The sequence below is a fragment of the Patagioenas fasciata genome, chromosome Z (assembly GCF_037038585.1).
Source record: "Patagioenas fasciata isolate bPatFas1 chromosome Z, bPatFas1.hap1, whole genome shotgun sequence".
Lineage (NCBI taxonomy): Eukaryota > Metazoa > Chordata > Aves > Columbiformes > Columbidae > Patagioenas > Patagioenas fasciata.
In genome coordinates, this window is record NC_092560.1 from 56,191,827 (window position 1) to 56,315,736 (window position 123,910).

Below are 123,910 nucleotides of genomic sequence, written 5' to 3' on the forward strand. Positions count from 1 at the left end.
TTCGCGATCAGTTCCTTTAGTACCTGTACCAAGAAGTTTTCATCCAGAGGTTTAGGAAACTACCGGACCTGTTTGTACCAGCTGTGTGATATTCTCAGTTGACATCTGGCAAGTTGAAGTTCCCTGTAAAGATAAGGGCAGATGACTTAGAGGCATCAGTGTCATCATCCTGACTGGGTCACCTATAGTAGACACCCATGACGACATTCGCTTTATTTGTCTGTCCCTTAATCCTTACCCAGAGGCTCCCAATTTTGCCATCGCCAACTGCCAGTTCAATGCACTCCAGTCCCTCTGCTACATACAGTGCCACCCCCTGCATCTCCTGCCCTGTCTATCCCTTCTGAAGAGCCTGTAGCCGTCCAATGTGGTTCACCAGTCACAGGGCTGATCCTACCAGGTTTCACTGATGCAAATGATATCATATCCCTGGGACTGGGCCAAGCCTTCTAGCTGATGCTGCATGCACTAGTGTAGAAGCATGTCACATGTGGTTCATTGTGTCCTTCACCTTGTGACACAGTCTGAAGAATCTCAATATCACACAGCTCCTGAAGTTTTGGTGTGCGATATCATTGCCTGTCACTGACTGGCCTCATGCTGCCCTCTTCCCCATTCCAATCTAGTTTAAAGCTCTGTAAAAGGATGATATAATTATAGAATTATAGAATGGTTTGGATTGGAAGGGACCTTAAAGATCAACTAGTTCAAATCCCCCTGACATGGGCAGGGACACCTTCCACTAGATCAGGTTGCTCTAAGCCCCATCTAACCTGGCCTTGAACCGGGACAGGGCATCCACAGCCTCTCTGGGCAGCCTGTTCCAGTGCCTCACCAACCTGTTGGTAAAGAATTTCTTCCTTGTATCTAATCTAAATCTACCCTCTTTCAGTTTAAAGCCATTACACCTTGTCATATCACTACATGACCTCATAAAAAGTCTCTCTCCAGCTTTCTTCTATGTCCCCTTTAGGTACTGGAAGCCTGCTGTAAGGTCTCAGTGGGGCCCTCTCTTCTCCAAGCTGAATAACCCCAACTCTCTCAGCCTGTTCTCACAAGAGAGGTGCTCCATCCCTCTGATCATGGTCGTGGCCCTCCTCTGGACTAACTCAAATGAGTCTGTGCCCTTCTTCTGTTGGGGGCCCCAGAGCTGAATACAGTACTCCAAGTAGGATCTCATGAGAGTAGAGCAGAGGGAGAGAAATACCTCCCTTAACCTGCTGGCAGTACTTCTTTTGATGCAGCCCACGATATGGTTAGCTTTCTGGGCTTCAAGTGCATGTTGCTAGCTCATGCTGAGCTTCTCATCAACAATACCTCCCAGTACTTCTCCTCAGAGTTGCTCTTAATCCATTCTCTGCCTGGCCTGTATTTGTGCTTGGGATTGCTCCAAACTGTGTCCAGGACCTTGCACTTGGCCTTGTTGAATTTCATGAGGGCCAAACTTGCATAGGCCCATCTTTCAAGCCTGTCAAGATCCCTCTGGATGGCATCCCTTCCCTCCAGCATGTCAACCACACCACACAGCTTGGTGTCATTGGCATACTTGTTGAGGGTGCACTTGACCCCACTGTCCGTGTCCTCAACGAAGATGTTAAATAGAGCCAGTCCCAATAACCTCCCCTGAGGAATGCCACCCATCACTGGTCTCCACTTGGACATTGAGCTGTTGACCACAATACTTTTAGTGCGACCACACAGACAATTCCTTATCCACCAAGTGGTCCGTATGTCAAATCCATGTCTCTCCAGTTTAGAGACAAGGATGTAATGTAGGACAGTGTCAAATGCTTTGCACAAGTCCAGGTAGATGACATCAGTTGCTCTTCCATTATCCACTAACACTGTAACCCCATCGTAGAAAGCCACCAAATTTGTCAGGTACAACCTGCCCTTAGTGAAGACATGTTGGCTGTCACCATTCACCTCCTTATTTTCCATGTGCTTTAGTGCAGTTTCCAGGAGGATCTGCTCCACGATCTTTTCAGGCACAGTGGTGAGACTCACTGGCTTGTATTTCCCCAAGTCTGGGGTTATGTTTCTCACTTTCCAGTCAGTGGGAACTATGCTGGACTGTCACAACTTTTCAAATATGATGGACAGTGGCTCAGCAACTTCATCTGCCAGTTTCCTTAGGACCTGTAGATGCATCTCATCAGGTCCCATGGACTTGTGCATGTTCAGGTTCATTAGAGAGTCTTGAACCCAGTCTTCTCTTACAGTGGACAGTTCTTCGTTCTCCCAGTCCCTGCCTTTGCCTTCTGTGACTTGGGCAGTGTGACTAGAGCACTTGCTGGTGAAGACTGAGGAAAAAAAGTCCTTGAGTGCCTCAGCCTTCTCCATATCCCTGGTAGCCAGGTCTCTTGTTTCCTTCCAGAGAGGGTCCACATTTTCCTTAGTCTTCCTTTTACCACCTATGTATTATAGAAGCTTTTCTTGTTGCCCTTGATGTCCATGGCCAGATCTAATTCTATCAGAGCTTTAGCTTTCCTACCTGATCCCTGGCTGTTCAAACAATTTCTCTATATTCCTCCCAGACTACCTGCCCTTGCTTTCACCCTCTGTAGGCTTCCTTCTTGTGTTTGAGTTTGTCTGGGAGATCCTTGTTCATCCATGCAGGCCTCCTGGAATTTTTACTTGACTTCTTCTTTGTTGGAATGCATTGCTCCTGAGTTTGGATGAGATGATCCTTGAATATTATCCAGCTTTCTTAGGCCCCACTTCCCTCCAGGGCTTTATCCCACGGTGCTAAACCAAACAGATCCCCAGAGAGGGCAACATCTGCTCCTTAAGTCCAGGGTAGCGATCTTGCTGTATGCCCTCCTTGCTGCCCTAAGGATCTTGAACTCCACCATTCCATGGTGACAATAAACATGAGCCAGAACATTCCATTTCAATGTAGAAACACTTTCTTATTGTGAAGGTAGCCAAACACTGGCCCAGGTTGTGTGAGACATTGTAGAGTCTCCACCCCTGGAGATATTCAAAACCCTGCTAGACATGCTCCTGAGCATCTTGCCTTAGGTAACCCTGGCTCAAGCTGGGCTAGATGATCTTGAGGTCCCTTCCAACCTCAACCATTCTGCAGTTCTATGAAACTAGAGGATTACGTTGGCATAACAAAAAAAGTTTATAAACTGGCTATAGATACATGTAGATCATAAACTTAAATGTTAAAAAACTTCAGAATAAAGAGATTTCTGCACAGACCCTCCAGCAGAAGAAAATAGTTTAGAGGTTGAATTTGATGAGTTTATGAAAGGGATTAGAAGACACATCTTCCCACAACAGCTTGTAATGAAACTTAGCTGCTCAGAAGATACCTTCCAGTCTTAATTTCCAAAACTAACATTTTTAGAGTATGAAGTATGTAAGGACATTTTAGACATCCTGGTCTAGCCGCAGTCAACTTGAATCAAGACATTGTTTCCCCTAAAGACCTACCAGTATCAGTGCATGTGTAGCTGCTCCTTAACCCAGTTCTGTTAAATGAGTCAGTTGATCTTAAACACAATTTATCTTAAACATGTTTAAATTGTTTGTTTTCAAATAAAATACTTTTGACAGAACTATTAAAGAGCAATTACAAACATAGCTCCAGTTGGATGGTGGCCTCATGCATAAAAGCTTTGGCAAGTAACACTGAGGGTGACCTCATCACAGCCTACACCTTCCTTGAGGATGGCAGTGGATGGGAAGGTGCTGATGTCCTCTCTTGGGTGACCAGCAATAAGACACGAGGAGATGGGATGAAGCTGTGTCAGGGAAAGTTCAGACTGGATGTTAGGAAAAGGGTCTTCATTGAGAGGGGGGCTGATCACTGGAACAGGCTCCCCATGGAAGTGGTCTCAGCACTAGGCCTGCCAGAGTTCAAGAAGTGTCTGGACAATGTTCTTAGTCATATAGTTTAGTTTTAGATAGTCCTGTAAGAAGCAGGGAGTTGGACTTGATGATCCTTTTGGGCTCCTTCCAACTTGAGATTTCCTATGACTCTATGATTTTATGACCTAGCTGCCTACGGCTCAGGCTCAGCACTGGCATCATGCTGCTCTGTGACCTTGAGTCAGAGGGCTGTGTAGAAAAAGTGGTGTGAGAAAAAGCTGTGAGAGGTGGGGTTCTGTGCACCTTTGTTCCAGAGATGCTTTTAAGCTCAGGCTCTTGTTCTCAGTCTTTGAATTTTGTTGCAGGAATGCCTGTGCTTGGTCTTCTACCTTCCTGACTCGATTCTCATCCTGACCTGCTTAGTTGACTTTCTGGCTTGATCATGCAGCTGTCTTATCATCAGCTTGCCTGGTGATCTGACCTGTTGGCCAAGCCTTGCTATGATCACAAGACCTGCTCTGCTCTTCACACTCAGGCAAAGTAGCAGTGCATGCTTGTTAGTTAGGCCACAGTCCTGCCTGCCTTGGCCCCTAGCTTCCTTTCCCTTACAGAGTAGCCTGCCTTTGCTGCTTCCTGTCAAGTGTGACTGTAAACCCTTGCAGGTTTCAGAATAAATTCCTGTGCTACTTCTGTGGGTAAAGCTCTCAGGAAGCATGCATACAGGAATACTTCCATGTTTAAAAATATCGCTGATCTCTTGTGTAAAGGCTTTCTGCTACCAAGAGAAAGGGAAGTCTGATGTGCATTTGAATCTACTGCTCTTCATGTCTTCAAATGGAGAAATGGCTAAGAAAAAGCACCTGATCTTCTTGAAGGGATGAAACATCCTGATAGCAATTTTCAGTCACCTAAGCCTAACTGTCTGAGCTTTGACAGTTAGGCTACCAAGCTGCTCCTAAACAAATTAGATGTATACAACTGTATTTAATGACAACCCAAGTTGCACAATTTTAGTTGCTTGTTTCTGCTAAGTGATACTTGACAGTTACCCAGATTGATGTGCATGTCATTAACAATTTGATTTCAAGTACATACATTATTATGTTTTGTAAAATTGACCACTGCTGTTAGGATAGAAGTAAATATATGTTTGTGAAATATCACAGTTGTGAGGGCATTTCTAAGAACAATATTTCCCGTAAGTTGAGGAAGAAGGAAATAAGTACAAATTCCATAGCAGTGAATCATGTATCTTTACTGACTGTCTTTTGAACATGCAGTATCATTTAAACACGTGATCCTGAAACTGAGGTGTTTCAGATGACAAAATCAGCATCAAGAATGGCTGATGTTTAGATATTCTAGCCTTGGCAATGTTCCTTTGTGTTTGATCATTCTGCTTTGATAAGGATGATTTGAAAAGCTTTTAACTTTAGATGTTTTAGCTCCAGCATGAAAACTAGGTACGGGAACGTATTAGAACTTTCTTTTTTTGCTAAAGAGTACTTTGCTGCTGAGCAGAAGACAGAAGGGATGTACATATAATGCTACAGATTGCAATAGCATTCCATTCCATAGGACTAAGAATTCAAATAAGGTACAGACTCCCACTTCCACTGACAACAGTTTCTTTCCATATAAGATAGAGCAGGAAGCAGCCAGCAATGCTGGCTGTCTTTCAGTTCTCAATAAGTCATACATATACTGCTCTTGTAAGTTAATTTAATACTGAAATGCACAGTCACTATTGATACTGAAGATTTATGCAGTGTCTTTCACCAGCAGAGAGTTCACAATACTTTATAAAGTGTTTTTAAACACACATAAGCAGGAAAAAAAAAAAAAAAAAAAAGATGTTGCCATGTTATAATGGAAAACAACAGGCATATGACACACAGGAAAAATATACTGTAGCAAATAGATCTAGTTGCCCAGAAAGGAATAAGGAAATAGAATTAGGCTCCTTTGTTATGACAGCAGTCCTTACTCATTAAGGTATACCCTATAATGAGAGGCCCAAACTTCACTTTTACCCTGGATCACCAGGAATCCTTGTGATACCCTGTAAAAAGGAAATAAAAATCATTTGAGCTGTGAAAATGAATTTTTGTTTAGGAAAATGTGTTACTTGAACTAGAATTTAGTAAGGACACAAGAACAGCCATGAGAGAGACTCCCTGGCTATGTGATGAACACTTCAGAACACTGAAATACTATACAATACAATTATTATTACTGAAAATATCAAGACGTCTTTCTTACACCATGTGTGGAGCACAATTATTCAGGTAAAGAGGTTCTTGCAGGCACCATCCTGGGACATTTGTTCAGTTCCAGTTAGGGACAGTACAACCTAGTGAAGCAGCTGTGACACTCAGTGAAGCAGTATGATTACTTCCTACTGCTCTCAGAAAGAAAATATAAAAACAATGACTATGTTCAGCTCTTCTGTGAAATGTGATGGATTAGACAGAAGTATGGTTCTGGTTCTCCAGTTCTTCTTAGAACATACCTTGTGCATACAGAACAGGCTAAGTTTCTTACCCTGGAGTGTACATCAGTTAAGTTCTAAAAAGAACATCATTTAAGACCTATTATAAATACCAATTAGCCTTCTCAACTTTGGCTCCTCTGTTGAAGAAGCCACAAAATGAACCTGTTGGTACACAGTTTCGAGGAGATGTCTAGCTCCCCACTAGAAATACCAACTTCCAGCAAGTTTTTGTAATAGAAAATACAGTAAGTATTATCGAATTAATAGAAGTAGTATTAGAACTGCATCCATACTCCCCGAATTAAAAAAGGTTGTGTTTAGATCCATGACTTGCATATGGCTTTATAACATACATAAATTGCCTGTTAAACTCAAGATTTTACAAAAATCAAGGAAAATCTGAATCCTAAAAGTTAAACTCATAGTCATACTGGCACTGCTTCTTTTATTCAACTACCTAAAAGTATTTTAAGAAGATGGATAAATATTACCACCTACAGATACTAAAGACAGGGACTTGAGTCACTAAAGGACATGTAGTTTGGTTTGGATTCCTCACACTGCAATTTGGCAGTTGACTAAGGTGCATAAGCTGGGGATGGTATCTTCAGTCCTGTGCCCTCTGCAGTCCAAGAGAGGAAAAAGGCAGCTGCAGAGAGCGACTCGCATCGTGGTTGGACAGAATCTCCATTCAGAAGCACTGATCTTTCTCCATTGCCCTTCATCATCACTCCCAGGGGATCAGATGTCTGTGGAAATGCCTAAAATTTTCAGAATCGGCCCACGTCTAGTGTCACAGTTAGTATATGATCCCACTATTCTCAGTTTCTTACCTGAACCGCTACACTAAGCTAGCTCTGGGAAAAACTCTGAGAATTTGTAAAACTATATTGACGATGATTTTCTCTCTCCTTCCCTTTAATACAAGCCAAGAAAATCCAGAAGCCAGTTAACACCCATATCAGTCATGACCATATCAGAATGCAGTGATGATCTAGGAGGAGAAAAGGTCTCTATTATTTGAATAACTACCATTTGAATATTTGATAATTCTTTCCCCTTTTTGAACTGTGAGACCTAAAACAGGAACAAATGAAGAATGGAGTAAGACCTGACGCACTTCAGTTCTTCAATTATATTGTTCATCACATCAGTAGCAAAAACAATGCCATTACATAAATGAGTCTACCTCATGAGCAGAGAAGCAGTTGATCACTATTTAGTTGAATATTAGATATGCGAACTTCTATGTTCTTTCACTTCCTTAATGTACAAAATTGTGCAGCATGCTACTTGGTCTATTATGGGTCACGTGCTGTTCTAGCACATGGTCCATCTATGAAAGTACACAGTAGCAGAACAGTTTATAAGGATGGTTCAAAGTGAATTAATTAGAGCAGCAGTATTACTCATGATTTTGACTACTTTCATCTTGGATTCTCAGACCTACCTGTGCTAAAATGGTAGACAAACTACAAACACATGTGGTTGTTCACGCAGTTTACAGAATTTAGATACACTGTAGATCCACTTAAACATAAAATACCAATGCTTTTAAACAAAGATTTGTAGCAGAAAAAGAATCCTTAATCCCCAGTGGTGAGAAGGAGTTTTGTTGGCTTAAGTAAATCTATAAAACCAAGAATGTTTACTGGCTGGCACGTACTGTGGATATATCATACATGGTAAGAAAAGTCTCAATAAAGCTTTCACAGCTTAGAGGTTTTACAGATTGGAGAAAAAAAAAAAAAAGGTAATACTCAAGTTATTTTTCAAAACTCTTCAGAAAACCAGCATTGTGCAGTGGCATAAGCAATCCATCTAGTGCCCCTGAAACAGGGACATACAGCATGTGGAGTACAACATGCCTGGGACATTAATAACTATATGCAAAGATTATTGGAGAATTAATGCTGTATGTAGTAAAAAAAAAAAAAAAAAAAAAGTTTCAAGAAACTTGTTTATGCTCAGAATTTACAAATCAAAAAAGGGTCATTAGAGATTACACTGTGTGAAATATTTAGCAGCTTCCTTATGTAGATTGATTCTGGGCCACTGATACATGTCAACAGCTCTGAGATAAAAGTATACATTTACCCAAAGCTTGTCTTCACTGCACACACTCAAACACTCATAGACTCTTCAGTCACTGTTGCCACGTGAAAGGTTTTGCTTTCAGGCAACCAACTCTCCCATTTTCCTTGGCTGTATTACAGTTTCAGCAGATTTCTCTGCATTATATCTTACTTTATTATTGCTGGATTTTTTGAGTGCTGTTTCCATTCCTTTGCCCACTCCCTCTTTGAAAGTGTGACAATGAATTGCAATGCTTGTCCCCTCCAGTATGCCCTCATGAAATTCCATTGAAATGTCACTTCTAATGCTGTCTATATATATGCTTATGTAAATATAAAAATTAACTCATTATTTAATTTTATCAAAGTTGATGCTTCATAAATTTGTATGTTATTATATTTTAATGCTACTTCTCTGGCTGCTACCATTGAGGTTATGTGGTTGCTAAAAAATTTAACTCCATCCCAAGTAAAGTTCCTTCCTAGACTAGATTTCTGCAATGACATCTATAACCATTATGATGTTTAGTATGAACATTCACACTTTAGATGATGTGACCTTTCATCAGTGGATCCTTTCCTGCTCCTTCCTAAACCCTCCAATTCTCTTGCACATCCATTTGTAACTGATAAACAGAAAATTAAAGAGTGACTGTCTAAAAATACCTACAGGCACATATATCACTATAAATAACAGAACAAGGTCATTTAAACAAAATCTAGATGAAATGTAAAAGAAAATGCAGATTTACATAGTAGCAGTTAACTTCCAAAACTATAGTTAACATAAACATATGCTTAATCTGGTAATTTACAGTGTTCTGACCATGTGCTAAGGGTTGTGCTGCCTTGTTCAAGTTGTAGTGAATTCTGGAATTTCTCTTCTCTCTTTGACTAATTGAACAACTGAGTAACTCAGAAAATAAAAACAAACACCCTGATCTCCTGTGGCCTTGTGGTTGAATTACTCTGAATTTGGTAGAGTGCAAGCCCTAAAAGAAGCTTTCCCATCAGGTAGTAATCCCGTAATATCTCCTCATTCCTAATACAGACACACTGCAGCTTTCAGTCAAGGTTGTAGCCTGAGCCTCTCTTCTCTACCTAACTGCCTGTTTTCACAGATCTTAGAGGAGCAGAATTATTACGTATGGGACCTCTGCATTGCCTATATTACCAGTCAGCAACTTCAGAACCTACTAAGGGGAGAAGGACAACAGAAAATGTAATTACATAGATCTGATTTCTCAGAAATGCAGATTAAAAATCCCTACTTTTTATTTCTTCCATGCCACAATGAATCAGGCATTTTCCTCTTTAAATGAGTAAGGCAGAGAAGACATAGAAAAACAGATGGATAAGGCTATTACTATTATGTGAAAGACTGGCACTGGAAATTCATTTGCAGCATGTCTAGAGCATCTTGTTTATAACTGTTGACTAGGTCTATGCTTAATTTGGCATATGTACTTGAATTTGACATCGAAGCATCAGAAATATAACTGTGTTCCCTTTAGCCCAATACACAATTCTACCAGAAATAGGCTATTCTTATGTAATAGCCCATCTACTTCTAACTTAGCTACGCAGCATGCAAAAATACCTTATAATGATACCAATAAATGCAGACACTTCAAACTAGTATCTAAGATCCAATAATTTTAGATTGTTGTATTTTGCTAAGATTTATAAATTACAGACCAAACAGGGACGCATAACCTCTCTAAAAGCTTTAATGCTCATGTAAATGGCTGAGTAACATGTACAGAGATACATGTAGAGATCTCTATTAAAGGCCTCGGGAGTCTGTGGACGTCCCCGCTGACTGGAAGCCAGCCAGCGTTATTCCAGTTTGCAAAAAGGGTGTGAGGGAAGACCCAGGAAACTACAGACCTGTCAGTCTAACCTCAGTTTCTGGAACAATATGGAGAAGATTATACCAGGTACTATTGAAAGGCATTGAAAGAAGAGTGCAATCGTCAGGCACAGTCAACATGGGTTCACAAAAAGAGAGTCCTGTTTAACCAGTTTGATAACCTTCTATGATAAGGTCACCCCTCTAGTGGATGAAGGAAGGCAGTGGTTGTTGTTTTTCTGGATTTTAGAAAGGCTTTTGATACTGTCTCTCACAGCATCCTGCTGGACAAGCTGTCCAGCTGTGGAATGAGCAGGTTCAGTGTGCTGGGTGAAGAACCAGCTGAAGGGAAGAACTCAAAGTGTTGTAGTGAATGGGCTACATCTGGCTGGTGACCAGTCACCAGTGTTGTTCCTCAGGGTTCAAGTCTGGGATCAGTCCTGTTCAATATATTCATGATCTGGATGCAGGAGTTGAACACATCATTAGCAAGTTTGCTGATGATACCAAACAGGGAGGAGGTGGTGTTGACTCTCTTGATGTACAAAGAGGCCTTGCAGAGAGATCTAGATAGACTGGAGGATTGGGCAATCATAAATGGCATGAAATTTAACAAGAACAAATGCTGGATTCTGCACCTACTCGAATGCATCTGGAAGAGAGCAACAAAAGTGGTGAAAGGCTGGAAGTAATGTCCTATGAGAAGCAGCTGAGGACTCTGGCTTGTCTAGGTTGTAGAGGGCAACATCATTGCTCTGTGCAGCTTCCTGAGAAGGGGATGTAGAGGGGGAGGTGCTGAGCTCTTCTGCCGGGGATTCAGTGGAAGGACACACAGGAATGGTTCAAATCTGCAGCAGGAGAGGTTTGGACTGGACATTAGGAAGCATTTCTTTACCAAGAGGGTGGTCAAACACTGGAATGGGCTTCCTGGAGAGGTGGTGGATCCTGGTCAGGCATTTGGACTAGACGAATGTTGTAGGTCTCTTCCAGGTCTCTTGTTCCTTCTCCTCCTTCTTCTTCTCCTTATTCTTCTTCTTAAAAGATATTACAAGAGCCAGAACACTACAGGCAGGTCTTCAATAAGAATGCAAAAATAATGAAAATTTGCACATAGCATAAAATTGCGTTCAACATGCTCTAAAGCATTTTAAATTAGATCTCTTGTCAATGACCCTCTCATTGAAAAAATATATGTATTTCCATGATTGCTGGCCTTTAAAAATATAAATATACATGTAAAGAAAAGTCATACAGAAGTAGAATGACCTCATGGCATTTGCTGTTATGCTACAGAGGAAGTGACTCCTGAATTGATCAATACAATTCAAGTGATTGCAAGGTCTTTCCACGTAGTAAGACACATAAAATCTCGAAACCTGAATTCTCAGTATGAGAAGGTTAAAGGCTGTAACAGTCGCTCAGGTTATACTGAGATCAGCTGTGTGTTTTTGCTGAGGTCAGGTCAGTGGGGAGCAGTGCCACAACCACCGCTCTGACAGCAGCTGTCGCAGGGCGCCGGGACCCCGGAGACCGCGCGGTGCCGCGCAGCTCGTCACGGAGAGCGGCCACTGCGGCGGGTCAGCGTGTCTCAAAGGGGCACGGAACATAGGCGGCATCTCACCGAGCTACAAGTCGCTTGCGCTCTGCCTCCCGGCGGCACCACGCACCTGAGCGGCACCATAACGGGAGAGAAAAGGGAGACACGACCGACCGGTGACGCGGGCGCGGGGCACGGGGTCTCGACCTCGCGGCGGCCCGAGTGGGTCACCAGTCGCTGCCGGACTGTCACAGTGCACGATCCCCGTCCCGCCACCGGCCTCGGCAGGGAAGCTTTACGGCGTGACACGCCCGCTCAGGCACCACGGAAACGCCTTTGCCCCCCTACAGCGCTTTCTCAACGAGGAACAAGCCCCGCCTGCCCCGGCGGCACACACGGCACCACGCGCCGGGCCTGAGCCGCTCTGCCAAAGCCCAACCCCGGTGTCTGTGCGTGGCACCGCCCCGCCCCGCCCTGACGTCTGACGGCGGCCGCCAAGGGGCAGGCGGGCATGGGCTGGGCTGGGCACGGCACATCTTCCTGTTTCCGCTCGGCCGGCCGGTTCCCTCCAGGGCTACGGTAGCGTGAGGCAATGGCGGGGGGCGAGGGGCGGTGGGCGGGACGGACGGACGGACTTGAGGGGAGGCGGAACGGCACAGCACAGCCTCCGAGCCCCGGCGATGCTTCCCCGCCGCCTTCCTCCGTCCCTCCCCGAGCAGCGCGACCTGTGCCGGGCAGAGGCGAGCGCTGCCGGGGCCGAGCCGCGCTGGGCGCCTTTCCCTCACGGGCTGTGTCTTTTCTCCGCAGGGACCTCGGCGCCACACTTCCGTCTCTCGGCAGGCCCGGAGGGTGCCCGAGGTGGTGCTGGGCCCCCCGCCGCAGGTGAGGGCGGCGCGGCGGCCTCCACAGCGCGGCCGTTGGGAGCGGGCGGGGCGGGCCGCGCGGCCAGCCGTTACCGGGGGTAGGGGAGACAGGGCGAGGGGCCGCGCCGGCGGGAGGCGGGGACAGTGTCCGACAGTGTCCGGGTGGCGGCTGCTGCGCCGGGCCGAGCGGCTCCGCGCCTCTGGTGGGCTGTGCCGGGGCGCGGGCTGACGCGGGCGGGCACGGCCGTGCTGCTGCCGACACAGCTTGTGCGTTGATTTTGAATTACCGACTATGGCCAGTTCACTACTTAAAGCGCTGCCCCAGCTCCCTCGCCTTGTAAGTAAAAACTGTAGAAACATAAACCTACTCGGCTCTCTTCCAAAGCAGTACAGACCTAACTTTTTTTCCCACATAGCAATTTCTTATTGGTAGTATCTGAAGCTCTGTTGGATGAAATGCCTAATTACTTTGTAAACTGTACTTTAAGTATGGTCAGCACTTTGTGTTATGTTTACTTTTGCATACTATGCTGTACTTTTCTAGCAAAAAAGAGCTTGGTCTTTAGTAATGAAAGATAATGACATTAAAATAGTAATAGTTGTGTATGTGTGCTTTTATTTTTCTGAATACTCAAATTTTGTTTTGTTATTCCATAGGGTTTTCCCAATATAAAAACCAGAAAAATGTTTGATATTAAGGCTTGGGCTGAATACATTGTGGAGTGGGCTGCAAAGGACCCATACGGCTTTCTTACTACAGTGATTTTGGCCCTTACGCCGTTGTTCATAATCAGTGCAGCACTTTCATGGAAGCTTGCAAAAATGATTGAGGCCAGGGAGCGAGAGCAAAAGAAGAAACAGAAACGCCAAGAGAATATTGCGAAAGCCAAACGAACAAAGAAGGATTAAGTGGGAAAGTCAAAAAGCCCTTCCTTATGCAAAGAATCTAAAAATGAAATTCCTGTACATTTTGTGTTGTAACTGTCCTTTGATACTTGATCTGGTTATTTCTTGAAGTATGAAATTGAATCCCTTCAGTGTATTTTTATCTGCTGAGCTGATTTTTGTTTGCCCAAGTGACACTTGTTACAGTCATTTAATCTACAATTTTGTGTTTCAGTGCAGGTTGCTTTTTTAAATTTGCATGTTCAATTAAAAATCAATCTGTTGGGTGGCTCTAGAGGTAAATTATTTTTTTTCCTTAGTTAAGCTATGACTTAATAAGTGTCTTAAAACTGTCAAATTATGGGGAAAATGTGAATAGTAAACTGGATTACAGAAAGGCAAGTTTTGGTATACCTTTAGCAGAGCTTCAGAGTTAGGTAGCAATACCTTGCTGACTTCCTTTAAGGATGCTGTGCATGGCCCTGTGGCGCTCATTCAGCTGCATGCCCACAGGGGCTGCTGCAGTGTCTTTGGTAGTGGGGCTTGTCTGCATAGAGAGCCGAACTTGGCTTTTCCTGTTTCCTGAACTACCAGCCATCAATGGTCTTGAAATTCTGCCCAGACTCTAGGAAACTGATGGATTGTTCTTATTCCCTTCATTAGTATGAAGCCACCCATGTTTTACAAGATGTACTATGTTTTTTGGTTTTCCCCTAACAGTCACCTGAACACTCCACCTGTAACCAAGTTGTTTCTGCCTTCGGAGACTTTTTGTGCTTCAAAAAATAGTCATAAACAGGGTGAGACCAAAGGCCCAGGTGGCCTAATGTGCTGTGTCCCAGTGACCCATAGCAGGTGGCTGTGGGGGGAGTACAGGAGGAGAATGTGTGTGCTGGTGACAGTAGTTCTTCCTACTTGCTAACCTTCTGGCTACCTTCGATTTAGGACCTCCTGGGTTTAGGTGGGATCTTTGTTCTCATGGCCCTTGAAACTGCTGCCTTCCAGGCTGCAAAATACTAGCATACTGGAAAAAGTCCAAATGGGGATTGTGTTGTAAATATGCCAAAATTATTTAACCTTGATTCCAATTCATGTTTTTCTAACAAGTGGTTCATTTTTCAAAGCCTAATTTTTATTAATAGTCTAGTTCTCAAGAGCTTGTAGCAGACATCAAGTTTTCAGACTTAGCGTCTTTGTAAACAGCAGCACAGGCTTGTGCTTTCTAGCAACTTGTCCTTCACTATATTTAAAAATAAAAGCTTAAAATAATGCTAGTGTTCAAATGTGGAAACCTATAAAGCTGTCTTACACCAAAGGGGATGAGAAGTGGGGAGCCTAACTGAAATGACTTAAAGTAAATTTGAAGATTTTGAATTTTGTTGGTCAAAGCAAGCAGCATTAGAATATGGTATTTTGTCATTTTTAAAACACATGGGATCAAGTCTCCATGTTTTTTTCTCAAGTGTTGTCAAATGTGTACATGTTCCACCTTTGATACCTATATATCTTAAAAGACATGGAGGAGAACTGATGAAGGATGTACTGCACAAATAAATTTGATACTTTTTTCAAAAGATTGTGTGATCTTTATTTTGACTTGAAGTTCTCAAACATCAGCTCTAAGCATATAATCTGCACATTTTATGTATCTAAACTATGGCCAAACAGATGTGATCATTTAGGGAAGTCCCAGAACACACCAGAAATAAAAACAAATTCATTTTTTTAAATATTAATGGCAGCCACTTGTCTCAAACCCTGTGTTATTTTCCAGCAGTTCACCAAGTGCTTCTCACCTCTGTTACAGTAGTTGTATGTAGTTTAACTCAGCCTGATTTTATCCTGTGTACTGCTGACTGCAAATTAAGTGTAACTCAAATACATTGGTTTTTTAAAACTAAGTTAAAGAATGTTTTGTAACATTAATACAGTGCATAGTCAGTGTAGTGTCACAGTGACTCCTCTTAATGAAATCAACTTTCATCCACACACCAGAGGAAAGCACAGTGGCACTGCCAAGGGCATTAACAAACATTCCAAAGAACTATCTTAAACTGATGCTTAGGTTTGGGAAAATTTAAGTGCACTGATTAAAATTTATTACACAAAAGAAAAAGAAGAAAAGTTAGCTAGAAAACCTACCTATGGCATCATGAGTAACTAACTGATGAACAGCAACTGTTGAAAAAAAAAACCACTAAGACAGACATGCTGTTTTTCACTAAACCTAAATATTCTACAGCTGTTTGTCACGATTAATCTTATTTGAATAGTTCTACAAAAATAAATGAAACTCCTTCAGTATTACTTTATTGCTTACATAGAGCAGCTATTTGTGTTGTCTATTAAAACATTTATCCATATGAATACCTGTACAATTATTTATTTATTATGACTACTCTCATTGCTTGGTGGCATCCAGGAGCCTGGCTGAAAGGTACTCGCGGTGCTTGTTGGATCTTGTGAAGGCTCTTTCTTTCCATAGTAAGGGGCTGATGCATGGCCTTTAATTTGAGTATGAACTGGTTCGGCAACAAGTCCCTCCTTGTATTCCTTGGCCTGAAGCAGCTTATCCTTTTCGGCTACATCTTTGATTTTCTGTTTCATTTCTTCTCTATAATTTTCATTCCTAAGAATCTCCTAAGAACAAGGAGAAAGATAATTAGATAAATCAGAAATAAATGCAATTCTCAGTGTTGAAATAAAACATTTTAAGCTGTCATCATGGTTAATTTTATAATCCACATTTTAATGTACATAGGTAAAATAACGTGGCAAAATTAACTGTTTCTGCAACTGCAATTCAGCCCTAGTTTAAAATGCTCTTAATGTTTTGATCATGCTGTTGAAGTAAAATTGCAACGTGGTGTCTCAGTTTCACTATTATATTGAATCAAAAATAAAAATAAATAACAGTAATCAACAAATGTGAAAATGCATTAAAAACAAGGCTACCTTTTATATTGTATTCCATATAGGACTTGCTACTATGTAGCTATTTGTCACTTGCATTTCTTCCTGTAGCTCACTAAGCCTATGACATTAGGTATCTGTGTGCCCCTGGCTGCAGTTTTGGGAGAAGCCAAGTATGCAGCCTTGACTCTGCTATTACCTAAGCTGAAGCCATGCAAGATTAATAAATAAGTTCAATAATAACTAAAAGAAAAAAAAGCCAGGACAGAACTGAAACTACTGAGATGGTACTAGTAATTCAGGAGAAAAAACACTGGGGAAGGTGAGGGAAGCATAAAACTCCCTGAGGGAAATCCTGCCCCAGAAACTCTGAGGACAGCTCAGCAAGGCCAAAGACCAGCATGGTCCCAGCAGGGGAGGCCAACAGATTCTCAGCTGGTGCTTCCCTGGCCATCCAAGGAGCCGGCACTGTGGTGAGGACATCAAGCTTAGGTAAGCTGTGTGTTAACTCCACGTACCTACCAGGTGTGTTAGCTAAAATAAACATATTGCATCAATAAAGGGTGTAAAATCATACCTACTGCCTCTCTACAGGTAAAAAATACAAATAAAAGTGATCTAGTTTCCAAGGTTTACCTCCACCACTGATAAACTGAAGTAACTATCTGATGCCACAATCTAACTGCAAGGCCAAAGACCCACCCAGGACGTGTACTCAGAGAAGGCTCATACAACTTGCTGATTCAACTTTATGAAGTTATGTACTGAAACATGGCTGGGTACAGACAAAAGCTGGAAGATCACTAACAAAGGGGACCTGAACTGGGATTTGGCTGCTTCCACTGAGAAATGCTGAAGCTATTAGTTGAAGCAAGTGCAACTACTGGCTTGTCCACAGGTATAATAGAAAAACAGCTGTTAGTAGACCTTGCAATCTTGTTCAGAGGAAAACACAACTCCTAAAGTCAGCATTAAAAAAAGCCTTGAAAAATACTGTTTGGTTTTTACGTGTTAGCATACGTTTCCTATTAGAAAGATGTTTTGCAAATTCTGCTAACAGTATGAGAAACAAAAGCTGAAAGGTGATACAAATTTTTGTAACATTTTGAAGCGAAATACAACTTAACTGTAATCAAAACCATGCAACAAGGAAGCTGCTAATATTTGCATTTAGATTGGGATATAGGAGGAAACATGGTGAACAGCTTTCTCTGGATTACAAGTATACAGCAGATCTACAGAGAAACTAGACCAGTACACCTGTGTCTCAGTAGAAGACCATGACAGTATTGTAAGAATGGCATTAAAATACATGTTATGCTGCCAAGAGATCACATAGCAAGTATGTGAACATTTAATAACATTTTAAAAGGCAGTATTTAAAGAAAAACATCTTGGAGATATAATGAAAACCAACACCTTTTTCTGAGTCCTAATTGCCTGTATACTTAAATTCACAGATGCACAAAGCAGAGGCAAAACACTTCACATATATATACAGCATGAAAATACACAATCAGCCCACAAATGACTCTGCAAACTGAAGCGGGAGAGGGACAAAATTCTCCCATCCTCAAATAAAAATATTACCAAGCTTAACAGGGTCAAATTTTCAACAGTCAGTATAGCAAAACCTCATTATAACATCTCTCAATTCCATCCCTGTTTCCCATGTGTCTATAAATCTACCATGACCTTATTGATTTCAAGGGGATTACTCCTATGGTGCTTGTATTACCCCGCTACGAAGAAACAAGGTCATATACATTTGTGATATCTGAAGACTGCAAAATAGTTTCAGTTAAAATAACATGAAATTATTTATTAAAATATGAATGTAATTCATTTACCGTGAACAGCTACTTACTAACTTTTTTTCAGTTATTACTTTAACGAAGTTATCTGAGTCTGGTAATGGCAGCTGTAACTAAATTCCAAATGCTCCATTTTAAACGCTGACGTATAATTGTTGTCTGTTTTTCAGACTCAGTAAGATTCGTTTAATCAGCTTTCCCTGGCCAAAGTATAGTTGCGATCTAGTGAAATAACCAGGTTAATATTGAAAAAAGCATGAGGAATGATCCTATTAAGCCAACACGGAAAAAAAACTGATGGGACTTGTTCAGAATCATCTATACAATCCACACCAGGACAAAATTGTCTCAAGTTCAAAGAATCAGCACACATCCATTTTATGCATTAAACTCATGTCACTAACATGTGCAAGGAAATCAGGGTTCCTGTGCTCAAACTAAAGAAAATGTGAATCAGGCATCTTGTGTCAACTGGCATGTTAGAAAAATCGGGTCAAAACAGATGAGTTTTCTTGGCATAAACAACTTGTCCTTTGACACTGGCAAGTTTGTTCTGTAGAATTCTCCCACAGGCACTGGGTCCTTCCTGTTTCTAATATTATCCTTAGCAAATACATCATTCTCAATTCTTACTAGAACATATACTTCTTTTGTTTTAAACTTTGTCCTTCCATTTCTAAGTATTATATCATTGGTTCAGTTACCATAGTCACTGCAATTTGAAGCATTTATCAAACTGAAGTTTGCCTGCCATTACAGGCATTTAAATAAAAGATCCCAGTAGTTCCAAATTTGAATATAATAATCAACTTGGTTCAAAATGTAAATTTTAATTTACTATTGCATGCATACTTATGGAAGGAATTATTCTTAAAACACACTAGGATTGTGCAAGATCTTTATAACTGATTGTCCAAATTTGGCTTCAGTTTATCTGCATGGCTCACTGCAATTAAATACAGTGAGTGTTAGAAAGGGTCCTCTCCAGCCATCCTCGAAAGGGCTTCCTATCACCTGATGAACAGTGGTAGAGAAGACAACATCTGCTGGGCTCTTCCCATGACAAGTAGTCTATAAATCTGCATGGCACCACAGGCTCTTCCAACTCGCCTGCACACCACCACGTTATCACTTCATGGCTCCATTGCGACCCAACCCTTTACTGTTTGATACACTGTAAAACAGTGACAGGGAGCTAAAGGTTCAGGACATTTATCTTCTCTCCTTCTCCAAGATGGATTAAAACATTTTCTAAAACAGCTAGGTTCACTATAAATTGTCCCCCCGAAAGACACAATTTAAAAACATGAATATGTAATGTGCTCTGACCTTCAGGGGAAATACAAAATCTTTCTACTCAACACAGATAACACAGAATCTACCAGGTTTCTAAGGGCTAGTTTGTTATTCCAGTACTCTCTTTATACAAACAAATTATATAAGCCTTTTGAACTTGCAGTTCTCAGGAGGCACATGGCATCTAAAGAGTATTAGAAATGCCTTTTATAATTTTTATTAAAAGAGAAATCTAAAGATTTGGATTACGCTGCAAAACTGAAAAATGCCTGAAGACATCCAGCCATGTTTTATGCCAGCTGAAATCCCTATATGTAGATTTCACCTTGAAATGCACCAGCTCCCAGCATTTGGATCAAGATACGCGTCATGAAGCAAGAAGTCAGTCCAACTACATATTCTACAGTTTACTTTTAGGTGGAATGTAAAATAAGAAATTTTACTCACTGCAGGTAACTACCTGTTCAGCTTTGGTGATTACTGTAGCTCTATGAGGCGTTTCATGCTTCTAATGATTGCAGCTGCATGCCTTCCCTTCGTAGAAAGACAGAGCTTAAAGAAGCGATCTCTAAGGTTTTCTTGAAGAACCTAACATTATTATTAGGAAATGCCAAAGTGTTCCCTATGTGGAGTTTGAGGCAGCTGCTTTTAATCCACAAAGTGATGACTTCTGTGTATCCTGACATCTTAGTAGTGGTAACAGCTGCATGAACAAAGAATGAGTGCTGGCTGGTCATGGGGGCAACATAGCCCAAGACATGTTGCTGTCTTCCAGGTGCATTGCTGCAAACGGGATCATGCTGTACTTCATGTCACTGGTACTCACTTCTCTTGCAAACCGTATTTTTGTTTAAAGCTCTCACTTAACTCTAGCAGCTGAGATGTATCACCAAGCATCCTCTGCTGCTTGAAAACTGTATTCACCTCTGCTCCATAGAAAGAGAAAAATCTAGAAGTTTGTCTCTAGTCAAAGAACTTTCAGTGCCTAGCAGGCTGTACTGAAAGACCTGCTTTGGAGGCTGAAGATTTGGAATGCAGTGTTCTTTCACTCTTAAAGGAACACATATTGTTGCTGCTTTCCCTTTTCTAAATAAACAAGTAGCCTTACAGAATAGATAAAATTAGTTCCTCCTGGTAGGAAAATGTCATTCATCCAAAACAAAGGAGATTTCTCTGGATTTGCTTATTCCTTCAGCTGGGGTCTTGCCCAGTAGTGACGACTAATCTTGTGAACACTCCATGCTCGTCTCCTCCAGAGGCAAATGTCTGTATTTCACCATGTCTATTCTGCAGCACCTCCTGAACCCCACAGTCTCGGTAACTCCTTCTCCCCCTCCCCTTACTTCTTTACTGTTTCCCACTCAGTCCTCAAGCCACCCATCGGTTATAACACCACTTGCCTCTCATGGAGCATCTTCAGTCCCCTAAAGGCAAAGGGACACCAAACTTGTGAACAAGTAGTTCTAGGGATGCAGGTGGCTAGACATAGAATATCAGTGTAACAGTGTCCAAGAGGGACTGTTCAAATGTTTTTTAACAAACTGGTACTTGTTTTAGTTTCGCTCTTTCCAGATGATTTTCTAAAGACACTATACCCAAACCTATGAATACACAGGTTTTACGTACTACTAATTCTGAGCAAGATATCACATTTCATTTCAGATGGCTTTGTGTTTTGATTAAATTAAAAAGAAATAGCTTCTTTATGTTGTCTTAGAAACTATTTCAGCTTCCTAAGTTATCTAAATCACACATGTTGAAACACTCATGACTTCTTGTTATTTGAATAGCATTAACTATTATTTGAGAAACATCTGGATGGATTAACGTTGAACTGTCCAGACACTACATATTCATAGAATATTTGCATTTTGGTGTCTAGTTTGAATAGCTAATGTTTAATCATGAATGAACTTGAACTTTGAACTCTGCCTGTTAAAATCTCTTATCTACAAGTTAGCGAAAATTTAAAAAATGACAAATGGAAAGGAAAAAAATCTGTTTGATTGTTGTAGGACAATTCAACACATCAAAAGATTTTTTTCATCGGAAGTCCACCAAAGTCCTCGAAGTTAAGCCAATTCACCTGTTCTCATAATATCACCAAACTGGTTAACTAAACTCAGTTTTCCAGTTTGACAAGTTAAATAGGCAAGATCAAATAATCTGATATTACATCATACTTCAAGAGTAGGAGGCGGAGGGAACACCTCATCACTGGGAAGCACTGAATGTTCTGATCCAGGGCAGGTCTTGTTAACTCAGCAACCAAGCATGAACTCAGTAGCACCAGGTTGGGAATAAAAAATTATGTGGTAAATGAAGGGCTGTGTCAGGACACAGCAAAAACAGAGAGCAGTTCGATTTCAAAAGGTTTATCTAGCTTTACTAAAATACCTATTTAAATCAAACAATGAGCCAACTGACTGCTAATTTTGCGAAGAACATACGTGCAAAATATCTTTGGTGAATCGACTTCCAACATTAGTCAAATCAATGTAAGATTTGCTTTTTCCAGGTTTTGTTTTCAAACAAATCTCTGATCAACTGCAATTCCACAATATGGGTTGTGTCCTATGCACTCCATCTGATTTTTTTGCAGGGATGAACCCTGCATAATTCAGAAGTAAACTGATCTGAAAGATCTCTGTTGTAAACATCACAACTGATGGCATCTCTCATTGTTTAGGCTTTGTAAAATAGCTTTTTTGACCTTCAAACATAAATCAGACAAATAATCCAAACAAATTACTAAATTAACATAGCTGCTGGTTTAGAGCAGCTATTTTTGCTTGCAACCTGCAACAACCTCTTAAACATAAACAGATACAGAAATGCACCTCCAGTGGTACCACAGGTGTTTGAAATAGGAAGCTCTGACTTCCATTCTGTTTTAAGGGAAAGGTAACTCCTCAGGACCATTACAGCTCATTCCAGATGAAGGCTGTTTGTGCATTTTGAGTTCCTAATCCTGTAAATGAAAGGTGCACTCATTATTTGGAATCAACCAGTAACAGCACAAAAATTGCAATTAAGATTTAAAGCACTCCATAATTAAAGTGATTACAAATGTAAGTACGAATACATGTTTTGATGACGGCCCAATATTTAGGTTTCAATACCGTGCTAACATCACATTTACTACCGAGCTAACTCAACTAAATACTAATTCTAACTCACAGTGGGTTTTTTTTGTTAAATCAAACCTACAGAGAAGCAGTGCCAACTATTACTCAGTTACTATATTGCTACTTCTGAAACACAGAATTTCTGGAATGAGTCGACAACAGTCTCTCGGGTACAACAGTGTAGCACACATGCTATTTGGCAAGAACATGCAATGAGCAGCAAAATGACAAAAGGCACAGACACTGGAATGTAAAGCATGCTGACAACACATGGAGTCAGTAAGGGTTTGTGCCTGTATTTTTATAATACTGCGAAGATTTTTGTACAGAACTATATATATATATGTGTATATATATATATATATATGTATATGTCTAAGATCACAGATTAAACTGTGTAGAAGCAGCAAAAAATCACAAGCTAGCCTGGCCCCACCGCACTCTGCCCTGAATAAAGGGCAACGCGCAGCCTTGATGCCCACAGGGCAAACAAGGAACTGTAGCTGTGACTCCGTCCCAGTGTGGCCCTTGCTTTCCCCTTACTCTATGGATGACGTAGTCTGTACCAGCCTTTTTCCTGGTACATGTTACTTCTCTCTCCACCCCCATTCAGTTGTGCTGACGCCGAGTTAGGAGACAGAGCCAACGCTCCGTGCCCTTTCTCCCACACAGAGAGGAGCAGCAGAGCAGCAGCAGCTCTGCCCTACACCTTGGGACCTGCAGCACAGGCAAACTGTGTAATGTGACAAACTGGTGCCTCCACACTCTCCTCTATCGAGGCTGACAAGCACCTGCCAAGGCTGTTTCACACCTGAAGAGAAAGTTAGAGTGAATAAGAGTGAAAAACTCTAAAAAATAAGAACTTCTTCAAGCTCCAGCCCCACCCCTTTTGTTTTTTTTTTTTTTTTTTTTTTACCCTGACCACCCACTTCTATTTAGACCTTTGTAGCTTTTTATATTGTCAAATTTTACTGCCCTTTCACACTGAGTAATAATCCTCTCCGGAATAATGCACAATTTTCTATGCAAAATGCCATTTAGCACAAGTCACATAATTCAAATACGTCCCAAATTTTCAGTCCTGGCTGTGATCCTCGAAAACAATGATGGAAAATCTTTTTCTCAGATATGTTTATCCCTGTGCTTTTTAACAGTATTTCCCAGAACTGTAAATCATATTCTGCAGCTTTTTGTGGCTTCACGAGCAAAATATTATACTCATTTGCTAAGCCCCGTTCTCTATGCAAGAATGTGCAATCTTCATGTCAGAGTTCTCATTTTAAAACTTCTCAACTGAAGCATGGGAAAGAAGACAGAAACAAAACTGTACTGTGCAATTCCAACAGTGTCAAACAAATAATTTTTCTAAACTGCACCCCATTATGGTTAAAGAAATGTATATTCTATGTAAACTTATCTCCATGGCTGAAGCTAGTTTTGATCATACAATCTCTCAAATAAATAATACTTAATATCAAATAAATGGGAAAAGTGGGTATGCATTGTGGCAATCAAACAATGTAATTTTGATGTAATTATTCTGGGAGGGAGTAGATAGTGGTGAAAACAATCATTGAAACCTCATGCTTATTACAACTCACTGAAGTACATTTTTCCTTCCTTGACAAGGAGGCTGTCAAAACAGACAATTATGGAAATGATAGAAATAGTTTGAAAGAAGACAGGAGCTGTCACAAAAAGTTTCTGTTTTTAACATTTCACCTCCTATCCAACTGTGCAATTCACAAACCACTGAGATTTTATTACTGCTTGACAAGTACATAATACATGAGAAAAGCACTCATTTACTGTGGTTTTCTATTTCAAACTGCTTTCAGGCTCTTGATACTAATTAAAGGAACATGCAATTCTACTTCACTTCCCATGAAATATTAACATACATACACATGCACACAAGGCAACAGCGAGGTTTCAGTTTAAACTGAGAATACTTGTAGGTGTGCAGTCCTGTGGGCACTACAGAGGAAGCAGTGTCGAGATCAACAATGTGACTTATAGTACTGAGATCTGTGTTCACAGAGTAGTGTTACTATAGGTTCACATCTGGCAACTGCAGGATATCACACTGGCAGATTCAGAGATAAACCACATTCCTTTCCATACCCGTTTCTCTAGGCATTGCCACGAGAGCCTTATATGGTTTTTCCTCATGCATTTTCTAGCATACCAAGACAGTCTGTAACTTCATTTCTACTCCATTCTACAGACAAGGCCATAAATGATGCCAGGCTATTCAGATACTCGTGAACCTCAGAACATGGGCAGTAGTAATGTGTAGCTACAAGGTCTGTGAAGGGAAAAAAAAGGGTTAGATTTCTAAATACATTCAGGCACCCTGTGTTACAGACAATAGGATTCTTTAAAGGTGCCTGCAAATCTGATGCCCTCTGAAGTTATAACTACTAAAGAAATCAAATGGAAGTTAGGCACACAAAGGCTTAAAAAAATCACAATATGCACGATATTTTTAAGGGTTCTTAGTTCTTTCTAGGTTTAGAAGCTGAAGATTCAATGTGTCCTAGATACAACATATCAAAACCAATTTTTATATGACTCCCACCACCTGTGTGGGGGAACACCTGGCTGTGTGTTACATACGCACTGATTGAATAAAGATGAGAGACAGACAGAAAGGTAGATAGTCTGTTGAAACAGGCACCATAAGCAAAGCTTACAAGTATCTTATGCATCCAGCCACATCTCAATTAGCTGCATCAGCAGAAAATAACATTTTCTTTCATTAGTATTTTTAATGTATTCACATAATTCTATCTCAAATTTAAAATCAAGCATTTTTAAAATGAAATGAATGAAAACAGGAGATACAGGACACAGCAAAATTTATGAACGCCATGCAAATCTGCCTATCAACAAAGTGCTGAGAAGTCTCACAAAGTTCTTAACAGTAGAACTTGGCTGGAAATTCACAAAAGTGAGACATACTCACAGCAGTCCTGTGAGTGTTACAGTGTTTAACACTATTTAAATTTGTGGAGTTCCACTTACACAATGGAATAGCAACATAAGCCCCAAAAAATGAGTCCTGAAGAGAAGAACGTTCCCCCTGCCTCCGAAGAGGATTTTTTCTTTCCATTGCAACTGAGGTGCGCAAAATCTGACACACAGAAAAAAATAATTTTTTAGGTTGGAAAAGACCTTTAAGATCAAGTCCAACTGTCAACCTAACACTGCCAAGTCCACCACTAAACTATTTCCCTAAGAACCTCACATACACATCTTTTAAACACCTCCAGGGATGGTGACTCTGCCACTCCCTGAGCAGCCTGTTTCAATGCCTGACAACCCTTTCTGTGAAGAGATGTTTCCTAATATCCAACCTAAACCTCCCCTGGCACAACTTGTGGCCATTTCCTCTTGTCCTATCATTTGCTACCTGGCAGAAGAGACCAACATCCCCCATGCTACGACCTCCTTTCAGGTAGTTGTAGACAGCGATAAGGTCTCCCCTCAGACTCCTTTTCTCCAGGCTAAACAGCCCCAGCTCCCTCAGCTGTTTATCAGATTGGTACTCCAGACCCCTCACCAGCTTCATCACCTTCCTCTGCACTCTCTCTAGTCCCTCAATGTCCTTCTTATGATGAGGGGCCCAAAGCTGAATACAGGATTCAAGGTGGGGCCTCACCAGTGCTGAGTACAGTGGCACTATCACTTTCCTTGTCCTGCTGTCCACACTATTCCTGATAGAAGCCAGGATAGTGGTGGCCTTTTTGGCCACCTGGGCACACTGCTGGCTCGTGTTCAGCCGCTGTCAATCAACACCCCCAGATCCCTCTCTGCCAGGCAGCTTTCCAGCCACTCTTCCCCAAGCCTGTAGCGCTGCCTGAAGTTGCTGTGACCTAAGCGCAGGACCCAGCACTTGGCCTTGTTGAACCTCATACAACTGGCCTCAACCCAACCACCCAGCTGGTCCAGATCCCTCTGTATAGCCTTCCTATCCTCCAGCAGATCAACACTCCCACCCAACTTTGTGACATCTGCAAACTTACTAAGGGTGCACTCAATCTCCTCCCTCATCCAGATCATTGATAAAGAGATTAAACAGAACTGGCCCCAGTACTGAGCCCTGGGGAACAGCCCCTCCTGACTAGTCACCAACTGGATTTGGTTCCATTCACCATAACTCTTTGGACCCAGCCCCCCAAGCCAGTTCTTTATCCATCGCAGAGTCTACCCACTCAGCCCATGAGCTGCAGCTTCTCTAGGAGAATGCTGTGCGTTATGGTGTCAAAGGTTTTACTGAAGTCCAGGTAGACAAGGTCCACAGCCTTTCCCTCATCTACTAAGCAGGTCACCTTGTTGTAGAAGATGAGGTTGGTCAAGTAGGACTTGCCTTCCATAAACCCATGCTGCCTGGGCCTGATCACATAGTTGTTCTGCACGTGCTATATGATGGCATTCAAGATCATCTACTCCATAACCTTCCCTGGCAGAGAGGTCAGACTGTCAGGTCTGTAGTTCCCCACATCCTCCTTCTGGCCCTTCTTGTAAATCACGTTTGCCAACCTCCAGTCAACTGGGACCTCCCCGGTTAGCCAGGACTGCAGATGAATGGTAGAAAGTGGCTTGGTGAGCACCTTCACCTCGGAACCCTTGGGTGGATCCCATCCTGCCCCATAGACGTGGGTATCTAAGTTGCGTAGCAGGTCACTAACCATGTCCCATTGGATTATTTGGGCTTCATTCTGCTCATCCCTGTCTTCCAGCTCAGTGGGCTGGGTACCTGGAACACAACTGGTCTTACTATTAATGACCGAGGCAAAAAGGGATTAAGGACCTCAGCCTTTTCCTCATCCTTTGTCACTGTTTTTGCTCCACATCCACCAGAGGGTTGAAAATGGGACTTGGTATATTTCAACCTGTAATGAAATCAAAAGGCAACCAACTGTTTCCAGTATCCCAGAAGTTGGCTCTTAAAACCCAAGGTTTCTAAACCACTATCATGCCTTATCGTACTGCTCAGATTAGAAATAGCCAAGGTGATGAGCAGCACTCTTGGGTTACGACCAGCCCAGTAGGCAGAAGTCTATATGACTTGCTCCAAAAATGGGGAAAAAGTGGTGGGTGCACAGGAAGGAAAGAAGTTGTTGGGTATGTGAAACACTTAACACTGAACGAGCTGTGCTGGGAAGTCTCTAGAGTATTCTTGCATACACACATACATACACAAAATAATCTAAAGAAAAATAGATGAAAATCGATTTCTTCTGTAGGAAAATGAAAGCTTTATAATGAAAAGAAACAAATAATCTGTCAGGTGTTTGTGGAAGAAAGAATGGCCCCAACCCAAAACATTAGCAAGTCTTAAGAATATCATTAACAGACTTGGCTGGTGCCATGACCTAGCTGTAAGAAAATACAAGTTACCTTAATTCCCACTTAAGTGACTGACATGTCATGATGATTATGAATCACATTGTGTTGGCCTACAGTATTCACCAAACCACTGGTTTCCAAAATGTGGTCATCAGTGGTACCAGTAAGATCAGTAATATTTAGCTGATTGGTGAAGCCATATCTCTCAAATATTTTCAGTTAAAGCCTGGTCATAGAGGTCATGATGAGACTTGATGGCATGAGCAGTCTGGAAACCTCTATCATCCACAGCCGAGAGCTGAATAAAAATATAAGATTGACAAATATAAAAAAACCCCCAAACATAAAATACTGAAGAGGGATCATAAGAAAAGAGAGCATAGGAAGGGAAAAGAAATTTTAATAAAGTTTGACATACGTCATTTGATATCATAGAACACCAGGTTGGAAGGGATCACAATTATCATCTGGTCGAACCTTTCTTGGCAAAAGCACTGTCTAGACAAGATGGCCCAGCAGCCTGTCCAGTTGAATCTTAAAAGTGTCCAGTGTCTGAAGTTATATTAGGAAAAAAAAATAATGATCAAAGGACAGGAAAGAAAGGAAAACCATCCAAAATAAAGTGGTTTTACAGACCACAAAGGTAGGAAGATAGGCACAGCTTCAGAAATTAATGCTTTAGGAACTGTAATGCTGTTTCGTAGTGTTATAATATGATGTTGACGGTAAAATGTCATTAAGGCAAAAATGTAAAATTTGTGGGTTTTGCCTCCTTTTTAAGAAATAGTCTAGTCTCATGAGAAATATGTGACAGAACAAAGAGATTTGTTATATAGTTTCAAAATGAAATACAGTCACAAACAGTCCCTTGTTTCATAGCTGTCAAACAGCAGTTTACCATATCAGCATTACTGTCAAAAAGGGAATACAATACAGAATAGCAGCCAGTAAAGTTTATGTGGCTAAAATACTAAAGCAAATTTGCCCTGCAAACAGGGACTAAACAGTATTCTATATGTACTTCACTGGCATAATTATATTTATAACAATATTGTAGTATAAGGGTTTGTGGTATAACAGTTTAAAATCAGGACAAAAGTAGATCTTACCCTAAACTAATACAGAAAAAAAACTTAAGCTACATTATCACATATTAAAATTGTGACTGCAGCATTATTTTCAAAATAGTAACAAGAATTGTTAACTTACATATATTTGAACTACCTACTTTTACACAGGAAAAAAACAACTTAGGGATTACTTGAAAGAAATGATACCAACTTTTGAAATTCCTGGTATATAACTTGTGCTCTGATAAGGTCAATACATAGCCCTGCAGGTAAAGTATCTAGCTGCTAAATTATTTTTCAGATCCACTACCTCATCAAACTGAAGGTATAAGCAGTCCTGTAACTCTGAATGTAACATTATTCCCAATAATCTTTCATTCCCATAAATTGCTTTTTATGGAAGGTAAAGTATTTAGAATGTTATTGAGCCACAGTTCTCTCACCTGTGCAGACTGCTTGCTCCCCGTTTTGAAACAGAACCAACACCTCCAGCACCAGGAGGGGCTTTCTTACACCAATTTCAAACCCAAATCTGCCCATGTCCTCTAAAGCAAGTTTATCTGCACACAATTATCATGGCAGTCTAGCTCATGGAAATGATAGTACAAGAGACGTGCAACACCTCCATCTTCGAGTATCACAAGCTGGTAATTTCAACAATGAAAGTTGTACGTATATAGTTAGTATGAGTCAGATCTAAGAAAACGGAGATCAGTTCAAGCTTAGACAGAACAACTGCTGTAGTATCACTTGTACACAAACAACTAGGGTGTGGAGAAAGGAGAACAACCACAAAAGAAAATAATAATAATTTTTAAAATTCACATTCAATACTTCCCTAATGTTGATTAAAAGTGTGTTCCTTTATTTTAAGTCCTAAAAAGCTTCGAGGATAAATTTAACTTACACTTCTTCCATTTATGTGTGTATTACAGGCCTGATTATCCCTACAAACTCAGTGGCAAGTGTGAAACAGAGGCAGAGGGAATTAGTTGAAAAGCTCTAAGTTGTGTGGTAGCTCATTTTAATGAGTTATGGCTTGTAAACACTAGCTGACAAGCTTCTCTAGGTCATCTTAACACACAGGCAGGGAGGACAACTTTTCACAAATCAGTATATTCCAGAAGATCTCAATGACCAAATCTTCGGCTAGAGCATGGCAACACAGCTTCACTGATCTCCACACAGTTACTCCTACTGATGCAAGTCAAGTATCTGCCTCTGTGGGTGCCAGTTCCAATCTTCTGCAGTAAGCCATGCCTCACCTCCTGACCCACTCCTAGCTCGTGCTTAGCCGCTTGTAATATATATCCAGGGCAAGTAAGGTATGTGTGTGTGTCCGTATACACAGATCAAGAGTAAAACTCGTTCCACTCTGCACGCACTCATCAGCATGAAATACTGTGGGATAGTTCCCTACTTCACTCCATTAGGAACCACTTACGGAAAAAGTTATGACTGCAACTCTGCCATCTCATTAGCACCATAGAGTGTTAGTGAAATTTGTTTTCCTGTACTGATGAATCTGCTGGCAACCGGATTTGAAACCTGCATTTTAATGTCAACTACCATGGGAAAAAAAAAGCATTAATACATAGATGACCGATTTTAAAAATTCATAGCAGTAATTTCAAAATTTGTTTAATTAAAGAAACTCTTGAATGGCCACAATTATCTTAAAGGATCTACGCAGATCATCTTAAAGAATTCAAGTAAATAAAAATAAAAACTAAAGAACACTGAAGTTTAGATTTCAGTTTGTTTTTGTTTTTCCTAAGTGTCAGATATCTAGTCTGTGTATAATTTCATCAATGAAGCAAGCAACATACTAAATTCTTCTCTGATGGTGACAAACTACCGGACAGATGAACCCACTACGAATTAAGTTTTGTTGTTTAACTACAACAATTGAAAATTTAAGGACACTTCATTTCTCTCACCTCAATGGTGGGTGGATCCTTTCTTTTTTTTCTTATCCATGCTGCAAAGGAAACAAAAATCAAATGGATTATTTTGAAGATCACAGATAGTATCAAAACTCAAAATTGTGATGAATTTGTAACAGAAAGCAAATGTTTGTAAGAGAAATTAATAAAATTTCCAACAACCTGGCAAGCCATAATCTTATTCCCCAAAATATAGAGAGCCAAGATGTTATTTCCCATGTCAATAGTCTACAGTCTTCATAGAAGGAGGGGTTGAGGAGAATATAATCTCTGTGAGGAGAGCTTGGGCACAGTCTACATACCATCCTGGCTTAAAAAGCAGGGCTCAGGGCCCAGGCCTGCTGTTGAGTTTGCTATAGAGAGCTGAGTGTCACCATGAGAAAACGATGATTGCTGAAAAGTATGAAAAGCCTTGGACCACTCTGGAGAAAAAGAGTTTGTTTACATGCTTTAGGCACTGTTAAATCTGAAAACCTGTTTATGTTGGAGCCAACCAGAGTGCCTTCACAGCCCCAAACCTGGCTGAGGGGCTGCAGAGCCCCAACCACACCACATCGTGTGGTTGCATCTGCGCATGGAGTGGGAGGCGCTGGCCCGAGGGAAGGCTCAGTTCATGCTGGGACAGACAGCAGGGGAACAAAAACTGTGGTAACAACCGTACTGTGGCTCAGGTTTTCCATGATAAACCAAAATCGACAGACTTATGCCCGCTCCTACTGCAGACACTGACGGTGAGTGATACAGAGACCGCGTCGCAGACAGAAGCAGCACTCCATCGGGTCTCGCTTCATTTGGCCCATGAACAAGAGATAGCTCCAACTAGTACAGGCACTATTTAGACAAGGCAATACTATCACTCTTCAAATGTACCACTACCATCGCATTTTTTCATGCCTTTTCAATCCACACAACTGGTAGGTAGTGGGTGGTATATTTGGTAGACTTTTCTGCTCATATGTTTCACATGAATAAGCAGCAGAATACAAGTGGCCAGTAATGAACAGAAGGACGAACATAAGGAAAGCCAGTTCCAAGTGCTGAGAGATGGCAAAATGTTCTTTTGTATGTTTGTTTGGATAATTAGGACTTTTGTTACTGTGCCTGAAAATTACAGCAAAAATGACATTTTCATTATCACCCAGTCAAATTTATGGTCTGACCTGTAGCTGTCTATAAAGTTTCAGAAATGCCTTAAGAAGGAACTATTCCAAATTTTAATTTTCTAATACCATCTGTGCTGCATTTTGAGGGGAGCTGGAGAATGAGTCAGTGAATCCAAAACACTAAGAGCTGCACAGAGCTATAATATCACCTCACTAGTGAAAATGCAATTACACATAGGGTGAAACACTACCACCACTCTGCTTCAGCAACATTAGGAAACTGGTTTCAGGAGGAAAAGCTTCTAATTAACATAAGAGTGGAATTAAGGGAGGCAAAATGGCATCACATAGCTTGGAATTCAGTCATGATGGCAAGGCCAACAACCTTAACTCAAGGCTAACGGTAAAATACCTGTAATGATACAAAACCAAGGTATTGCTTTCGGTTCTTGTCTATGAGGTAATACTTTCTGAAGATGTGTTCTTTAAAATACCATTTCAAACATCTTTTCTTAAAAGTAGTCCCTGCCAGCTCTTCTCAGAGGTCTTTCAGTCCTAACAAGGATTACAGCCAAATTTGCCATTATGAAGAAGCGACAAGAGCACAGAACAGACAGCATCACCCTTTTTTGCAAAAGTCCTATGTTAGTGGAAAGAAAAACAGCCCACTAAGATAATCCAAAAGACAACTAAATCACTTTATATTAAATCTGTAGCGCTAGAAAATATTTTGTGTATCTGTAGCTCTTTCAAACATTTACATTTTATGAGGATTAAAAAAAAAAACAAACAACAAACTGGCAAGATCAGAGACCAAACTGAAATGACTGAGACTGGCACTTCTCAGCTGGCAGCCTTGTAAACACTCTTAGTAAAAGGACCAACAATGATATCAGAGAAAATCGGAACACGCCGGCCTTTCCTCCTGACAGAAGTCATCTTTGTACTTAATAACAGTTCCAACATCATCCAGAAGAGCAAGAAATGGGGAGAGATATACATATAGTGAAGTATGTATATTAGCCACTAACCAATAAAAGATACAGCTGGAGGAAAAGAAGGAAAAGGAGTAGTTTAAAGTATTTGGTAAGAAATTATGCTTTAAACCTTCAAAATCTAAGGGATTACTTTAAACAAAGTATCATCTGCCCTGCCATGCCTTGCTTCTGTCACATGGAAGTACCGGACCACTAGTTTCAATTCCATAGCTCTCAGCACCTGAAAATTCCTCCATTTTTTTTGAAATTGCCAGTATTTTCTTTAAACACCAACTGCATTTTAGCTTCAACTGATTGCAATTACTGATCCTTAAAGAAAAGTTCTCAAAATCTGAAATCCTACAAAACTGCTGCTTAAATATAACCATTACAACAGATTCTCTTTCAATAGCAGATGGAACTTCTAGACAGTTGTTTGATTAATGATTTTCAGATTAGTGGAATACTTCTATTAAAATGTTTTATCATTTAATTATCTGCCTCAGTTTAGCATGGCATAGGCGGAACAGTGAAGGGTAATACAATGACAAAAGCCTTGTGAGTGGAGGCTGTGAAGTAAGGAGCACTACACAACATATCTTCATTCATTAATAGATCCGAATTAGTAACAGCATTCAAAAGCAACACAACAATCCTTAATTTACAAAGATTTCTCATATCAAACATTCCATTATCAGACTGTATCTCTTTAAATAGGCAAATAATGCACACAGTATAACATTGTGCTATTTTTCTTTCTAGCTGTAACAAGGATTTAAATGCATGGTTTTATAGGAGCTATCAACCTTCTTTCCTTCTAATAAATGTCAGGACTACAAATCTTTTTCAGTTTAACCCTAAATAAAACTTGCTGACACAAAGATTGGATATCATTTTCCAAATTACTACAGGTAAATTAATTTTAACATCCCTAACGAGGTGCATTAGAAAATCATTATTTAATGAAAGATTCCTTCACTGCTATGTAGCTGAGGGAGAAATACAGTAACAAAATTTACTAAAATATCTCCATAGCCATATGATTAAGTTAGTTAGCTTTAATATATTTAATATGCCCTGTGTGCAAATCAATTTCTGAAATGTTCTACATAAAGCAGAACTCAAGATACTTTACAAGATTAAAAGTAAAGTAAACATAATCTGAAGTATTGTAGTTTATTGTACTTTAGCTTCTAATAGTTTTATCAATCTTTCAAAAGCAATCCATTTTCCCAGTTGCTCACGTGACCATTCCTCTTTCTTTGGGGAGAAGAAAGGGAGGACTCTAATACATTTAATCCCCACCAATTTTCAGGTGGTTCTTTTTCAGACAGAAAACTTTAAAAGTCTGGTTTTTTTAAAGTCATTTAGTCATTTTTTTCTAAAGTATCAACAACATTTTGAGCATCCAACACAGTTCAAAAAAACCATCAATACCTCAAAACTCAGGAATAAGAGAAATTAATGGTAACAATTAAACGAAGAATGAATGTATACAAAAATATAACCAGTGATTTACGATTGAGTTAGCACTAATTTTCATAAAATCCATGTAAATAATATCTTGAAATGAAGACATTTTGCATTCTCTTTTAAAAATACAGTTCGTGTATACAATGCAATAGCTCTCCCACCTTAGGATTCTCTGTTACACTTTTGGTTAATGCAGATTTAAATTACTGAACAGATCTACACTACAGTTTATAATTGTTGATGGAAATAAAGTAGGTAGCTGCTTTATTACATATTATGTGAACATTATATGCACACACGCACACATTTAATTAAAAAGTGTCCAATGATAGTTATAGCTGGAAAAGATCTCCACATGAACAAAACAAAATGCCCTCACCACTGTCAGCCAAGATGTTTTAAACCTGGTAAAGTATAGAAGGTGACATGTATGTACTGAGGGCAACCAAAATGTGCTTCCCCGCCCCCAAAAGCTTTGGCAAAATGAATCACTGCCTCCATTTCACACTAATTATGCTGCTGCTTCTAATTTTATTTGGATGGCACCTCCTGGATCCTGTGCTCATTGTAATGCTATTTCTGTCTAAAAGGAAACCTGCAAGATAGCTGGACATTTCCTACCTGAGACCCTTGCATTCTTTTATCTGCACTCATTTGCATTCTCATTAGTATGCATGAGATTTTCATTGAACTTTAAGACTCCTACCCACACATAATGCACTGTAATGGGTGTAAAAGTGAGCATGCAAATTAAGACTCTCATTAATCACTAAATGTTACCAGGAAAGGAAAAAAAAAATAAAAAAAAAAAGAGTAGACAGGCAATAAAATGCTGCATGAAGCATACAACCTCATGAATCTCTATAGGTATGTAAAACTACTGATCTCCTCTCAGGAGAACTATTGACATGTTCTGAGGAGGTAAATCACACTTTCTACAGCAGGTGAACATTCAGAACTAACATTACAGAAACGTTATCTGTTGTGTGCATCCAAATTGCCCAGGGGAAATAAAAGTATGCACACCCACCTTGTAGTGAAATATAAGAGGTTTCAGCTAAACAAAAAAACAGGTAATATTTGTATTGTGCATATGGATTACACTCTAAATTCAAAACTACAATGCAAAAGGAAACATACTTGGATTTTTAAAATGAAAATCAACTCAATTTTATGTATACAAATAGCTAATACTAAGACGATGGAGAACACAAGGAATTAGAATTCTATTCTTCTAATATTGAGTATGTTTCAGTTTCACAAAAGCCTTAAAGGACATTGAGAACTTTTGCAAAATTCACAAGACTGAGAACTTATGAAATTTAATCCTGTGGAGCACTTAAAACTAACATCTTCAGGAGAAAAATTCCAGACAAACCCTTCAGGAGTAAGCCCTCAACCATCTGCTCAGTAAACTCTCAGGACTAAGACACAAACATCCTCTTTGGAGTCTGAGAAACAGCTTGCACAGATTGAGTCTGAAATCTGGATGACTTGTTTATCTTTCTACTTGGTCTCAGCTACCTTATTACATGTTCAGAACTTGATAAGCACAGTGCCAAAATCAGCCCCTTAGTTTACCAGCTGTCCAGGCTGAATGTCTTAGCTATAAAATGAAACATAACTTAGCTCCCCTTCAAATTTCACTACAGCCTACTCCTACAACACTGCTTTGTTCCTGGTTTTGTGCAGGTTCTCCTCAGACAACCCATGCCTTTAAATATTTCCAGGCATAGTACTTCTATTCAGTTCCGTCACAAGAGGTTTCTTTTCTAGTCACATAGCGTGATGTTGGGAAACAAGGAGAGGGAAAGGGTGCTGGGATGACTGCTCTTAAATCAGGTGGATTATCCACAAGTGAAAAACTGAGTCTGCAGGTCCCAAAACAAAGGAGAGGAAATAAGGCACCAGAAGCTGTAGCACAGTCCTAAAAATGAAAAGCCTGAGAAGGCTAGGCAAGGAGACTGCTATTGCTGAACCAGCCAAAACTGAAGTGGAGGAGCTGCAGATGTCAAAGTGCATACACAGGATTTGGAGAGAGGGCTGCTGGAGATCTAAGCGTGTGCCCAGCAGAGAGGATTCAGAACGCTAAAAGTAAAAATTAAAAAAAAAAAAAAAAAAAAGTAAAGAGAAAACAGAAGAAATACTATCCAGCCTTCTATGTGGGAACAGCAGTTCCAGCTAAAGGGCCTTGGACAGATTATACAGATCTATGTTTTTTAGGAGTGTAAGAAGTGATAGCCCAGGCCAGCGAGAACGGTATCCCGGGTGGGAAAACCGCCCCCATATGTCTGATGTGTGAATGTCCTTGGGCCTGGTCTGTGAACGAACAGGAGAGTAACTGAAAAAAACACCAGTGTGGTGTGTTTTTAGTAACAATTATTGGAAAAACATCTTATGTAACTTCTTAGTCCAGGCCCGTATCTGTAAATAATATAAATTGCCAATGGCTAATAAAGGCCTCAGTCTGGCTCAGCTCTCTGCTCTGCCTGGCTCTGCACTCCTTCCTGAACAAGATCTCTGCCTGTTTGTGCATCTCTGTCTGCATCCCAGCATGTGTCATTTCTAGTCGCTGCACTTCTAACCTTATATCCATCTTTCACTGTTCAGAGAAAACAGCAAGTATTTTAGAAATCCTTCTGCAAAGTCTCAGACCATTTGCTAGAATGATCAGCATCCACAACAGCACAAATTATAAAGTGAACACCCCCAGAAAGAACGCATTGGGAAATTTTCAAGAGTCTGGTCAGAAGACACAGAGGCAAAGTTCAGCACAGGACTTGTGGGCCTGGGAAACTTCTAGACAAATCTTAAAGATGACAGAATAGGGACCAAATTGTAACGAGTCTCTCAGGGAAGTGTGTCTAAAAACCTTGTATTAAACTTCCCACTCAGATAACTGGCTTCTGTAGTATTATTTGAACTTTCTACTATTTCTATTCTTTCCCATTTCTTACTCAGTGAGAATTCTTCATTTTACAGGAGGCAGAAAAGAAGTAATGATGAACTGAACTTCACAGCATTCAACATCCCCAGTTCACACCCCAATACATAGCGAAGGTGCAACAGTTCTTCGAAGAGCCTCTATATCCTCAGCAGAAGTGCCAGTTTTGGCTTTTTACAATTATGTTATATTTCCAAAAGACTGTAATGTTTAAATTGGCATTGGTCAAAAAGATACAGGTTAGCCTTTTTTGTGGAATTCCTATACTTTATCTTTCAGAAACACGCACTACATACCCATCCTGCTTAAAGGAGAAAAACATGCACATTATGTTTCCCTTCTCTTCCTAGAGAAATTCAGTAGTTAAGATTAAATGACTGTTACCTATCTGCATAATGTAAATGTTCCTTTCTCTGTTATTTCTTTCTACTTGGTGCTGCCAAAAATCACAAAGAAAAAAAAAACGCAGTTACAAAATGGGGAAGATAAGCGTTAAAAGTGTAAATGCAGCTCATAAAAATGAGACTAGCCAATTGCCTTTTCTTCTACACAAACCTGAATAAGATGCTTTGACTTGCAGAAGTGCATCTCAGGTCTGGCGGCTACACCTTTTTGGGCAAGTTCATACTGCAGGGCACCTCACCCTTGATTCCAAGGTTCCTGTACTGGTGTGCTTGCTAAAAGCATCCTTCCAAAGAGCTGTACCCTCCCATGCACACATTGTCAAGTTGCATGGATTTGTGCTAAGGTTTCTGAAGAGCTATATTAGTGCAGGCTTATTAGTGCTATTCTGACTACAGCAGTCTTAAGGAACAAGTTCATATAGCAAGTTGGTTGAACCAGTCTAAGCCCCTTTGCAAAAGGGTGATTAGCCCACACCCACCTGAGACAGTCTGACTGTCCATATTGTTTCCTGTTAATTCCAAACGAGTGCAGGTAGAGCCTATTGGGTTGCATTTTTCCTACTCTGAAAAGGTAGCAGCAGGTCTTAGGTGAGAAATCATCAACAGCAGAACAGAGTTACCTGAGGCTCTAGACGTGCTTTTCAGTGTCTACGGTGCAGAGTGACTGCACAACAGTAACACAGACCTAAGATGACCAGCAGTGGGTGGAGAACTTTCGGATGAGGAAGCAGACCTTGAGAAAGTGGGATTAAGTAGATACCCATTCCAGCACCAGATGATTTAGTCAGGACAAGCCTGACTAAATAGGAGTAAATAGATTAAGACTTCCCAGTCAACTGTAGGTACTGCAGCAGTAGAAGACGGAAGCTGCTGGTACTATAGTTTTGCCACAGTTGGCAAGTGCTGCTAAGAGGGTTGACACATCTTTGAGAAGCTTTTAGCTGTTTATACTAGCCTCAGTTGATGACCAAGAAAAACAAAACCAAAGGAATCAGTGTAACAATCAAAAAATGCAAGATGGGAACATTTGACATTTCTCTACTGACTCCAGGAGAACTTTAATGGCACCAAAGTTTTCTCTTAGCTCAGTATCTTCTCCCTCAGGGGCCACCAGTGAGTGTAAGGGAGAAAGAATGAGGTAAAGCAAGTATATTGCAATATTTCCTCAAAACACACTGTAGCCTCCACTAATTTGCAGCTCACTGACAAATTAAGCCACTGTGATATCTGTATATGAGAAAGACTTTTCTTCCACTAATTATTTGAAACTCATGCAAACTTCCAGTAAGAAGAGTATTCAATGACGAGAAATTCCACAATGTAACTGCATACTTCTTAAAATAAAGAAGTTTGTTTGCTTTAACCCTACCAACTTCTGGGAGATGCCCAGATATTACTCTCCAAAAAAAAAGCATGGTGAATGATGGGTAGACTCTATGTACTATTTCAGGGCTTCCTTGTTTATGCTATAGAGTCCTGTATTTTACAGCCACATTTAACCCAGTCTTGGCTCAAGCTCCTACAACATCAAGCAACAACATATACTCCCTCTCTGCTGTCTCTCTTTCTCCAAGGGCTGCTCAGCTAATCCTAAGGAACTTCTCTGACTTCCCTGAGTTTTTATGTCTCAAATTTTCAGGCAAAATTTTCATCAGTAGCAGTGAGAAAGAACAATTAATTAACATGTCCTCCAACTCCCTACAAGACTGTGCAAGGAAGAGTATAGGAAATCAAATACCACCATTAAAAAAAAAGAAAAAAAGCTCCAACCCTGTGCCACCAATAATTCAAATGACCTACAAATTAATACTGCAGTGAAGGCATAACTAGGAAGTTAACACATTTAGTTTTGGTTATTCAATCAGATTCCCCGCAGGCACAAATATTTTCACATTTAATAGGAAAAAGTCATGATTATACAGGTTTTATTTACATTTTTATTAAGTACTGATTTCCTAAACATCATTTATCCTATTTGTAAAGGGTAACTTTAATAATTCATAATGACTATACAGTTAAACAGAAGCCTGCATTACTCAAGCTGAAAGATAACAGACATCTATTCACATAGTCAATCTTCTCACTAAAAATATTGAATCTACATTCAATGGCAAAATTATCTTAAAATAAAACCAAAATATTCAGTATTTACCTTCCCATTCTATTGGAAAGTCACCCATTTCATACTGGTATGCTTGACGATTTACTGCTTCTACAAATCTTCTTTCTGGTATAATCTGCCCTATAGCAACAACAACAACAAAAATAGGCAGTTAAAAGATATTTCTATATAATATTTAAATTGCTAATTATGTCATTGTTTTGAAACAACTGCACTTACTCACACAAGTGCAACAACGTCTACAGGATAAAAACAAAGGAATAAAATACTGAGAAAATTGTTACCATCTAGATATCAATCTGCAATGCTATGTGTTTCAGTAATTTTAACAAAAGCCTGCACTGTTCTACAGTTGACTTGGATTATTAATGACAAATATATTTCAACCCAAGTTATCCACCCTCCCTTTGAGAATGCTTCTCTGAAGAACTGTCCATCAGTTTTCTATTGACTGTTTTTTGCTTCACCTGAATATCTTCCACACCATCGCTGGTGAGGGAGCAGAAACTTGCTGCTGTTCTCCAGCCAAAACCCAGCATCGACAGTTCAGTGGTTGCCTCTGCAATGGGGTCAGGACACACCACCTTCAGCCACCAGGAATGGCTCTACACACATGAGCCTTTCCACGTGATTGCAAACTAAATCTTTCCTTTGTTTAAAAACAAAACAAAACGAAAAACAACCAATCAACCACCAACCAAAACCCCACAGGAACACAAACTAAACAAACAGGAGGTAGCTCTCTGATAGAGAACATCCAGTCTGCTGAAAAGTGAGCCAATGTGGAGAATCTGGGTCTATATCCTACCCACGGATTCTACTACTGCCAAAGAGGAAGAATTAAGGTACAATTGATGAGGTAGCACACAACAGACTGACTGTCAGACACCATGCTGCTGTACAGAGGAACACACAGCGTGTATTTAAGATTCAAATAAAAATATATTCTTAATCACAGAAGCTGTCACTTACGAAAGAGTATTTTCATGTGCATTTTAAATTAGCAGGTACTGGAATAGTGTTCAAGTTCCCTGTCCCTCAGAGGGAAAGAAACCTAACAACATTCTCTCAGCTTTTTCTCGCAGCTTTCTCTCTTCCTGGGAGGCTGATACGGAGAAATTTGACATTTTGCGGAAACACCAATAAATATCTGCATAAGATATTTTCTTTCATAATGATGTGATTAATGCAGTTTATTCCTTTCAACAAGTATTTCAAAGTTGTTTTGAAACTCAAAGCAGTCAGGAGTTACAATTCATCCATCTCTGGTTAATAGCTAAACTGCATACTACTGTTCATTATTAGGTATTTAATACAGTAAAATAAGAGCTTGTACAGAAACCGCAATTCCTTTTCTAAGTAGCTTTATAATATTTCTTTTAATTTTTAAGCAATGCAACATTTTTACTGTTCCAAAGATATGCCATCAGGCAAAGTGTAGCATACTTTCATCTTCAAGATCGGATATTTTTAATCAGTGTTGAAAGATGTATGGTTTATACTTATTTGTTTTATAAGTACACAATCCTTACATGGCAAAGGTATTACATGCCATACACTTGCTTTAAAATGATTTCCTTACAGCAAGAACATGGATAGATGCATTCCTCATATTCTTTAACTATATAGCAAAACAAAAATGCAGAATTACTTTCTTCCCATACAGAAGACTTTCTGAAAAGCTCCACAGCTACCTAATTAGGTCAAATCCTAGTAAGTTTCAGAATTAACATTCATCTTCATTGCTGGAAAGTCATTAGATTTTACTGTTAGCACAGGACCTTTTAAAAAACTGCCCATAATCAGAGTCCTACACAGGCAGACCAGTCTGAGCAAACTGACATGCAGGAGTAACAAATAAGGGTATTTTTCTAACTGCTACCACTACTTGTGACTGACGTTATAGCTCTATACATTCCCCAATAAAACATTTTTAACTAAACACTTTTTACAAAATACAGCACTTTTCATTCTGTTGCAAGCTTTCATAGGACACAAGAAAAAAATTCATTCTCCAGATCCCACAGTCAAATCACGTTGTAGAGCCAACCTCAGAAAATTACTTCAGAAAAATGTTGGTTTGAAGAATCATCACACTGGGTTTTAAGCTTCTCTCCAATTGTGATGCACACATGGCACTAATTAACTTCAACTGTCTGATCTGCCTTGTCCCTTAGGTTTCTTTCGGCAGACCACAACAGACAATTTATGTAGACTTCTCTAGTGAAGATCACACTGAGGCCTCTTCAGACGTAATTAAAACCTCTTACAGTTTAGATAAGTGTTTTTTCAGGCTAAAGATATTGACTATTTTGCCTTATATACATTAATTCATTCCCATGTTTTAAATTAAATACTGTGGTCCTTGCTATCACAAGTCAAGAAACTTCACTTGTAAACGTATACGTATGAAGCAATTACAAATATCAATGTAAGAACCAATATTTACCAACTTTAAAACGAACCTAATTTTCATGTGACCACTAGATCTTAGAAACATGGAAGAACTACTAATATTTCAGGTTGGAATTACATAAAACACAACATATCCAAAGAACAACAGGCAACAACTAATAAAACAAAAAGCAGATTACTTTAGAAAGAATAGATGTTCAGAATATTTAGACAGGCTACTCAGATACAACATCATTTACACAAAACACTGAAGCAGCCAAAATTTGCAACTTTACAGGAGTTACAAGCAGGAAAAATGGCCAAGAAGTCTAAGTAATGGGCAGATCTTCCATCAAGTGAAACAGTAATTACAATTTTAGATTTATATACTTTCTTACTGTACATATTTTCTCTAAGCCTTTCTGTCTCAATCTATCTGAAAGTCAGTGTGTGTTGACAGAAGTGAATTTGTATAAAAGCCTGAAAACAGAAGTGTTTAACAGAAGTTGGGCAGCCTGCTGGCATAAGAAAAGGCAAAGCCAAAGCCAGCAAGGGAAGCAGTAAGTGATATGTGAAGGGTCAGCAAATGACTTAATGAATTATTTTCTAAATTTCTACAACCTAATTTATAGACTATGAAGCCTAGAAACCAAGTTATAGTTCTACAACAAAGTCCCGGTTAACACAGATGCTATAAAATGAATATTTTAATTTTTTTCAGTTTCTTCTGAGGAAGAACCCCTCTTCTACAGACAAAACATCCTAGTTGCTTCCACTGCATATATCCACATTTGCATTAAGAAAAAACCCACTGAAGAACCTTCCAGATCAAAATAAAGTTAAATAATGAATAATCGCAAACTTCTGCCGTTCTCTAACCAAACCATTGTTCTTCCCATGTCAATTTCTTAATATATATATTAATTCAAAGATCTCCAGTAGCCCTAGACTCATTTTCACTGTTTACAAAACTGTTATTGGAAAAAGATTTCTCTGTTAATCTCCAAACAAGTTTGTCTAATACCTACAACTTCGACAACCTGTGACACATATAGTCGGTTAGAGGTGAAATGGGACCATAAACAGGGAACTAGATGCTCTTGGTATCTAAACCGAGCAAACTGCCTTTTGCTATGGCTATGGCTACATATATTTATAGCTATAAAATATCAGTATGTTTTGCAGTCGGCAGGTGGAAACACAGATGTGCATGCATGGAACTACCACGTTCCAGCAACAATGCTGGATCAGCAATTTCCAGTTTTATAGTCATGCAAGATCAGAAGTATTACAGTTGGTAAGTGCCAAGTGAACATGTCAAAAAAGCTGTAAGTACCAGGCACACAGGGTCAAAACCCATGCTTTGATTTTGCTATTTTTATTTACCTCTTATCAACAATGTATTTAAGTTTATAGAGTTGTCTGCAGGTACTATTTTCTTTCCAAAGGAATATCTGTTTCTTCACTTTTATAACACCTTTCAGACATGCAGAGGGTATGGGCTACAACTTGGTTCCATCTTGCGGTTAAAACCAGTTTTGTATACTAAAATTTTCCAGTTTGGCACAAATCAAAGAGTTTTTTTCCCTTTTAAATCAAACGGTCTATGCTTATGTGGGTCATTAGTTCAGAGTAATTACATTTTTTCTTAACCACTCCATTGTATGTATCCAGTCACTGATATACTGAACATATACACATACATATATACAGATATGTATTTTCTATGACCAATTGCCTAATAACGCTTTCAGAAGAAAAATTTCAGAAACATGTGTAGTATAAGATAACTAGATAACAGCAATGTTCAAAGGAAAGTTACTCAGTCCAAGTGCTGACAGTAAAGATATAGCACAGACCAGTGAGACTTCGGAATAATACCTACACAATCAGCCAGGAAGTACTGTGGTGGGACAGGGTTTGCAGGGAAAAAAACAAACAAACAAACAAACACCTGCAAGTTTAAAAATACATTTACTGTAGTTAAAATGTGAGTAACAGGTTAAAAATGAGAACAACCACCAGCTTTGGATTTTTTGCTTCTTAAATGCGCACATATCCTTCCACTTTCCTACTTGTATGTCTTTATTTGGAAGACTTCTAGCTCTTGCACTCTGCTCTGCACAAATCTGTCACTGTGACAAACAAGTCATACAAAAATTTGTTTCTTTGAGCAGAAAACAAATACACACATACCTGGGTTGTAAGGCTTATTGATACACCAAGCCGTAATTTCCAAAACTGGTGATGGAAGAAATATTCTAATAATGATGCAACCAGTAACAGAAAAAAACATCAGGAGGAGTAAACTAATTATACGATGTGCAATGCTAGTAACTATTTCCTTCTCTGTTTCCTTAAGGTGATGTACAATAGCAGACCTCACTGAAATCACTGCTCACTCCATGCAGTTTACTAAGACCAACTACACAGTACAATATTGTTGTTAGTAAGGTCAGCATTACAGAAAGAGCTTAGTACAGTTTAGAACCAAGTCCTTTAAGGTGATCTTCAGAATGTTTTTTAATTCAGACTTAAAGCAAGAGTTAGCAGCAGTAGCCTCCCAGAAGTAACTTTAATTTAATAATTGGAGAATCAAGAAATTCCACGCACTAACATAAAGGTGTCCCACTTTCTCTTTCGAACTGGCCTCTTTAAATTACAAACCATATTACTACCTGATTGCTCCAACTGCCACAAGTTCAACAATTTCTATCTGGATTATAGCCAACTGTATTTAGATGTCTGTTAACTGTTTGCTTAAGTATAAACAAGTATTTTTTCTAAATTAAAACAACTTCTGCTGCTGAAAGCTCAAATTTTCAAAAAAATATACAATATTATATTTAAATAATCTACTTCTGTTTTACAAACATCCTCAAAAAGTCTAGAGAATATTCTAGCAAATCACTAATGGAAGACATCACTTTTTATTTTGCTCTTGGCAGGGGGGAATCTACAAAGAACAATCCGATATTTTTATGATAAATAAAGCCAAAACACACACACATAAAGTCAATGAGCTTTCTACTGAGTCTAACGGCATCAAGCCACAGCCAGAAATACAATGTATAAACTATTTGTACAAGAAAAAAGGTACTATTCAAATCACTCAGGAGAAACTTCTGCAAGCTTGCAAAATATTCAGTGAAAACCACGCACTGTGCGTGCCAGCATCACTTTGCCCTTCTCAGAATGAAATCACCTCAGAGATGAAATTTTAAAAACAAATGTACATGCATACACATATAGATATAAATGCATCAGGAACATAACACCACCATCTAGATGCACGTGGAAATTAATGGTTTTGGTATATAGTCACACGTGAAGACAACTGTAGTACAACTTCTGATTAAAACATTTGCAAGTGGAAGGAGAAAAGCTTTGCTTATCCCCAGTGTGGCAGTATAACTCCATGTCAGATCTCACAGAATAATTCTCATACACTCTTTCTGTTGTTGCTGCATATTGCTTTGAAATCCTTCTGCACAGTAATCGTGAACTCAACCCAAGATGGCCACAAAATACAGTCTTTGGACTGAGAGGGCTCTTGGTTTTCAGTAGGCCAGAAGATGCTTTTTCAGTATAAATCTATAAGAGACATCTTGTGCGGTCTGGGTTAATATCTATGTACCAATTCAAAGACGTGGCACCAGCTCCTATGGATGCACCTAGACTAACATCTGAGGTGTTAGTTCACTGATCTGGTGTTGGAGGAGTCACTTGATTAAAATATTGCAATTGCTGACATCAGCTGCTAGGTCGAGTTTGTTCCTTGTTTATATGTTCTGTGTCTATTTGTCTAGAATTCTGACAAATGCTTTTATTTTAGAAACAATCTCTTCTGTCATTGTTCTTGAGGATGTGGACATCATCACTGTTCCTGAGGATATGGGTACCATTACAAATACCATGCCAGTACCTTAGAAACCTAGGTTATGGAGAAGGATCAAAACATATTGTGTGTTATCTTTGATAGCCTGCGTTGCTGAAAAGAGGAAAAAAAAAAATCACACTATTCTCAAAGAAGGGTAGTTAATAAGCAGTAAGAAAGACACAACCTCTCTCTCTGATAAACAGAATATTTTGTCAGAGTGTTTAGGGCTAAAGGGATTAAAAAAAGACATGAGGATATTCATTTTGAGACATGACAAATTCCTTCCAAGCAGCAAGATTAGATCTAGCCTTAAATATAATAGAAGACACAGAAACCACAGAGTTCTCTGGATCCAAATGTTCTACAATATCTCCTCTACAGCCATGCAAGCAAATAAATAATAACCCCCCTCTCTGCTTCCCATGAAAATCACCAAACCCTTAGCTCTAGCCAAGAGCAGCGAGTAAAACAAGGCCAAAATTCACTACATTGTAAATGTTACAATTGAGTAAGTAGACAACCGCATACAAACTTAAGTACATCTACAATACACTAACAGAACATAACACTCCATGCCACGCTGGGAGTAGGAAGCCAATCCCATACACAAAATAAAAATATGTATTTTAAACCCAACAGGAAGACAGAACTAGAAGTCTGAATAACTGTACTAAATACTTGGTACAGTTATTCCGAACTGTTTCAGAGGAAAACAAGCAACTAGCACATATACAGTGACTCACTAGGGCTCATATATACGAAGAAATATTTTACTTTCACAAAGACCAAAAAAGTGACTACTATAATCATGCCATTTTGAGCATGTCATTCTTAAAGAAATAGTCAAGACCTATATACAGTACCAATATCTGTCCTAGTAAAAGCCTCTGAACTAGTACAACTTGTCCAGAAACATCTCAAAGTTGTTTTTATTCACACCTCATTATCAAGCAGCTAATGACTAAGAGGATGTTTCCAGAGTTTTCATACTTGCAAATGTCCCCTCACAAACTGCCACTGGAACTGTGACTCCAGTGTTGAAAAGTTAAGAATCAGTCTCAAAATCTAATACATGCAACCATTAATCAATGATAGGTCTTTTTTCAATTTAAACAAAAATCGACTAGTATTTTATTTCACCTTTATAAAGTAAAAAAACCCCAAAAACTAGTGTGCAGGCAGAGCAAGATAAATGGCAGAGGCTTCAACTGCAAATCCTTAGTTTAGGTGATTGCAACAGAAAACTACAGCTTATAAGAGTTTCATTCTGCATGCTCCTCTAACACATTACTTTTAAACACTATTATTTACAGTAAAAGCAATGGAAAGTGATACTAAACTTACTGAAAGTACCCTTGCAAGTTCAGTCTGAAAACTCTCCAGGACAGAAATCTGGTTTGGCATTCATATCTGATCTCATCCATTATAAGTATGTGAAAACTGTCCTCTACTTGAACTGCACAGTTTCCTGTTTTCTCTTTCTAAGGACAAAATGAATTTGAACCGACCCATTCTAATTTGGGGGGGGGGGGATCAGTTTCTCACTCTGCATGTAATTCGACATTTTGCATTCCGTTTTTTTCATATTTTTGTCATTATAGGACATTCAAGCTAGCCAGAAAAGATACTATAACTAGGCAATTTATTCCAATAAAATGAGAATGCTATAAACAATTATGAGCTGCCGAACAGTCAGCGTGTATTCACCTACATCTGTGTCATAAATATATGAAAAAAAAGCACCCTGTGTTCTGTATTTTCTTTTTAGGAATGACAAATGCAATAATCTGAAAACACTGAACCTGTAACTTCCTGAGGGATCAGAGCCCATGGCTTTTATACATCTTCACACAAACCTTACGTTTTGAAAGCCTGCTGTGCCTGAGGTCGTGGTGGTTAACTCAAGTAAAAACACCTTTTATTGCAGTTTGTCTGAGAAGCAAGTTCCTTCAGTGGACAGACGTTTAAAAACCCTCTGCCAAGTGCCCACTGCCATTCTAGTCTCTGAGTTCTCTCCATCCAGCAGCAGGACGCACCAACACTGGTTCCTGTTCCCTGCCCTCTGGGTGGCCCTGTGCCTTCTACCTCATCAAAGCCACATGAAGCCCAACAGATACTGCACCTTCACAAAGAACCACTGTTGTGTGAATAAATCTACAACAAGCTTATGAGAAATACACAACATTACATCCTTTTTGCAAGAAAAGTGTAAACGATACTAGTACAAATGCCACTTCCCTGGAGAGATGGTGGATGCTCCGTACTCTGGCATGTGGAAGCTTTGTCCCAACTGTGCTTTTGGTTTGTTTTGGTCTATCAGATTCAAGAAACAGTTTTCCACCAATTACTGTCAAAATGTGAATAAATGCAGGAATGATGTGCTGAATATTTTCTGTAAATGTATGAAAAATGGCTTAAAATGGGGATTTAGCATTTATAAAGCAAATTTAGCAAGCAGACAAAGTGTACAGTAACTTGTACTCCCTAAATAAATATATACTGTAGGAAGATAAACCAAAAGGCAGACATGCAGGGAAGAGAAATGAGCAAATAACAGCAAGGGTATGAACTGTAAATGAAATGAAAAGGAAGTTACAGCTGTGGAGAACATCAATTAAGTAATATGACCCAACACAGCAATACTAGTCTGTTTTGGATGATTAACTATATTTCAATTATGCATCATTTGCCAATGTTTATTTACCATATCTTTTTTTTTTTTTTTGAAAATAAATGGAATTATTATAGCTAGCTGTACATACATTCTCAAGGAGCTAATGCTATTTCTATTTTTGGTACATTTTAATAGATTTTACAAAAGGATTACGTTTTAGATTTGCAAAGAAAATTCAGTCTTATACAAGGTCTGAACACAATTACAGCTCATAGGGTGCATAGCACTTGAAGGATTAAAGAATACTAGCACTGCTATTTTATTGTGTTCGCTTTTCATTGCAGAGTATAGGGGAGAATGCTCATGTATTTCTGCAACAGTCAACACAAGAGTGCAACTTCTGAAGAAAACGTTAGCTAAAGTAACTTGTACTTCAAGTTACATGATTCATTTCAGGCATATGCACATCCTAGAGACACTTCTTTTAAACAGCATTAAAAGTTATTCTTTATCCTACAATTTATATATATCCTACTCATTTTATCATAAAAATTACAAAATTATCCTCTGAAGCTTCACTTTCACTATTTGTATATTCCAAGACAGAACATTTGAGAACATAAGAGAAGTGTATGTAGGTCACTTTTAAAGCTCTGCTTCAAAAGTTTGTTTCTTTAAGCTGACCAGTGCGTACCCGTTAGTTAGGGCACTTTCCAGTAACATCAATTCTGCGCAAAATAGTACATTTTAGCTAGTCTTGGTGAGCTCAGAGTAGTCTTCAGCCAAGGTACTACAGCAATGTTGGATCTGCTTTCAAAGCTACTTTGAGCAGGAAAAAGAGGAACTGGAACAGCATGGACCAAGGACTACTTGAAAGACAAAGCTTTTCAGACCTCAGTCAATTAATGAATTTATTTTTCTACTCAGATCTCAAGAATTTCTGTGTTCACTTTGCAAGTTAGATAAACAAATACACACCAAAAAAAACAACATGCAGACCCCACTTAACAGTTTTTCCTGCTTTCTACTTCCACAGTTCCAGCTCAACTAAGCAAATTTCAGACTAAACAGCAAATACTGATGTTTATGTGCTTTCACAGTATGTAAGTACTTAATTATCAAGTATTTAAATACTCAGTTGTGTGCCCATTGCTTTTAGAGTATTTTGCCATTACCAGAAGCTAAAGCACCAAGTGCAACTACTGTAGCCAGCAAGTACATATAGAAGTTTCTATGTGAAAGCATTTATGCTGATACCAGTGAAAGAAAAGAAGACAAGACTGCCTTCGGACTGCAATCTTTAGACTTGTATAGCTTCCAATAACCATAACACAAGTGTTTGATACACACACATTTATGACCACTGAAAGAACAAGCTGTGATACTTAAAAACTCAAATATTTTCATTTCCAGGTATGTAAAAAACTTGTAGGTTCCTAAGCTATATTTGCTTTTTTAGAAGTAAAATCAGAGGTTGTTACTTTACTAAACCTTACCAATTTAATCTCTAAAATGTAAACTCTCAGAAATAATGACAATCATAGACATTCTCATTATTCCAAAATTATTCAATTAATCTTATTAGGATTTTAACTCATTTCTTCCTGGTTTGAGCAGCTAAGATAAGTGATACCCGTGTCTATGTCACACAAGCTCTTTCATTCTTGAATGTCTCTATATGTTAAGAAACCTTATTTGATATCAAGACTACACGTGACTTGTGCCTCATCATGCTAAAGCACAATCTGCCATGTCCAGCTACAGAGAACTCTCTTAGAAGTTTCTGGAAAATTTTAGTGTTTACTGACCACGATTTTTTTTTTACCTTCCTTAGCTTGCAAGGCACGAATGAACTGCAGCATGGGATGGCACAGAAGCAGACTACTATGAGGAAAAGGCTTCTGAACACAGCAAGGTGGGTACAGCTGCCTTGCTATGCAATGGGAGTTGTGTGCATAAATCTCTAACACAGCGATGAAAGAAAACACCTACACATTAAACCTTCTCATAGTCTCAAGGTGTTCCTGGAGTTAGATCCCTCAATAATTATAATTATGATTCTGCTTCTACCAAAATAAAGAAGATACTTCAAAAAGATTTAACGTTCCCTCCCTGTCCCATTCCGTCCATGAAAACTTTAACAGTCATACACAAAACCTTAAAAACAAAAGATAAATGTATTCAATTTTATTATACCATTTGTCTCAACGACATTTCTTACTAATTGTTTTGACAACATGGACCTGTTTTTGTGAATGCATATTTGTTTTTCAAAATTAACATTGTAATTAAAGTTGTTACTCAGAAAAATAAATAAAGATCTTACACATCCTCTCCTATCTGTGTGTGTGAATGAATGAGCAGCGGCATGCCAGAGATGAGATGGGATTTTCAGCCCTAATAAAGACGACCTAATTCTGCACATTTCAATATCATTCACTTTCTGTCCTGGGAATTTATTATAAAATCAAATTACCTGTATGATAAACCTTCTCTAATTACCAGTAAGGGTCTTATTTTTCAGTTTAAGGACACTTTTGATTTTCTGTTGCATTTTACACATGATACAGATGACTAAACATATATTTAAATATCAAATTCAGACATTTTTAGTTCGAATCAATTAAACTGAGAAATCATTTCCTTCTGGCTGCCTACGTTTTTCTTTAATCCCGGTCAGTGTACGACCTTATTACAAGTAATTTGCTACTATAAGACTGAGAAAAAAATACTAGCCTCACAATCTTTGTCATTTTTCACCCACTTTCCCTGCAGGCTGCTACTGTTGATGGCCTTTATGGAAATATAAATTCAATCAGCAGCTGCAAATTTCATGAGACGTCCATCTTCATGCTGAATTTCTAACTGAGTGTCAAAACAATCTGTGGATTTCTCCCTGATGAAACACACTTTGAATTGTAAATTCCTGCAATTTTATCATGTTCGAATTTGAGCTGAACTAAAATAGAGCTAGCCTAGATATAGTGCCTACCAGCTTGAGATGAGTCATTTTCCCCCTCATTATCTCTCTCTACCATTGAAAGGGTTAAATCATAACCCACGAAAAATAACCTGTTTTTTCTTTTACAGCAAAATAAAACTATATTTTCTATTATTTTTAGTAGTAGAATAAAACAGAAATGCCTTCAGAAAGGCCTTTCAAATGCTCTCAAATCAGTTATTTGAATGTACTATTCATTTTACAGTATTTTGCATTGATAAAACCCCAGAAATTAGCTGTACTAAAACTCAAATTATTTCTTATAGTGTCAAAATGGGTAACATTCAAGGACAACAAGTACAGTTCACAAAGACAGCTTGTTTATTCTATATTTTGACTTAAATGTTGACAGAAAAAATATACATGTAAATGACTAAAATTGAAACTTAGTCCAGTTTGGAACAGTTTGCTGTTGTCTGAATACAATAAAGCAAAACACAATTTCTGATTGAATTACTGCTTGTTACAGTAGCTTAGAAAGCACAAGCAGCCTATCAGGTATATTACAGCAGCTTAAGTATTTTGCTTTAAAAAAGCATTTGTTTCTCTCTTCTGTAGACACTACCATGAAATATGTAAAACAATACTACGTTTTCCAATTTGTAACCAAACTAAATAGTCTGTTTATAACATATTCTTCTCATTTTCATATATAAAAATAGCATTCACAAAGATAAATTCACCGATAATGACAATATATCTATTAATGTAGGTATGTACTGGCTGTCTTTCTACTTGTTTTCTTCTCTCCAGAAATAAATGTGTGGTGAAGTGGGTGGTGGGCTTACTGAACGTACTTTACTAACATTGAAAATAATTATTCTGTTCTGGATGTTTCAATGCAAATACCGTATTCCAAAACACAAGACTGTCTTTCAGTTTACAGAAGAATTCAACGGGATAAATTCTTTTTTCATACACCAAATTTCCAGTTAATTCTCAGAACAAAGAAAGAAACCTTAAAAATGAGCAGCTACAGAATAATTCCCTTGAAGAAGACTCCATGTACTGAGGTTTTACCACTATTTGGTGAAGGTGCCCCCACTCCCTGTTGGTTACCTGCACTTCATTCTCTTATGTGAACTGGAATGACTGGAGGGTTGATCATGTTTCCAAACTCTCGAAACTAGCTGATCTATACAATTCCCCTGACTAGTTTCTTAACCTTAAGTATGGCTTACTTATAAAAAAAAAAACAAACTGAGAGAACTAGTCTATGTGAAAAATCAGGTCTGTCTCAAGAAGAGGCCCAAGGAAAGAATGCTGGCATGCAGTTTTGGATGGAACTTCCACTAGTTACGTGAAATCTTATGCTCCAGCAAACAAGCAGGTCAGAGGGGTGAGTCACTCAGAGAAAAGCTACTGGGCTCCCTCTCAAACCACACTTTTTAAACTGACCCTTATAAACTTGCTATTATTAGAATGCAAGTTCCCTGCTCAGCATGACCAAAAAAACCCACCTTTGCTCAAAACATTATTTCAACAGATCTCTGGTTTTGCTTCATTGAGTCACAACACCCCAGATCAAATAATGCTGGGACTTGATTTCAGTTTCCCATGGTCATATATTCATTAGCTTTAGCAGCAAAACAAAAGCACACACCAAACTCTTCTTTAATGCCAGTAATTTTATACAGTAAAGCAAATATTCAGTAACACATAAAATTTTCAGTCACAAGCTTTAGCACCTGAGTATAGCTAAAGGTTCTGCTAGGGTAGATGGCAAGAATGGTAATTACTGAATGCAATACAATAGCTTTCATTATAACAGCTTATTGAATACGAGATAATTTAGTTACATTTATCTGTGGAGCCTGCCAGAAAGGAAGGGAGGCATAACAAGAACATTTGGTTCTATTTCACAAAATATCCAGAGTACTACTGATAGAGCTCATTGTAATATACATGAAGGACAGGCATCAAGATTCCATCCTAACTGCATAAATTCACCATCACTGGACACTTGTTCCTGTTCAGTTTCAGCATTTACCTTTGTCCCACATTATTTCAAAACTTCAACTCTACTTCTCCAAAACAATTGCTTCCATTTTATCCATCTCTTTCAAGTTCTAGGCTATGATGCCTTATTAAAGTGCAGAGCATCGAAGCACTTCTGAAGGGAGCTGATAAAACTTCCACCAAATACATGAAAGTGCAGAATTTTCCAGTTTCTGTGGGGACTCAGACATCCTAACTTCCAGGCTTTCAAACCAAAACTGAAAACATTAAAGTAATTTAAAACTTAGGCAAGAAAATGAAAACTCAAAACAGCAGTAATAAGGAATACAAAGCTGCACAAAAAAAACCTCAGTGTAGTACAAATCAAATAAATGCCATTCCACAAAAATCTAAGACATGTTACGTATTTCTTCAGTGCCACCTTCTGGTACCATACGTACAGCTACTCAACACGTGTGATTTGTTTTTTTCCTTCCAATAGAGCTGTGAAAGTTGTTAGCATACCAATTACATACATAACTTTAAAAAGAACACTAATCCTGAGCAGAACAGTTTTGGAATTTTATGTTATGTAACAAATTGTGTGAGGGCATTCAGTCATCTGTGGATATTAAAAAAAAAAATGGGTCAAGTAGTAACGTCACAAGTCAGATAAGCCTAGGGCGACAATAAACTTACATTTCGGCAAGGTGTTCTGAGTATTACAAATAAACAAAAATTGTAATTTTTATGGCATTAAGGTATACCACCTGCAGATTGCGTTGTCCTCTTTCCACATGTCCCCAAACTCACATATTTATCATCAAAATACTTCTGACTCAGAACTGAAGATACGTTTTGGGGCTCAAAAGTCAGTTTTTTTTTTTCTGAAAATACCATTGGTTGTTTTAATAAAAAAATTGCCTTCTATCTACAAACTTTGCCTTGCCCATGTCTTCTAACAATCATGGCTAAAACATTACCCCAATATTTTCCTTGGCTTTTCTACTCAATAGCCAACAATATTAAACAGTTGATATAGCTTTGCTTTTAATAACACCTCACACACAGATGTGCAGAAGTTCATGAAGTTTTCCTTTTTCTCACCTTCTTCCAAAGGCAACTGGAAAAGTTTGTAAATGGCAAGACATCTAACATGGATTTGCTTAGAAAGTATGGCAGCACCACCACATTCTGAGGCTGATTTTTGTTTTAAAATACAACATAATCATTGACAATATTAGAAGCAAGCAAAGCCCAAAGTGAAATGCATAATAAAAATAAACAAAAAGGTTTGATTCTGCTTTTTGTTTTTTGTAATTGTCAATTACTTTCTGATCAAAGGTATTTTGTAACATGACAATCTAAGTAAGGTAATCCACTTATAAAACACTAAAAGCATCTCCTTAAAAATTGATATGAATTTTAATTACACCTTGTGATGCAGATAATAAACATTTTTCAAAACAGAAAATATATAGCAGTTAAATACCTGTTATTGCAGGACTGTCAGTTAATTCACCACCACATGGCATAAAAGATAAGTCCTCTCTAGGAAAATTAGCTTTCAAACTTTCTACATGGTCTCAATTGTTTATGGCATGTTAACAGGTAAACACGGGAGTGATACACACGACAGCTTCGCACTGCAACAGCAGCAAGTTGTCCATTGGGATGTCCTTGTACTTCATGCTCTCAGGAAGAACTTGGGGAGGAGCACTTGGACACCAGCAAGAATGGAGAAAATAACATTACAACTTGAAAACTATCTGTTCTTCTAGAGATCGCTTGATTCTTATGTGCCTGCTTTTTCATCTCCCTTCTGCTTTTATTTCTTTCAATGGCCTCTCCTTTTCTGTTGCCCATGAGGGACAAGTAAACACAGAGTGCTTCCATCAGCTGCTGGATCCATAGAGAAAAATTGCCACATTGATCAAGTAAAGCCCTACTGAAAATAAAAAGCGACTAGAAATGCTTATTTTATCCTTCCTAAAAAAGACCAAAATATTTCTAGAACTCTATAAGCATTGCTTGGATAATGTCATCTATAATAACATGGCATCACTCCAATATACAAAAGGTTTATCTTTTAAAAGAAAACATGGTCAATCTCCAGTTTCTCAAAAATATTTCTCAGTATAATACTGATTTGTGTGCATGTTTCTGGAATACTTGTGTTCCAGAACTGTTCACTCTTTGCAAACCAATGTAAATAATCATGTTGCTCAGTGATATCCAACATCATTGTTTATGATAGTTGTGAAAGCCTCATCTGGAGTGAGGCCATGCTAGTTAATGCATAATCAGGCACATATTATCCTTTTTCTATGATACTACACATTCAATCTAATTTTCAAATATTTGCTATCAATAAGTAGATCAACAATAAGATTTACAATCATAAAAAATATCCTGATTAGGCTGAGTGCACAACAGCAGAGTTCTGCACAGCTCTGATGTAACAAGACAAGCACTAAACTTAAATTTTACGCATCTGTCATGAAATCCTAGCCTTCTGTGCTCAGTAGTATTTACAACTGCATTCCTAGTCCCTCCCAGAAGCAGCACAAGTTTCAGTGGTTGTTTCACAAACCTGGTTTTCTTTCACTTGCTACTTCAAAGATTAGTCCGAACACCCTTCTGTTGCTCTTGCATTTCTCTTCATGGAGAGAAGAAAAACAAAACAAAGACCCACCAACAAACACCACCACCAGAAAAATATTTCCAGTTGCTTCAAATGACACTGCACCTCCTCTACACAAACCTCCCTTCCAGGAGTGCATGAATCTCATAGAATTTGGCATTTGACAGCAAACACACAGATGCTAAACACTCTCTAAATGGAGTTGCTTTTCTAATCTGCATCACAAATAGTAGGCTCGGAGTACTGCCCTGATGAAAAAGTACAGAAAGGAAAGCACTGGAAAGGAAATAGGAATATGGGACTTCCTAATATGGATTCTTCTGTTCAAGGCTTTCCACACATTGGAAACAGCAAAGGAGGGAAGGATGTGAGATCCACCTTCTTTTTTGGGAAGGTGGCCATGAAAAGGGTAAAACATCTCACATGAGGATGGCCCATGGATGACACAGAGTCATAACTGAAATGTTAGACTAATTCAACATCAGAATCCATACATCCATCAGACAAGCCATCTTCTAACAATTTTGTCTCCATTCTATTTTCTGTATCACCTATTAAACAACGTTTAAGTATTTTATCTAAATACTCATCAATATTGATACAGAGGAAACTATCAATTACTTTCCTTTAAGCCTACTATTTTGTTGCTTGTCAGGTGTAGACATACTCTTTGTTAGGTCTTCAGTGTTTTTCATACTTGAAAAAAACTAATCCAAATATTCTAATGTGCAGTCTCTATTGTGCATTTTAAACATTTTGTATTCTCTCTCCCATCTTATAGTAAGTAACAAGTTATTCTTTACGCAGAATTACTATGCTTTAGTTCTCATTCATCTTCAGCAGTTTATCACTCATCTACACTTATGCCAATTTTCAGATGCACCCAGTAGCATCTTTTCTTTTGAGCCAGCTCCAGGTTCCTCTTTATACTTTGGCCAGCTTCTTACATTATATCTTTTCCTAATTAGCAAGGTCAACATTTTTTACTAAGCTCATTCTATTTTAGTGCCCTCTTTTCTCCTCAGTTTAGTTTATGTAGTTGGACTACAGCTACATATCTTGTCACAGGCTTGAATACATAGTCAGAATCTCATCTCACAGAATTTCAGAGAAATTTCAGATAACAGCTGAAATAGCTCAATACACTACAGAAACACTTCTGAATCTTTGTATGCTCACTCCCTCATTTACAAGACGCATCAGAACTCCATTATGCCAGTGTCAGTCCAACTGCTTGTCATTTTATTCACGCAGACTATCAACTCTAGCCTAGAAACTACCTCCTATAAACACCTTCAATTTCACTTAGCAGTTATGGGGTCTTCTATTACATAATATTTCAAGGTAACATCAACATTTTAAAGTGCTAATGTTTAAAAAATATTAAATAGTGATGTGATTTAACTTACTGTGTGAACTTCAACTACAGTAACATTAAAGTTCCAGTCTGCCAATAACCCTTGGGAAATAAATTCTAACCTCTTTTGAAAAGGCTCACAATAAAACAACATTCTGCAAATAAAAGACTTCGATCTGAGAATGCAAAACTTTCTAAATTGACAGAAATATCAGCTTCATCATCTGTGTTCTCCTCCAGTACGACAGAAGGCCAGCCACGGAACATGCCTTAAGATGCCACCCTAAGGAAAAGGAACACATGCCCTTTCTTCTGCAGGACACTAACTACTTACTCATTAACAGGGTACTCATAAAGGGGTAGTGTTATTGCTGCTTTTGAATTGTTACTAAAATTAAGCACAGTGGTTGCCATACCCTTCACAGCTTGAGGGTGTGAGGAAGAAATGGAAAATCTAGTGAGGACTGCATGCATATCATAACTTGCCTGGCCACAAACCTCATCAATTGAGATTTTAAGTAGAGAATTGCTTCTTTTTAATAAAAACTGTACCAAGAGCTAGCTTGGGGAAGTGGGGGAGGGGGGGAAGGGGGATAATAAATAAATAATAACAACAACAACAACAATAGAAAAATCAACATATTATGCTGTCAATTTTAGATATGATAATGTGCTTCAGAGTTAAAACAATCTCCTACATGACAATCAAACAGATGGAGTTTCTCACTTTTTGTTAACTGGACCAATACCTAAAATAATTCAAATTAAGGTGAAAGCTAGTCCCTTCTAAGCAGCAGGTGCACATCCCAAAAACCAATGCATTGAATGCTGCAGAGATTAAATTGACATTATTATGTCACATTATACATTTATGCAATACTTCAAACTAAATGTTGAAGAAACAACAAGCATTAATGCACAGTGCATTAATGTGAGCGAAAAATATGCATTCCATATCTGGTGGAGAAAAAAAACCACAAAATCTCTGCAGAGTACGACTCTCCTAAATCTCAAATGCATATTACACAATTTTGTTCTCTTCCCCTTCTCTGAGCTATTTTATTCCTTCAAACAGCAGTTATAAATGTACCAAACCCTAAAAAACTATCACCATCCAACATTTAATCTCCCACTGATAAGTGCTTTTCAGTCTCTCTAAACCCATTTCTTTCTAACTATATTCATTACAAAGGAAAATCGCTGATTTGATTCAAGCCTTTGACCTCTATCACCCTATCTCCAATGTACACTTGTTTCGTCTTTCATGATATTTCTTCCTCTATATAGTCTGTCAACAATACTGCTTTCAAAACACGCCCACCATACCCCTTCTTGCTATAGTTATATTTTCTCTTTTATGCCACTTCATTGGCTTCCAGCCTCTTCTGATGCGTCAGCAGTTTGAACAGCCAGATGAGCTAGAAAACTCCAGTGCACAGGATTTGCAGCAATTGTTCTAACAGCTGGTCTCAGAAACATGTAACTAATAATTATCTCACAAGGCCACTGCCTCCTGGCACTGGCTGTCCTTGATCCCCTCTTCTTTTTCGCTATTTCACCTCTGGAGACACTGCAATCATTGCAACACAACACCCTTCAGACAAGTATTTTGTAGTACAGAATGCCATAGTATAATACAAATCTCTCCCTGCTTGTTTATGATACAAATTACTACTAAAGAGCCTCCACAGGTGTTTCAAGGTTACTGTCAGGGTTCACCCATCACATACAAGACCAAATTCTTCTAAGAATTTCAAGACTGACACCTCCAAATAGATGCCTGACCTTAATATTAAAATCAGCATGTCTAAATCAGATCTTATTCTCCTTCCTTTCTCCACAATCATGACTAAGAATGCCATCATCCTTCTCCTTTCTTCATGTTATTTAGAGTTAGACTTCTGTTGTCTCTATACTCAGGATCTCTCTCAAATGTAGAGGTTCTTTCTGCTTATGATTTTTTCCATAAAACTTTCCTGATTTTCCACACTGCTAAATCTCGCATCCGGGCTCAGTTACTATGACGTCATTTTCTCTTGACGTGACATATGCACCCCACCCTCCTCATGAATTTATAATACTGCTGCAAAAATTGCTTTTCTAGTCAGAGTGAACACTTCCATTCTGTCTTTAGACCCTCTCCATAATTTTTATTTTTCACTCTGGCTACAAGCGACTTCATTTCCAAACTCCTCTGCAAACTGTCCCCTTCTCTGATAGGACAAGAGGAAATGGTCTCAAGTTGCACCAGGGAAGGTTCGGATTGAATATTAGGAAAAATTTCTTCACGGAAAGGGTTGTCTTTCAGGCATTGAAACATGCTGCCCAGGGAAGTGGTGGAGTCACCATCCTGGAGGTGTTTAAAAGACACATAGATGAGGTTCTCAGGGACACAGCTTAGTGCTAGAGTTAGATTATGGTTGGACTTGATGATCTTGAGGGTCTCTTCCAACCAAAATCATTCTATGACTCCTCTGTCTTTCTATAGCCTGAAACAGATTGACTCCTATCACATATGGGTCTGTATCAATTAACCTAAACATATTTTCTGCTGTCTTGGTGTCAAGGTTTGATTGCAGGGTGACAATAAACTGTGACAGATGCTTTGTTAACCTCCTTTTCCCCCCCAGCCTCCCTTAGCCACCACTCTCCACTAAGTACAGATGATAGGAGAGCAAATAAGGACAAAAAGCAATAGAGTTGGGAAAAAGTTAAAAATGTTTTACTAATGCTACTAATAAAATATAGAAAATAATACAAAATATACAAAATCAATCTTGAAAGTCAGCAAATCGGAATTACTCTGGCAACTGTAGGGCTGGCACCCAGAAATCCTGGCTTGGACCCTACAGCCAACCGGAACTGGATTCAGGGATGCAAAGTTTGTCACTAGGTCTCAGTTGCCAGGGACAACAAGCAGGGTCTTCTGGTGTCAGTCATAGTTGAAGAAGAGAAAAAGGGATGAGATCGTCATGATCTCCCACTTTTATATAAAGTATCATGTGAATGGGATGGAATACTTCGTTGGTCAGTTTCAGTCACCTGTTCACTTCGCTCCTCCTCACCTCTCTCACTTATGGGACATGCATCCTTATCAATGACCTTGCATTCCATTGCTATGTCTACCAAAACATGTATCCTACTTCAGAAAAGTGCAGTTACTAAGAAGACTTTAGCTGAAAAGAAAATTCACTAAAAAAGAAACTTGTCTTGTTTGTAACAAAACTAGGACACTTGGCTAGACAGGAGGTACTCAGAAATGCAATGGCTTGTAGCTCATAAGCATAATACACTTACAAGAAAAAAAAAAAAAAGCAATACTTGAAAATAAATTTAAGTTACATGGATGGGAGAAATGGTGCTGCAATAGCCAGAAAGATAACGTAAAAGTACAGAGATGGCTGTTGCTCTTTGGCCAGTATTAAAGAAAATTCTGAAGTAGCTTTACAGCAGGGTATTTTCCTCCTGTAAAGTCAATAATTTGAAATAATCATATATAAACAAACACATTTCACCACACAGCAACTGAACTTCATTATTCTCCTCATGTAATTCTTTTGCATTTTTCCAGTTTCAGAAAGAGGTGTTTCTTCTTAAGATTTGTTTTGTAGAACATGGGAGAAAGAAAACAGGTCTCTACAAATAATGAAACTGTCGTAAGGGAGAAACTAAGTATTCAATATTTCCTGTCTTCTTTTTAAAGCACTTGAAGGGTAGAGATATACAGCAAAGGGGCCTGCCAGAAACAATGACCAGGAATTATCACTGCTCTTGCATTACACTGAGCAATGTCAGCACAAGAGTAAAGATGCTTATAATTCACTTAGCAGTCTACATAAATCCACACCTGATCAATATGCAGAACATATGATCTCATAGCTGTAATTTTTGTGTCAAATAATGCCTAACAATATTTTCTTTAGACTGTTTAATACATCTGTTCTCCCTGGCCAGCCAGGAAGCCAGCCACTGAAGCCATACTGGTCTCAAGACATGCCTGCCAACAGAAAAATGACAAAAACATTTTTAAAGAAAAGTATATAAAATTTATTTGCTTCACACACACATGTATAAAGAAGGTCTGCATTTACACTTTATACATCTGAACAGAGCAAAGCATCACATTTAATTGCCTTTGGCTTCCACTGTGCAACTATCACAGACTATCAGTTTCTTCTAGCTCACATGATTTATTCCCATGTAATTCTTAATTTACATTTAGCTAGCTGTACTTCTGCTTCACATTATGCCATACCTTCCTACCATAGAAAGATTTCCTTCATGAACTCTGCACCCAGGGTATTACATCTACAGTGATCCAAGAACACCTGAGGGAGAGAACACAAGCCCTTTCAGCTCAAAAGAGGACAGAATCTCCAAGTTGGTATATTTTAATCACTGTCTCTGACAATCAAGACAAAGGAGCTTGTCTTGACTGTACCAGCATTTCTATTACATTCCTTTCTAAAGAATAGCGACCAAGCTATAAAAATTTGCCCCAAGCCAGACCACCAAATGTATTCAGCTTGCATGATAAGTAAAAGTACGTGCATGTTGGTAAGCCATCTGAAACTACCAATTACTATATAAACGCTTTGCTATTCCAAACTTTTAAGTAAGGACAACTGAAATAAACTTTTTCAAGTTGCAGAAGACTTTAGAAATGTTTTGAGTCAAAAAAAAAAAAGCATTCAATATAACAGGTTTTCCATCAGAACAGATGAATAAATTTTAGCAAGGAATAGCTAACACAAATCCTTGACGATCAGTTTCCATCTTCACACACTGTCCGATTCATTCTTATCTGAGAGGTGGGTAAGATGGGAAATTCAGGAAAGCACACCTGTGTCTTCCTACTGTTCGTCATGGTAAAGTCCACTATCCACTGCAGCAAGATCTTCATAGCAGCAGACATCCAGAGTGAAAACTTAGATGTGGACATCCAACATAATAGTATCTTAGACAGCTTCATCTTCCCTCGAGTAGTACAACATGGGTATCTGACCCTTCTCCATCCCTCTCCCAGAATTACACTTGTGATGAGGTACTCCCATGGTAAATTAAGAATATTTATAGCTATGCAACCATGTGATATAATTCAACGCTGAGTCTTTTTTGGGTCATGAGATAGTAATTTGTATTAGAAATGTTAAAAGTCCTGATTTCTTGTATACTTTAACAATATACAAATGCATTACTAGTAGATACTTTCATGACTATCCTTCTTACAAAAGGTTACTACCCATAGTTTTACTACAAGCTTTGGACACACAGACAGAGCTACAATTCATAAAAAACTGACTGCCAGACTGCACAGCTGTCACTCACTCAAGAGGTCAGGATGTGTTACTGGTTGAAGCTCTCTTCCTTTCGAAAGTGTGACTGCAACTGGCTCCAGGCTGCTTGAGTGATCCATGTTTGTGCCTTATTTGAATTGCCTGCTCACCAGCTGACTCAACGTTATTAAAGCAAAATACCAAATATACCACAAACTATGTGAGTTATGCAACTAGCACATTTCTTGCTGGATTTCTGATACACTGAGACTATTTTGGTAGGCTGTTATGATTAGGCATTCAAGGCCTCTAACTCTGATTTGGAATAGCCACCTTTCTTTTACTGAGACAAATATGTAAACACCCAGAGGACACAGAAGAGACAAGGGTCAGAGATATGGACTGCACTGAACTGCCTTGTTGCACATTGGAACAGCAGAAACCAGACAATCAATCATTCCCTTTTGAGAGTCTGCCTGTATTCCCCTTTCAGAGGAGACAGACTTAATCACATTGGGGAATACTGTGGCTGTTGCAAAAGTCTAAAAATTAATATGACCCCCAAAGAAACTGGGGCTTCATACCTATTTCCTCCTCCCAGAGGAACACCCTGGTCTGGCACTGATCAGGAGCTTTTTAGAAGTGTCACCTTACCACCGTATGAGATCTGCACAGACCATACAGACCTTTGTTCCAGCTGAAAGTAAGTAAAATATTAGCAGAGATTCCAGTGGCAGAAACTTCCTATAAAATCTGCTAAAAACCTCAATTTGGCAATCTTCTCTTCTGGTGACAGGGTTAAAACAGCTTATTCCAGGACTGGAAAAGTGTTTAATGAATCTGCCAAAAACCTGTAATCATAACAACAAATGACACTAAACTTTGTATTTCAGCAAATACCACCATTTCTTTCTCATATAAAAGATCCATGTTTTGTTCTAACACACATAAAAAAACCATGAGAATCTCATAGGTAACCCTATAAAAACACTGCTTATAGAAAGTGGGATGTGTTCCCCTGGCACATCTCTCAGGTTACCCCACCCATAGTCACCAACCTCCAACCTTTTAGCTCAAAGGTTCCACACTCCACCTTTGCCTTGGCTTTATAGCTCATGGGACCACTTGCTGACTTTTTTCTACTGTGTTGAGTTAAACCAGTGCAGCAATAGGTCTCATGAGTGCCACCGCCAGCAAGAGGGAGAGAAGGTAAGGAAAGAACGAGATCTTTCCCTTGTAGCAATGGCAAACTTGCATGAATCAACTGAGTCAACCCACTTCACCTTTACTTTCACAGGAGATCCTGGCTCCACTTTTCTGGACTTTATCCCATGCCATTATATATCTGGGTCAGGCCCAAATCACGGAGATATCTATTTTCCAGGTCTGGCTCAGAAAAGGGCTTATACAACGTGTCTTTTCGACTTCAGATGACTGAAATTTCAAAATCCAACACATGCCACATGCATTAAATGAAATAGACGTTTACATACGGAACTCTCAGTAGGTATTCTTGCAAGAATGGCAAAAAGAGAGGTGGAATTCTGGAAGGCAACAGATGTTCTGTCATTTACTTCAATAGAATCAGTTTCTTCTCATTTCTTAAGGAAAAACAGTCCAAGTCCATTTTTTCAAAGTCTGATACAGTAAAAAAGAAAGCATAACAGATGGGTTGGCCACACTCAAGTTATCATTTATTAACTAGTATTTCTTGACTGACTAAAACCAGAAAAAGATATATTACATATTCTTATGAAAGTCATACCACTAACTGAAACATTAATAGTCTCACAATTAGAGGCTGTTTACATCAGAAAAAGCTTTTTTAAAGCTTCTACAAGATCAGTTCATCTGAAGTTTAAAATAGTTTTCAGTTGGTTAAATATCATCATGACTATACCCACCAGCATTCAATATTTCAATTTCTAACTGGTATATAAAAAAAATCACCACTTCTCCAGTACAAGTACACAAAATCTGATGGCTAACCAGTAACGCCCCTTTCAGCTGAAGTTTTGAAGCAGTCTTTGTGGAGTTTCCTCGTAATAACCAATGCTGAGACATCTCTCTTGCTCAACCTGACCATTTCACCGCTCATGTAGCATGAAGCTCTTTGTCATTAATTTTTTTTTTTTTTTCATTTCTTTAAACACAGAATGAATGCTTGTTGATAGGGAAATGATAAAAGCTTTCAGACACAACTAAATTAAACTAACACTGAACTCACTGTGCCCTGGCCTTATGCTGGTCAGAAAAAGTATCAGGAAGGACTACCTTGAGTGGGGGCACAGGACCACCAATGAGACAATACCTGATGCAAGATGACCTAAAGTGAAGTAGTGATCCAGGAACCAAGCAAACAGAAAAATGGCATAAAATCCTCACAAGAGCCACCAAAAACGTGGCTTATCTCAAGCAATTATCTTTGAAGTTTTTTTTTAAATTACAAGGTCTTTTTATTAATAATTTGCTCATGTTCTTTCCATATACACCGTAAGCTCTGTCCTCCAAATTTCTTGTCATTTCCTAAGAAAAAAAGAAAAATAAATCTTTTGTTATTAGTTTGGTTACAGAACCAAAACAAGTGTTCTTTCAGTACCCTGTTGCTGGATGCATCTGCTTCAGGAAACTGCCTGCAATTCCACTGGAAGCCACAGATTTTCCCACTCTGCATGACTGCGAACATTACTACCCCCTGCTCAATTCCTAACCACACAGTGTCCAGAAGCAGCAGGCAGGCTACAAAAGGAAGTCTTCTCTGAGCACCATTTTATTGTACTGATGGTACTGAATTAAAAAAATGTTCAGTTCCTCTCGTATGCTCCATACTTTGAGAGAAACACCACCAACAGTTCAGCTCACTTAAGTTTGAACAGTGCAGTGGGAGATTTCATTATCAACCTACATGACTAATCTTTATACTAATCAAACATGGACTATGCTCCTGAATGAATTCCTCCCCTGTTTCAGGAGGAACCTCACCCTGACTGCTGTCAGCCTTTGCAGTGGTACATCCTGACACAGACAGCAAAACGTGATGAAGAGTATTTCTGACCAAATGGAAGTGTGAGATACATTAAATTTTCTACACAACAAAATATGAAGGCGCAACTGAGCTCAATTATTTTATTTTAATTTCTTCACTACACAGTATCTTTCTGTTACAACTGTTAAATTTTAGCATTATTGATCATAGTAATGAGCCACTGCTATACACTAAGCAAAAAGGAGAAAAAAATACAAATCATGTTTATGGATAAAACCAAAAAAAGAACTGGGCAAGACTCTGAGGCTAGGAAAAACCAGTAGTGTTCTGCCATTCTAAGCTACCTCGTTAGATCATCTTAATTTAAGATTTTTCAGTAGAAAATAAACAATTACTCCATAGCACTGGAAGAAAAGCCTCTATTTATGTCCTGGACCTTTTTGCCACCTTCTTACAGAGAAGAAGTGACTGACAGGAATATATATTCCCACTTTGGTGGGTGTGGGAAGTCTAAGCTGCTTAAAAAAATATGGTGTTTGGAAATTCTGCATTATAGGAAGTTCTGCTGCAAGCCTGAAATTGGAGTCAGGTCAATGTATACAGGCTACTAATGTAGAAGCACGTATTTACCAAACAGGCATTTTCTTCCAATATGCTTCCAAACAACATCCCTGTAGAAATACTGATGACATGTGAGCAATGGACCCTTATATAACTGTTCTCTCCCATTCTCTCTATTAACTGTAACAATCAATAACATTTTCGGCTGATGTGATGCCATTCTCACTGACATCCATTTTCACTTTCCGACTGGATATCGGTGACGGATTTAAGCCCTTTTCAAGGGCATTAATTCTGCCAGATTAAAATCAGATGTGGTTCATATCTTCAGGGTACTCCCCAGGCATTGCAGGGGTCATGCTGCTGCATAGCACTATATATATTTCCATTCAAACTTCCCAGCTGTAGTTGTATGGACCAACTTTTCCCCATCCCTAAGTTCAACATCCCTCTTACAGGTATAAAACATCAATCAGCCCACATGCTTCGTAAGTTCCAAAGCTTGTGACCCTATCAACTCCTACAGCACTGACTACCACCTGCAGAAGTCCGTCAGAATGCACCCTTTCTTTGGCCTCTCCTGATCAGAAGCAGATTTCATACTGACTATAATTCCCCCTGGTGGTGCCTCCAGATGACCTAGACAGAAAAGTTTAGCCAAATTCATCCTTCAAGGGTGAAATGGTAACACCTTCAGTTTCATATGCACATAGCTATAAATAATGAATACCTAGAAGCTAAGATCTTACCTTCCTATGTCATCATTTCCATTTCCTCAACTTGTCACACTCATTTTTAAGCGTTCCTCATTTCTGTGTACTTCCTGTACCCAGAGGCAGAGCATGAAACTGATTATTCCCTGTCCTCAAAGCAAAGAAGTTCTTATCTCTATACACCTGACTTTAAAACTACCAAGCCTCTTAGGACAGAAACTTTATTTGGTATTTGAAAGATCTGTAAAGAACACAAAAATATTATTGTACAAAGCAGAAGTCAAACCTAATTCCTTACCACCTTGTCTGTTCTTCAGGAGAAACTGAAAAGGTTACAGTGGCCCACAGGGTAGCATGCCAGCCTTCTTCAGTTTCTTTTATTTAACCTCTCTTTTACTACAGTTTCTCAACTGCACTCTTTTGTTCAGCTCTTTACCCTTCTATTCTATCTTATTTTTAAAAATAATGATGTAGCTCCTCTGCTTTTATTTAAGTGCTTTGTCTTTCTAGTCTTATTTTATAGCAATAAACCAATTCCAAAAAGATACACCAAATAAGGTACCAACAAAAGCAGACATTGAAAATTTTCATATGACAATCACAATTAACAAAGTATTTGGACTGTATTTATAAACTTGTTAATTCAAATTCATCCAAATAATGAGTTCAAATTAATTACACAGACATACTAGAAAATGTTTCCTGTACCAGCCACAGACACACTTCAAGCCTATTACTGTTCTTTAGTTTGCCACTATAATTTCAAACCCTAAAGCTTTATATAGAGGAGGTGACCTGTACCTATATAAATATATTAATGACCATTTTTTTCCCTCCTTTTGAACCAGAAAAATAAGTTAAATTCTCCTTGTATTTCAGGATAATGAAACTAAAAGCAACAGAATTTAGCCATAGAGCAGGCATGATGATAGGCCAATCATCCTGATTGATATAATGATCATGTTTGCAAGACTCTTAACTCTTATGTTCCAAGGATGAAATATGGGCAAATCTGCTCACGGTTTCATAAGCTCTATTTCTGGGGCAGCTGTCCTTCTCCTGTCACCGAGAACCCATAACAGGCTCACCTGTGACAACTTACAAGGCAGTGGTGAGTCACACCACTTTTTGAGATACAGGCAAGAAAACAAAGTGCAAGCAACTTCAACAAGACAGCCCAGGTATCCTGAAGTTATTTTAACTCCTAGAAAAGACATGCCTAAAGAAACATGTTTGCAACAACTACCAATAGGGCTTATATTCTGCACTCTGCAGCTGGCAGCTGTTTAAGTCAGCAGGATTTACAACATCAAATAAGATTTTTCCAGCTATTAAAAACACATATCTAGCCAGCAATTTATTGTTCCATTCTCTATATACAGTAAAAAGAAAGCTATTAACACAAGGAAAATATGAAGATATATTTTTTACTATTTGATTTTTGGCCATCAAGCAGACCTCAAAAAACCAAAATCATCACACCTCCACCCCCACCTCTACTGAATGAGTCAAAGCAGATTCTCAAACCAAAACCACAATAATTAAAAGCAAAAAATGTACAGCATGTAAAACTTAACACTGGTAGGTAAAATTCAACAAGATTAGCATTCCAGTTTAGTATCAATACACACACTGAAGATCAAACCTGGCCATGTCAACAGATAACATGCAAGTTACTGCCTGTCCATATGACTACTTACTGCCATTCTGAATTTTCAAGTCCGCAAGTTTAATATACCATGCTTCTTGTCAATTCACTTTTGGCAGCTGAAGGAAAAACATATAACTGCACCTAAACACTGTTTTTCAAACATTAATGCTTTTATAATCTGCAGTGAGCTCTTTGCAGTGTGATTGCTTTGTTGCATAACGCATCACCCAGACTGAGGACCTATTTTGTCATGCCAGAATTATTGTCCTAGAAGTTGGCAGTTTGCAATGCAAGTTTTATTTTTGTACAAACACACAATTATTCTAGAGCTAGGTTTCTCTGTTCTGCAGTCTCACCCAAAAGGAACATTAGGCAAGCTGCAATCATGCACTGTTTCTGAAACAATGGTGCCCCCATCCGAACAAACTTGTAACCACCAGCTATCACTGGATGCAAATGTGTATCTGGATAAAAACTCCCTATGTGAAAAGGAACGCTTTCTCATTACACTTATTTCCATATCCAAATAACAGAATCTTTTAAAATTTGGTTTCATATTCATTAACCAAAATTCAAACTCTCTGTTTCCTAAGTATCTTAAAACTAGACATGTAAATTAAGACAAGTTTACTAGTTTTCCACCAACACTTGAAAAACTAGCTTGTAAAACTTGTGTGTGTGTGTGTGTTGACCAATTTTCTGGACAATTATCTGGAACACCTGATAATCAGTTTATGAATGCTTCATACAATTGGAATCAGCTTCTGCCTCTTCCTCAGACTTCATTCCTGCTAGTGAGAAAAGTAATATTCTAATCCAAAACAAAAACGGAGCTCCACTTCAGAAGTGGAGATAAGGTGGTGTTCTTTCCACTCTATCCTATTCACCACAAGGCATTACAGGAATGTTTCAGTCTAGTCTTTGACATAAAATTTTATTTTATAGCAAACTGTGGGAAAAATTGAAATTCCATTCCTCACTTCTGATGCACAAAGGGAAATGCCACTATCTAAAACAGAAAACAAGTAGCTACAATCCCAGATGATTCCTTTATCTCAACAGAATTGTAATTTTTTCTAACTTCCACTAAAATTTACCTATTTCTATTGAAGTCTGGATTCAGTAAGATTTCCAACATCCTACATGTCTCAGGCAATTGAGCAATTAGTATCTTCATGTAGATTCTTTCTTATTTGCACACTTCAGGTTTCTGGAGAAAAAGAGTCCACAAGAAACGGGTCTTTTATGTGAACCAAAGTAGGCATTTCACACGAACAAAAGGTTTTCCACAGAAGTCAGTGCTTACACTCAGTTACTAGCAAGAAAATTTACAACTGAGACTTGGTAATGCCACTTTTGTTTCAAATGGTATTTACAAGAATACTGAGAAAGGTGTTTAGCTTGGCAGTTTCCTGCTCAAAGCTCTCATCAGAGGCTCAGGCCACATACATCCCTGGACAGAGAGTTTATTCAACACATAAAAACCTACAGATACAGAATACTTTGGGCTTTTTCAAGATGCTCCTGGTAGGCTGCAACTCCAAAACAAGTCAAATCTGAGTCTGCTGCTTTGCCAAACGGAAGTTTAAAACTTGAATCATGGTTTTGGCACTGATACATCATCTTTTAAAGAAACTAACCTTTTGCTGTTAACCTACTGTTCTTATAAAAGCTTGCATATGCTTGTATTCCATGGAGTGCTCATTTTAACTCTTAATCACTACAACAGATGACAGTGCAAATGAAGATATTGAAAAATTTTAAATATAAGCTGCCCATTAATCAGCCTTTAGAAAAAAAATATATACCAGATCTTAATATTTAGTGCTTCTTATCTTCCTGCATTTTTTTAATAAATTGGTTATTAGGAGTCCGTATAAAGTATTTTCAAAGGAAAATGGAATAAGCCATTTCCTGTAAGATATAATTTGTTGCAATAAATGCATAAATTGTATGAGGAATTTGTAATTAAAAAAACACGAACATTTTAAGTATCACTCCATATTCTGCAGCAAGAACAATTCATCATGTAGCAAAGCTATGGCAATGCCCTGACAGCATGTTATACGAGAAAAATAAATGCATTACATTGGTAAATCTAGTCTGCTTAGCAAAATATTCATCTGAGATACTGAAATGAGTCATCAGTCACCACTACCCAACTGTCTATTCCCATCTTCCATGTTCCATTCAGCTGGACCTCTCATGACAAGCACGGTGCAGTTGTACTATTTAATCGGCACCAACCCTTTAAGATAATCTGTTAAACATAACACTTGCAGAACGTCATTAAATACAATTATCTTTTCTTACAAATGAGCAAACCTCACCATAGTGCTGAAGGTTTGACTTGACTTGGAGATTACAGTTTCTTCTTACTTGAAAATAAAAGTCCCTGATAAACATTACACAGTGTACCTTCAGTCCCACCATCTGTAAAGGCCTATCTTCTGAGAAAATTACTCTAATTCTGAATTCTTTTGTATTCCTGTGGGCAGAATGGTTCCTTTTTCGGGGTCTTTGCCCTCTGTCTTGACACTTAAATTCTTCTTAATTCCTATTTCTAGCAATTACTTTCTTTACTGAATCTACTAACTTCTTATTCTTACAGTGTAGGGACTTTCAACATTCGCCTTCTCCCCTTCAAGACAATTAACACCATCAGATTCAAAGAGTTCCAGTTTTACATTTTCCTTCCCTTTATCTCCAAACCATATTCACCCAGCAGAACTATGTGACACTTGCAAGCTCATCTTTTTGTCATTAATCATTAGACCTTTTTAAAATAAGGCAAAACACTTGTTAAAATTAGCACCTTTGCATGCCCCTGACAGTCGATATTGTTGTTTATCTATCTCATCTCTACCATAATTCCCTACACCACAATGAAATACATTCGAGTCACCAGCTCTTCTTCTACTAAGCCAGTTATTCAGAGACAGTCAAAATGAGGAATGCAAGACTACTTTTCTGTGACTACAAACAGGTAATGGTTGCTACATCTTGAATTTGACCTGGACAGCCTACATTTTAGAATATTTGTGAGACTGTTTACAGCAGTGATGCAATTCAGAGCATGTGTGGTTTTGCAGTGAATCCCGTGCTGCCTCTATTTACCATGTGCTGATTCGGATGTCAGAGCATTTTCTGTGTGCACAATTTGATTTTTTTAAGAAGCAATCCTCACAAAACATTTCAAAAATTAACAGGATATTAGGTGCTAAGGCAATGTGAAGGCCACTCCTGCAGCATTTACCTTTTTGAGAACTTCCAACTACATGTATTGTAGACATTCAGTCTTGGGAAACAGACTAAATTTAGTCTGAAGTAAACTTTCTGAATCACATGTGATGGAGGTAAGAGAAAATCCAGCATCAGCCACTTGGATCCACTGACCTGCTCCTACCGCTCCTTACTAATGTGGACAAAGCCCCAGGATCCAACAGCATCCTGGACTGTGGACTGAGTGTAGGAAAGAGCAACTCACATCTGACAGAAATAAACATTAATTCTTTGCACCATAGGCTCCACATATTTCTATTCTAAACCCTTGTCAATGACAAGGCAGGGCCCTCCCTTTTTAATGATTGTTACATTCTGCAACTCACAGTCAAGGGTGTCCAATTCTAACAGTAGAGTTCCATCAATTAATGTAATAAAGACCAAATCAACAGAATAAAACGCAATGTTTTAACACTCTCATGAAAAAAATCAGCATTGATTTCTTCTCCCTGAGAGGAGTCTTGCCTACTTCATTCAGAGTTCTTTCATTCTGCTAATGGCTTAGGTTTCTTTAGATCATTTAAATATCAAGAAAAACTCTGAGAGCATTTCTGATAAAAAAGTCATTTTCACTAGTAAATACGGAATGACACTGAAGTAGTGACATACAAGAAACCTGACTGTAGTTTTTGCTGCTTCCTGTATGCTGGAAGACACAGCCTTTTGTATGCTCCTCAAAGTCACCATGAACCACAACACTGAGAAGACGAAAAGATGAAAGCAAGATGCAGAAAGCCTGGAAATGTTACACTGTGATATTAACTCAGAGGAAAAAGATGCTGCTGATGAAGGGGCATGCACATCGCCCTTCTGGACACTTGTTTGAGCAGACCTGCTTTAAGTCACTGGCAGGTATTTGTGAAGTTGCACAACAAAACAGATCAATAGAACAGCTCTTAAGGCAAAAAAAACCCAGAAGACATCACGTTTCTGAATGGAAGGTGTGTGTCCCTTCTTGCCCTTCCTTCCTTTTAGGAATGGCACTGACTTAGGCGACTGCACAGCCTCAAACTTTCTCATTGTACTCGGGCAGAAAGTCTCCAAATTTGGGGGTGCTCTAGCTGATGTGGTCACACAAAACATGTGGAGCACAGCAGAGAAACAAGCCTTAGCAGGGAGAGGAAACAGTACTGCAAAATACTGTACCATGTGCACTCAGACTCCTCCAGGGAAGCTACCCTCCATAAATTATACATAAATACGCAGGGTAACAGCAGCATGCGCAAAGAATGATGTGAGGACATGCTATAATAGCATCCAGGCTCCTGGAACACAAGGTAGTAACCTAGAAGGCTGTTCTTCCTTAGCAGTGAGCAAACATACACACAGGAACTAATTTAAAAACATATCCAAAAGTGCTCTAAATTATTAAGAAGAGCAAGTTTGCTTATTGCTGCCTTGCTGCTGCAGAGTGATGTCTCCGGTCTGAAGTCTGCTGATGACAGCCGCAGGTTTTTCCTTGCGCTAGAGGACCGGCCTCATGAGGAACAAACGAGCCGCACAGAACGGGCCCACCCAGCGAACCCCGGCAGCCGCGCCCCTTCCTCCGCTTACAAGCCTCCCACCTTCGCCACCGGGCAGCCGCCGCCGCCAAACCGCCTGGCTGACCGCGGGCAGCAGCAACACGGACACCAACCGCGCTCCGCCGGGGGTCCCCGCAGCGGCGGGCAGACACGGCGCGCAGAGGCAGCACGTCTGGCCGCTCGCCAGACACCGCTCCGTGCGCACGTTCGGCTCCAGCTGCCACTGCCGGCCCGCCGGGCCCCGCCGCCCCCGCCCGGCCTACCTGCGCGGGTCTCGTGCTGCGGCACCCGGAAGTACTTGTTGCCGAACTGGTCGGTGCCCACCAGCTCCTTGCCGGGCCCGAGGAGCCGCAGGCGCAGCGCGCGCAAAGCCCGCCAGGCCGCGCTCATCCCGCGGACAAGGTCGCCGCCAACCGGCCCGGCTCGCCCCGGCCCGGCCCCGCCCCGCGCGCACCTGCGCCCCGGCGCGTGCCCGACCCCGCCCACGGGCCCTCGGCATGCCAGCAACGCCGCTCACCATTGGTGGCGGTCGGGCGGCCCCGAGCCAATCCCGGCCTAAGATGGCGGAGCTGCGGCCGGTGGCTCCGTGGGGTAGGCATGCTGGGGTTCATTTCGGCCCGTCAGGCCGGGATCGACGATCCAGTGCGGCTGCGCCGGGCCGAGTCCACCCGGAGGTAGCGGGGGCCGATGGGGAGCCGGGCCCAGCGCGGGGTCTTGCGGCGCGGGGAGGCCCCGGGGCGGCCACCGCAGGCTGACGAGGCGGTGGCTGCAGTCCCTGGCCCGACACTGCGGGGAGCCCACTCCAGGCCCAGACCGGGCCGCCCTGAGCTGGAGCCCGGGACCGCCCTCACTGCCGCTCCGGCCCGGAGAGCCGAGCTCTGCCCTGCCGCTGCCCTGCTGCGCGCTCCGGGCGCGGGGAGCCGCAGTGGAGGAGCTGGGAGCCCCTGGGCTCCCCGGCAGAGGCTCCCATCTCCCTGCCGTGCCTCGTCTCGGAGTTTCTCATGTTTGTTTTTGTTTGTTTATGTGCGTGGATGAGCAGCCTGGGGCGGGCTGAGCAAGGCTGGGCCGTTAGGCTGGGCAGTGTTACTGCCCTTGCCGTCTGGGCGCCTTCACCAGGTGCTTCAGTTTGCGTGCGGCCATGCTGCGCTTTGTGAGGAAACCAGAGTTCTGTGCTGCTTGTGTGTCTGCTTCAGTTCGTCCTCCCTCTTTCCAAAACTTGGCCTGTTGACAGGTTGCAGAAGAATCAGATGAGAGGGTTGTATTAACTTCACAACAGCTTTTTTGGAAAGTGGTGACTGCATAGAAAGGCTTGTTAATATTTCTGCTGAAGGTTATAATGTGATAGTTTTCTTTTTCATTATCACATAATCAGTTTTGCTGCTGTATTTCAAGACATATCCAATAAAGCTAACCTCCCTTCAGTCCCTCCAAAGCATTTGTATTGGTGATTTACCCATACAATGATGCAGCTTTTGTGGCTGTATCATTGTAAAAAGAATCTGTTTGAAACTGAAATGAATTTTGGTGATTCAGGAAGCTCCTTTCTGTGTGTGTTTTGGCAACAGAGTTAAATACTTTGTGTGCCCTCAGCAAGCATGCAGTGTTCAGTGTTAACAATGGAAGCACAGTGAACAGAATTTACATTACTTGGAAGACTGTCTACCTAAAATTTCCCTTCATAAACTATAATTTTTACTTTAAAAAGAAATAATCTATTGTCTTTAGTAGACAGTATTTGTAACTACATGTTTAAATTGTACGTTTTAAAATATTTCTTAAGGCAGTATATTTCTTCACTAGATTTCAATCTCAAGTCTGAAAGTTTTGAGCTAGATATCTTATAAATATCAAAATTCTTATTCTGGGTGACTTCTTGCATAATTATAGTTAATACCTTTTAAAAGAGCTTAAATGACTTGTCTACTTTTGAAGCATGCCTACAGACATGCTGTTGGGGTTCTGCCTGTAGCAGTATCACATTGAGATTTTTGCCACTGAAGCTGAGTAGGAGCTCTCTTGCCATACATTTTTTTAGTCATCTACTTAGCTATATTTTTGTTGATAGTGGTTTTTACAAAATAGTGCTGTAGAAAGTACTGATCATCTTGTAAGACTGATTTTGTATCAGGTAGTATGGTTTAAGGAAGCAGAATTTGGTGGGTTGTGGGTTTTTTTTACTATGTAGTATTAGCATTTTTAAAGATACATGCTACTGATAACTAGTACAAGACACTGACCGCAGCTCAGAAAAGTTTACCTTGGAGGCTTCATCAGGTGGTTAATCTGGATTTTATTTAATGTTACAGAAAACACAGCATTGTTTCTTTGAAGGAAACACTGTAATTTGTTAAACTACATTAATCTGTCCACAAGGTGTCTATAGTTCCAAGTAAGATGAAGCTTGGAAGGATGGTACATGAAGGAGCTTCTAAGTTGCAGCTACAACAACTGCTTCTTAACGTTTCTTTTACTTGGTGTTGTCTAATACATTCAGTTTTTTGTTTCACATGTTGACTTCCAAATGCAGTTTTGGTATTTCTTTGAGCTAATTTTACTTATTCATTTCTCTCTTACTTTCCAAACAACTTAAAGAGTAAACTACTTTTTTTTTTTTTTCTGCCAGCTTCACAGGAGTTATTTCCAGCCCTGTATCATCTCTGCAAGTCTCGTTTTGCAGAAAGTAACAGGAAGGGGTTAAATGTGTTGATGAAGAGTGAAACTGCAGTTTGAGTTATTCAGAGCTACATAGTAACATTCTGCAATTCTGTTCTTGTTCATATATCTGTTTTTCTCTTTTTGTGTGTTGTTATTGTTTTTAGGGTTCTAAGTTTGGAATTAAATAAAGATAGAGATGTTGAAAGGATACATGGAAGTGGTGTCAATACCCTTGATATTGAGCCTGTTGAGGGAAGATAGTAAGTATATACTTTATTTGGTAAAAATGTGTATGAGAACTTCACTGTGTTTTGGTATTATGGGTTTATTTTCTTGCTGAACAGTCAGTTATAGCAAGAATGTTGAGGTAATGAGTGTTGTAACTTGTGTGCTTTATTAACACTTTCAGCATGTTATCCGGTGGGTCAGATGGTGTTATTGTGCTTTATGACCTTGAAAACTTGAGCAGAAAACCAAGTTACACGTGTAAAGCACTTTGTTCTGTGGGAAGGTAGGTACTAAAAAATTCTCTTAGAAGTTCATATTGGTATCTCTTATGTGACTAGCATTAAACTCACAAATTAACGTGCAGTCTTATTTTTCGGATAAAAAGACTTCAGAAAATAGTGCCAGAAATCATTGAAGGCTAGCATGATTCATTATGGTATTATGAAAAAGTCAATCAAACAAACAAACAAAAACTTTGTGAGGATTTCTGCAATTTACGAAATAGCAGGAGCTAATTGTTTTTTCTTGATTGTCTAACAGTTACGATATATGTAACAGCTTGTGTTGCTGTAGACCACACAAAAAAGTCAGACTTAGTACTCCAATTTCATGTTTTAACACAACGAAAAGACCTCCAACCCTTTTCCAGGTCACGGTTCCTCACCTGTGAATTTAGTTAATTTTTCATGTTAAAATTTGCGAACTCTGTGCCAGTAACTATGAAGAAGTAATTTTGGGACTGTTGTAGAAATATTCCATGTATCCCACAAATATATATGATATATATATCTTTGAATAATTATGTGTTTAAGCAAAAGGAAAATTATGTTTGCATAAACGTGTTCATCTGATTGGCAAAAAAAAATAATATAGATTTGAAGTTGTTGGTTTTGTTTTCCTTCTCCCTTCTTCTAGCTTTACTAATTGCTGTTTTAATTTCACCAAGTAACTCAGCAGGTTCTGAGGTAATACAAAACTTCTTAAGAACATGTTTGAATGAAAAGAGATATGTTACTGACAAAATTGGGTCATATTTTTTCTGAAGAACAGCGTATTTACTGTGTGTAATCTCCACAACAACTAAAAGCCTGTATTGATTTGTCAGGCTTTTCTTGCAGGCAGTATAGATTTGTCCATTTATGGGTATTAGGTCTTCTAACAACAACTGGTTTTTTTCCTTGTATTTACATGGTAAGGTTATCTAGTAGGCTAGGACTTAGTCTGAGGCACATACCAACATACATCCTACTGTATAAAATATTAGTAGTTACATTTTCCCCTTAGCTTTTCCCCAGTCTTCAAATTACTTGAGGTCCAAGGCCTTCATAAGTAAGATTCACAATAACAGATTTTATTTTTAACAATGAAAGGCTTAAATAATATCTTGGACCACAAGAAAGAGAGTGTAATATACCATGCATCAAAACAAACGCGTAGGAACAGAATCTACTACAAGTAAGCTACATTTGGTAAGTGTTGATGGATAGGACTTCTTTAACAGAACTAATTCAAATCATAACTAGAACAAGTAATGACTGTACATCCCCAAATTTCAAAAACAAAATTAATTCCGAAACAGATATAACAAACTGAAGAAATACATGCTGCGAAGACACATAAAAACTGGCAAATCTGTGCTAAAATCATGCCATTGTTAACTTCAGTTAGGTCAGTAGAAGTATTTCATAACTTGAATATTTTGTTTATGAGTGTAGTTAGTTGGTAGTTTTTTTTCTTGAGTAGGTGTTAATTTGTGTAGATTCATATTTTATTTCTTATCAGTTGAGTAGAAGTATAGATCATACAATCTGATTTTGTGTAAAACAATTTTCTAAATTTTAGCCTTATTATCACTTAAAGTAAACATAATAGGTTTTTTGCCTCAATTATTTCTTCTCAGTATTCCTGTAGCTTCCTAGTATGTTTTAAATACTTATTGTAGCAAATAGCTACAGATATAGCTTCAACTATTGGAATATTATTCATGCAGCGTTCCTGACATCATAAATTAATTTTGTAATTACCAGTAAGAAACACTTCCCATGTGACTATCTGGCTCATGTCTTTGAGTGCCTTGCAAAAATTTGCCTGTGTTCCAGGTTTGCAGGGCACAAACAATTCTGCTCTCAAAGCTGCTTGAAGCGGTAGGCTTTTGGTAGAAAACCTTTAAGGCTGTTTCTGAACTGACTGAACTGGGACTGCTGAGGGTCCAGTAGTTCAAAACATTAGAGGAGATAATTGCCGATGATAGTCTGTCATTTACCCAGTGTTTCTTATCTAGAATTTAGGGCAACTATTACAAAAATCAAGAACTTGTCCCACTTACGGTTTCATAAGATCCACGCTGTCCTGTGGCAAAAACTGCCATTTGAGAATAACTGAACAATATCTCCTTCTAGATAATATATAACCGATGCTGTGTGTAAGGTAGTCTCTTCTACTCAAAACCCGTCTAGGAAGAATGAATGGTAGTGACCTTACTATCCATAGAATTAATTCTGCGTTTTTCTTTGGTAGAAGAGATTAGGATGTTCTGAGTAATGGGGGAAACTACTGCATATAGAGTGAACTGAGAATAACATATATCCCCAAAACCTGATGGCAGACTGAATGGCATGTGACCCCTACTAAGCCTATGTGGATCAAAGGTGATTTCTTCAGAGCTACCGAAGAGTTTTTCCATTCATTCCTCAGCCCTCTGGATAATGGCAGAACTGATTGCTCCAGTGCAGTGCTGAACAGCTGAACACGGTCCAGTGTTGCAAACTTACATGCATTGTACCAGGATGATTAGTTCCTTGTGCTCAGATTTTTATGCACAGTGCATACAGATGCCTTTGCAGGAGCAAGTTCACAGTGAGTCAGGCTTGATTTCCTGGTGCTGCAGGTACTGAAGATTTTTAGCTTGATCCCAATGCAGGATAAGTGCACAAAACAGTTATTTTTTAGCACCATGGCAAACTAACAGGCTGCTCCAGCATATGCTTCAGAGATGAACGATGCAGGAATTACTAAACTAAGCTCAGTAGTTGCTCAGTACCTCTCACTTGGCATTGTCAGTGCTGGCTCATGTGCCTTCTAGCAACTCAGGCAGGGAGGTTTATTAGCTTTAGGTATAGTGCCAGATCTATACAGAAGATCTGCATCTGTGTCTACACAATTATACCCCTGCAATAGTTATGGTTTGGAAGCCAGGACACTTGACAAAACAGTGCAAAGATAAGAGCTGAAGTGAAGAAATCTTGTGAGCACTTCACTAGCTGCAGCTGGAGCCACATATACTGCGTCTGGCTGGGATGGAGTTAATTTTCTTCAAAGTAGCTTGTATGGTAGTATGTTTTGAATTTGTGATTAGTCTTCATAACACACTGATGTATTAGCTGTTGCTGAACAGAATTTGCATAGTGTCAGGCCATTTTCCATTCCTCTCTCTGCCCTTGTGACAAGTAGGCTGGAGTTCCACAAGAAGCTCTGAGGGAACACAGCTGGGACACGTGACCTGAATTGACCAAATGAATATTGGTATTCCATACCATACAATATCGTGTGCAGCAATAAAATTGGGGGCTGGGGGATTTTTTTGACCTGTATATGTGATTGTATTGTTCAGTGGATACATTTCTAAGACAGTGTGATTCCACAAGCGTGAATGGTTTGTAGTGTTAGGCTCTCACTTTAAACATTAGATCTTTAAACATTAGAATTTAAACATTGCAAAAGCCTTTAGTGCCTTTTATGCCACAGATTGAGTGTCTTAACCCACAGCTTCTTGAAATGACAGCTCTTCACAGTAATTGTTGATTGATTGAGAGTTGAGATACCAATACACCTAGTTCTTCTTGAAAACTTCATTACAAATTAAAAGAAAAAGTGTTTAAACTCTGTTTTTGACTTGTTGAGTATCAAGACAATTATAAGAAGATCATAAAGATGCTAACCACTGGAATCTTTCCCTTGATTTCAGGAGCCATCCTGATGTACATAGATTTAGTGTGGAGACAGTCCAGTGGTATCCTCATGACACTGGCATGTTTACTTCGAGCTCATTTGATAAAACCTTGAAAATATGGGACACACAAACTTTACAAGTAAGAGAGAACTTCTACAGCTTGCAGGCTTTTTTGTATATGTATTATTCATTCCACATTTGCAGTTCACCCAGAGCTCAACAGGACCAAGCATCCAGAAGGATGAAGAACAACTGATGGCTAGAACTGAGGATGCAGAAGAGGGTGCCGTGGTTCTGGCATTTATGTATACCTTGGTTTGTACCTGTCTGTTTCTGAAGTTGTGAATATCTAAACTGTATGAGAGCTTGAAACCCTTGGGACAATTCCTTTGTGCTTTTGCGGTGAACAAAAATAGAGCTGTTTGAATTTATGCTGTGTAAACTTGTCTACGAAGGAGTGGTCTGAAGTTTGTTCCTCGGTATTGTTGTCTGTAATGGTAGTGTACAGGAGGGCTAATATTTCCAAATTACAACATTCTTGTTTGCTGTTTTTTCTTGGTGGCTTTTCAAATTTTTTATAATTTGTAAATAATTTCCATTCATGCTTCTGATTAGCCAGTTTTCTTGGTCTTTCTTTTGTGTTATCTTTGAGCTCTGGCATAATTTTTCTAGTGTTGGAAGCAGACATTTAGTTTGTGATGTTTGTGTGATCTGGTTTCTAAGCAGGAGAGTTATTGTTAATATGCAAATAGTAATATTTGTATTAGTCTCGTTTGTAGTGATTACTTGAAAAATACTTAATGATATCTACATTCTGACAACATACTTGGTGCTGTGATTTATTTTATCTTCTTATTGTCAGGCTGCAGATGTATTTCACTTTGAGGGAACAGTCTATAGCCACCACATGTCTCCAGTTGCCACAAAGCATTGTTTAATAGCAGGTATGTATGTGTTTTTAAGAAATTGCAATGCATTTTAGAGTTATAGTAAAAGGCAAGTAATAATCAGTAGGAGATTTTTCCCTCACCTGTTTTAATTTTACATACTTTGATTCTTCATAAGGTAGAAACTCATTGGTATGACGGATTAGTCAGACGATGTCAATAATAATATCACACTTGTTCTTCTGAAATAATGCATCAGTCAATTCTTCTTCTAGATAAAAATTCTTAGCTATAATTAGGTTATCTTTCGTTATATAAATTATCATTTGAAGGTTATTAGATCCAAACGTAGTAAATTGTGTAAATTGAGGGGAGGAAATGCGTGATACTTACATGTGAACAATTTAACTAGGTTTAGAAAAGAAAAATATTTCAAGAGATGTTTAAGTTTCTTAAGTACTGTCCTGTTTACCCCAGTTTCTAAATTTTGTTTGTTATATGGCAAATTTACTTGGACTAAAAATGGAAATCTGTTAATAGAATGCATTGCTTTGACTAAATGAACTGTTATGCAGCTAACACTTCTATTTCTTTGTCATCGCCAAGATTTTTTTTGTTGTTATTCTCTCGAATGCTCGGGGGTTTTTTTAACTGTCTTTTGTTTCTCTTGTTACAGTTGGTACCAGAAGCCCCCAAGTACAGCTCTGTGACTTGAAGTCTGGATCCTGTTCTCACATTCTGCAGGGTACTTTTTAGTCTGAAACATAAATGTTAAACAATAACTACTTTGAGTAAAACAAGTCCTGTAAAGAAACACTGTATACAATGTGTTCTTTGTAAGTATCCTGACTAATTTATTTATTGCCATTGTGGAAGTTACACAGTGGCAAAAGATTCCTCGGAGTGTTAGTCTAGTGCTATTGAATTGGAGAATACAAATATTAAGTAATGAACAGTTATTACAGATGTTTGAGCATTTTCATGACCTAATCAATAGTGATTTTATTACATAGTACAGTGTAGATGTTTTTGTGTTCATGGAAATTGAATATGGGATGCTGCCTTTTTTAAAAAAAAAAAAAACAACAACTTTGGCTATTTTCAACAAAATATTGTGTGGGTGTGCTTGCATGGATTTGTTTAGAAGTTTCTATATAACATGTGATGTACTACTTGCTGTAGAAGGGTGGTTTCTAGTCCTTTGCATTTACCTAATTCAGTAAACACAGGCGTCTGTTGTTGCATAATAGATTACTTTTTGCATTTAATGAGAATTTGCCCATAATGTCTCTCTTTTTACTATTTACTTTTTGGAGTATGACTCTATATACATGTGCTTAAGCGAAGGCAATTACACAGTAAATCTTCAGACTTCAAACCAGCAGGGCAAGAGCCAGATCTGATCTAGAAACTGTAGAGAAGAGTTAGCTGAGACATAGCAATGTAGAGATGCAGGTCGGTTTCTTCACTGGCCAGCTCAAGTCTAAAAGCAGCCTCTGTGCTTTCGTGAAATGCAGAGCTTAAGCCACTAAGTTCTTAAGCTACTAAGCTACAATGGGCATCTCAAACATTTTGAAAGGATTTGAAAAAAAACAAATGGAAAGTTCCTTCTGTGTGTGGGAACACTAGTGCTAATACAAAATTTAATAACAGTATTGAAACTCAGTACCTGTGGCTGTACTATTATATAATGTGTTTTGCATTGATAAAACTATATTTGTTATCAGAAGGTATAGACATGTAGTATTCTATTTTACTTTCAGCTCACTGCAATTCCCTCAAGCAACCAGAAGAAAGACAGTTAACGTCTAGCCCAAAATAATACATTTTCACATAATTCAAATTCATATTACAGTTTAGATAAGTTTTGTGGATTGGTGGATCCTGTAGAATTAAGTCTTGCTTTTACTTTTAGTTTTTTACATCCGATGGTGCATATAAGTATTTTCCTAGAAAATCATATAAGTTTTTTCATAAAATTTTTAGGTCACAGGCAAGAAGTACTGGCAGTATCTTGGTCTCCACGTCACGAGTATGTTCTGGCAACAGCAAGGTAGAGATGTTGGTGGACAGTTATATGCACTAAAAATGTCTGATGGTTAAATTGAATACATTCATTATGCGTATTTTTTTACAATTCAAATGCACTTTTAAAGTTAATCTTCATAATTTACTTTAACCTCTTCGAAGATTTTTACATCTTGCCTCGACAAACTAAACCTGGAAAGCTGTCCAAGTGATGCTTATTTTATAGGAAGATTGTACAGAATTTTGAAATAGCAGTTGCATTTAAAGGTATAGGAAAGTGATACAGCATTATAGAGATACTAATTTCTTACTCTTTATTAGTGTGCATGTTGCTGATCTGTTTTGTAACAAAGTAAAATACTTTTACCATGAAGTACCATCCTGGTTAATCATGCTTATTCATGCCAGAGAGTATAATTCTGGTAGCTTAGCTAACAGTAATAACTTTCCAAGCTACAGTGATTTGGTGAGTATGGATTGTATTAATATGTTGATATTCTCAGGCCTCTTTTTTTTTTTTTTTTTTTTCCCTTCCTTCCAATCACCTTCAGTCTAAAAAATCCTCTTGGCTTTCCTATAACTTCTGCATATGTTAGCTTTTGATTATAATATGCTATTTCTCTTCTTAGTTTCATGGTTAGCAGATTTTTTCATTTGAATTGCAGAGAGGATTGTCCATTTCATAAGTTGAGAGTGAAATTTGAGTAAGTTGATATCAGAATTGCATACCCTTGATTTCTGATACCAAGCTTCTGAAAGTCTCAGCATACTTGGGAAATTTTCAAACAGTGTGACTTGTTTTAGCAAATGAAAAATTGTTCCCTTGTTTTCTGTCAAAGAAGTAGCGGCAAATTTTATTAAATATTGACTTACCATGTCTCTGAAAACATTTTGCTTCAGAGTCATATAAGTATAAACATGTGTCTACTTATGTTGTCATATTGTCTTACAATAATTGGATGTCAAAACTGTTTCATATGGCTTCACTACTTAATTCAGTGCTATAAATGGATGAATAGCTGCTAATAACATAATTCAGTTTTGCCATCTGCTAAGACAAATATCTGCAAGAACTGGCAATACTGAGATAATTAAGTGGTAGTGAGGAGAAACTGACTGGTACTGCTGAAAAGAGAATCTGGACTAATCTTGTGTATCAGGAGATGTGACTGTTTTCTAAGACAACTGTATGTTTGCTTGTGTTCACTTCAGGGGAGGGAAAAATGTATTTTTTGGGTTTTGTGTGGCTTGTCTATGAAACATATTATTTCCAGTTTCTCTGTATGATACTTGGCTCTTCCATATTTTTGGCAGGAGATTGGAACGGTCAGAGAAGTAATATTTTCTGAGGGTTCTTCACGCACTTCAGTTTTAGGCATTAGAGAAGGTTATAAACTATTTTTTGCTCGTTAGAGCTGGCTAGAAAAGTTTAGCCAATAGAAACTGCATCATCAAAAATGGACAACTATAGGCTTTTATAATAAGGAAGCTCTTTCTATGCCTTTGTTAAGAATATTTCAGTGAACTATTTGCAGCTTGTTGCTTACTTTATAGTCAGCTCAAACCTCATGATATCCCTGTTCACAGTCTTAGAATATTTGTTTGCACCAAAATAATGTGTTGTCAGCATACTCAGGTGAAGTACCACTTGGAAGTTAACAGAATCAATCTGTAGTGGAGGTGAGCACAGAAGAACGAATTAGTCATTAGTTTTGTCAGGTGCAGAATAGGTAAGGTGTCATCATTTAATGCAGGGTGACAATAAACTGTGGCAGATGCTCTCTGTTAACCCCCTCTTCCATCACCCCCAGTCCTCCCCACCAAGGAAAAGGCAATACGAGGAAAGGCGAGGCAAAGAGATAGAGAGACTTCGAAGCTGGAAAAAAGTTAAAAATGCTTTACTAATGGTACTAATAAAATAGAAAAAATAATACAAAATATACAAACCCAATCTTGAATTTCCTGGCACAGCTCAGTGATGCAGGGCAGGCACCTGGAACTCCTGGGCTGGACTCTGCAGCAAACCGAAACTAGATTCAGGGTCTGGAAACAGGTCTCAGGTTGCAGACACGACAGGCAGGGTCCCCTTCAGATGCCAGCCATGGTCGAAGAGGGAGAGAGACACTCGTGATCTCCCACTTCTATAGGGTGTATGATGTGTATGGGATGGAATACTTAGTTGGTCAATTTTGGTCACCTGTTCTGTTCGCCTCCTTCCAGATACGCCCCTCTTACTTACAGGACGTGCATTTTTATCAATAATTTGCGTACCATTGCTATGTTATCAGCTGCCGTCTGCAAAAACAAGCAGCCAAACTCAGAAAAGTGCTGTTACTTGGAAGAACTTAGCTGAAAGGAAAATTCACTAAAAGAGAATCTGGTCTTGTTTTTAACAAAACAAGGGCATAAGGGCATAAGGAATAACGGTTGGTTTTGCTTTGGTCAGTTGCTATATGTATACTATCTATATTTCTGATATTAATGCACTGATCTAACTTGAGAACACACAGGAAAAAGCATGTAGTACTTCAGTTAGAAGACTGCTTTTCTAAGAAGCAGTTTGGGTATATATACCAGCTGTAGAACAAAGAGATACAGTTGCTTTTGTTTAGCTGGGGTGAAAAGTGATTTATTTTTGGGAGGTTTTTTTGTGGGTTTTGGTTTTGTTCTTGTTGGGGTTTTTTGTTTGTTTTCTTTTCCTTGAAAGGTCAGTTAAGTTGCTGGGAACTATCTAAATAGTGTAACTAAATATATCTACACTGGTGACTTAGTGCATGGGAAGTGATCTTTTCTATGAATTTACCTGCCATCTATACCTGAGAGTCTTGTGGTGCACACAGAAGTATACTACTGAAATGCTCAAATCAAGCTGCACATCAAGGTGCTATATAAAATGCGCTGCCTGTGATGTTGCCTTCTAAGCATGTGCAACAAATACCTAGTACCAACAGTCACCATTGCTTTTGTTGCTGGCAAAGGCTCAGTGTGAGTGAAGCATGAGCATGCAGCCTGGGAACCAGAATGAATGACAGCAGCCTGAATCTTGGTATTTCCCTCCTTGTGCCACCCCGATAATGTAGGCAAAGCCAGTGAGTTTCTACAGAAGAAGCAAGCTCTCCATGTTTCTGCCATAGCACTGTGTGGCAACTGAGCGTATAAACCTATCCAGCATACGTGTACGTAGCCAATTTGTGTACCAGTCATACTGTAGATCTGTGATAGCAAGAGCTTAAGTTCCCAGGCAACCATTAGACAATGCTGGACTCTGTAGCTACAGTTTAATCAACAGAAGAACTAGCAAGTTTATTTCTAGTCTGTGTATGTATGTAAGAGTGTTATGTTGTAGTCAAAGAGGCAAGTGTATTTTATTGTAGACAAAGATTCATTCTTTTGTGCCCGTAGTCTACCAGTTATATTTATTGATTAATGTAATTGAATGTCTGAAGTCTGTCTGAAAAATCTTTTCATGAAATTCTGTTGGCTTGAATGTGACTGCATGATGAGTAGTTTTGAATAGTGGCTGGACCAGGGTGAGTTCCTGAAAGGCTGGCTAAAGACAGTTATTGAACCAGGGTGCACACAGTTTCCCCAGTGTATGAAAATCTGTTTTTCTTAGTGCTGACAACAGAGTAAAATTATGGGATGTGAGGAGAGCATCTGGATGTCTGACTACACTTGATCAGCACAATGGAGAAAAGTCCAAAGCATCTTCTGAGGCAGGTAATACAGAATATAACTGTTGGTAATCTATACATAATCAAAAGCATTCTTATAGTTCATGAATGTGTTGAATGCTATTAATAACATGAGCAAGGAGAGTAGCAATAATCCAGTTGTTACCAACTGCGTAACACAGGCCATTGAATTTATTCAGTTATTTCTGTTGTAGAGACAGTGTTTGTGATTTGGGATCTCATTTAGAGAAATCTCCTTGGCAACAACGTTGTATCTGTTCTAAATGTTTTCCCCAAAAAATGTAGATTAGGCTTCATATAAGAAGCAATCACTTCATAAGCTATTCCAGTAGTTAACTACCCTCCTTCAAAAACAAAGACAACACAAACAAAATGCACAAAAGCGCATTTGCTTACCTATTTAGATTAGTCATGCTTCCAATTCAAGCCTCTAGAATATTTTCACATACATGGTGCCATAAAATCAATTATATTGCTTTTTACTGCATAAGGTCTACAATAGAGTATAAGTTTATGATTTTGTGTAATTTATCTTCCTCTGAGCTTAAATATATGTTTCACTACAGTCAAATGCATTAATGCTGCCTTGTATCGGTTGTTATTAGTGAAAACATTAACATTTTAATGTATCTCCAGGTCACATTTCCATACCAAAAAAAAAAAAAAAACCCCACAAAAAAAGAAGACGACAACAACAACAGCAAACCAATAACTTAAAGGGAAGCTTCTGAACTTTAAATTATGGTTCATGAATTTTGGTCAACTCTGGACAAAAGATATTAAACTTTACTGGGTCAAAAATAATTGAACAGTCACTGCTCTGAAGTAGGAATATATAGTATTTGGAATTCAGTCACAAGTTATAAACCGTGTCTCATGGCTCTGAACAAAAGGATTTGCATAGCATAAATCATAGCGATTGAAGCTACATGTCTGTCAGACTGACTTGTTACGTGCAACTTAAATTGCATGTAGAAAAATACATGCAAATCTCTCTAAAGACAAACTGATTTTCCAAAATGTACAGATGTGAAGTAGCAGTAAATATCTGTTTTAATCATAAAATCATAGAACAGTTTTGGTTGGAAGGGTCCTTCAAAGGACATCTAGTCCAATCCCCCTGCAATGAGCAGAAACATTTTCAACTACATCAGGTTGCTCAGAGCCCCATCCAGCCTGGCCCTGAATGTCTCCAGGGATGGGGCATCTACCACCTCTCTGGGCAACCTGTGCCAGTGTTTCACCACCCTCATTGTAAGAAGTTTTTTCCTGATGTCTAGCCTGAATCTCCCCTCTTTTAGTTTAAAACCATTTTACCTTGTCCTCTCGTAACAGGCCCTGCTACAAGGTCTGTCTCCATCTTTGTTATAGTCTCTTTTTAAGTACTGAAAGGCCAGAGCCTTCTCTTCTCCAGGCCGAACAGCCCAAACTTGCTCAGCCTGTCCTCACAGGACAGGTGTTTCAGACCTCTGATCATTTTTGTGGCCTCCTCTGGATCCTCTCCAACAGGTCCATGTCTTTCCTGTACTGAGGGCTCCGGAGCAGGACACAGAACTCCAGGTGGGGTCTCACCAGAGCGGAGTAGAAGGGCAGAATCACCTCTCTTGACCTGCTGGCCATGCTTCTTTTGATGCAGCCCAAGATACAACTGGCTTTCTGGGCTGCAAGCTCATATTGCCAGTTCATGTCCAGCTTTTGATTTACCAGTGCCCCCAAGTCCTTCTCCACAGGGCTGCTCTCAATCCCTTCATCCCCCAGCTTTTATTGATACTGGGGGTTGCCCCAGCCCAGGTGCAGGACCTTGCACTTGGCCTTTTTGAACCTGGTGAGGTTCGCATGGGCCCACTTCCTGAACTTGTCAATGTCCCTCTAGATGGCATCCCATCCCCAAGGTGCATCAGCTGCACCATTCCGTTTGGTGTCATTCATGAACTTGCTGAGGGTGCACTGGACCCCAGTGTCTGTATCATTGATGAATATAGTGCTGGTCACAATATGGACCCCTGAGGGACACCACTTGTTACCAGTGTCCATCCAGACATTGGGTCATTCACCACTACTCTCTGGTGCAACCATCCAGCCAGTTCCTCATCTGCTGAACAGTCCACCAGGCAAATCCATATCTCTCCAATTTAGAGAGAAGGATGTTGTTGGGGACTGTGTCAAAGGCTTTGTGGAGGTCCAGATACACAACATCCGTAGCCTTACCTTTGTTCACTGATTTAGTTGCTCCATCGTAGAAGGTCACTCTGTTGGTCAGGCAAGACTTGCCCTTGGTGAAGCCATGCTGGCTGTCTTGGAACACCTCCTGTCCTCCGTGTGCCTTAGCATAGCTTCTGGGATGATCTGTTCCATGATCTTTTCAGGCACAGAATCACAGAATGGTTAGTGTTGGCAGGGACCTCTGGAGATCATCTAGTCCAACCCACCTGCTGAAGCAGGTTCACCTACAGCAGATTGCAGAGGAATGTGTCCAGGTGTGTTTTAAATGTCTCCAGAGAAGGAGACTCCACAGCCTCTCTGGGCAGCCTGTTATCTCAAAGCAAAGAAGTTTCTCCTCATATTCAGATGAAACCTCCTATGCTTCAGTCTGTGCCCACTGACTGTCATCATGCCATTGGGCACCACTGAGAAGAGTCTGGTTCTGTCCTCTTGACACCCACCCTTGAGGTATTTTTAAACATAAGTAAGGTCACCTCTCAGTCTTCTCTTCTCCAGGCTGAGCAGACCCAGTTCCTTCCTCACAAGAAAGATGCTGCAGACCGCTAATCATCTTGCCTCACAGAGGTGAGGCTGACAGGTTGGTGGTTCCTGGGGTCTTCCTTTCTACCCTTTTTAAAAATAGGTGCAATGTTTTCCTTTTTCAAGTTACGGTTTCTCAAATATCGTGGAGAGTGGCTTGGCAACTACGTCAGCCAATTCCCTCAGGACTCCTGGATGCATCTCCTCAGGTCCCATAGATTTATTTATGTTCAGGCTCCATGAGTAGTCACAGATCTGATCCTTGCTAACGTGGGAGGGACTTTGCTCCTGCAATCCCCTCTTGCAGTTCATCCACTTGAGAGGTGTGGGAAGAGAGCTTGCCCTTGAAGACTGAGGCAAAGAAGTTGCTGAGTGCTCAGCTTTCTCCTCATCCATTGTTACCAGTTCACCAGTCTTGCTCATCAGGGGGGCTACACTACCTCTCACCTTCCTGTTCTGGCTGACCTACCTGTACAAGCCCTTGTTATTGTTTGCGTTCCTTGCCAAGTTCAGCTCCAGCTGCGCCTTGGCCTTCCTGACCCATCTCTGCACAACTGCAGAGTGTCCCTGTGCTCTTCCCATGATCCCTGTCCCTGCTACCACTGCCTGTGCATTTCCTTCTTGCCCTTTAGTTTGTCCAGCAGGTCTCGACTCAGCCATGCCGACCTCTTGCCCTCCTTACCCCATTTCTTACACCTGGGGATTGGGAGCTCTTGCACTCTGTGGAATGTGTCCTTAAAGCTCTGCCAGCTCTGTTCTGCTTCCTTGTCCCTGAGAGCAGTTTCCCAGGGGTCCTGTTCCCTAGCTCCTTGAAGAGCTGGAAATTGACTTTCCTAAAATTCAAATCACTGATTAGCTCACTTGCACTGGTGACCATCAGGTGTGGTGTCACATCCCCCCTGGTCGGGCTGTCTCTTACCTGGCCTAGAAGTTATCCTCAGCGGATTCCAGGAGTATCCTGGATTGCCTACAGCTCACAATGCCACTTTTCCAGCAGATGTCAGGGTGATTGAAGTCCCCCAGCAGGACAAGAGCCTGCAAGTGTGATGGCTGCTGTAGCTGGAGTAAGAAGGCTTCATCAGTAACCTCCCCGAGTTGGGCTGCCTGTCCCTTCTGAACAGCCTGTAGCCATCAATCACTGCACTCCAGTCATGGCATCTGTCCCACCAAGTTTCAGCAATGGCCATAAGGTCGTAGCTTTCTAGCCACAGGCTGTCTTCCAGCTCCTCCTGTTTGTTGCCCATGCTGTGTTAATTCATGTAGAGGCACTTCAGCTGGACTGTTGGCTGTGTCTCGTTCTCAGAGGAACATCCCTTAATTATTTTGAAGTATTTTGCAGCTGGTTTCCTGTTGGTTTGTATTATCTCAGGAGCATAAGACTTCAAGTGTGTTTCAGTGTGGCCAGCATGTCTCAGAGCCACCGGCTGAGGGTACTCACTAGCACCCCACCCATCTGTCCTTGCATCTTGTCCCATAGGTTGTCATGGGCAAGCCTGATATCATCCCCCTTCCCCCAGCATGTGTAGTTTAAGGCCCTGTCAGTGAGCCCCACTAGCTCATGAGCAAAGACCCTCTTCTTGTTTGAGATAGGTGAGTCTCATCCAACACCAGCAAACCTGGTGCTGTGTAGACCATCCCATTATCAAAAATACCACAAGTTGTGACAGTGACACCAGCCACAGAGCCATGTATTAATTGACTTCATCCATCTCCTTCTTCTAATGTCACTGTCCACAACTGGAAGAAGAGAGGGGATAATAACCTGTGCTCCTGATTCCCTTACCAACCATCCCAAAGCCCTGAAGGCTCTTTTGATTGCCCTTGGACTATGGATTGCAGCTTCATCACCACCCACTTGGAAGACCAGAAATGGATAGCAGTCTGAGGACAATGCTGGGCTAGGAAGTTTTCTAGTGATGTCAACATTGCCAGGTCTCGTTGAGCTTTTCATCAACCAACACCCCTGAGGCCTTCTCCTCAGGGCTGCTCTCAGCCCATTTTCTAGCCAGCCTGTATTTATGCTTTGAATTGCCATGAACCAGATGCAGAACCTTGCACTTGGCCTTGCTGAACTCATGAGGTTCACATGGGCCCACCTTTTGAAATTGTCTAGGTCCCTCTGGATAGCATCCCATCTCTCAGGTGTGTCAACAACTCAGCTTGTTGTCATCAGTAGACTTGCTGAAAGTGCACTTAATCCTACTGTCCATGTTTCCAACAAAGATATTAAACAGTGCCAGTCCAAATATCTACCCCTGAGGAACACAACTTGTCAAATTTCATCCCATTAATCATTGGCTGTTGCTCCCGTCTATCCCATCTTGTCCCCCAAGAAGGTCTACAGCACCTCCCAGTTTGATATCATCCGCAAACTTGCTAATGGTGTGTTCAATTCCTGCATCTAGATCATTGGTAAATATGTTGAATGGGACTGACCGTAGAATTGAGCCATGAGGAACAGTGCTGGTGACCAGTTGCCAGCCAGATGCTTTTATAAACTGAGAGTTAAATCATTAATTTATGGATATGTTACCATTTAAACAGCAGTTTCAGTGCTATACATTGAAATAAAAATATATATACAAAACAGTGACTCTTCTGTAGAAATCTGAAACAGCTCTTTTTCGTGACAGCAAACACTGCTCACAATGGGAGAGTTAATGGTTTATGCTACACACATGATGGACTTCATCTATTGACCATTGGCACAGATGATCGGATGCGACTCTGGAACAGCTCCACTGGAGAAAACACATTAGTAAGTTCTCAGGGATTTTTGGTTATGTTTTTATTGCGCATACTTCTAGAAGGTTTATAATTTGTGTAACTGTCATTAGGACTTTGGATATTTATTCATTTTTATAAAGGATATAGCAGCTTCATCTCATCATTTAAGATTTTGTGAGCATATTTTTTTCCAGATTTCTCTTCTTGTTACTATTTGTTATAAAGGACAGTATGAAGCAGCCTGTATCTTGTTAAAGATTGGATATGGTGACTTTAAATTCATTAATTTGTGACCATGGCTGAAAACACTGTAGATGGTAATGAAAACCTTAATATGCAGTGACTTTTGGTAGAATTTTTTTAACTATTAGCTGTCTATGTGCTATCCACAGAGTAGTTTTCTCTACCTGAGAGTTTCACTGATGGACTTCCTGGCTTTCTTACAACTTTTTTTGTGTTTTTGTGAAATCTCTCTTGTGGAGTTGTATAACACTGTTAAAAAATATATCGATCGCTCTACATTTACCTTGCAACCAAATTGGAGTGTTGGGGGCAAATGAGGGAATTAAATTTCTGCTGCTGCTCCAGTCCTTTCTATGCCTTTTTTTGCTGAAGGTTCCTGTTCTAATTTTCTGTTCAGTAAAGGAAATGTTTCCTATGTTGGGACATACTAAGTCAGTCAGTTTCCATGAAAATTTAGACAGTGGTGATTATGGTCTGTTATTGCTATCAGGAGAGGAAGACATTTTAGTCTACCTTAGAAGTATTTTACTTTGGCTGCTTAGTTTCAAAACACAGCAAAACCAATTACTTATAGACATTTAAATGAAAGGACTTTGCTGTCTCCACACTACTCATATTTGCCAGCTTGTTCTCAGAACTTATATACAGACATCTTTCTGTCTTTGTATCACCATCACCAAAGTAGATAATACAGTTTGTTCACTCTACTACCACCAGCTGGATCACTGTTATTTGTTTTTCTGTGCCTGTTAGTTCATTGACTTGTTTCATAGGCTATATTACAGTTCTTTGTATTTGGTGTGGAATAGCTTCTTGATCCTACCGTGCTTTTTCAAGTCCAGAATTATATTGTCCAGAGTACTATATTTTCACACGTTGCCCAGAGGTATTGCTTAAAGTAATTTTAAGGCACCAGCAGACAAACGCATGTACAGGTAATACAATTTCACACCATAGTCTGTTTATTTCCCCAACTGGCCAGTCCTTTTGATCTCCATAATTTCTTTCTGTGGCTCTCCAAAGGTAGAGAAACAAAACTATGCATGTGAATCTTTTTGAGCAATGAGACAAATTTGGGGCCTAGTGGATTGTTTGAGTTAGTAAGAGAAATAAATGTTGGAGTTGTGCACATATATCACAAAGAGGAATAGACAGTCCGGAGTATAAGAAGAATCAAACAGGGAAGCCAGTTTTTTATTTGTCTGTGTGCTTAAAGAACAAAGTCAGTTTTTAAGACCTTTATTTAGTTCTTGATTTGGCAGCATCCTTTCCTTTTCATTGTTCCTCTATCAAGCAGGAACATTTTTATGGATTATATCCATATACTTTTCCGAGCTTTCACTCCTCCTTTTCATTGTACATGCCTTTGTTATGAGTAGTGTTGTGGCTTGGGAATTGCTGTTACAGCTCACATACTCTGGGAAGTAGTTTAATTGCTCTTTATTAGCACAGTAATATGCTTCTTAAAACAACTAGCATTAATAAGACTTATAACAGTCAATGTTTACAAACACTGTCTTTATAAAATGAGCAGTGTATCCACAAAGGACATCACATGAACTCCACATCTCATGAAAATATCCTTTCAATATGAAAAATGTCAACCTATTTGTATGCTAATCAAACTCTTTACATACATTTTGATGATGATTGAGAGAGATTTTTCTAGTTTATATTGTACTTTTCTTACATAAGTGCTCTTTGTTATGAAACATCATACTTCAAAAATAGAGCAACAAGTAGTCTTCTTCCTTGCCTGGCTTATGCTGACTGATGCTTATATTTACCTCAAACTTCGGACTCACCAGGTTCAATAAAGCCAAGTGCAAGATCCTACACCTGGGCCAGGGCAACCCCCAGTATCAATACAGGCTGGGGGATGAAGGGATTGAGAGCAGCCCAGTGGAGAAGGACTTGGGGGCACTGGTAAATCGAAAGCTGGACATGAACTGGCAATATGAGCTTGCAGCCCAGAAAACCAGTTGTATCTTAGCCTGCATCGAAAGGAGCATGGCCAGCAGGTCAAGGGAGGTGGCTCTGCCCCTCTGCTCCGCTCTGGTGAGACCCCACCTGGAGTTCTGTGTCCAGCTCCGGAGCCCTCAGTACAGGAAAGACATGGACCTGTTGGAGAGGGCCCAGAGGAGGCCACAAAAATGATCAGAGGTCTGAAACACCTCTCCTGTGAGGACAGTTTGGGAGAGTTAGGGTTTTTCAGCCTAGAGAGGGCTCTGGGAAGACCTTACTGCAGCTGTTCAATACTTGAAAGGGGCCTATAACAAAGATGGGCACAGACTTTTTAGTAGAGCCTGTTGCAATATGACAAAGGCAAACTGTTTTAAACTAAAAGAGAGTAGATTTAGACTAGAGATAAGGAAGAATTTTTTTACAATGAGGGTGGTGAAACACTGGCACAGGTTGCCCAGAGAGGTGGTAGATGCCCCATCCCCTGGAGACATTCAAGGCCAGGCTGGACAGGGCTCTGAGCAACCTGATCTAGTTCAAGATGTCCCTGCTCCTTGCAGCTGGGTTGGACTAGATGAGCTTTGAAGGTCCCTTCCAGCCTGAATGATTCTATGATTTATAGCTATATACTGTTGTGTATAAGGAGTTCTTTTTATATTTTTAATACTTGAGAGAAAATTATAATGTTGGATCATCTAGGAAAATGTTTAAGGTGATAATTCTTAAGTTCTGATTTCAGAGGTAACTTAGGTGCTCACTGTAAATCTGGCATGGAACAACAGCCTGTGCAAATTCTATTCCTGTGTGGAACTGATTTCTAGGCATGTCTTTATTTCCCTTTACTAAAGTTGATATTAAGGAGACTGGACTTAAATGAACAGAAAAATTATTCCTTGATAGGCATCTGTAACTGGAAATCTCAAAAGTTGTATTCACATTGGGAAGCTTACAATTAATTTTACTAGGTATTAAAGAAGAAATGAAATCGATCTTTTTGTATAAAGTTATTTCCTGTAGTTTTAGTTAACAGCTAACTGCATAATCCTTCATTTTACAGGTGAATTATGGGAAAGTCTGTAATGAAAGCAGAAAAGGACTCAAATTCACCATCTCCTGTGGCTGTAATCCAGAGTTTGCCTTTGTACCGTATGGTAGCACCATTGCAGTTTACACAGTTTTCACAGGAGAACTGATCACTATGCTTCGAGGGCATTATAGTACTGTCTACTGCTGTGTATTTCAACCTGATTTTCAGGTAAGCAATGTACAAACAATATTCCAGACAACCTGGAATATTTATACAGATTTTCAAACTGTTTGCACAAAAAGTATTAACTTTTCAGGGATGTGCTTTAATCAAAGGTCTTGATGTAAGAGGGAATTTGTGGCCCATGTGTCAAGCAAGATAATTTTGCTCACATTCTTGGGATGGCTCTTCCTATATTGGGTGCCTTCCACTATTCATTTCGTCTTACATAGGTAACTTTCAATATACCTACAGTAAGTTTTTTGTTTATATTGTCATTAATAGATTTTATGCACTAAGGCTTTTGCATGTTTTCTGTAAGACTGAGGAGGAGGTATTTGTCTTTCTCTGTGATACTCGAGACTAATCACAGTAAGAAAGAATGTGAAGTGCATTTAGGCGAAGTGCATTAGTATTTCTATTGGTACTGAGAAACCCCTCAAGTACTTTGCTAAGGTAATCTTGTTCAAATGCCTGTAGTTAAAGCAATCACTGGATGTATGAACAGTTTATATGAAGGGTTGAGAACATAATGAGCTTTTTAAAATTAATTTGAGAACATTTCACCTAAGAAATACTATAGCATTACAAGGACTCAGGATATTGACAGTCTTTTTTACTTTTCCTCTGCCCTTTTTATTCTTTTTTTTCTCCCCCTATGGTATATTTTTCTCTTGCAATAAAGGACTTAGGGATAACAAAGCTTAATTTGTTATGAGGTACTTTACAACAGATTGTTCTTACAGCTTGTGGTGTGGCAAGAGCATAGCGGATGTTAGTGTGGATTTTAAAGCTATAACAGAGTTGCCCTCAGGTGTTGAGGGTTGTACTTCATGTTCCAGCTCATCCTTTCTCATCTTTTGTTTCTGAAATTTCAGGGAGAAACATTTCAGGGAGAAGTATTTGATGCAAAAGGGTCATATGGATATCTTTCATGACCTCTCATACAATACATCGTAGAAGTTAATCCGGTAGCTCTTGCTTTGAGTCCAGTAACTTTTTCTGAAACAATGTTTCCCTATCACTGAGATGGACTTTGCTGAGATTTTTGTCACATTAGGGATGAGGCAATTAGAGCCCAAGCTAATATGCCTTGCTAGACCTGGAAAACAGTTACGGCATTAATAGGCAGTGAGATACGAGATCCACTGAAAGGTGGAATATTCACATTATAACCAAGGCACATCTTTTCTAGGCTATTCTTCACTAGCTTAAAAAGCTCTTGTGTTTTTAAGAATAGTTTCCAAACAAAAATGCTAGTGTATTTATATTAAGTCAGCTTTGGTGTTCTTTTTGAAAAGCTCAAGTGGTGAGTCTCATTACATTTCATTGTAAAACATGTTTTCCAGCCCTGGAAATGCATACCTCTTTAGAATGTCTCTGTCTTGGCTTTTAAGATCCTTAGAAAAGGATCACTTATGTGAGCATGCACACAATAACTGCATCAGTCACTGTAGCTGTAGGTTTATGTTGGCAACACTTTCATTTGTTTATCTGTTGCAAGTTCTGATTCTCTTCCAGAATAATCCTCTTCCACAGTTCAATTCTGTGTTCTAGAAGTGTGACTGGATTGTCTTTTTCTTGGTGTTCTGTGTTTAGTTGCATTAAATTGTTACTCTGGAATAGTTAGTGTGTCTACACCAAAGGTAGTGGTAGTGTTATTTTGACTGTATTCATACCTGTATTTCCAAATTACTCCTTCTGGCTTGAAACAATTAAGTACATTACATTAATTAGTCTTCATATATTACCAGTAAAAGTGATGATTTCCCAGTTAAAACTCCTTTTCTGAGAATGCACTTACCTATAGAATCTGTTTTATTTTACTCTTGCAAGCAATATTAAATGCATATGTTAAAAAGTTATTCAGAGCCATGCTTTTATATTTTCAGTTACTAGTTGTAAATAAAATCAGTTTTGCTTGCCAAACCTGCATTGCTGCAAACTGTGTTGACATTTTTTTTATATTTCTACATCTTGACTCTACAGTACCTGAATCATTTAATCCCTTAATCATTTAATCACCTTTTTTCTCTTGTCAGTTAGTTTATTTGAATCTGTATCATTCCACTTTTTTTTTTTTTTCCTGAATGGCATATTAGCTCACTTTCAGCTTCGTAGTATGTCAATATGTATTAAAACATAATTAACTCAAGCAAGCTGGAAATTTTCTTAGACAGCTCTTTTAAGTCTCTCTGATGCGTAGGTATGGATCTACTGGTGAAATGTGTAGCAGATGGCTATCTAACATTCTTACTTACTAGGACATTTGAAATTAGTACACTATCTTCATATGAAAAAGGTCTACATGTTTTCTTCATAGTTATACCATTTCCACCTAATAGTGAGTCTCTGTTGTTAAGAGTTTTTTTCATATTAACAGTCTTCTAAACTTTCTGTTGTCTTTAACCCCACTGAGTGATTTTTGTCCTACCCATCTCCAAATCTGGTCATTAGAATTTCCTACTATTTTTTTCTATGTTTGAAACTTCTGTTTGTTTTTGATTGCTGCCAGTCCCTCACATTGTTTCTATTCATTAACTGTATTTTAATCACTATCATTGTTTTACCGCATAGCTGAAATAGGCTCTAAAAGGAACTTTAGCTTTGTACCAATTATGTATTAATATTTGAGGTGAGAAGTGTCTTCTGTTTGCTCAGAACCATGTAATCAAATATGATTACTGATACCCAAGCAACTAGCTATTTGCAGTACAATTATATTAGTCTTTGTCTGTTCTTATGAGGTTCAAATTAATGAGCGAGTTTGTGTGGAATACCTTTTGTGTTTGAGGTACTTTGTGGAGCTGTCTCCACGGAGTGGTGTGAGATTTCATTAATTTGTGTATATATACCTTTTGAGGTCCAGAAACTAGACCCAAAAAAACTACTATATTATGTATCCGTTATATTAATAAGTTTACATATATAAGATGTTAGTCTGCCTGAGTAGTAAGAACTGCAGAATTTGATCCTTTGTTAAAAGCCGTTGATTTCATAGGAGGTCAGCGATTTCAAGGGTGGCATGGAAGAGGAAATCTTCATTGTGCAATGTCTTAGATGATGTTTACTGTTGGATTTAATATGCTAGATACCATTGTACCCTATTAGCTGCTTAAAATAATTTAAGTAAATAAATGAGAACTGCATTTCTCTTTCAGAAGAAGAAATGGAGTAAAGCATCATGCACAAATAACATGTAATAAATATTAGGTATGCATCAGGAAGCAGTTTTGCTTTAAATTATACCTACTTCTATTGTTCAAGAAATGACAGTGACATTTGCAAAGGTATTTGGCAAATCTAGTGGCAGGCTAATAAGTAAAGATAACTGAAAGTTAAATTAGATTCTATTTGCAATCTGTCCTCAGAGTCTTAAAGCATAGTATTTCCATATATTCTACCATAAACCTGCATGGAGTACGTTTGTAGCACAGTGTATGTGTATGTCCTGTACTGTTGCATAAACAGGCATGGAGAACACTGGCTGTTCTTTTGACTGACTTAAGGTATGAGTCGCCGTTTCAGATTGTAATAATTAATTGGAAGTATTACTCAATGCAGTGGATATGAACTGGAGATCTTGCAATGCCAGGATCAGAAAGTGAGGCAAGTGATAATAAAGATTAAGTGGAAGTATACTGGTGTCACCATGACATTGCTCACAAGGACAGATTTTCACACAATCATAGAATCATTTAGGTTGAAAAAGACCTTTAAGATTGTCAAGTCCAATCAGTAAACTAACACTATCAAGTGTGCCACTAAACCATGTCCATAAGCAGCTCATGTACACATCTTCTAAACACCTCCAGGGATGATGACTCAAACACTTCCCTGGGCAGCCTGTTCTAATGCTTGACAACTCTCTCTGTGAATAATTTTGTCTTGATATCCAATCTAAATGTCCTCTGGCACAACTTCAGGCTTTTCCATTTGTCCAATCCTTTGTTACTTGGGAGAAGAGACCAACATGCTCTATTCCACAACCTCCCTTCAGATAGTTGTAGACAGCAATAAGGTCTCCCCTCAGCCTCCTTTTCTCCAGGATAAACAGCCCCAGTTCCCTCAGCTGCTCCTTATCAGACTTGTGCTCCATAGCCTTCACCAGTTTTGTTGCCCTTCTCTGCACTCTCTCCAGCACCTCAATGTCTTTCTTGTAGTGGGGGGCCCAAAACTGAAGACAGGATTTGAGGTGCAACCTCACCAGTGCTGAGTACAGGGATTGGTCACTTCCCTTGTCCTGCTGGCCACACTATTCCTGATACAAGCCAGGATGCTGTTGGCATTTCTGGCCACCTGGGCACACTGCTAGCATGTTCAGCCACCTGTTGATCAACACCCCCAGGTCCTTTTCTGCCAGGCAGCTTTCCAGCCACTTTTTGGCAAACATGGGAGGTTTTAAAGTTCTAGTGATAGTCTTTATCCTGTCAAAGGCAGGAGGCCTGAGTAGAGTACTGCTGACAGGATGAAGTGGGACCTATACCTTGGTGTAACTTTGACCTGTCTTCTTTTAAGCAAGATAAGAAGGGTGTTTCCTCTCTCATAAGGATTTGAACTCTAACCTTGTGTGTGTTTTACACCTGAATAACTTCATGCATGGGAGCAGTTCTACAAAAGCATGTCAACTCTCTTGGATAAGATTACCCACATAAATGGGTATTTATAGGAATTAGGCATTAAGTTTGTGTCAGCATAACTCATGCAGTTCTAGAATTGAAGGTACGTAATATAGTAGACTCTCTGCAAAGACAGAACTGTAGTAATTTATTTAGCTTATGTTAAATCAGCATATTAATAATGTGCACGGAGTTGCTAGTTTAGTGTAAAAGCCAATGTACTTAAAGCAAGGCTTTCATACTGTCAGCCTGAACACAGAAACGTACTTTATGTGTTTCATTCAAGAAATTTAAACACACAGCAAAACTCGAGTGTTGTGAGACATGGCATAAAATATGCAGAAGTATGATTCAAGATTGAAGCCATATGAGAGTATTTTCATGAATGTTCATGTAAGTGGAACTCTGGAAAATAGAAGCATTAGTGCAAAATTTACTGCAAAGATGGTGCAGTGTTTCTTATTACTAAAATTTCCTTAGTTTAAAGTGGCAGAGAACTCTGTGTTTCCTTTAATAAAGAACTGAGAAAACTAAGCTGTATTTGACTGTTAGCTATTTGGTGTAGAGATGTTTCCTTCCATGTCTTTGCAGGGTGCCTTGCACAATGGGATCTCAGTCTTTAGTCATTACCATAATAAACAGAGTTATTTTTATTAAAAATAACAAATTGGTCTTTCTGATCTCTGCCTTCCCAACAGGATGCAGGCTTCCAATTGTTCTTTCTTTGTTCTTTTCCCTCCCTAGGCATACTGAAACTACATTGACCTAAGTATGTCTTTGCTCCATACTTATACACTCTTCTAACATGTGTTACTAGATGCTCTAGAGTTGATTCGTATTTTTTAGTTAAAATATTTTTCCTTTTTTTTCCCCCTTTTTTCTTCTCCCTTGGATATAATTAATCTCTTAAGCTTCCTAACTGTTAAAATACATGTTGTTTCAGGAGACATGAGACAGGAGAAGAAAAGCTCATTTAAGTAACAAAGTTCATTTAAAAGTGGGTGGTGCTGTTTTGGTGAGCAATCTGGGAAAAATATAAAAACATCTTTTGTTTTGGCATGTCATTTGAAGTACTGATTATCAAGATTATAGTACAAATTAGAAATTGTATATTCCCCTTTATTTTAAAATAAATTTTTAATACAGGGTTTTTTCCAACAGTGTATTCAGGAAATTTATGTAAAAGTAATGTTTTGCTTGCTGTTTTAAAGGAGCTTTATAGTGGTAGCAAAGACTGCAATATCCTTGCCTGGATACCATCTCTTCGAGAGTCAGTTCCTGATGATGTTTCTGAAAAGGTAACGAACTTAGGAGTTGGAACTATACTTTTTATGGCGGTAATGCTTGGGGGAGTGGCATAGGAATTAAATATTAAGTATGTGTTTCACCATCAAAATTTGTAACTTCCTGATTTAAAGGAGAATAATCTATTGTTTATGTGCAATCTTTTGATTGTTGTGGGGTTTCAAGAAGATGTTTTCTCTCATAGTCTTGTAAAATCTTTTGCAGACTTGTGGCTTTTCAATTAAAATTGTCATTTGGCTATCAGTCTTTAAACTTTTATTTAATTTCCCTTAATTTCTATACTGTTTTATGTAGTTTATGCTATTTTAGAGTTGGAAGGATACCAAAGATTGTATTTTAAATTGTTTAAAATATACTTTGTATTAAACAGTAAGACTAGGGATGCCACGTTTCATACCCACATATTTTTGATGCGGAAATATAATAAAGACTATTCTAATCCATCTTATTTTAGTGTCTGAGGCAAAATATACAGGCTGTTACAGGGAAGATCGTATGTAACACTGTTTTCCAAGAAAGTACTTTCTTTTTTCTTGGTATTAGAGCTGAGTAAAAAAAAAAAAAAATCAGTGAACAGCTTGAGCAGGGGGGAAATTCTAGATTTTAACCTGGGCACACCACTGGTTCATGTTCAGCCACTGTCAATCAATACCCCCAGATCCCTCTCTGCCAGGCAGCTTTCCAGCCACTCTTCCCCGAGCATGTAGCGCTACCTGGGGTTGTTGGGCCCCAAGTGCGGGACCCGACACTTGGCCTGTTGAACCTCATACAATTGGCCTCAGCACAGGGATCCAGCCACTCCAGATCTCTCTGTATGGCCTTCCTACCCTCCAGCAGATGAACACTCCCACCCAACTTGGTGTCATCTGCAAACTTTCTAAGGGTGCACTCAATCCCCTCATCCAGATCATTGATAAAGATGTTAAACAGAACTGGCCCCAATATTGAGAGGGTGACAAAGCTGGTGAGGGATCTGCAGCACAAGTCTGATGAGGAGCAGCTGAGGGAACTGGGGCTGTTTAGCCTGGAGAAAAGGAGGCTGAGGGGAGACCTTATCACTGTCTACAACTATTGCTGGAGGTGTTTGAAAGGCATTTAGATGAGGTTCTTAGGCACATGGTTTAGTGCTGGAGTTAGGTTATGGTTGGACTTGATGATCCTGAGGGTCTCTTCCAACCAAAATTATTTTATGAAACCATTCACAGAATCAGAGTCTGCCAAACCATCTTAATGTTAAAAAAATCAGGATATGTTAATGTTTTGACTCATAGCATGCAAAAATTCCACTTTTAAAAGTTTCTGAAATATTGCATTTTGGATGGGGAAATGATAAGAAGCATAAAAGTTTTGTAACATTTCCGTTGTAAGACAGCTTATTTGAAAACTATCATACACTTAAGCAAAGCAGAAAAAAGTAATTTCAAACGTTAAATACTCTAAATCGAAAATGTGTTCAGTTTACCTGAAGTTAATATTTTTAATGTAACTGAGAATTTTTATATGTGAATTGCTTTTTCTTAGTCTGAAAAACAAACCCACAGCAACAGGGTCATTTATCCAGCTCTGATTAGGACCGCCCCTTTAAATTTGGTATGGTGGAGGTATGTAACATGTACCATTGTTCCAAAATCTGTTCAGCTACAGCTGCTTTTTACAAACACTGTAGATGAGCACTGCCTCTGAAAGAAGGGGTTCGGCTGTCCACAGCCCACCAGTTCCTGCTCCCTCTCATGTGCTGTAACATCCATTTGAGTGCCTTAATGACTAGAATCTGAACTCAGGATAGAAGTAAACAAGAAAATAATTTTACCCCAAGTCAAAAACTGTGATTCAGTGTACTGCGTAGCTGCACAAACCCCGTAGCTTGACCCTAGGGGGCTAAGGTGAGAAATAGTTGTTGGATGCAGTTAGAAGCCAGGCCTACTTTTTGAGGCAGTGCTCAGTTATGCCAGGCTAGGGAAATTATGGAAATTATGGTTTAAAACCAGTGATACAAAACATAAATAGTAATATCTAACTGTTACATGTTACACCAGACATGTGTAAAACTTCCAGTCACTGCTCCAGATATTTTTTTTTTGTTAAATTTGATTTAAAGTACTATTTCTTTTTGTAATTTATCCTGTCTGTAATCAGTGAAATGGCCCAAGAAGTGATTAAAAAAGTGCAGCACCAGTGAGACACACAATAGTTTGTCCACATATAGTAGTTTAAGAAATGTCTTTAGCATTGCCCTTATTTGTTTTTAGTATTTTTAATTAAGCAAACCACTGACAGAATTTTTATTTTCTTTAGTCTCTGCCTCAACAGCATTTAAATCCAGCATATGAAGACGCATGGAGCAGCAGTGATGATGAAAGCTGAATTTCAATTATGTGCTGATATAAAATTGACAGGCACTGTGTTCATGGACTTTGTCTACAGAATTGAATATTGTTGGATTTATTGCAACTGGATTTTTGGTAAAGTTCTATGAGAGCAAGATCCTTCAGAAATAAGTTGCCACTGTTCCCTGTGTTCTTTCTTCACTGTTGCAGTTAAATCTAAAGGATTACTTTTTCAGACTCACTGACTTTTTATACTTATGCATTGGTATACGTTATTCAGTGTTGGACAGCTGTTAAAGGAAAAATAAAAGCCCTTGGGACCAATAATATTGCATTGTTTCTGGTATAATTAATAAGTAAGGAGATAATATCTTCATTTCATGATACAGAGAATTTTGCCTGAAGTAGGACTAGCTCAGGGATACTTCCAGCTTATTTTTATCAATGTCTAGATGGAGCAGACTGCGTCCATTTTCAAGTGCTTAGGTGGTGTGGGAGACAACAGGATTTTTTTACCTGTTCTTTGCATTTTCAGTTTTGCTTAACTTTCTTCATAAATGCAATATTAAGTTCAGGAAGAGGTATAGCTGGTATCGTCTATTAAAGTTCTTATATGGTGACCCCATCAACTGCTATCTGAGTCTGTCCCGGAAAGTTAATAATAGGAAGCTAATTTAGAGGTTTTGTTAGCATGTTCAATTTATGAATCTCTTGCACTTCCCTAGCTGGCATGAAGAATTCCTGGACAGAAACAGGCTTGAAGCACAGTACAAGGCAGAGACTGTATCATGTTTCAAGTTAAAAATATCACACATAGCTCTTCAAAACTGTTTTAATCAGAATTTGTGATCATAATGACTTGTCTGTTTTGAAAGGGTGGAGCTTTGTGGGGTTATTGTCTCGTTTCTATCACTAGTTTGTGCTTCAGAAATAATATCGTCACCCATCAGAGAACAGAGTTAGAGGTTCCCATCAAATATAGCTGCAGCTTTATAAAGGAAAAATTCCTTCCAAAACAGAGCAGATATTAGGACAACAAATTCAGACGAGAGGAAAAAAATATTGTGCAAATAAATTAAATATAATAATTTAGTCTTTGCATAGCATGTATTCTATGATTATGCATTTTAGAATTATTTCATTGTGCTTCCATATTCTAATATCTGTACAAGATATGGGCTGTCAGTTTCCATATCAATCTAGTATCTAGCATTGTAATATGATACAAAGTAAGGAAAGGGCATTTTTAAAGAATATTGTAATTAAACAATCTTCACATGTAATGCATGTTTGCTGGGTGAGACCAAAATTTCAGGTGCTCTATTAAGTAGATAGCTGCAGGTGGAAGACTTCCAGGAGTTTTGTCTGAAGTTAAGGACCAGCCTGACTCTTTCACTTTACAGAAAAAGAGAAGAGGGCTTTCTATTATTTTAAAATAATAATTTTCCCTACCAGTGGTGGCTGTTCCTTCTAAAACTGGCAAATAAATTTGGAGAAGGATTTCACAGTTGGATTTCTGTCTTGTAGGGGATAGACCTTTTGTGTGTTATAATTGTGCGTAGCATTTGTGTGTGCCAACTGCAGTGCATGTATTTGGTATTTGAATTTCTATAAATGTGCTCAGTAAATTACACAGGTAGTTATGAAAGAATAAATGGATTATTTTTTTCAATAATTTTTTGTTGATCTGTAATGGGACTATAAATGGTGCTGATTTTAAAACAAACAAACAAAAAAACCCATGAGCTCTGTGGTAGATTGGGAACAGTATATAAAATGGGAAAGGTAGAAGAATTACATTTACTAACAAAAGGTAAGAAATCATAAAAACTAAACCCATAAATAAGAATATTTTATTAATTCTCCTGGTTTTTGGAATGGTCTTTCTTAGTTGAGTTTCTTTTCCTGTGCTTTCAGTACACAATTACTGAGATTGGAGTGGACCAACAGAGATAATCTAGCCCAGCCTCCCTACTTCAAACGTGGTCACCTAAGCTGGTTGCTCAGGCTTGTGTCTTATCAGGTATCTCTACAACCTACAAATTCTTTCCATTATTTGAGTATTCTTAAAGTAAAACTTTCTTCTTACATTTAAATGGAGTTTTCTGTATTTCAATTTACACCCCTTGTGTCTTGCCCCATTGTTGGATGCCACTGAGAGACTGCATGAGAACTGACTGGATGGCAGACCTCAGAGAGTTGTGATCAGTGGCACAGAGTCTGGCTGGAGGCGTGTAGTTAGGGGAGTTCTCCAGGGGTCAGTACTCAGTCCAGTGTTGCTCAATCTGTTCATCAGTAGCTGGATGAAGGGGGGTAGCAAGTTTGCTTATGATACCAAACGGGGAGGAGTGGTGGATACAGCAGAAGGCTGTGCTGCCGTTCAGTGAGACCTGGACAGGGAGGAATCTAATGACATTCAGCAAAGGCAAGTGTAGGGTCCTGCATCTGGGGAGGAATAACCCCAGGCACCAGTGCAGGTTGGGGTTGACCTGCTGGAAAGCAGCATTGTGGAGAGGGACCTGGGAGTTCTGGTTAACAACAGGCTGACCATGAATCAGCAATGTGACCTTGTGGCCAAGAAGGCCAATGATATCCTGGGGTGCGATAGGAAAAGTGTGACCAGCAGGTCAAGGGAGGTTATTCTCCCCCTCTACTCTGCTCTGGTGAGGCTGCATCTGAAGTTCTGTGTGCAGTTCTGGGCTCCTCAGTTTAAGAAGGACAAGGAGTTACTGGAGAGAGTCCAGCGGAGAGCTGCAAAGGTGATGAGGGGTCTGAAGCACCTTTCTTATGAGGAGAGACTTCAGAGAGCTGGGTCTGTTCAGCCTGAAGAAGAGAAGGCTGAAAGGGGATCTCATCAACGTTTATAAATATCTGAAGGGTGGGTGTCAAAAGGATGAGACGAGACTCCTTTCAGTGGTGCCCAACAATAGGATGAGGATCAATGGGCATAAACTGAAACAAAGGAGGTTCCATCTGAATATGAGGAGAAACATCTTTACTTTGAGGGAGCCAGAGCACTGGAACAGGATGCCCAGAGACCTTGTGGAGTCTCCTTCTCTGGAGACATTCAAAACCTGCCTGGACACATTCCTGTGTAAACTGCTCTAGGTGAACCTGCTTTAACAGGTGAGTAGGACTACATGATCTCCAGAGATCCCTTCCAACCTCAACCATTCTGTGACTCTGTGAGAAGACTCTGACTTCCCCTTCTTTACCGTGCCCTTCCCTGGCTCCATTAGGTATTTCTACACATTGGTGAGATCCCCCTGAGATTTTTCTTTTCCATGAATGCAACTTGGGATTAATCTCAGGAAGAGGTGGGTAGGGAGTTATTTGCACAAGTATTTGTCTACCCAGGCACCAGTTGGTTTAGTGTCTGAAGCTGTGCCAGTCAGTTGAAAACAGAAATTAGTTGCCTTGGGAGCTTATTGCTCCTACTAACAGCTAGTGTCTTCTACACAGGAATCTTTCCAGTTTCTCTTCTAGTATCATTTTGTGCCATTATTCTCTCTCTTGACTTGTCCTCTGCTGGAAGGAGAGGTGTTTCTGGTGAGGGAAATTACCAACTTCTGCGCCTCATCTAAGCAAGAATCCAGACACATTGTACAGTCCAGCACCTGCAGATCTTCCATATAATGGCAGTAGCTGGCAAGTGATGTTTAGTTTGCAAGGTTTGAAACCTTGTGGTAGTAGCCAGCATCTCAAACACTAATTCATGTGACAGTTCTACTTTAAATAATGGCGTATGTGTTGTCATTTCCTTCAGTACCTCAAGTTTTCTGTAGATGTGGTAATTTTTTTTTTCCTAGACAAAAGGATTATTTTATTTCTGCTGCATTCTTATGGTGACTGTACTTAATTAGTAAGCGAAGTGTTGGTATCTTCAAAATGAAAGATTTTAAAGAACAGTGAAGATATACTGTATATTATTTTTTCAATAGAAAGGACCAAGTACCAAGCCAATGGTGACAGTTACAACTGTGCATCTTTTGCCTGTAAGTTAAATGAGATAATTAAATCTGAGTCTTCCCCTTCATTTACACCTATTCTGCTTCAATACTTACAGCATTTCTTTTCTTAGTGTCAGAGTTCTTTCAGAGACAGAAATGCAGTAAGTAGGTTAGTATAGACTTAAATTGCAGTTCCCATTTTTTGGTCAGAAAAAAACAAAAACAACAACAACAACAACAACAAAAAACAAACAAACCAACAACACATCAACACATCTGAAAATTTGATCAGGTGTCAAAAGGGGTCCTCTATTCATGTTGAAATAATGTTATTCACTTGAGAGGTATGTGGCTGGTAGCTGGATACTAAGTTCCTGTTAAAAACAGTAACAAAGTTGAGTTTAAAGAGAGAAGTTAAAAGGGACTGCACCAATCACAGTAGTGGTACTGGGGTTTAGTTATCATCCTCTGTCAGAATATATAGAGGAGTGCTTTCATCTTTTCAGACTGTTCCAGGAATTGACTATTGCTTAGAAGACTTGCTTTTCCTGCCAAGGCAGAGATTTTTATTTGAGCTTGATACAGCAAGTACCAAAAGATGGAAAAGAATGTCTTTGTTCTTACAGGAGATCAAAGAATTTCCTTTCCATTCTGGCCTAAGGAAACAATGGAGGTGGTAGTCAGTCTAAGCCAGCCCAGCTGAAGAAATCCAGAGAGCCTAAGACAAGCTTCCTTCAGCTGAGTGAAAGTTGAGTTCTGTAGGGACAGTAAAATAGGACTTTGATTATTTATGTCTAGGTTATGATGCTCAGAAAGAACCTGGTGTGGAGACATCCAGGCAATAACCTTGTTTTCCTCCTATACGCAGACCTGGAAGAATTAGAGTATGGTTAACTCTGAAGTATTGGGACAAAAAAGTTAACACGATGTACATACCTCGCTTTGGCCTTTTCTCTGTCCCCAAGAAACTCATTCTTAGACACAGGCTGATAAGACTGTAGGGATTTGTTTGGCACTATTTTTTACTTTTTTGCACTGTTTGGATTTATAGTCAGGCCATGCTTCTCACTGCGTAAAACATCTGAGTTTTTCTAATAAAAAATCAGTTCCTCGTATGCTCAGACACCTTAGGGCTCAGAGTTTAAGACTCCTGCCATTGTAAAGCTGAAAAATTCTTACATTTGGGAACATTAGGAGAATTGACTATTTCATTTTTTTCCTTTACCCTTGTGTTATAGTCCTTATCCTACCTTGAATGGAGTTACAGAGCTACGTATAAACACACACATATATATAGATACACAGAACATGAAAATAAATTTAAAATGCCAGTGCTTTGGCACAATGGGAAGGTAGTTCTTGGTTTTATTCCTACCTCATTTTTAATGTAAGTAGAGCTCTAGTGCATACAGTTGAGAATGGTAAGCTCTTTGGTGCACATCGGCCTAGGATCTGCCACAATGAGCAGATAATCCTACTGTTAGCTTAGTACAAGTGAAGTATGAGATACATAGTCAAGTTATGGGCATACCAGTTAAACTGTGGGAAGTGTCCAGCTGCGTATTTTTGGCATGTAAAATGTAGGAATTGACATGGTTAAAGTAGTCTATAAAGAAAAAGCGTTTGAGTATTGGCCATGTGCTTAGCCTCAGCCATGTGTGCTGAGGTTTTGACACCTGGGAGACATTCTTAAAGGCAGTATATTTGTTTCAGTGGACAGCAGCTAGTGTTTATAATGCCTGACTAAATAAAAGTATGTAAAACATATAGATAAAGTTATTTTGTGTAGTTAAAACTGAGTTATGAAAAGAATATAATTCCTTCCATCTTCTTCTTGATTTTGTTTTATTCTATTTTATAAAAAATGTGGGATGGAGGACAAAAAAGGATGACTGAGTGGCCAGGAATTCAGGCAGGTGCACATCTGCTCCCCACAGCTTCATCCCTTCTAATTGTATCTGTGTGCTGTGCAGTCAGCTTTACCCACCAGCCCACATGTTCTGCACAGATGACAGCTAACTGATGTCATCCACCATGCTGGCAACCCTTAACCACCTCCAGCCCTGCCAAATTCCACCAAGCCCAAGAGACTGGAAAAAATATTTAGGCTATTAAGGAAGCTTTCTGTTTACATATGAAAGAATTTTTTAATTGCACAGTCATACAGCTTTGTTCTTTATTTTCATTTTATCACCATTTGCTTTCAAATTAAGGCAGAAAGAAATGAGGACACTTTTAGTTATGCATTTTAGCTTTGTGCTAAGAAGGAGACTTTCAGTCTGTACACTTGGAAGATTACAAAGCCACCTTTTTCTCACAGCTGTGGGACAGAGATGCATTTGTGATCCTGAACAGGTTTTACAGTAATTTTCCTCATGCCAAGTTGGAGATTAAAATCCATTTAAATCAGTCCAAACAGTTATTTTTACAACCATATGTTTGTAATCTAGAGTAACATGTTTAAGCAAGAGTGGGATAATTTATTCAACAACAAAAATAATTTGCTTTTGTTTTATACAAAATAGATTCATGTGAGATGCAGAGAAGTGAGAGGTTATTAAAACCTTTTTTTTGCTGTTCTCAGCAGCCACTTTTGAAAGGTACTGAACATTTTCGTTTTCTATTGACTGCAAAGCATTTATTTATTTAACAGGATACTTGCTTCGTATTAGTTACAGGTCTTAGAATTGTTAAAACATCCTATAGAAAATTTGGAATAATATTTTTAGAAAAGTTCAAAAAACATTCATAATAAATGAAGAAAGATATTATGCTCTTGCTGGAGATCACTGGCAAGAATAGATTTACATTTGGTAGCCAGCCAGTTCCATTTGTATTTAAAATTTAAAGCTGACTCTTAATCCTCTGCGTTAGTAGTTCAGGATGGCCTCTGAAAGAACTGTAGCTATTATATTAATGCCTACCTGCAATGTTTTACTTTCATCTACACAAATATATCTTGTTCTGTATAGTGGATTTCAATCTGCCAGCACCATTTTAAGAAAGGGCGGGTAACCTTTGAAACAGAAAGAGAAAAGAATATAATCTTTTCCTCCGACTTGGGATATGTCTGTTCTGCAAGGCAGCAGCAAAATACAGAGATGTTAACTCTCTCTTACTCTTTTTCTTATGGACCTTGCTGGGATGCTGCATCCATTCACTTACAGGGAGCTTAGTGCTGCTACGGCAAGAATACCTTGGTAGTGTGTTAATGTGCTTGTTTCCTATTTTCTGTAGATATGCTGTGTCAACAGGGCACAGTGAATGCAGCAGTTTGGGGAGTCCGTGTTTGCTGTGATAAAAGATAAAGCGAACAGTAGGTGTATGGTAAGAATATCAAGTTCTCATGTTCTGTGGCAGTCTGTAGGGAGTGTCTTGTGTTGCTCAACAGTTAATTACTGTTGCTATCACCTCCTACACTGTTCTGTAGCACCTCTGAAAATCAGCTGATTATGGTTCTCATGCTAGCAAACACAAAAAATATTTCTGGGGACTTTAGTAGATTTGAATGAAGCTCCTTCCTTTAGCCCATCGCCAGTGCTTTCAGGTGAAGCATATGGCACAGACAACATGTGTTTGTACCTGAATCATCCATCGAGGCCTGTGTGAATTGAAGCTAAGCATTTTAAGTATCCAAATGTTCTGGTGCTGTTCAGTGGTTTTACACTGCTACTAGTGCAACAAGAACCTTATACCAAGCAGTTGTTCTGTACATCTTCTGTGGGAAAGGGTCACATTTGGCACACACTTGGAGTGTATTGCACATTCTCAGAGTAGTTCATAAATTGTTTCCCAATGAAAAAAAGTTCATCTCTAGAGTTGCATGGAACTTTGCCATCTGAATGCAATTCGTCATTGCTTGTAAAGAAAGTTTCCAGAACGTTTAATTGCTCTGCAGACAGCTAATATACCTGTGGACCTAAATTAACGTTTGAAACAGCTGCTTCATCCTGTTCTGCCACTATGGATAACTACTAAAGTTTAGGTTGACTAATGAAGTATATCAAAGTAATTTAAATAAGACTCAGTGATGGGTTACTCTATTAGATACCTGTGAGACCTGCAGAACTCTTGGGTATAAGAATTATATTGCTGCTTACCAGAATTCCCCTGTGTTGGATTGTAGGTTTTAGTCCTTCAGGAGACTTGCTCTGTGTGCAGTAAACATGTACAAGGTCTCACTGGTACTTCTTGTGTCAGTAGGAAGGCTTATTATGCATTCCAGGAGCCTTCAAAACTGTGCCAGCAAAGTTTTTTGTTTTCCTGAAAGAGAAGAAAAATTATGCAAATCAAAGGGCAGAAAATGATCCAGTAGCTCACAAGACTACTCAAGCATGAAGTTTGACAGGCACAAGAAAAATGAAGACAGAGGAAACAAAGGAGCCATTCTAGTTTACAGAAGGGAAGGCAGAGTCCTGCTTGTGCCCTGAGAAGTGCAGGGTGTGTGTTTGACAATCCTCCATGCTGCCATGGTGCATCAGCAAGGCCAGTGCTTACTTCTGTGGCACCTTGGTCTTCTAAACCTTGAGGTGAAGGTCCTGCTCCACATGGGCCAGTGCGCAGGAGGTGTGAAAGCAAAGGCTTTCTCACTGCTCCATCAACCCTCTATCTCCATTGCTTTACCCAGGCTTAACTAAATACAAATCTTTCATGGTCCCCAGCTCTTGCCTCCTCTTCCTTTCTCCCCAGCAGGCTGTTTGTAATCATCGCTGTTAATTTGCATCTCCTTTCTCTGCTGCACAGAGCCACACCCACACACAGCTCTCCAAGCCAGGACTTAATCATGACCTGTCTCCACACTGAAGTCCTCAGTGTTTTACTCAGCCAGTATTATTCACCAAGCTCTTCTGCTTTAATTTGGTGGTTCTGTTTCATTTTGAAATATCACCCAGCAGTGCTGGGCAGTCCTTTGGCCTGTCCTCACCTTTTTTCTCCATTTCCATTTGGCTGGTGTGTACATAGGTGCAAACAGTGGTTTCTCAGTTCAGACAGTGTTTTGAGCAGGTCATGAGAGTTTTGATCTGAAAGTCATTTGGCTGTGTTAGAACAGAACTGTACCCACAGAATAAGGAAAAGGAGAGAGAGGCTTCGTTAGCTTTTTCATAACCTTATGCAGTTTCTGGAATAACATTAGCTGCTTATTAACTCACTTGGACCCAGTGCAATATTTTTCTATGAAGAAGCAGCTCATTATTTCCCACACTTGCAGCATTTGTTCATTTAAGTCAGTGGAAAAGAGTTGTTTTGAAAACCTGGCATTTAAATTTTGTTTTCATTTTACAATTGACAACATGTTAATAATGTTTTTTCCTAGTCACCTTCAGCTTCTTAAAATCTTACAGTCATTAGAAAAAGTGATCATATAAGTGTTCAAGTTCTGGTTTATCTAAAAAGAGGCTTAGTTAAATAAATGTGTAGCTGAAGTATTGCAGAAATCTTTGAAAATCAGTAGCAGTACTATTAATATAGTACTATTAATAACTGCTGTATTTCTTAGTTTTATAACTTTATGCAATATAAAACGGCTGCCACCTCCGTTGTTTATCCTCATTTGTAGATCATCTTTCTTTACTCAAATGCACATTTCTGCCTTTCCCCTCATCACTTCTTAAATTCTATTTCATTAATCCAAGCTGAAGTACTTAATTTCTCCTAAAATTTTCTCACTGCCTTGCATCTTGTCACCATTATCTAAGACCAGCAGCCTCCATGATACAGAGTTGCAAACTCTGCTCCGTCCAGTGTTGAGATTTTACCACTTTTTCCTGTATAACACTTTAACACTTTTTAAAATCTGGTTTAACCTTTTTTTTTTTTCTTGTGTACAGAGTCCAGTAATTTTCCCTCACCTCCCATCTTGATAGTTTCCTCTTCACTTACTCCCGCATTTCCATTCTGCCTATTCAATGAAATGTGCCACAAATTTTGAGGCAGCTCTTGTGCTAAGATCTAGCTATTTTCTTACCTTTGCTTTTTTACCTTCTTTTTACCTTCACTTATTTACCTTTTTACCTTCACTTTTATTCTCCCAACGTATCACCTGCTTTTTAAATGACTTATTTTTCTCTTCGGTACATTTCATAATTCTTACCTAGCCTGCCTACATAAACTTGTTTCGTTTACTGTTCCAGCAATTATCTCCACCCTTTTTGCTATCTTATTCCGAGATGGTCTATGCAGATTATAACTTTTCACTCTTATCAGATTTCAAGACTCACTTCTGTCACTATGTCTTTAGGAAATGAGTCAGACATTTATTTATTATTATCTCTTAAATATTAATGAGATGTTTCTGCATTTTGGATTCAGCTACATCTCCTGCTGTCCCATCGTCCTGGGTGTCTCAGGCCATCACTAACCCAGAAAATGGACAACTGACCATAGCTGACAAAGATTACACCTTTACATCATCCAGTCTTCCTCCTTTCTACTATCCTAGAGCTTTAATCCCTTCATTGCATCAGGACTCATGTCACTCCATACCATAACACAGATATATTAAACATACAAATGCTCTAATATGGGATGTAGACCTTTGTCTAACATTAGCAAAAAAAACCCATGGTGTTTTATTACATCCACGTGTGTATTCTAAATTATTACAGAATAATTAACCAAGAAATACAGGTGATATCTAAGGTACCTTGCATTACAGTGCCTTGATAGGGATGATTAACTTTATTAAAACCTGTTGTCAAAACTGCTTTGAGGAAAATAACAGTTATCCCAAGTCTGATAGAATCTGAGCTCATGGTACACAAAGCAGAGAATTTTTCATTGTTTGGACTCTGCAGAAATCTCCAAGTAAGTAGGTATGCTGCATTATTCTAAACCCACCCAATGTTATCCTGCTTAGAGCTGTTATTTATTCAAGAAGACAAATATGTTACCAGAGATAAAGTCAGGGACGGTGAGGAGAAGGAGCCCTGTGTGTATCTCCACCATCCCTGCCTGCCTGGGCTGCACCACGGTAGCCACCAGTGTCTGCATTGTCGGAGCCCCTCACGGCTGTAAAGTTAAAGACAGGCCAAAAAGGCACAGGGGTGTTCTTGGCAATCAGGTGAGATGGTTCAAACAGTTCAAATTAACTTTACCTCACCTCTCCTCAGGTGGCAAGAAGGAAAGCCCAGGTGCAGAACTGGATTGTTTCTTTACTTTCCAGGCATGAAAATCCTGGTGTGTCATGGCAGAGTCTTAGAAACAAGTCCAGCACAATGGAAGAAGTTTGTAGAGAAACTCCCCTGCTTTGTCTAGTCAGGTTATTTCTCTCCTGTTTTTCTGTCTCTTTTATATTACTTAGACCATTCTCATCCTCTCCACCTTTCTTTGTATCCTGTTCGGAAAGACAAGGTGTTTTCTGAACAATAATCTAAAAGCCTTTAAACTGTTAAAGGTTAACCATTAAAGCATCTGTGGAAACGCATGCCTTTCCTTGACACTTGACTCCAGTCTGCTGCATTCTGAAACTTAGCTATTAGTGCTTCAATAGCTGGTTCATTTTTAACAGCTTAACAGGAAGACAAGCTCAGATCCTACGTGGAAAATATATAAATACAAGTTAATATTGTATGCCTGCGTGGGGAGCCACCAATTCCTCTAACTGCGAGCAAGCAAGTGTAAGAACCTGTCTTTCAGTGACACTATTTGTTGGAGATTTTTATTTTGATGAAGCTTTCTAGGGAGCTTTCAGAGGGGCTTGGACATATTAGGAGTGGAAGAGAGGAGGGTTGCACATGTGCTTGTGCACGGAGTTAAAAATGATGAATATAGCAGATCAGACCCAGGAGGGGAACATCAAACAAAACAAGGCTTTTTAGAGAGAATGGTGCACACGTGCAGCTGGAAAAGCAAAGCTCTGAAATTACTGCTTCAGAGCACACAATATGCTTCAGGTAAGAAAACTCAATGCTATAACACTGATAGTTTTCCATAAGGTATCTAAACTCATGTTGAATTTGGGGGCCAAACATGGTCTAAATGCTCAAAACTTCACAACTTTACCTGGATATCCTTATAAGATTAACAGAATTTGGAGCTTTCCTTTATACAAGGTGATCAAAAGCAGTGTCCAGTATCAGTGAGAGATTTCCTACACAGCATTTTGCTTAGTCCATTTATAGCGATATTGAAATATTTGTTTCTATCTCACCATAAAATCACGGTAGAAGATATTTCACCATTTAGATGGAATTAGCTAAACTTTTCTTAAAGAAAAAGTATAAAGCAGACTAGAACATGAAATTCTTTTGCTTTTAGGAATTCAAGTGAAATTTCAAATGGCTTTTCAACTTCTGCCTTAAAAATAGAAATAATTAGTTTTATTATAAATTCATTCGTGATTTGAAAGTGTCTAGATCCTCTAGCGGAACCAAAGACCAAACATCCTGGGACAAGAACTAAGCCAGTTCACAAGCATAAAAAAGAGTGGGAGAAAGGGAATTACATTGACTGGTAGTATGTAAGATGATTTACTTCAGTATTCTCAGTGATTCGCAGAATCTTAGGCCAGAAGGATTAGGGGGCATGTCCTGACAGCACTAGTTCCTGTACGGCTTTGTATAAGTAAATACTGCCACCAGATGAAACAAAAGATGCTTGGGGATAATTTCTTTTTCCTCATCTTGAGTACATGATAAAGAGACAAGCTGCCTTAAAAATGGTAAGAGAGAACAGTAAGCAATAGTAAGTAATTTAGTCCGTTCTTTGTGTCACAATGATGTGATATATGCCAAGAGGGATTTCAGCTGCATTCATATGTATGAGCTTTTATAGCTTTTGAGATGTTTTTTTTTGTGTGTAGAACTCACTATAAACAATAAAGACCAAGATCAACGAAAGAGCAGCCTAGAAGAGAAGGATATCTCTGAAAACCTTGATATATGTTTAAAATTTTCATTCTGTCCTCCTACTGCATCTCCCAGTAGAAAAGGTGAGCACAATAAATACATTAACAGTTTACCTGAACCATGATAAATCTCTGGATAAGGCAATAGTTTTCAGGAAGGAAAAAGAGTGGTGAGCAAGTGTCAGAATGTTCTTTAGAAATACTTGAGAAGCCATGTTAGAATCACAAAAAAGACCCAGTAACTTCAGTTAGGAGTTTTCTTCTTTCCAGTGGTTAAGCTTTGAAGATGAACCATTGGCTTCTAAGAATATAGAATTCTTCCTGTGCTCTGTCTAACATCAACAATTTGTGTGTTTGTGGGTGTCACATGCACAGAGAAAACAGTACCTCAGATCCAAAGCTGATCTATGAATCTTGCAAATCTTGCAATCTATGAGTCTTGCAAACTTCACTGAAGATTTAGACCCAAAAATTTCTCCAGCTAAAGAACATCAGACTATGTTTTGGCTATTCCACAATAACATTTTGTAGACTAACACAGAAATAACAATTCATTGAACAGTAACAACCAAGGAAGTGTAAGCTTTTTTTAAACTCTGGGATTTTTAAATAAGATTCAACATACTATAAAGAGTTGCATTAATCTCAGCCAATCTCTGTTCAAGCTGTTCCTATAACTCATTACTTTGCCTGTGGCTATCCTAGAATGAGTGTAAAGGCATGTCAAAATGGGTGGAGATATGAAAACAAGTACACTTCAAAGAATTTTTTTTCTCAGCTCCCACCTACACATAAGAGTCAAATAACACTCTGCCATCTAATGTGAAGCCACATTCCCGCTTCCACCTTTTACTCTTGACCTATTTAAATTCTCAGCCCCAACAATGAAGAAATAGCAGGAGGGAAGAATGACAGCACCTACTACAAGGCACAGTGTAATACATAAAGCTGTTCCATGCAGTGCCTAACATGTCACCAGATGCAGCTGTTGAAGATGACAACGCTCTGCCTGAGAGAGTGTCCTCAGTGGGAATATTGGCCCAGGATATACCTGGTAGCAACAACATACCACATTGCATTTAAAGTCCCTCACTGGCAATTCTAATTTCTCAACTGCAATAGGAAGATAGTGATCGTTTTTGGAAGAAATCATTTTGTTCACTGAGTTCAGACTGCAGGTTTCACTAGTTTGTTCGGTGGGGTTTTCCCCACCTTCCATGCATACTAACCGTAGACTCCTTCATGGAACATTTTAGGCTTCACGGCAGATTCTCCAAGACAGAATGTGTTTATCCAGTCACATTACTATTCATATCTTTAAGCCTTGCCTTGAGCACCACTGATAGCTCTGCTGCCCTCCTTTAAAAACATAAAGAAGATATCTTTATCTGTAAAAAACTCATTGTTTTCTACTGTTGCAAAAGACTTTTGTGGTAAGTAGTAATAAAGGAATTTCAAGCACTTTGTAAAAAAAATTAAACTACTTAGCCCATCTCTGTAAACATGTCATATCTGTGTCAGCAGTAGTGCTTCCTGTTAGTAGCACCTGCTTAAAAGACACTCTCACGGCTGCCTGGGAGGTCAAGGGTAGTATGGCAATAAAAACACCTCTTTGTTGGCGTGCAAGAGCCACGGCTTTTTCCATGATGCACTAATAAAATCAGGCCTGTAAAGTCCCCGAAAGGAGGTGAGGCACAGCCCACGCAACTGTTCAATAACCTTATGGGGTCAGCTCCTCTCCTCTTTTCTCCACTCTTGCCATGGTGCCAATTAAGTACAACACAGCTTTGTCAGGCCTACCAGTCTGAACAGTGTAAGTGAATAAGAACTGCTGAGCAAAAGGTTAGCTATTTGCATGTGGGATCTTATTTTCACTTTATTTTGTTGAAGTCCTAAAACTCAAACTGTAGGCTCTCTGCTACCCCTTGGAGAGAATGTAGAAGGTACCAAAGAGAGAAGATGCAAGAAAGGATCATATTCTCAATGTCTTTTTTCATGCCATGAACTTGTCAGCCAAGAGGAAGAGGAAGACCATGGGCCGAACGGAGCAGGAAGGTAAAGTTCGGGGTAAAGTTGTTTGGGTAACAACACCGTGAGGTGGAATATGCATCACCCCCTCTGGGCAGAGTGCTGAAAGGACCAGCCTAGTGTGTAACAGAGCTGTGATTTTCTCAGCTTTTGCACTGAGACGATGCATAACTGACCAGAGAGACTCAATGCATTCCACTGCTGCACTTCTTGCCAGGGAAGTGTGATTTGCTGCAGCTGTAGGGTTAGGTGTTTAAGAAATGCCAGAACTGTTTTTTCATTCAACCCTTATTGATCTTTCTTACACAGGATCAAGGTGTATCACTTAATATTATTTTCAGCCATTCTTCTGGATCAAAATACACAATAACTCCAACTCTTGGCAAATTTTTGCTGATAATTATTGCAAAGTTTATGAAAATTGTCTGAACCAATGAACTTGCTCCAAAGTCAGAAAAAACTAAGGCTTGTTCACCATTCTTCTTCTTTGGGGTACAGCATATAGCCAGCATTTAGGGCCTTGATGATATCGATTTTCTTTAGAAATGAAACTCTTTAAACTACTGGGTATATTTTCTGATAGAACCCTGTTTCCTTAAAAACAATGTTTCCCCAAAGCAATACAGGAAAAAGATAAAGCTGGGAGCCTGCAGTCCAAGTCAGATTTCCATAAGAATAGTATCTCTATAAAAAATTGTCTCTCAGCTTACTCCAAAAGTTTTGTTTGAACACATATGCCTTGTTTGCTATCTCTCCTGCACAGTTTCAGCTCATTATTTGTAAGGACTGGAAGATTGTAGCCTGTCCTAGGAAAAAAAAAAAATATTTTTAAGATGCTTCAGGTTAGTCCTTCTAAAATCTTACCATGCAGCTACGTGATTTAACTGCTTTGGTTGGTGCCTACCTCACTCCAAAGAGGAACATAAATGGCCTTTTTACTGATGGTGGCATCACTCTTTAGATTAAAACAGAACTCTACAATGTTTTCTTCATGACTGTCATTACTACTTTGCAGCACTTTACTGCACCATCTGAACATGCACTGTGAGGCTATGGGCGAGATGGGTCTCTATGACTCTAATAGGTTACGGATGTAACTGCAGACTTGCACAGTGCATCCTTTCATGAAGGAAAGCCATTGGGTGTCCACATTTCTATATACAGAAGTATGATAATGAAGGATTTTTAGCAAACGTTTCTAGAAAAACACATACATAAGTGAAGAATTTTTTGTTGTTGAAGTATATAAATATATAATAGAATGTATATATGTATCATGTATCTATATCATACATCTGACACCATGACACTACCTCTGTTCAACATTCCCTTTAAAAACGTTTTTCATACACTTAATGATTATTGCTGCTACTTTTGCGGCAGCAATTTCTCACCCTACTTTTAGAGCACTTTCTTTCACTCCTGCCTATCAACAGTCTCAGCTGTATGATGGTAAAACAATTTTATATGGTAAGGACCTAATGATTTTAATACTGTTGCCTGAGATAGGTGGATTTATATGGGAAGTTTCCTGTCTGAATAGCTTTGTCACATTTGCAAAAATTTATCAAATTCACTGCTGTTCAAACAGCAAAACTGGACCTCAAAATGTAGGTAAACATGCAACTGTTGAAATAGAGCTGAGTTGACAATACTGCAATAGCTTGTGGTGGGTCCATGCTGTCAAGAAACCATGCAAAACCAGAAACAGCTACTCGTTTCTGTACGGTTACCTGCATTGTATGTCCACAGAGAGAGGAGGGAAACCTCTTTGCACAACTCGGTCATGCATAGGCAGATGAGTGACACTCTGTCCTTGGCTTGTGCCGTGGCGAAAGTGATGCTACATACCTGATGAGGTACTCTAGGTGAACCTGCTTGAGCAGGTGGGCTGGACTAGATGATCTCCAGAGGTCCCTTCCAACTCCAACCATTGTGTGATTCTGTGAATTTCTCTTCTGTTTGGAAACTCCTCCTGGAAGGTCGCTGCGAGCATTACACAAGGACCCATGCATGGATCTCCAGAAGAGACCTAGGCAGAGAAATTTTCAGAAATGCCTCAGTTACACAGAATACACTGTTCTAGCACAGATGATAAGGCAGAAAAAAATGCCTTTTTTTTTTTCTCTGCAGTAAGCGGTTAGCAAAAGTCTGAAAGTAACTCCAACTGGAAAATGAGAAGGGCCACGGAGGGCCCTTTTGTCTCCAGTCCAGGTACCAAACACACTGTGGGGTTACAGCTGTGGAATATAGGCCATTTTCAACAGAGCTGGCCTGGGACAAGTTTTACACTTGTGACTCAGAACACCTGTACAGGTGCACATGCAAAGCAGATATTTTCCAGGAAGCAAAGCGTGCAAACAGGTTTTGGGTATGTTTGCATCTCGTCAAGACAGGCATAGATAATCGGCTCGTGTTCTTTGAATCACTACCGTGTTTGGTTACAACTGTTACTATTTCAGCTAAAGTTCCCAATACTGTTGGTGCACTAGGGAGTGGCTCCTGTCATTCTGCTGATAAGCCCTTTAGGCTTCAAATACACCTAAAAGAGTCTTAAAACAGGCTCATCGATGGAACGACAGTCTAAACATCCTTTAGTCAGTAGAAGGGTAGCATCTGAGCTATCTGGATTCCAGTAAGGCTACAAAATAAGGAAAAACATTGGTTAGCAGTATGCATGGCAAGCACAGTTCTTCAGTTCTCCAGTGTAGACCAGGAGTCAAGTCTTCAGCATCTTGTAAAATCTGGAGAGCTGTTTCCGGTGTCTACATTCATTCCCCTCTTGTGCTGTTCTTGGATAGTGAATGTAGACAACCTAAAAGATTACTTAATTTTACAGGAAATCTCATGTGCAGCTTTCGCGTGCTAAGCTCTGAGAAAACCAGTTTGCTTCAAACTCCCTCTTTTACAATTTAAATGCTTCTGACTTCCTGTGTGTCTCTGCTTTCTTTGTGTGTGCAGGTTACAGCTGTCTCCTTCATGCTGCCTTTCGTCTGCTGCATGTTAATCATTTACCTGCCATGAGCAGGTCAACCATTTTCTGTCCTCTCCCAGCCCTCACAGACTTGCTTGATGGTTCAAATTACCTTTGCTTCCGAAATGCATGGAAGTTGAGGCCACTTACTCTCTTTTTGGGGCTCCAAAGAGAGAAGGAGTAGCTCTTGGTAACACTGTTGGCGTGGAATGTGCTAGCTTGCATCTTGTAATTGTTGTTATTTTTTTCCATTAATGACGACAGCCTTGCATTTTGAGGTCTACAGATGACCTACTTACTTTTTATTGTTATGCACCACAGTGTCCCATTTTGCCTCAGCCAAAGCAGCCCTATCAGGCATGGCAAAATAGATATTACAACATATGAGGAATATTAGTTGCTTGCTGAGCCACATAGGCACATCCCTCTGGACAAGTCAAGACTTATTATTTTTAAGGCTCCCAAGGGCTCTGTCTGAGCAGGGATGTGCTGGTTCCTAAGGTCTATTTGTAGTTTTTCTCAGCTAATGTCTTATAACAATGGTTTTGAATGAAGAACTCAGAGAAAAGGGTCCAGCTTCTGAAAATTTAAGGGGGTGGGGCAGTGGGGTGTTTTAATTTATGATTTTCCCCTCCTAGGTGAGGCATACAGTATTGCTCAATGCATTATTACATTTCTACATACCCCTTTTGGCCAAACCCAGTGATCTTATTAAGAGGCACTTTCAAAGGCCCCGAAATTTCTTCACCTGTCATAATTTTAACAATTCCAACAGGAGCATGAAGCAAATACAAAAGCTTAAGGTCCTTCTCCTCATCTCCAGCCTAATCAGCCACTTGGTGATGTGGAGTTTCTGCAGGATCCCTGTTACAAGCTCTGTTTCTCTATCCCCATCCCACCACCTGTTTTCCAGCATCCTGGAATATTCCCACACTTGTACCAAGCTTTCTATGCTGATTCTGTCTCTTGTGGTCTCAAACTTCTGGCTTGAGTTTCTCGCTGTCCTCCAACTCAGAGCCCCCTTCTGCATTTACATTGACTATGTACTAATTTCACAGCATCAGCTCATAGTCCCTCCATCTTGTGTTTCTATGCACATCGTAAAAGGACCTTACCTCTTTTCTTCAATTTCCCTTCATACTGTCTCCCTGCTCTCTGTTTTTGTCTGTCTTTTGACTCAAGCTATCATCTCCACGCTAACCATCTCAAAAGGCTGTAATGTATAGCTTTCTGTGGACTAAAGCGACAAACTAAAACGGAGCACCAATTTACATGCTAGGAATTGCCTATCACCTTTCTCTGTGCTCCATACTTCTCCAGATGGGAGTCATTGGGGAGTGTTATCTTCATCCTAAATAGCTTCTAAGAGAAGAGCACTGCAATCTTTTTGGGGTGGGAGTGCGGCCTAATGCAGTTGTGCTTTGGTCTTTAGACAATGAGTTATTACATCTTCCTAGAGTCGCCTTGAGTCACTTCGAGTTGCCACAGCGTCAAGAAGCCGCGCAGCAACTCGCACTTCTCCGTGCTGGCAGAAAGCGCTGGTGAGAGAGAGATCTCGGGGCGCTTGGAGAAACCCCCGGGCACCGCAGCGGTGGATATCGCAACAG

At 39.2% G+C, this 123,910-nt stretch overlaps 3 protein-coding genes across 8 annotated transcripts; 2 read left to right on the forward strand and 1 right to left on the reverse strand.

Annotated features, from left to right (window-relative positions):
• Positions 1 to 12,241: 12,241 nt before the first annotated feature.
• SMIM15 (small integral membrane protein 15) lies at positions 12,242 to 15,102 on the forward strand. Its single transcript, XM_065860306.2, has 3 exons — positions 12,242 to 12,359; positions 12,588 to 12,662; positions 13,301 to 15,102. Exon 3 carries the CDS (start codon positions 13,328 to 13,330, stop codon positions 13,550 to 13,552), a length of 225 nt encoding a protein of 74 aa, XP_065716378.1. The 5' UTR covers positions 12,242 to 12,359; positions 12,588 to 12,662; positions 13,301 to 13,327; the 3' UTR covers positions 13,553 to 15,102.
• On the reverse strand, positions 15,084 to 74,519 carry NDUFAF2 (NADH:ubiquinone oxidoreductase complex assembly factor 2). Of its 3 annotated transcripts, none has more exons than XM_071802494.1 (4): positions 74,411 to 74,519; positions 40,104 to 40,193; positions 31,045 to 31,085; positions 15,084 to 16,168 (listed from the first exon to the last, which is right to left on the reverse strand). In XM_071802494.1, the coding sequence occupies exons 1-4, from the start codon at positions 74,502 to 74,504 to the stop codon at positions 15,911 to 15,913; spliced, it is 483 nt and encodes a 160-aa protein (XP_071658595.1). In that variant the 5' UTR covers positions 74,505 to 74,519; the 3' UTR covers positions 15,084 to 15,910. The 3 variants fall into 3 exon arrangements, with proteins under 3 accessions (XP_071658595.1, XP_065716376.1, XP_065716377.1); XM_065860304.2 differs by lacking the exon at positions 74,411 to 74,519 and adding an exon at positions 74,157 to 74,345; XM_065860305.2 differs by lacking the exons at positions 40,104 to 40,193; positions 74,411 to 74,519 and adding an exon at positions 74,157 to 74,345.
• Positions 74,379 to 104,833, forward strand: ERCC8 (ERCC excision repair 8, CSA ubiquitin ligase complex subunit). Of its 4 annotated transcripts, none has more exons than XM_065860303.2 (13): positions 74,379 to 74,484; positions 76,713 to 76,808; positions 76,958 to 77,059; positions 80,741 to 80,864; positions 81,588 to 81,669; positions 82,289 to 82,357; positions 83,599 to 83,665; positions 87,257 to 87,360; positions 92,711 to 92,835; positions 96,067 to 96,264; positions 102,086 to 102,172; positions 103,701 to 103,780; positions 104,475 to 104,833. In XM_065860303.2, exons 3-13 carry the CDS (start codon positions 76,959 to 76,961, stop codon positions 104,494 to 104,496), a joined length of 1,059 nt encoding a protein of 352 aa, XP_065716375.1. In that variant the 5' UTR covers positions 74,379 to 74,484; positions 76,713 to 76,808; position 76,958; the 3' UTR covers positions 104,497 to 104,833. The 4 variants fall into 4 exon arrangements, with proteins under 4 accessions (XP_065716375.1, XP_065716373.1, XP_065716374.1 ...); XM_065860301.2 differs by having other exon boundaries at positions 74,453 to 74,567; XM_065860302.2 differs by lacking the exon at positions 103,701 to 103,780 and having other exon boundaries at positions 74,453 to 74,567.
• Positions 104,834 to 123,910: the final 19,077 nt, after the last annotated feature.

Coding starts and splice junctions, on each gene's coding strand:
- SMIM15 (XM_065860306.2), top strand. CDS start 13,328: ATGTTTGATATTAAGGCTTGGGCTGAATACATTGTGGAGTGGGCTGCA.
- ERCC8 (XM_065860301.2), top strand. CDS start 74,491: ATGCTGGGGTTCATTTCGGCCCGTCAGGCCGGGATCGACGATCCAGTG. Junction 76,809..76,957: donor GAGCCTGTTGAGGGAAGATA/GTAAGTATATAC, acceptor TAACACTTTCAG/CATGTTATCCGGTGGGTCAG. Junction 83,666..87,256: donor TATGTTCTGGCAACAGCAAG/GTAGAGATGTTG, acceptor TGTTTTTCTTAG/TGCTGACAACAGAGTAAAAT.
- NDUFAF2 (XM_065860304.2), bottom strand. CDS start 74,283: ATGAGCGCGGCCTGGCGGGCTTTGCGCGCGCTGCGCCTGCGGCTCCTC. Junction 40,194..74,156: donor GCAGCACGAGACCCGCGCAG/GTAGGCCGGGCG, acceptor TTGTTGCTATAG/GGCAGATTATACCAGAAAGA. Junction 31,086..40,103: donor CTTTCCAATAGAATGGGAAG/GTAAATACTGAA, acceptor TTTCCTTTGCAG/CATGGATAAGAAAAAAAAGA.